Source organism: Amblyomma americanum, chromosome 1 (genome assembly GCF_052857255.1).
Source record: "Amblyomma americanum isolate KBUSLIRL-KWMA chromosome 1, ASM5285725v1, whole genome shotgun sequence".
In the NCBI taxonomy this organism is placed as follows: Eukaryota; Metazoa; Arthropoda; class Arachnida; order Ixodida; family Ixodidae; genus Amblyomma; species Amblyomma americanum.
In genome coordinates, this window is record NC_135497.1 from 92,473,991 (window position 1) to 92,618,169 (window position 144,179).

Here is a 144,179-nt window from a genome sequence, read left to right on the forward strand (position 1 = left end):
ACGAAACATGTCACTGAACTGCGCTGCACACTGGGCACGCGAGCTCGTTCCTGAGTTAAACTTTCCCTTCCCGCGTTCAACAAATGGACCTCACGGCGCTACGCGGGGACTCATCGCATGCCGAGAGCGTCCGATGCCCTGGAATATGCGTGCATGCAGTGCACCTGCGACGGCTGTCTAGAATATGTCCTCGCAGTATGCAGCCCATGTCAGAAGCGAGAAGGAACGCTGTATCCAGGACCTGGCGGCAAGTAATGACCAGTCAACAAACTCGGCGCTATTTGTCATACCCGGGCAACAACGATAAATACAAAAGAAAAAAAACAAACGCTCAGAGCCGACAAACTCTGGAATAAAAAGACTGCCCGGGGCAAAGTACGGCAGCTGTGCCAAGAACGGCATTTCGCAATTTTCCCATTGTGAGAATGCGAGAGAGCAGACGGATTCAGCGCGATACATCACGCTTGGTGTTTAGGAATTCAGAGTGACGAAGTGCTTATCCTGGTACACAAAGACGGCGCGAGAAAGCAAAGTGCGGCGGAGAATAGGACCTATTCAACGACCTCACGAGGTCCTCTCCCTTTCATTGCAACCCCATGAGCAAACGTAGAGAAATATCTCGCTTTAAATTAGCCAAAAGTGGCAATAGTCTCAGCCGCCAGCCAGCCGCATGCGGACGCAGGAGTACTCGCAACGCATAGTTTAGAATTTAGAGCCCCTGTGGCATCCGAAAAAAAAAATTGCTTTTCTATCAGAATTCAGTATAAATGTTTGATAATCGCTTTGTTCTAATAGAAATTGACAGGAAATGTGTTTTCCCATCTCAGTTCAGCTGCATTAATTATTATTTTGACGGAAATTGCTGTTTTAAGCTTGGGCTCTTAATTATATTTATCTTCCCTGATGACGCCCTCACAAAAGCACGAACACAAGTGACGATTAAAAATAAAATAAACGCACACCACACACAAAAAAAGAATAAACACCGTAGCCGCCATAAAGAAAGCGGCTGGTATGAAACAGCATCCAATGACTGATGATGGAAAATTCCATTCTTGGAGAACACATTGCCTCCACTGTGTTTAGATAACCATGCTAAAACAAAATTATGGAGCACATACAGGCACACATCAACATAAGTGTCCGTAGATTCGTCAATGAAGAGGAAACTTTCTGTTCTGCTAAATAGAGCCGAAGTATTTTTTTTTTATTACCTGCAATATCCTGTATATTCTACCGTGTCAAACCTTATCACAGCCAACGTCATGTGAACATTCTGTGCGAGCGCTAATTTTCCAGATCCTCACTGGCTACTTTTTAGCTGTCTTGGCGTGTCATGCCTCTGTTTTCTGTGTTAGTCCTGCGGTCTATAAATGTTTATCAAAAGTAAAGCGGGACCCACTGCGCACGTGACATTGCATGAGGGCCCGTTTTGGTATCGGCATAACACGTTAGGCATAGTACGTGTGCTGCTGCTCTATAGGATTTGTACAGCTTTGAAGCATTCGCTGTGCTGCGACTAAGATCTCACATTGGTTTTAAGATAGTCGCACTCACTACTTTGGTTGCCCTCCTGGAGATGAAAATTTACTAGATGCTTCTGCGTGACTGCTCAAGACAATGGCGAGTTTGTTATACATTTTAAATCACCAGCGCAAAAGACGGATCGAGACGAAGAGCATAAACACGAGACAAGCCAAGCTTCGAGTATCGTGTTTCTCCACTTTGTGTCAGCCTTTTGCATCGGCGGTTTACAATGTGCTCAAGAAATGAATTCCTAACTGACGGGTGAACAAGCAAGTACAGGCCAAGGCGTGACTGCCACCGCAGTAGCATAATTTGCTGCTATCAGTCATTGTGGCGACTTCTAAAGCAGCAGCACGCGGTACAGTGCAAATATGGGAACTTGAATTGTAGTCCTACACATATGACATCGTATGTGGAATGCCGCCATCAAAAACCTCGTAAGTGTTTTACTATATTCAGCAATATGTGACCGAACCTCCTTCAGGCCTTAACTGTCGAACACTGTCCTCAGCAGCGGGCCCAAGCATGTAGATTAGACAACTAAGAAGCAAGCCCCGGTTCGCGGGCGCGCGCATATATTACAATGCGCGTAACCTAAAAAATAAATGGACGCGCGTGGATAAACCGGAATGAAATCCGCTGCCGCGGTGACGGAGCTTGTCATGCGGCAACGCATAGTTTAATTAAAGGGAGAAGGAAGGAGTCTAGCAGCGTAACGGACGTCGTAACACGCGCCGAGGCCTTTGCTCGCGCCCTAAGCGCCATCTGCCGCATCAAGGAGACGCACGGCAGAGAAGTTAGGTCGCTCTGTTTCACATGGTTTTGCTTTCCAAATTACCACTCGGCTGATGATGGAACGGTGCAAAGCTGACGCAGGGATGTGTTCGGAGGTCTGCGTGCGCGCGGCAAAGGAAAGAAAGTGTCAGTCACAACGTGAGTATGACATTCCGCCATTTCTTGGTAAGCTCCGTTTCGTCAACGAAGTGACGTAGCGCTACATCGCAACGCAAGTAGGCGAAAGCATCACTGGCGGTACGGGCTTGAAAATATTCGTATGAAGCGACTACTGGTTTTCTTCTATTTTTTTAGTTTTTATGTGCACACGACGATAATCAACAGTGGATACGGTTACCTTGCGTTGCTTTCACTAATATATTACCTCTGCAAAACGAATGAAAGTAACTTAACATCACTGCAACAGATACTTGCTGCTATTTATAATTCACAGAGGTGGTAAGTGCGTTTAACTACAGCACTACTCCAACGGGGTCAGCGGAGGCCCTATCCGTCTCGGCTCTCATTGCTCGCGAATTCAAACGTTTGCGTCCGAGGAAACAAAACACGATGGGTGCGACACGCAGGGGCAAGATCGCTTCTAAGTGAATAGTGGTCTTCGAGAGTAGTTGAAGATGCCATCCCAAGATGTCTACTGGCATTGCTAAGGATCACCTGAGTATGTTAACCATTGTGTTCAAGCACGGTTCCCTGCCTGAAGCAGTGTGTGTCTTGTCCTCCCTTCGTCTGCCAGGGCTACAATGTTCAAGAAGCCACGCATCGATAATTTCGACCCACCACAGAAAAGTACGGGGACGTTCATATATTATGCGAACTGGTACTGTCAGTGCCCAAAAATCTACGTAGTGTAACAGAAAGCTAAAAGTACGTTGTTATACTCTAACATGCTTTAAACAAGCGAGTAGTGTTTTACCCCGTCAAAACGCTCGTTCGCAATGGATGCTACGAGGCGGCGGCTTCCTCAAGTGTGCCATTCTCACGCGCTCGAAAGGCAATAATCCCAATCAAGGTAACCGCACGGAGAGTACCAAAGTCATCGGCACTGCAAACTTCTTGAGCAACAGAACAACCAAGAAGGAACTCTGGTCTTCGAAATGGCACGGGCGGCAATGAGAAAAACAAACACAAACAGACGGTCAAATACTACTATACAGACTGGCATCCGACAGCGGCGGCGCTGAGAGCCGCGACGCGGCAGCGATCCCGCCGTCGGGACGCCAGCGAGCGACCGAAGAGAGCGAGAGAGAAAAACCAAGCGCACAGAAGAGCACCAACAGGAACCGGAGTTAACGCCGAACGCGGTCGCCGACAACCGCTTGATCCCCTCCTCACAGCACAACTTCATCATACGCGATTAATAAAAAAGAAGCCGCCCTCAGCATATCCGCCAGGCAAGCAAACGAAAACACATGAAAAGCGGAGGGGCCGCCGACAGCGCGAGCTGGCGCGCAAGATCATCGGCGCGAGGTCCCGTGATGCCGCGCGGGAAAAAGACTCGAAAATAGTGCCTAACCGACGGCGGCCCGTTTGAAAACGGCCGGCGGCAAATGCGCGCGCTCCGCGCGTCAAAGCTATGCCGCACACGACACTAGAGCCCAGGAGACTTCCCGTTTACAGGGCAGGTGGGGAGACAGCTGCTCAGAACTCCACGCCGTGCGCCTAAAATTGTTAGACGAACAGCAGGTGAAAACGCGGAAGCTCCCGGCTCCAAACGGAGGTGTGTGTCAGCCGCGCAAAAAACATGCACAGCCCCAAACATATGAGACAATTTCTCTCCACGTGACAAATCGACATGCCAGGTGCCGAAAAGCAAAGACAACGTATCAAATGCCGGCGAAAAAGAATAAAGTGGCTGGTCAGAACTTTGCACTACCGGCATGCACGGTGTTGTCGGTACTTTTTGGCACCGCTGCTCGATGGTCGTGAGCATAAAAGAAAAACAAAGTTCATATTTCCTGACCTGTTGCCAGAAGTCCTCCAACGACGGCTGAGCCGGGAAAAAACCAGTGTCGTGGATCGCTTGCAGCTCATGAAAGATATTTCCACTTGGCAAGATGTCCATGGTTGATGTGGGTGACTTCGATGTCCCGAGCAAGAGACAAGCACAGCAGGAAACAACGAAACAAAACCGCAGCTTGTCAGTTACAGCAGCGACCGAGTGCTAGATGAACTTTCCGATGGCACAACTCTCGTCGGCGATTGTAGTGAAATCCTGGACATCGCTGCCAGTCGGCCCAGATGTGGCCGCCGCTATAACGGCATGTTCGTAGCGTGCACCAACTCTCTCGGCCAGAGCTCAGCGGATACTCAATGCATGCGGAGGCGTCACGGAGATCCAAGGCACTCGTTACGCCAAGCACGCGCACCGCCTGTGGGAACCAGCGGAGTGCAGAGGCGCAGGCGCTCTTTCCATTTGCGAGCAGACGCTCGTTCGCGCTCGCACCGCCGGCGCGCCTAGCCTCGAACCCGGGCGACGACAGCGCCACCGCGCCCGTCGCGCCGAGAGTAGCGGCGTCTGCCCTCTCTCGCTCACTTTCTGTTTGGCGTCTCTGCCGCCAGGCGGAAAGCGGGCGCTGCCTCCCACGGGGCAAGCGGAAGGCGAGCTGGACGCTCAGCGTGGGACTACGTGGGACTCTCACGCCGCCGCCAGCGAAACGCGGTGTCTTGCAGCGGCGCTCGACAGTGCGGGCGAGGAAAGCGCGCCTGTGTTGATCGCATACCTGTGCAACCTTATCTCGCTTCCGTTGCCTTCGGATGCGTCATGCTTTGACTCCATGCCGGCGTCGGCGAGAGTAGTTGCGCCATCGTAGATAGTACCCGAGCTTTGCGTGGCGGCGCATTCCACTTGTCTGACTGCAAGAAGCTTAAGTCACGGTGTATATTTGTTGCTGTTCTTTTCCGATGAGACACACGGGAATATTCCTGAGTTTATGCTGCTCTCATTCATGAATAATGCCGGATGAGCGGAATCTTGAGATTGCTGTTTCTTGCAGGGGTCCTGTGAGCGCCTTTGCAAGAACACCTCTACCTCGTTTCCACTTTTAATGAGATCGCGTTTAAGCTGTCGTCGAGGCATACCCTGGCGTTCTCTGTCACGAAATTCAGTGATTGGTCGACATAGTTGATATTATTCATCATCGCCGGAGGAGCTTGGAGGCTGCGGCAGAAACGACATCGCTCCCGGAGAGGGCAAACGTAGCAGAGAGAGAGAAAGAGATAAGTGGTAGAGAAATGGCAGGGAGGTTAACCAGTAAAATGTTCTAGTTGGCTGCCCTGCACTGGGGGAGAGGGATGAGGGGGGCGTAAAAGAATAAGAAGAAGTAGAGAAATGCGGTCCGTAGCAAGCACGACAGGCAATGACACAAGCACTGTAAGTCACAGGCCGCCGCAGCTGCAGCCTGCACACCTTGAGGGCTGCCGACTGCTGCGACCTGAGTGGGACGGATCGAGGGCTCTCCATCACAAGGCACCGCAGACGTTTCAGTGTAAAGAAAGGCTGCTTGCCGTTGCGGCTGATAATGTTGATGACAACATAAGCATCGGACTTCTTCTCGGAAGGCCGAGGCTGGATGATGCGTTGTGCCAGCTATTGGACAGCTGCAAGCACTGGATTCAACAAATCCAGCATCTGCAGTGCATTCTGTGCAGCTGGTATGCGCATGCTGGAAGGCAACACACGCATGACATTCACGATTGGCTTCAGCATTGCAATCACTTGCTCGTCTGCCACCTGGTCCGGTTTCTGACCTACTACTCGACCAGCAGTTGGCTCAACACACTGGGTGCGCGGTGACTTCTATCATTAAGGGTGTGCAGTGCTCCGGGAGCGATGGCCAAGTCACTTGCCGGTCCCGGTCTTTGACCGGAGGTGTGACTTGAGCTTGATTAGCAATTGGCTTGGGACTCTGAGTACGCAATACCTGCTTGGTCACTGTGGGTGTGTGTAGCTCAGGCAGGGATGGCCAAGGCCCGTCTGCGACAACCGTCTGTGCCTCGCCAGTCATATTGTTCCCAATCCTTAAAGTAGTATGCGGAGTGGGAGGACAAGTTGTGGTAATTCTTGGACGATCCTTTCCAATGGTCGCTACACATTTAGAAGGTCTGTGACGAGGGCGACGACGTCGTCGCACCTTAGCGGCAGATTCTCTGTGTGTGGAATTGTCTCTTGTCATTTGTTTGAGTATCGCCCTTTCCCTTTTCAGACGGGGACAATCTTTTGAGGCAGCGTCATGAGGGCCGCGGCAATTGGCATACGTAAGGACTGTTGCCCGGCAACAATCGCCGCTGTGTGGCTAAGTACACCGTGGGCACACGATGGGGAAATTGCACACACTACTCACGTGTCCTATCTTCATGCATTTCCGGCACTGGAGAGGCTTCGGGACGAAAGGCCTAACTGCATGCCGAAAGTGCCCAACCTTCACGTACATTGGAATGCAGTCCCCTTGTAAGGTAAACTTGGTGCACTTTGCCCTCCCAAGACGCTGAGCTTGCAGTATGGCTACACCGTCGGTAGCTGGTTGGATCAAAATTGGCAGATCAGAGTCGCGGATGGCTACATCGACGTCGTAAATGACGTCTACCGTATAGTGCCACTGCCTAGAAGGATATGGGAACGAACGCTGATGCCGCCAAGCGTTCTGATGTTGCTCAAACTCTCAAGCGCGTACCGGTCCATGACATCAATAGCGACGACATTGCTAAAACGATTAACCCTAGCTCTCATCTTTAATTGCTCTCGGGACGCGAGCCTGCAGGAACGCAGACGTGGCTTGCCTATTGATGTGGTTGAGATTGTCGGTGGGAGTCTCTGGCACAAACAGTACAGTATGTGCCGATGATCCTCGCTCCGCGTAGTGATCGTGGACGTACTCGACGACGACGAGTCCTCACCTTTGCGCAGTCTCCGTTTGGCCTTCTTGCTTAGGACTCTGATGAAGCCGTTGTCAGCCGAAGAGTCATCACTGTTGGCCGAGTACACCACGGTGGCCTGGCTGCTTGCGTCATTCGGGAGGCCAAGACGTTTCCCCTGGGCGGCAGCGGCTGACCGACCGGACTGAAGTTCAACAGCGTCCGCATCCATCACCGTTACCAAAAAAGAAACAGTGGTTTCATTATAATGTCGTAAATCAGGAAAAAAACTGAAGAGGCGAAGGGATGGAAGGAAGGCCTCAGACGTTGCTGGCACATACCCACTACGGGGGAGTGGCCAAGACACAGGCGGTTAATTACTGGATACAGGAAAGTTTTGACGGGAAAAGGAGTGGTAATAACATGTAGTCTGATAGATTGGAAGAGGGAAGGACAGGGGTCCTGGTCTAGAGCCACTTCATCGTCTTCCTCCCAAACGTAGCAGAGGGGTCCAGTGTGTCCGGCGGGCGGACGACGGACTAAACAATTAAAATAAAACACTTTACGGCTTCGAGTGCGTTTCGAACCCGCGGCGGCGTGAACATACCAGCTTCCTTGGCCACATTCATTAAAACATTACAGCATCACCGCATTTTTTTTTTCAAAAACAAAAAGATGTCTATTTACAATAATATGTACAATACAGTGGTAAAAGACAGAGAATGTGATCTTACATTATAACATTCGTGTTTGTACATAGGGAGACAAGTAAGCTACAGAGAAAGGAGGCAGTATACATGTAAGTATGATGGGGCGGGAATGTACAAAAAAAGTTGGAGAGAAAGGTACAATACTGCAGTCAAGGAACTCATCAGATGAGACACGATTAAGGCGAGGGAAAAAGAACTAACGAAAGGCTCCTCTCTTCAGCAGGATGAGAAAGAAAATACTCAAGGTTGAACGATGGAAATAGGACGGAAAGAATCAAAGGAGACTCGTTAGAGGAGATAAGCGAAGGCCGCGAGTGGACTGTTGCGCAGCAAAGAAGGACTGTTATGTCAGTGGCAGGGAACCTACGCCATCGCCGCAGCCGAATACACCGCGTGTTTGACTGCCAGTCTCCCGCGCTGTGTTTTGAATGCCGTCGTCTTCATAAACTTCCACCCGGGCCCAGTGGATCCAGAACACACCGCTATCGCATTTCCTTGTGCGGGTGCGTTAAGCGACCCCATAATTTATCGTGTTTATACGTGCCCGGACACTTTACTTTCTCGGCGGCGGCCGAATTCGACGGCGGTCGAATTTCGATTGAGGCGAAATTCTAGAGGCCCGTGTACCGTGCGATGTCAGTGCACGTTGAAGAACCCCAGGTGGTCGAAATTTCCGGAGCTCTTCACTACGGCGTCCCTCATAACCTGAGCCACTTTGGCACGTTAAACCCCTATAAACCATAAAACCATGAGCCTTGTTTTCTTGTCAGACGACAAGAGAGTTTCCTGGGGCAATTGACAAACTCAGCGCACAGCTTAATTATGCCAGTCGAGCGCTCTCTTTAAGAGCGAGCTCGGTTTGCCAGCTTATAATGTCAAGATGTCTTGTTGAATACCTTGCGCACCCAACCTGTCGCGGCGGGGCTTTTACAGCTTCCACGGAGGCAAAGGGAAACTTACCCCGCGTGCATGGAGCGTCGAACTGAGTCGTTCTTTGATCCTGTCATTTTTATTCATTTTATTCGCCATTGTTCTCACTCGAGAGAGAGAGAGAGAAAGTAAAGTTAAATGAGAAGGAGAGGTGGAGGGGAAAGGTGAAGAGGACAGTTTCTTCACCTCTGCTTACGCTTGTCTTTCCCCCTTCTCATTGCTCCCTGCGCTCGGCGTCTCGTCTTCACCAGAGCACAAGGATCAGCCACCTGTTGGTGGGATCCCTCTTGTATCAATTGAACAGTTCCCTCTTTCTTTCTCTCACTGAAGATGCCATGAAGTAGAGGGACTGTTGAGCGCAGATCGGACTGAAAGCCCGTGTAGATAGGCGTACGGATACGCGCGGCTCATGGAGAGCGCTGGATGCCACAAAGACAGCTCTGCACAAGTGGGTGAAAGATTTCAAAGGCAGCGTCATGTAAACCCCTGGTCAGAAGTGTTTAGGCCAAATTCGCTTTTCAGAGCACCCCCCCCCCCCCCCCCCCCCAACCACCCTTTGGTCTTCAGGGCAGGGGCGGGTTTAAGAGGGCGCGGGTGGGATGGGGTGGTGTCCCCCTCCCCAGCTAGATATTTTGCATGGTAAAGCCATTCTCAACCCCATTTTGTCGACGAAAGAAGTCCGAGAAATACATAGTTCAAACAAGACCGCCTGTCCCCCTCCCAAACCGCCCCCTCCAGGAGTGATCTGTACATTCGTCTCTGCACGCCGTAAGGTTTCTTTTCCATCAGGCGAGGGAGATGTGCGAAATGCTTCCTTCTTGCCTGTCACACTGCCGCTGATACTTAAAAAGAGTCCCTGAAAACGCTGTTTGAGGTTGCCTATAATACGCTCACATTATGTAGACTACAGGCCATCGAGTGTTCATGGCGCGTACAGGACCTCAAAATCGAACTGATTATTCACAATATATTTTTAAAAATTCGCGCTTCCAAGCCTCCCGGCGACCTGCGGTGCCGAGCTTTCGCCCGAATCCGCGCGCAACGCGTCACGCAGCGCTCGTTACGTCAGCAGCCAAGGGCTATCATTGGTTCGCCGTGACATCTCTTCCTGACGTCACGCAGCTCCCATGGATGGATGGATGGATGGATGGATGGATGGATGGATGGATGGATGGATGGATGGATGGATGGATGGATGGATGGATGGATGGATGGATAGACGGACGGACGGACGGACGGATGGATACGACTGGACCCTTTTAATCGGGCGGTGGCTCAAGCCACCTAGCCATGACTTATGAAATTTTACTCTTGTCTTGATTTTAGCCACCAATCAGATAACCTTCGCTCTGTTACTTCTATCCACTTAAACACTACTTTCCCTTCACTGTCCTTAAACCCCAATGCCTCGGATAAATCAGCCCCGCTGCTTTCTACTGTAGGGTGAAGCCCTTTACAGAAAAGTATCAAGTGTTCAGCCGTTTCCTCCTCCTCTCTGCACGCAACGTACAACGTGTCTATCTCGAGGTACCTGATTCTATATGTCTTAGTCGCAAAACTCCCTTCCTGGCCTCAAACACTAAACAGCTTCCCCTACAATTATCATAGATATTTTATTTGGCAATTTCCTGCTTAAAAATCCTGTATGTTCCCAGTGCTGATTTCGTAAGCATCCATGTTTTCCACAGAGCTCTCTCTGTTTCTTTAACCTTTTTCTTAACCGATAATTGCTGATTTGCCCCCCTAGTGCTGTCCAGATATTTGCTTGTCAATTTTCTAGTTCGCTTTCTCCATTTCGTGTCAACATTCTTTATATACAGGTATCTGAAAACTTTCCTAGCCCACTGCTTTTCTCCCATTTTTCTCAATCGCTCCTCAAATGCTATATTACTGCTAGCTTCTATGCTCTCGAACGACGCCCATCCCATATCACACTGTACCCCCTGATTTGGTGTATTGCCATGTGCTCCCAAAGATAGCCTCCCTACGCCGCGTTGTTTGATTTCTAACCTTGCTTGAACATCTGGTCTCATGCACAGGACCGCATTACCGAAAGTCAGGCTAGGAACCATCACCCCTTTCCAGATCCCTCTGACCACTTCATACCTATTGTAATTCCACAGTGCCCTATTTTTCATGACAACTGCATTCCTACTAGCTTTATTCATTAGATATTTTTCATGCTCTGTCAGATACTGAGGACCATTATTTATCCACACCCCAATATACTTGTACTCATCCACTACTTCTAGCGTGAACTCCTGTATTCTGTCGCCGCCCTCATCATTAAATATCATGACTGCAGATTTTTCCTTACTAAACTTGAAACCTAATCTTCTCCCTCTGCATCACATATGTCTATCAACTTCTGTAAACCTTCCTTGCTGTCAGCCGTTAGCACTATATCATCCACGTGCATTAGTCGCGGTAATGACTGTTTAATCCATTCTCCTTGCTTGAAAAAAGAAATATTGAAGCCTAGTCCGCTCCTCTCTAGCATGGTCTCCAACCCTTGCAGATACAACATGAACAACAAAGGAGACAGAGGACATCCTTGCCTAAGCCCCCGCTGTATCTCTACAGGCCCTGATACATTTTCCCCCATTTTATAAGCACCCTGTTACCTGTATATATATCTTTTAAAAGATTAATTACTCCCTCTTCCACATCCAATGTGCCCAGCATGTCCCACAGATACTCTTGATTAACGTTGTCGTAGGCTCCCTTAATATCCAGAAATGCTAGCCATATATATGGGCCTGTGTTCCTTTTCGGCAATCTCTATACACTGCGTCAATGAAAACAGATCGTCCTCCAACATCCTTTGTTTCTGGAACCCATTTTGTAGCTCCCCTAGCACCCCCTCGTTCTCCACCCAAGCCTGCAATCTGTCCTTTATAATCTGCATCACCACCCTGTAAACCACAGATGTCACTGTTATGGGACGGTAGTTACTTATGTCAGCTTTGTCCCCCTTTCCCTTATATATCATGTTCATTCTACTTAATCGCCATTCATCGGGGACTTTCCTGTCCACTATCATTTTATTCACTACCCGTATTATTAATGTTTCCTTGTATTTTGGTCCTAGCTTCTTTATTAACATAATCGGAATACCATCTGGTCCTGTTGATGTGCCACTAGGAACCTTCTCCTTTGCCCTTTCCCACTCTCTTTGCTCATGTGAAGCTATTACAGTAACCGGTCTAACCTCTTTCGATAAATTATGTGAAACATTTCTTTCTTTAAATTTTTCTGTCATCCTTGTTCCTATGTGTTTTATCGCTTCATCCTCTTCTAGTCGAATACCCTGATATGTAACAATGAACCTATGCTTTAGCCTAGTCTTATTACTCATTGCATTTAGATGTTTCCAGAATTTTGAGCTGCTTTTCTATCCTTTTTATTTGCTTTTGACATCCATTGGGCACCCTTTCTTCGAATTTTCTCATTAATCAAATAGGATGCTTCCCTTCTGCACTTTATGAAGGTATCCCATTTTCTGTCTACTTCAACTTCTGGTTCCCCCCTCTTCTTGGAATATCTGTGTTCCCTGGACGCTTCCTGACGTTTCTCTATCGCCTTCTTGACCGCCTCATCCCACCAACTCTTGGGTTTGCGTCTTTTCCCTTTTGGCTTGACTCGCACCCTAGCTAGCTCTAGCTCAAGTAATCGAGTTAATTTGGTATAAGACCATTCTGTTTCACTATCCTCAAAAATTACTTTCTCAATTTGTTTGGCTGCTGCTTCCAATTGCTTTTCTGAGTAAAAATTCCCCCCTGATTGTTCATCTCGCTTCAGTCCTACGTTGGTTTTTCTTCTGAAACTCAACTTGATACGCTTGTGGTCACTACCTATAGTTCTCGAACCATGTTCATCTATGCTCATTACCCCTAATCTAATATACATCCTCTGTGACATTAGGGCATAATCTATCGTCGAGTACAGACTCCCCGCCTCCCATGTTATGAGCCATTCGCACTTCTCGGTACTGTTGCATACAACTAAATCATGCCTGTTACACATTTCCTGCAGCATGCTTCCTGTCGAATCCGTGTACCCATCCAGGTCTTCTGTGTGTGCATTCATGTCACCTAATATAATTATCTCGCCCTGTCCTCCTAGCTCATCAGTGTCGTTTGCAATACATTCTAACATTTTCCTGTTCCTCTTTGGCGTTAGCTCCTGTCCACAGGTATACAAAGCCAAGGAGTGTTTGCTCCCCTGCCACTTTTCCTTTTAGCCATAAATGTCCCTTGCATTCCAGTTTAACCCTTTGAAAATTCTTACTTTTATGAATGAATGCCCCAATTCCACCTCCCTTTCTGCTGCCCTCTGTTCTATTGCAATATTCCCATGCGTAGTCTGGGTTACAGGGTGGTTGCTCCATGTCTCTAAGATGTGTTTCCACTAAACCATATACTAAACCATATACCTAATGCCTTAACTGTTCTTCTAATTAATGAAACCTATATCTGAATTAACTTGGCCCTGGCGCTTGCGTCTCTTTCTTCCCCTATGGTTCCATTGTCCGTTTGATCTTAATTCTTCCTTCTCTACACTGGTTCCTTCAGAGCTCTGGGTCCCCCCAAAGAAGCTGTTGCCTGGCGACCTATCCTACTACCCACCCTCTTGCCAGTGGCACCACCGTAGTGAATGCCATCTTGTGCAAAAGGGTGGGGCCTGACCTCGTACACTTCCCTGTTAACTTCCATCACCCCGTATCTTAGTCGTCGACTCATTAACCCAATTACACGGTTAGGCTCAACGACCCTCCTTTCCGTTTCGCTAGCCTGCCTCTGGACCTCTGGGATTGTGCATATGGTCACATGCACACTCTCAGAGGCCTCTCTAAGCCACGCATGGCTCTAAGCCTAGCCATGGCCGCGGACGCAAGCTCCGCCTCCTCCCGCGCGCGTCGGCAGCCGGCGGAGGGACCGAGTGGATGGGGCCTCAGAGGAGCGCCAACAGTTCAGCGTGCAAAAAGGGACGAGAGGAAAGGCGCGAAGATGCGCAAATTCAAATTTTGACCACAGATAACTCAGCTTCCTCAAAACGCATGAAAAAAATTCTTGCTGGAGGATATTTGTGAAGCTGCGCCCTTTAACATCCTGGGCATGCCGAAAATTCATTCGGAGCCCGTTTCAGAGCCCCCTTAAAACCTGTATTGCGACCGTTAGCGCCAGGTGTGCACAACAGTGCAGCGAGCAATACGGAAATTTTCGGGGAACCCTTACGTCCATAGGGATCCAAGGACAAACTATGTGGCACGAGGACTTTTGGCCAAGGCTGTACAGTCGCGAGTAAAAAAGATTAGCACATTTCACCTCCCGCAAGACTGAGCCTGCCATTTTCACTCTTGGCGTTTTCGTGAACAAGAGCGCCGCGAGTGGGGATTATTTCGAGCCCGTGATCGATCCCTTGAGCTAGACTCTTACAGCGACAGCTGTTAGCTAGGCGCCCGTCCCTGGCTTTCTCGTTGCCGGTATACCTGGGTCGCATAAGCCTACGGGTGGCTCTGTTTAACAGCCGCCTGCCAGCCAGTGCAGGGGTGCATCACGTGACCACTACACCAGTGGTCACGCGACTAAGCGCCTAAACAGCTATCGCTGAATCTCGCGTTACATAGTCGTAACCGTCCTGTGAGTTTTTTTTTTTTTAACTGGCGGATGTACTTCCAGTGTGCTTCGTACGCAGCGCCCTGGTATCCTGTCAACAGGTGCCTTCTTCCAGCAGCAAAATGCTATAGGTCCCTCTGTAAATGAACACACTTGACAATTCGACATCCTAAACGCACCTTCTCTACATTTCTCCCAAAGCTGGATCCGGCTGATTTCCATTTTAGAGTCGGTGAGAGTCGTTTCGGGACGAAGCCTTGATTCAGGGTGCGGTGCATGCGAGGCGCGGACTCCAAACGAAGCTGTTCAGTCCTTGATGTATAAGAGGTTTCTCGCCGGTGCGGGTGAACTTGACTGTGAGAAAACTATATCAAATTCTGATTATGAGATTAACTGCAACATCATTTCTAAGGGGACAGACCACGGAACTGATGCGGCCAACTAGGTCAAGAGGCACGAGAGGAAATCCATGACGATGTCTCAACAGCCACTGTTTTGAACAAGCAGGTCTGCATGCTGACGAGCGAAACGAGAGAACACGAATAAGCTCCGGTCACGGTGCACCATGGCTCAGGCCAATGGCAGCGCGCGACCTCAAGGAAGCAGCGAGACGAAATGGTGGGCTTTTTATCTACATACAGCAGCGCGCCATTGGTAGAAGAAAGGACCACTCCGGTCTAACTTGGTACCCAGCACTTGTGTACACTAAAGCCCCTCTATTGCCGCTGGCGCTTTTTTAAGCGACGCCAAACTTTGAAGTGCGCCGCTGCCTTCTTTCCGTATCCGCATATGGCTTTTCCGATTTCCGTTTTGCGTCGGAAGTCGGCGTCCATTTTGTATCTGCTCGCATGGGGATCGGACCCCGTCAAGTCGTTATCCGTCGCACAGGTTAATCACAGTCGCGCACATCGTTTTGCCGAGACTTTGATCAACCGAATACGAGTCTGTGATGGAAGCACACATTTCGAAAACGCCAGTGTTATAAACAACGAGGTGCGAAGGCGCACCACAGCATCAACAAGCAGCGGCTCCGATCCCTGTCCCTCAGCGTCGGTCAACTTCGTGGCTTGAACGCTCAGAAATTTCGACGCTTTTCACACGGTGTAATCATCGCATACGGACACGAACCACTGGCGCGATACGCTTCTTTCTCCGACGCAGTTTGAAAAAAAAAATAGCACCCAAACAGCAATACGGCGATGGATGGAAACAGCAGCGATGCAACGCAGCCGCAGACTCGCTCCGAGAACCGAGAAACAAAATGGCAGCGCTTCCGTTCAAGACCGGAAGTCGGAAAGCTATGCGAGGAGGAAGAGCCGTGGGGGATGGAAAGTTGGCGCTACTGAACCTGGTCGGCAGAAAGCGTCATGGAGGGGCTTTAGTGTACACAAGCCTCTCTGCACGCTTAAACAGGGGCCTAGTCACTTTGCGCACGGTCTGTACTGCGACCCATTAAAATACCCTTGGAGCCATTGCATTTACGCAGAGCTCGACACCAACGCGAGAGTCTTTAGTATGTTCAGCACGGCTCCACAAGCTGGTCGTGCCACTGCAAAATTAAACTACGTAATTAACTCGAGGTAAACGCTGGAAGCTGGCGAACCACCTCGATCATTTCGGCCTCACTGCCGCCCAGACACATTAGCAATGTACTGATATGATTCCATAGCCTGAACGACCAGAGCAGGGGACAAAGGCCTCGAGCGCTAACGAACACTTATCCTCTTCGCTCGGAGAGAAATGCGTACACAAGTCTAGGATGCACACGTACAACACTCGGCACGGAACACACGTGCATCGATAACGGAGCAAGGGAGCGGAGCAAATTTCCGCACCGCTAACAAAAAGCAAAACAAGGGCTATCCACTTAGGATGGAAATGAATCACGGCATGCTCAGGTTCGTACAGCTTACAACACAATGGGCGCATTGAGATGGGCCAAAGAGATACTACGAACTCCCGCGTCGCCAGAGGTTCCGGGCCGTACGCGGATCGCAGGAAAAGACCTGAATGCAGATCGCGTCGATGGACGCAGAATTCAACACGCTCGCCGCCAGCAGAACAGGGACAGGAAGACCGCATTTAGCGCCATGTACGACACACACGCGCACTGTCGTCCCAGCGGCCAGCAGAAACAATGCAAGGACGCCGCCGCGGCTAATGAGCGGAGTGAGGCCCCCGGGCCCGTACTATACATCGGCATCGCGCGCAGGGCGCACGCGTCGCGGACGGGATCCCGTCCGGAGGAGCCGCGCCTAGGAAGAGCAGCGTTTTTATCCGGCTGAAATTAGCCCGTCGGACCAATCAGCGCGGCGGAGCAATCAGTGCGGCGCCGTCATTTTCTCACCGCCCCATTCGGCGGGCAGCGTGTCGATATAAGTTGCGAGAAGCAGCGGGCTAGGTGCGCCCGTCCGTGCCGAATTAGCCGCGCACGGGCGACGTGAAGTGAATCCCGAATGACGCGGTGCCGTCGGACCGCCACGAATCGGCCGCGAGGCAAAACGGGTTCCCGCCGTCGCTACCGGACTGCGTCCCCACGCGCGAGCTCCCAATTAAGACTGCCGAATAGAGCGCGTCGCCCCGCGAGCCGGATAAATAGCACGAGCACCGATCGACAAGTCCCGGCACCACGGGTTTGTGACGGTGCTTCGGTCGCCTATACCCCCTCCACACTCTAGCGCGCTGTTCTGGGCGTCACTGTTTGCGGGGCGCGCGTCACCGCTCGCGTTCGTCACAGCTTGAGCAAGCCCGAGTCTTGCGCCAGTTTCCTGTGCCTTGGCAGCCGACGCCTCCGCTCAGTACCGGAGCGGCGCCCGCCGCCCTGCTGCTTGCCTCGTCTCTCCGGCTGTTGCGAGCTGAGCCATTGCGTCCCCGCCTCAGCGCGTCGTTTTCTGCTCATTGCGATGTCGGGCCGACACAAGCCGGACATTGCTGTTTCGGTAAAATAATGAAAAAAAGAGGCGAAGCTGGTTTGTTTTCGCTTTGCTATTTTTAGACGAATAACACTTTACTCATCGGTGAAAGCATATAAGAACAGCGTGGTATGCGCAGTCACTGCCAAAAATACGCAGACCAAGAGTTTTGCTTACAAGCAGTGTACAGGGGATCTCTAGCGCCCGGTGAGAGTCACAAGCTTTGGAGGGCTGAGTATTAAAATTTAGCTACATCGTGCCAAAATGCATGCGCCTTCGAAAAGCACGCAGGCAAAGGAACCTTTCCAGCGCACATAACAAAAACGCCAAATTTTGTTGAGCCACAAGGCCAAGGGTAATCGCGCTTGCTAATTTATAAAAACTGATATAGCTTTACTAACGACCACCTACAAATCTCTAATTGCAATTAGGCGCCTAACTCTAATAGTTAAAAAGATAATTATTAAAAATTAGTCATAACCAGCTTACTACTTAAAGCGATTCGCCGGTTTTCTGTTGTCCGCCAACACTGGTAATACTATCCTGAAAACGCAATATTTTTACCTCAAAAAACCAATTTTTGAGAATTACTTGGTCTTCTCTGAAAAACCTGGTATCTTTTTGGCAATGGCTGTACTAATGGCAACCGGCGCTGACAAACAAGTATAATCAACAAATTAATGAAAGACCGAAACATTGTTTCGCATGAGGTTTTTTTGACTAAATAATATGCCAGCAGAGAAGCGATATGGCTTGTTTTGATCTTTAACAATAACCTTAACTTCTTTCACTGCACAGATTTTGACGGCGTTTATCCGCTGATTCAAACTATAAAAGCGCTGAGTGCTGATGTCGCTGGTTGCTTTGTGTGTAAGCGAATGTAGCGAATTCACAAATTTTATGACTCTTACGTAAACGGCGTAAAAGCTTCACGTGCACTGTAAGGAAAGTGGCACATTTCGACTACTTTACAGGCTCCAGCAGACTTAAGATGTTCGATGCACTTTCCTCCTACGTAGATGCATCGTTAACGCCGAGGGTGCGGTTTGAAATGCTGCAAGTTCTGCAGTTAATAACGCATTTCCAAAATCCGAAACCGCAAGACCAAATTAGGGTTATAACACCATCGGGTAGTGAATTGTTTATTTGATTGTTTATTTGATTCCTCAAGGGTCTCATGCTGAGACATTACTTGATGGAGTGGGCAGTATAAGACGAACAAATACCACTTGGTATTTGTTTCACCTGGCAATGTGAGGAAGTTACTGCGCCATTTCCTTTCCTCAAAAACCAATTTTCATTTTTCAAACAAATACAACAGAAATTATGACGAACTGTTATCGATGATCCGCTTGAATGATAATGGGTCGATGATGGTGGAAACTTCGCTGGGCACGCCATTCCTATCCCCTGCGCAGGAAAAATGACTGCTGAAAAGTCGCTGCAGGGGCTCGTGGGGGGATACACTGCATTAGGCTGGCTGGAGCGGGCGATGCGGTGGGCTCTTTTCATGTACTGGTTATCAGAAGGCAAAGGAATGAAAAAGGCTAAGATGCGCTTATCTTATGACGTGATGCCAGAGGGGGTAAGTTAACTTGAGCTTTTAGTGCCGAGATGCTTGAATCGTAGGAATCATCGGTGTTGCTCTGTTCTGAACCGACCCAAGGGCGTTAGTAAGGATATTGTGGTGTGGGTCAAAAATAGCATTACCATACTCCAGCTTGTGTCGCACAAACGTTTGGAAAGCAAGTTGTGTAATAGGGGGAAAAGGGAGGGAACGGTTACGGCGTATACAACGTAGAGCACGCGGTTTGCAGAATTTATTATGTGGTTAATATGGCATGACCAAGATAGGTCACGGGAAATATGAACAACGAGATTTTAAAATGATGCAGTTGTTGTAGTCTGGATTTTACTGATGCTATAATCAGGCACAACGTACTCACGACAACGGTGGATGGACGTGAAGACAGTTTTAGAGACATTCAATGACACGAGCCAAGTGTTCCTGCGTTCCTGTTCTAAATGGACGAAATTCCACACCAGTGCAGCCATATCCCGAACAAGAGCGCACCCGAATTCGTGCTCATGAATGGTACACAACTCAGCCTTTGTGAACTGAGTTTGGATGGACTACAGCCACCGAAACTTCGGAAGACAGATAGACAACAGTTACGAATACCAATTCTTCCTTAAAACGAGCATTGACTACGTGGTGTAGCTGCCATATGTTTGGCGACCAAAAGTAAGTTAGGACAAATTGAGCGGGAAAAGCTCCTCAAAATGTCGTTGAAAATATGCACCATCGTTCATTGCAGAATATAAAAGCAACATTCGAAGCAATCGGTGTATGTACTACGGCTACCAGTTGCCAGTGGCGAGAATCAAGCAAAATATTCGGCGTTAATTTACCAGATAGTTCCTGAAAACAGCCACCTATCAACGAAGCGACGCAGTCAGTCTTCCAAGATTCCTGCGCGTGTGTTTCTATAGTCACGGAGGGGAATTTCGCAAGTGGAGGCCATCTCAAAAGCGGGCGAGCGCCCTTTGTAGTTACGAAAGATAACTTTGCAGCAGCGAGACGCGGCTTGCGTCACTCGCAGCCTTTGCTACGCTCGCAGTCCAAACTGACGGGGGGGGGGGGGGGGGGCAGCCTCCAGACGGGCCGTGATGGTGACGAGCCGCCGCGACAGGGAAGAAGGGCGAAGAGGCAGGAAACGTCCGTCAAAAGCCACGTGACCGTTCATGCCCTGCCGTGGGCGCTGTGCCGCGTACGTGAGCGCCGGTCTGCATGCCCGAGGCGGAGGTGAAAATTACGTGCGCTTTATCTGTAGCGTGCGCTCACTGTTTGCTATGAAAATTCTGGCCGACATAAGTCTGCGCTGCGGCTGCCAGCGGGTCTCGAAAGATCACGAGATGAAAAGAAAAAAAAAATTCGACGGAGAAACTTAAGACTGCTTACGTGTGGGAATTCTAAACCATTATTTCCTCGGTTCGAACCCCTGTCGTAAGCTATAGCCTTCAATTTGAGTAGCACATGTAAGCTATATGCAACGAAAAATCGTATGATACCACCCGGGACGCTCTACGACAAACGGTTACGTCATAATTTCGATAAGCCGCCGCGGCGGCTGAATGGTTATGGCGCTCGGCTGCTGACCCGAAAGACGCGGGTTCGATCCTGGCCGCGGTGGTCGAATTTCGATGGAGGCGAAATGCTACAGGCCCTTGTACTGTGTGATGTCAGTGCACGTTAAAGAACCCCATGGTGGTCGAAATTATCCGGACCCCTTTATTACGGCATCCCTCATAGACTGACTCGCTTTGGGACATTAAACTCCATAAACCAAACAATTTTGATACGAAAGTCTGGGAAGGCATAGAATTGAAGGTGCGTATGCCGTCGGTTCGAATCCCTGTCGTAAGCTAGCCTCCAACTTGACTAGCACATGTAAGATATATGCAACGAAAAATCTTACATGACATCACCCGGAACGCTGAACGACAAACGGTTGCGTCACAATTTTGGCAATAATGTCGGGAAAACTTTCGCAGGTCGGCCAGTGGCGAGTATATATAGACGAACGACACGTATAGGACTGTCTAAAGTGGCGGTGCTGGGCTTGCTGTGTGCGTCATACGGCCGCTCGATGACGTCACCCCATTTTTCTTGCTATCGCTGGGATTTTCTGCACCATCTGCGAATACACAAACGCCGCTGGCTTTTCTCTCATTGGAACTAGTACTGATTTCGCATTGCAAGCGTGCACACGACAGCAGCAAGAAATTAGGGATAGAAAGCAATTTTCAGGCTGCCTCCTGCAGTAAAATTCACCAAGAATGTCATACGGTCGCATTCAGACACGTTCCCCAACATTCTTTTACTGGGTTCGGTTTCTTTCAGGAGAGGGAGCGATAAATATTGTAGCATATCTATTTACTGACGTGGAGGTGGAATCCAGAGTTGCTTGTGATGACGCGTATCGCCGGCGTCGAAGAAGCGTTGCGTTTACAGTGCGCGACCAGATGAACACGACTAAAAGAGAAGCATGGTCGAGCATGAAATTTTCGCATCTGCTATGCATGCCATCAAATTAAAGCTGCTAGGTTTTAGAGGAACCTGGGAATAACGGCCTTTATTGTTTATCTTGGACTGTCTTCCGTAGCCTTTTCGCGGCCTCCGGTTTCTTGGATCTGGACCGCTATGGTATGCACTACAGCCTCAGTTGGCTTTATACGATTCTATTTCTCCACCGCCTGTTTTCACTGCCACATTGTTTACCTTCTTGCGTGCTTGCGCGCAGGCTCCCCTTTAAAGGGTATGAAAAAACGATGAGCAAAATTCTCGCGGAATGCCCCACTTAACGAAGAAAAAAAAAATGACATACGCGCTCACACAGCGAGTTCCACGTCAATCAAATGTCATACGGCCTCTGGGCCTTCACCTGGCTGGAGCTTCCGCAGAAAGCTACGTGGCCGAGCAGCTAGCACAAGTCATTGAGCGTCGGTGCGCAGTGGTGTAGCGTGCCGTAGTGGCAGAGCCGACCCGTGGCCACTCGGTCCGTCCGGCCCGCGGTCAGCCCCTGGAGGGCCCACTTGGCAGGCGCGCCGCTCAAACGGCGGCAGCGCGCGCTCCGAAATAGCGCCTTATCAAGGGCGCTATCTCAAGAAGCTCGCTGCCCCCGCGCCCTATACCTTCTCCGTTCGCCTCGTTCATTTTTTACTTGTTGCGCTCGGTCCCAAATGCCAGCAGAGAACGCCCGGCACCCACGGAAGAATCCAGTATCTCGAGTGTTGACATCTGCACGGAGCGGCGCTGCTCCTAACCGCGAGCGTCGCGCAGTGGTCTGACGGTCGCGGACGCAGCAGCCTTGAGTCACCGCTCTCGGCCGCCAACGCCGCGGCTCGGAGCGTGCTCGAAGGTTTCGCGGTGCGGCCGCAACGTGCAGGCAACAGAAACCGGCCATTGATAAGCGCGCGTACGCACCCGGCGAGCAAGCGGGGTCGGCGCAGCAGCATTCTGAGTCACAACATTCTCCGGGAACGGGCCGCAGTGTGCTCCCGCAGTTCTGGAAACGGGCAGCCGGTCAGCACGGCGAGGGAGAAACTTCCGCATTGCTTGAGCCTCTCCATCTCGATGGGCATTAACGTCGCATGACGTTGAGAATGCAGACGCGTGCTTCATTTTGCGCGCTCGTGACTGTTCTGAAGCATCAGTTGAACCAGCACGTTATAATGATGCAGATTGCTGGTCACTGGCCAAAGTCAAAAGACGTTTCGGGAGCACTACGGCTCCCTTGTTCACACAACAAGCTAATAATAATAATAATAATAATAATAATAATAATAATAATAATAATAATAATAATAATAATAATAATAATAATAATAATAATTGGTTTTGGGGGAAAGGAAATGGCGCAGTATCTGTCTCATATATCGTTGGACACCTGAACCACGCCGTAATGGAAGGGATAAAGGAGGGAGTGAAAGAAGAAAGGAAGAAGAGTTGCCGTAGTGGAGGGCTCCGGAATGATTTGGACCGCCTGGGGATCTTTAACGTGCACTGCACTGACATCGCACAGCACACGGGCGCCTTAGCGTTTTTCCTCCATAAAAACGCAGCCGCCGCGGTCGGGTTCGAACCCGGGAGCTCCGGATCAGTAGTCGAGCCCCCTAACCACTGAGCCACCGCGGCGGGTCACACAACAAGCTCCCGAAATGTCTTTTCATCTTTTTTAGGGAGCCGTAGTGCTCCCTTGTTCGGGAGCTTGTGTGAACAAGGGAGCCGTAGTGCTCCCGAAACGTCTTTTCACCTTTTGACTTTGGCCAGTGACCAGCAATCTGCATCACCATGATTCCTGACCACACGGTATGCCGTCAAACCCTCTACTGCACGTTATAATGATGTTGTAAAGAGGGGCGCCACTGTCGTATGGAGCGTGACCCCCGACCGTAGTCGGTGGATTTTATATGGAATGCTTTTGCGCAAGTGTAGCCACACAAAAACATGCATGTAAGCCGCAAGTACACGTGAAACGTTCCTGGGATCTAGCAGCCGCTGTCACACCAAAATGTGCCGTTTCAGCGCTATATGGGCTAATAAAATGCGCCATATGTACCATATACACTACAGTTGCGATTGAAGGACCACTCACGCGGCACCGTCCTGTCAGCTCAAAAATTCTGACTGCGTTCCGTTCTCAGTACGCCGAATGGGAGCTGCGCGACTTGTGAACGAGTTCTGGGGGCATATTTAGAAATGGGTGTCCGGTCATGTAAAGGCTGGTAGCCCGTTCTCGATAGCTGCCGTTATGGGAGCAAATGCAGCTCCTGATCTCATGGCAATGTTCCAAACCTTGTGCCTTCCTGGCAGTGTATACTGAAACTATTATCGCCCCACGTCCTCTTGCTCACATTCATAGTCCTTCTCACCTTCTGCGGAATAGCCATCACAAACAGGTGGAGCTGCTTAGGGCTAAGAATTAAATTTGAAGCAAATTTAGTTGCTCCGGTGTCGTAACGAAACCTACGTGACACCGCGGCTGATCGTTATTTACGACAGCCGCTGTTAGTGGCAGAAGTTAAAAGAGCTGAAATCTCAGCCGGCAGTTTTCTCTGATAAGGCTCACGTGGCAAAACTTGTTGATTGATCGATTGATTGATTGCTTGACGATGACTGATTTCGTAGTGACTTGGCAGTGATAGTAATTGAGACGCTGCGAGTTTTTTTGGTTTTGCATTTTTTTACAGATTTTTCAGAGTTGAGATTTCTTGTTTTGCACAAGTTTTCGACAAATGTTCATTTTTCGCCTTCTATCACGATGCCATGAGTCGGTGGAGGCATACGGTGCTCAAGTGCGTCCGGCGACACTTCCGCTTTTCACGTTATCCCCCCTTGACACTGAATCAGGTGATGAGTTCACTGTCTCCTCACACTTGGCTTTCGGAGCACTTTTGAGCCGCGTCAGTTCCTCGTCTTCAACGACGATGGGGTCGGCGCGTTGCACATATCGGATCGTCTAGAGGATGTGATCCTTCCTTCAGGTTTCTTGGCATCTGAAGAGAGTTAGCACTTGTGACACACTCACGATCCTGCCAAGTGGCCGGCTTGCATGATCTGCTGTCCGCTGTCCTCCTTGTCACACATCCGCCGCGCGCCAGCGTTGCTAGTACCTGCGAGAGACAGAGAGAGAGAGAGAAAAAAAACAGTATACTTCATACTAAATCAGAACGAAGACTGGCCATTTGATCACTAGTGTTAGGGAGCACGTTGGCAGCGAATAACAAAAAAAACAACAACAGGTAAACACAGGACATGGCGAATGTGAACAAACGCTGCAGGGGGGACGAGTCTCTTCGCTCTACCCCATAATTTATTTATTTTTTCTTTCATGATGCGTAAAAAATACTTTCATTACCCCATGGCTCACTCCATTTCGGCTCACTACGGATCAAAAGGATTCTGGCCCAGTACCCCACTTTGAAAGCCTCTTATTTCTTTTCTACGCGATACAGGCAGGAGTAGACTCACAGTGCACAATGGAAAGCGCACCGTTCGCCGCGTCTGGTTCTACAGGTTATTTTGGGCCTGTATATCTTTGAGGATGAGGGCCTGCAGAAGCATCAAATGCTTAAGGCGCAAATGAGCATTCGAAAATTGTAACCCTTCACGACCCAGCCGACACAAATGTGTGAGTGCACGATATGTGCATCCTGACCCGTAAGGCAAAAATGTGTCTCAGCCCAGCCCACATGTTTGTGAGGGTTTAAGAAATAAGCCTGCCTTGCAGGTTCTGGAAAAGTAAAAAAGGCGCGCCAGACCTCTTCATCAAAAAAGCGCACAGAAGAAGACTTTGCGAATGGCGTTCAAGGTCTGATGCGCACTACGAGAAGTGTGAAGTTTGCTTGTGTTTGACCATGTAAAGGAAACCGCTTTACATTTTTTTTTCATTCTGAAGTCCGAGTTTCCTGTAACTTGATGTTCCTTTGATCTCTGTCGCGGTGCGTTTCATCAAAAAAATCCCAACCCACGCATTTATGGACTCATGCTCCCAATTCAGGATTTAATTTTTTCATGTTTTGTGCTTGACATTATTTCAGAGGACCTCGAAGAGCAATAACTGCAAACAGAAATGGGAGCTTCGCGGTTAGTGTGTTTATGGGCCTGAAAGGGCTTCAGTTAACGCTAAGCGGCAAGTCGCGGTTAGGCCAAGATCATCCTCGCGAGTGCTGGACGTTTGTTGCATAAGTTCTAACAGGCCTTGTACAGTGCTAGTGATGCTTTCTTTACGCGAGACTGCAGCAAATTCTTTGCCTCTTTTAAGCGCCGATTGTTTCACTAGCGGCAACTGAGCTGCAGAATTCGTGGATTTCGCGGTTTTCTTGAAGACAATGATTTAATTATAAGCCTCTAATAATGGTATGCACGCAACCTATGTTCCTTTTTTGTTTCTTGTCATTACGGCGACTTGTTTAAATTGTGATCGTATAGACTACATATTCGATCTACCTTGGTTTGCACAAGCGTAAGCCAGTTATGGGGATTGCCCACCACGCGATTTTGCTTACGAATGTTCCGATATTTAATTTTTTTTTTTGCTTTGAGTCCAATTAGTCCTTGAGTGAGGGCTTACTTTGTTAGCTTGTGGATTAAGGGTATTATGGGTCTTGCTTAGCCGTTTTCTGTCAATTTGTTTTTTGCACTGAAAACGCTACTGAATAATAAGAGAGCGAGAGACAGAGACAGTTGCTTTGCATGTCCAGCTTTCTCGGGCAAAACTTTTGAAAATTAAAAAATTGTAAGGCACTGTTAAGGAAATATTGAAGGTAATGGTCCATTATTCTGATATGTAGCAAAATCTTTCTTTTAAAGTGTTTCCAGCGATCGCATCGCGCAGTTAAGGCTGCCATCCAAAGCCAATGGGGAACTCTTTTGACGATAGCAAAAACGTGAATAGAAAAAAAAATACAAGACTGCCGTCGGGTGATCTGCGGGTATGGTGAATGTTGTAGAAAAATATTATATTATATTAAAAATTTGCGCTCATAAACGGTTTCCTGCTCAAAAATGCTTTTGTTTAGAATTGCTGGGTATGACACACGCGCGCCCAGATCATGTGGCGCAGAGCCCTGCATGGTGAAGCTTGCACCGAGAAGATTCCGATGAAGCTCTGCGCCTGCCAGGCTATTAGTACACAAATCCCAAGACATTTAAGGTAGGCTGAAATTAACCCTTTCAGACACTTACCGAGAAAAATCTGAATATTTCTGTGTGTATAATTAGAACCCCATGCTTCACAAAAACTACACGAATTGATAAAAAAAAATAGAAAAAATCATGCACAAACGTACGTATGTACGCATGCAGAATCGCAGCTTTATTCGTAGGTCAAGCTTATTTATTCGCGGCTAATTAATTCGATTACGCGCTGAAGTTGTTTCCGCAACGAAAACTAAGCTACAGTGTCCATTAATAAAACATTCCACCGCAGAATTGGCGGCACTAAACAGCACTTTTTTGGGCGCGCCGTACAACTTCGCGACGTCAATCATTATTTATTATTTCGGAAGATTTTTTTTTTTACTTCAAATGACCCTGCCATGCTGTCCTGCAGGAATTTCAAATGTAGCCGGCATGACTGACTTGGGGAAAAAAGCGCAACACGCTACAAAAAAAGAAAAAAATGTCGCGGACGTCTCGTCCCAAAGGGTTAACTGACTTGACTGCGATTTCACAGCACAAATCTCGCACCAGAGCCCACTTGCTCCACGGCGCATACCTGACGCTTAATTAAAAGCTGCGCTGACAAATTCACACGTCCTCACCCAACATGGAACGTAGTATGCTCCTCCCCCTATTTATGTTTCAGTGAAGCTCAACAACCATGGAATAACAAAAAAAAAGAAAATAGTAAGGAAGTAGTACTGACGTCAGGCAGTCAGCATTCGCCGTTCCCTTCGCTATACTTCTCTCTTCCGGGCTCCCATATCGACTCAGCATTCGCCTAATCACGCGGACCTGGCCTGAAAACGAGTTTACGGTAGGCTTCAGCCAGCCACGCACTTCTCCGGGGCTGTCCGTGACGCGTCCTGTCTTTATTTAATGACCTTACCTGCCTGTCTTCCCGCCAACAACAGACGGCAATATATCAGTAAGGGCCAGGAAGCCCACCTCCCCAGTTTGCCGCTCCTAAGTCTGGTGTGCAAGAATCTGTTATCGGCTCGAATGGGCAGCCCGTTTTCTTTATCGCAGGGCAGCGCAAACAGCCCCAGCGTCACAAAGCGGTCGTTGCAAGATCTTGGCTTTCAGATCTTGGGCGCAACAAAACACGAGCTGCCGCGAGCGCCCCCTGCTCGCGATCGGAGGAAAGAAAAACGAAGAGGCACTCACGATAACGACCATATTACTTGAGGAGAAGAAGAAGAAGAAGAAGAAGATGAACGACCGGAATTAGTGCCTCGTTCTGCTCACGCTGCCGGTCGAGATATCCGCCGTGCAATGCGCGAGCACACAACGGTGGCGCGTTTGTCCCTCGTCTGGAGACGGCGGGCCCGGCTCTGTGAGCGCGCGACGAGCGCCGAGCGAAGTGCGTCGTCATGCCGCACTTCCACGCGACTTCTTCTGTCTCGCTGTAGACGCGGTGGCGGGGTAACGAAAAGCCCCCGTGAAAACGCTTGAGAAAGTGCATGCGCCCCCGACAAAACTTCGCCAAGAAGTACAATTTTGACCAGTTGCAGTAGTACATACATTCGTATAAGCTGTACCCTGTGTAACATGAAGACGCAAAGACTACGGGACAAGCGCTACACTTCCAACGCGATATTTAACAGTATTTTTAATCATGTACGGGGGCGCAGGCGCGCAATCAAGTTCCAGGGCGAGCTCTGTGTTTGCCCCCCTAACATATGGATGATGTAAATAGAATTTGATTGATTGATTTATTCATCAGAAATGGTAGCCAATAAAGCATACGCACATAACGGTGGCAGCAGACACGGGAAAGCGCTTGTGTTGTGTTGTCTTCTTCTCTGCCGTCTTCGTTTTTTTGCGCTCATTACAACCATGAATACGCAACAACTAGCCAATCTCACGTTAACGGGAAATTGTTTAGAGCACGGGATCGAGCAAATCTAATACGCTGCGAAACGTCACTGTCGTGTCACATATGCGTAAATACCACCTCTGTTTTCAGATTCAGATTTATTTCAACAACACTTGGTTGCCGAGGAGGCGAACAAAAAGGCAATCAAAAGTTGCCTGACGAAGCGTCCGCCCCCTTTACACTCTACCACTGAGCAGTGGGCAGGTTTAACCAAAGAAAAACAGATCATAACACCAAAGAGACATTGCATATAACATTATACACGAAAACATAAAAAAAGAAAAAAAAACAGCACATATTCATTTAAGGTACACAATTAAGAAATGCTGTAAAAAGTATATTCGCGAGTCAACATTGTTGCACAGAATTGCACATAAAATACAAATATCGGTGTGACTGAACATAACAAAAGGCAAGAAGAGCTTAACTAGGCCGGCCAAAGTAAGGTTTTCTGTTCTAATAAAAACATGGATTTTTCTTTTTTTTTTAATATAGGGCAGATATGTGCAGAAAAAGTAAGCCATTGCTATGTCACAAAAAGAAATAGGTTAACTTTTTGCTAAATGCTTTCGTGGACCGACTGTTGTGAATGGTTTCTATAATACCCGGGTACTTATTTAGAAGATCAGCGATTCGATATTTTAGCGTTTGTGTACCGTAGTTCGTAGTCTCTACGCCTCTATAGCGATTGCAGTGTCTTTGCGTCTGCCAAGTGTTTAGATGCACTCGTTTCAACGTGACCAAAAGTCAACTCTGCTTTAATTCATATCGAGGCTTCATTCAGATTTCTCTTGCATTTTCAAGAGCGACATAGTTCTGCTAGATGGGCACCTATGTTATTCTTTATCAACTTGTCTCTTACATTCACATCGACTTGTCCACTTTTTGCTTCTCCTGCCTTGTCTATGCTTGTGCTATCCGGGTAATTGTTCGTGTCCTTGTGTTGCGCTGAGAACAACTTACCACAAAACATGGTCTCATGTATGAGTATGTCTCTCCTCTTTTTTTTTTTTGTTATAAACAAGAAAATAGACGCCGGCGCAAAAATGAATTGACCGCTGGCTGCGGCGGTGCACGGTGATAGCAGGAACAATTTTTGGCGTCTGTAGTGATGGACGTGGTGCACCGTTGGTAACAATGGGTTTCTCAGATGAGAATAATATTAATAATAATAAAAACGTACAGGCGGAGGCGGGTCTATTTTGAAGGCGACAATTTGATTTATTTTTATTATTTACTTTTACATTCGACGCTGTTATAGCTATCTGCACTTTCGTGCCTAGCAAGTGCTGTGACGTCGGCGCGGAAAGCCTTGTAGTAACTCTGTTCTGCGCGCGTCTTTCTTGCTTCGCCCCATATGTTGCACGGTAGTTATGGCGGCAATAATAATAATAATAATAATAATTGGTTTTGGGGGGGGAAAGGAAATGGCGCAGTATCTGTCTCATATATCGTTGGACACCCGAACCGCGCCGTAAGGAAAGGGATAAAGGAGGGAGTGAAAGAAGAAAGGAAGAAGGAGGTGCCGTAGTGGAGGGCTCCGGAATAATTTCGACCACCTGGGGATCTTTAACGTGCACTGACATCGCACAGCACACGGGCGCCTTAGCGTTTTTCCTCCATAAAAACACAGCCGCCGCGGTCGGGTTCGAACCCGGGAACTCCGGATCAGTAGTCGAGCGCCCTAACCACTGAGCCACCGCGGCGGGGCCTGGCGGCAACGGCAACAATTGTTTTTCGAAATCAGCGTAAAGCGCCCTTCGGGTGTCTTCGAGAAAACTGTACCTGTTGGGGATTTGAGCCGCGGTGTCCGCACACGGTACATTTTCCAGCTCCGTTTTGTTTCCAACTGCGGCAGCAGCGCTGCAGCAACAGAAGAGAAAAACCTGGACTTTATATATTGAACTTATCTCTCGAAGTACTCTGCCACTGTTGCGCACAACCATCTAACAAAACGACGAAACACCTCTTGCATGACTGTCTGTTGTCCGGGCTGTTGTGATCGGAGGCCCAGACAGCGGGAACAGACGAGCCAGGCAGGCGCCATCGAGCTACCTTGACCAAAGGCGCTGTCGTTCGGAGAAGACACAAGAAACGTTAGCGTGGGGCGGCTTCTGGCGACGCCGTGAACAAAGGCATATAGTCCCTTTCGTCGGTGATGTGGAATGCGGCGCTTCTCCCGCGCTGTGCTCTCCGGTGGACCGGCGGAGGAGACACCGAGCGGCGGCGGCAGCGGCGCCAACCCACCGCCCGCTTGCACCTGAGCGGCCCGACAAAATTCGTCCTTCCCTCCTGAAGAGTTCACCGGTGTGGACAGTCAGAACTCGTGTTTCCCACGCCGCATAAGGAGCATAAGGAGCGAAGTTTTGGACCTGGTCAGCCCGTGGAAAACCGCAGTCCGCGACCGCAAGGCGCCAGGATTCCTACTTGTCTGTGTGTGTTTCTGTGCGGTGTGCGCGGTCACGTGGTGAGGGCGGAGCTTATGAAGAGGCTAAAAGCCCATTGGACGCTCGACCAGCTACCGGATTCCCTGGCTAGGTGCCTGGGGAATATCAACTGTATTTAAGCCGCCATCTGGCGTGTTTCAGAACACTTCATTTCCGACTTTTTGTCTCCCTGCTTATGTTGTAAATATGTAAAATAAACCTCCAAGCTTGCTAATTCCCCTGAACGCTTCCGTCCGTAGTCTGCCAACTTCATCCTCATGCGGTGAAGACCTCGGTTCCGATCCACAAGCATATAAATGCCAAACAGGGATAGGAACCTCGTCAATCTACTTTGTTAGTAGCTTTTTGTTTCTTCCCTGGCATTTTTTTCTTCTGTTCTTCTGCCCTGTTGTCAGAAAAAAGAAAAAAAAGCTCAATAAAGATGAATGAATGAATGAATGAATGAATGAATGAATGAATGTAATCTCAGCTTTTCAGTTAGAAGTATTTTTTAACGCGATAGCATTAGAAGCCTCATCTAGAAAAAAAAAATGTCTGGTCGGTCACATAGTTGCCAGGACCACAAGTGACGTCACCAGACCGGCAGTGACAACTATGCGTTCCGATGTATCTTCACTGCGTCCGTCTCGCCGCCTCTATAGTCGGATACAGCTTAAGTTTGCAGTAAAGCTCCGCCCACATTCAGGACCTGTGCACAGAATTCATCCACGACAAGAAAGTAGTCCGTTGTTAAAGCTTCTCTTGTCCCCTAAATAAGAAGCTCATCACGAGAAAAAAGTTAGATATAGAATTTTGATACCTGGCTTGTTTAATAAAGTCAAACATCAAAAAGTTGGTTTCGTTACATTTGTAACCGGCTTGCGGAATAATACAGTACTCCGCGGATCATGGCCCAGTGGTTACAACTGCTGTTTTTTTTTTAAAATTGTATCCTACTATAGTAGACACCTTCGGGGAAACATCTAACCGCCAGCAAGCCGTACCGAAGAGATGTCTCCTTGCGTCCAGACAGACGTGCAGGGGTCCACAAATACAACCTTGAAATAACGGCAAAAAACTCGATGCAAAGGAATCAAGAGCTTGTAATGCTACTGCACTGCGAACACATGATGTAATTAGCTGTCCCCATGAATTTTCTCTCTCCCTCTCTCCGTGTTACAATCCACGAACCCTCGTTGCTATTCAGAATAATTTTCCTCTAGTCAAAGTCATTCAAAACAGCTTTTTTTTTTTCTGTCGCGGTAAGCGTTTATTGGATCTTATAAAAGCCTACCAACATAGAAAGCCGGTAACATTCCCCAGTACTTTAGGCTGAACAGTAAGTCTAAGAAAAGACAACACTATGCCGTCGGTGGAATCCGAACCCACAATCTCTGCATGTCGCGTGTGCTGCTCCGACTGAGCTATACCGCTGCGGCTGTTTTAAACTTCTACTTCACGTGTGGCCTATTTCTGAGCGTGTTTAATACCGCTACCAAAACACAACGCAACACAGCGGCGGCTATGTTGTGTCCTGTTACCCCGCATATGCCACGAAGCCCACATCTGCATGTCTCTCTCAGTCAGACACTCAACCAACACCAACACTGTTGGTGATGTTCACGACAATGAATTAGGGACGCCTCGGTTGATCAATCGTGGCGGAGTTACTGAGGGCTGCTTCTGTTCGCAGCGTAGGCGTAGAATCGCACTTCTTTTAAAATTTCACAATAAACTCGCGTTTGCTTGTGAATGGTATTGGCCTCGTGTGAGTCACTCTCCTTTCTCGACGGTGTAAAGGGAATAAAGTAGAGACAAGGAAGAAATCGCTTTCTGGCGTGTGAAAACTGCTGGCTTGAATGCGGAGCCGTGGAGGGTTTAATTTAAAGTCAGTAGCATAGACGTTGAATCAGGACTTGTACACCACGTGCACCACAAAACGAGAAGTGCATTTTTTGTATTTATTATTATTACTATTTGTTTGCATTTAGCGCTATAGGCAAGCAGGACTCTGCGACTGCGACGCGGCTTGCGCAGAAAACAAGTTAGAAAAGTTCTGTTGCATGAGTTTTAACTTCGAAAGCTGGCTCCATTTCGCCTTCTTTAGTGCTCGTTAACATTAACGACCACGTGCTACTTAAGATACGAATGCAGATTTCTAATTGTGTGCACAGGTGGAAAGCGCGAATAATGAGGTCGCCATTCCTGCATACTGTATTAATAATTTCGGAGAAACCGTGCCTTGCGCTCTCTGTTTCTTCGTTTCAGTGGATAGATCGAGGGCACGTAATGAATGTAGGGCCACTTAAAGTCCCTCTTTCAGTCCGATTTTAGTCGGTTAATTCTTACCCTCCGCTCGTTTGAGTGCATGATTCCAGTCAGTCACAGCAAAGGCGTGGGGCAATAAGTATCATAATGAAATGAAATTCGAATTAAAGCGTTACATGCACCCCCCCCCCCCCCCCCCCGCCCTTCTCCGTGGATGACAAATCACCACACATGGACGCCGTAATAAGGTCTGTCATTACAGGGACATTCTTGCACAAAACTCCTCGCGCTTCCGTAAATCGTGGGCGCTTAGCGACGGATGCTAACAAATAGCGCCTCATTTTTACATCGGTCGAGGCAAAAAAAAATATAGGCTTGGCGTCTGAGCAGATCTGCAGTCTCGAGGTCCTGCAAGCGTTCCCACTACACAGCGTGCAAACCTCCTGTCCCCATGACCTCTGTATTGCTGGCAACACAAAATTCGCGGAGTGACATTTAGCGACCCTTTTATATCGTCAGCATGCAAACACCCACGTGACAGGATTGCTAAGCTATATTTTTACAGCAAAGCTCTGACACCAGCGTCTGAACCACTCCCGCAACGGAGCAAAACGACATGGTCAACACGGTTCCAAGCACGCCGATCATCCTTGGACTAGTTCGCAGCGCCGCCGCAGCGTGGCGTCGATTTCGCGAAAATCAACAACACTGTCACAATACGTACTATCGCGGAAAAATAAGGAAACGTCCCCACTAACAAAGAGCGGTCATCGCATGTTGCAGATGAAGCCAATCACATAGTGTTTTGCCCACGAAAGTGTTCCCGTTCTGATTTCCTCCATTTCTTTTTTACAGCTACAGCTGTAAAGGTGTTGTCCATTGGTCGGTGCCAGGTGCTTGTGGGCGTATTCCTCTTCGCCTTTGCTCTATGCAACGCGGCTGCTGGCAACAACAGACCCTGTTGCTGACCAAGCGCCAAGACGTGCTCCAGACCGGGAATGAAAGCGGAGGGCCAGTCGCGGACTACTTCGCCGTGCTTCGCAGTCCGCAGTGCGTGCCGCCTCGCAATGCGTGCCGCCGAAATAATAATAATAATTGGTTTTGGGGGAAAGGAAATGGCGCAGTATCTGTCTCATATATCGTTGGACACCTGAACCGCGCCGTAAGGGAAGGGATAAACGAGGGAGTGAAAGAAGAAAGGAAGAAGGAGGTGCCGTAGTGGAGGGCTCCGGAATAATTTTGACCACCTGGGGATCTTTAACGTGCACTGACATCGCACAATTAACACACGGGCGCCTTAGCGTATTGCCTCCATAAAAACGCAGCCGCCGCGGTCGGGTTCGAACCCGGGAACTCCGGATCAGTAGTCGAGCGCCCTAACCACTGAGCCACCGCGGCGGGGCCCGCCGAAAACGCAACAAAGCGATTGAGGACTTTGTGAGAACTTTTCTGCGATCTAACAGTAAGGATGATCAGCGCTGTTTGGTATTGATGTACGAATACTCGAAATTTTTCAATAGGGGATCGAATATCATCCCGTTAGATTCACTGAACGAATCAAATAGGAAAGAATCAAATAGGAGCGCCGCAACGCGGTACATTCGAGCGACGGCGCTCATGATGTTCATAAATGTATCCTGAAAAACTGGGGCGACGTGACCGGGTCCAGCCAGGTTCAGCAAACTCTGCCTTAATGCCCGATATCGGACGGCATGGCTCAAAACTCCCGCCCCTCTCATCAACTGAGATGTGACGCTAGTAGGAGCAAAATGTAATTATCCGATGGTCACGACATGGCAGCCATAGAGTTAATATACTGTCTTCGAGTTTCATGCCCTCAGTGGAGGTCAGTGCTGCGTTTCCTGACGCACACAGCGTTAACTGCACGAGTTACAGTGCCACCGCTAACGAGTCGCTGTTTAGCATGAATATTCATAGTTTACAAATATTCGCGCAAGTAGTGAATAATCATAGGAATATTCAATTCGATTCGGTTCGTATTCGTTTTGGTGCCACAGCTACACTATTCGTATTTGATTCGGTACAAAAGCTATACAATTCGTATTCGATTCGGTTTCGAAAAAGTGCTATTTGCACATGCCTACTAGTATTCGGAAGTTCGAAAGCGTGATCTGCTTTCGTGTCACCGACACACTTGTGCCATTAAAGTACGCACGCGCGCACGCACGCACTCCACTCTCTCTTCCTTTCTCCGTCTTACAATTCGTGAGTACTTAATTGGAAGCTATAGGAAGCTATAGTTTCCAATTCAGTACCCAACAATTCACACAGTACCCGCAGGACCCACAAATTCAGTGCCCACAAGAGCTCATGCCAGAGGACCAGGGTTGCCTTGGGATTGATTCAGCAATATAGATGGTCGGAGTGCGATTAATTACTGACTGTTTAGGTGCATGCGGCGATTGAAACTTTACGTAGACTACAACAGCCACGCAAAAGATAACGTGCCCCTCGATACCTTAAAATATATTGCATTAGACTGTCTGCACTATCCTTTTATTTTTTTCTTGTGCCTTTCACTCGTCGGCGAATTCAATTACCTTATTGCCCTCATCATTATAATCCGGTAATGCGCCGCACTCACCACTACTGAAAAAAAAGAAAAAAAAAACAATGAACCGCTCCACAGGCGTACAATAAGACCATTCTCAAATGAACATGCTAAATGACCGTGCGCTGCTGTCATTGCGGCAGCTTGGGCTAACCCACTTAAGCGTGAACACGTCCCTCAAGCCATCACGTTATCGCTTCTTAGCTCGCTCGTTATTTCTTATCAGTGTCACCATATTTTAGAATTATATTTCACTTTGTCTCCCAGCAGCTAGGTCAAATCGCACGCACGCACGCACGCACGCACGCACACGCACACACACACACACACACACACACACACACACACACACACACACACACACGCACACACGCACACACGCACGCACGCACACACACACACACACACACACACACACACACACACACACACACACACACACACGCACGCACGCACGCACGCACGCACGCACGCACGCACACACACACACACACACACACACACACACACACACACACACACACACACACACACACACACACACACACACACACACACACACACACACACACACACACACACACACACACGTGTCAGTTCTTGTGAGTTGGAAGAAACCATGTTGCGCGACCCTTCTTACTCGGCAAGCAGACCAGGCTGCCCACGCGCTGGGGCCTCGCTGCACAGAATCCATGATATGCTGTACAGGTACGCAGGAGTGGCTGTCGTCCGGGCGTAGGAGTCGCCAGAGGAGCGGCTGCCTCGTGCTATACCGGTGGGGCTGCATTTTCGGAAGAAGCTGCGGCCGGATCAGACAGCGCTGTGCACGTGTGGAGCGCACGCGGTGGCTGCCAGCCATGTTTCGCTGAAGGCGCTTCTCTGAACGCTCAGCTCCAAAATTTGTCACTCCGCCAGTTAAGCCACAACCCTGAGCTTAGGTCAGGCAGGGGCACGCGCAGCGCTCGAGTTTCGCGAACAGTAAACACGTAGACCCCGTTCTCTTCTCGGTGACAATTCTCACCGGGGGTGAAGGGTGAGACTAACAACGGTTTGGACCTCATGGTCTGTAAATTCAGCGGGTCTTCTTATTGTCCTGGTAACTATACTCGGTTAGTGGATTTTTACGAGCCAGATTAACAATCTGCAACTTGAGGCATACCGTGGACGACCACTTGGAGTTCTGTACCATGCCACAAATTCTCGACCATGACACGCGTCGATATCCAAGCTTGCTGAGTCCGAGATTGAACTGAAAATCAGTTAGCACCATGTTTTCAACAATTAAGCGGCTTCCGGTCGTACCCCGTTCGCTCTGCCCGAGTTCGTTCGAAGCTGTCGGTGACGACGCTGTCACGCAGCCTCTGGCCAGTCAGGATCTCGCAAGGCCGGCGACCGCGCCAGCATGTTATAATTATGCCTTGCTCTTTCACGCCTCGTGTCGTGATTTAACGGAGTGGAAAGTGCCCCTTTCCCTGGGTGGTAACCGCAGAAATAGCCGCCCTCCGCTTCAGCACAGCTTGGCACGGCTTCTCTGCAATCTTCTCGCGCCTTGGAGCACCCTCGCATTCTTCCGAGAACGCACAGCGCGGCGTCTATATCACAACAGCACAAAGTACCTCCGTTAGAGAGGCAAGGTCAACCGACCATCCTGAAACAAATGACCTGACCGCGTGTTTTTATGGCCTGCTATCAGGCGCAATTTACATGCACATTCACACACCGACAGAAGCACCTTCTCTCCCGCCCGACGTAATACGGACGCTGAGCGGGGAGGTGACTAATCCCCATTTTTTGCTCGCCTATTAGCGCCATGGCTTCCTGTGTCCTCGACGCCCATCTCATTTCCGTCACTCGTGTATCCATCAACACCATTCAATTACACAGTAGAGCCCCGTTATAGTAAAACGGTTGAAACAAAGGAAAATGTTTGCTAATGGTAGTTTTACTATAAGTGGAGTCAGCTGGCAAGCTTCCTTGGAGACTCGGCGCAAGGTGGACTGGCTCAAACAAATCGCATAAACGTGAAGCGTCTAGTATAGTCTGCCTTAAAAAAACATGCTACACGAGTTCGACTTTTGTAGATGCCTCCTAGTATTGCCACAGAGAGTACTGCATGTATTTCATTTGCACGTATTGTCGTATGCCATTAGTGATAACATTTAGCGCTCTTTTGGTGGCAAAGTGACAAGAGTTTTTTTTGTTTTTTGTAGCAGTGGGCTCGGACATTGATTCAACGTTTTTATCTGTTGAGAATGTGCGATCTGTTCGTGTACAGTCGAGAGCAGTATGAGAGAAAACAAACTTTTTGCTCAAAATTACGAATTTTCTGGTTATCTGGTTATTTCTCCACTGAAACTGAATTTGACTTTTGGATATCATACGACAAGAGAAAACTAGTTATAAAAGAGAAAAAAATTGGCTTGTTACACAAAATTATGAAGTAATCAATAAATGAATGCTCAAACTTTGTCCCCTCTCTTATTGCTCTCGACTGTACTCGCTGCATTGGCAAATGCTCGACGCGACGAGATCCTTTCACTGCGAAAACAGTGCTACTGTGCTCGCGCCTCCACAGAGTGAGAAAATTTATATTTTTACTGCCTTCCGCGTTCCGAGAACTTCTGAGGACGCCTGGAGATCAATTTTTCAAGCCAATGGGCGTAGTGAGCAGCACGACGCCCGACTTCAGAGCGGGGGAGGAGTCGAGCACGAACCTCTACTCCGCATCATCTACACCCGTCACGACAGGCGTTCTGGTGGCTGTCTTCCTCCAGCTGCCGCGGTGGCTCAGTAGTTACGGTGTCCGGCTGCTGACTCGAAAGACGCGGGTTCGATTCCGGCCGCCGCGGTCGCATTTCGATGGAGAGAAAGTTCTAGAGGCCCGTCTACTGTTCAGTGTCAGTGCACGTTGTTACGTTTGGAGACGCCAACATGCCAAGAATATTCAAGCCACTGAAGAGCATCAATCAACAGAGGCTTCAAAGGGCCGTTGACGTGGTTGCAGCACCACGAGTGCAGGTGGTGGCGTCTACAAGCAACACCCTCTAAATACTTTCTTCAGGCCTCTCCAGGCCCTCCTTTCCACACGCGCTACGTCACGCCAAGTGTCCGGTCAGGCTGCTCACCAAGCGCGGCTCCGCTCCGCTCGGTTGTCTCCCTCGATGTGCTCGCGCTTGCCCGGGCAAGCACAGACACGAACGCAGTCTTGCAGTGAGCGTCTAGCTGCTGCTTGAGTCTTTCAGCCTGGCGTTGGGTGCATTTCCGTTCGCTCCTCGCACGGCTGTGTCTGTTTCGTGTGGCCGTTTCTTGTGTGGCGTGCGTACCTGTGCTAGCGCACGAATGGGAAACTGATTGCCTGCCGTGTAGCGAGTGCAACTTCGTGAAACATGGGCCGGTGCTGTGTTCCCGGGTGCCGCGGGAACTACCAGAATGGTCCCAAAGTACGTGTTTATTGCTTCCCAAGAGACGAAGTACGAAGAAAAGCCTGGTTGCGAGCCATTCCACGGAAGGATTTCACACCTACAGAGCATTCGAGGGTAAGACTCTGAAATATTGCTTAATAGGCGCTGGTAATTATCTTAGTTGTGAGCTGTCGCTCCCGGAAAGGCATGCTGTCTTTGTAGGCAATGATATCACTTCTTACACTTATGTATGAATTGTCCAGGAAGCATTTAGTTCTGTGGATGTGCATAAGGCTTGTGTAAAAGCTGTGTAAATATGTAAAAGCTGTTCACTATTCAGACTCTTTTTACTTAGTGTTTTAGGCAATGGAGAGTCATGGCGAATGGCCTTGCTTCATTTTCTCGTGCAGGTGTGTGAACTGCACTTCCACGCAGGCGACTTCATTACGACGTTGTCACACCAAGATGAACTGACAGGGAAAATAATAGAGGTGAAGCGTGACAGGCTACAGTTGAAGATTGATGCTGCGCCTTCTGTTTTTCCAAACTGCCCAAAATACTTGTCCTCAACGCCTGGACGGAGTGAATCGCCAGAGACGAAAAAAGCAAGAAGGGAAAACGCTGCTTTGCAGGAGGCTATGAGGAAGTCACTTCAGTCTAATGAGCTTGAACAGAAAAGAAACAAAGTTTCATCTTACGAGGAGTTCAAATCTAAGTTGCCTGGAATCTGCAACACGAAATTCTGGACCGTTTCTGTCGATGAGCAGTGCGTTAGGTTCCTTCTCATCGAGAATGATCCTTCACCTAATGTGAAATGCGCCTTGGTAGTTCTCCCTGATCTGTCACTTTCTGTTTTCTTGAATGGAGTGAAGCTTCTGTCGCTTCCTTCAGGCAGGATTCTGCCAGCTCAAGTATGCGACACCTCCAGCCTGTCCTTGCTGCTAGAAGAACTCGAGATAGGCTTGCATAATATACCTGAGGTGACGAAAGAGTCGAAACATACTAAAGTATTGCAGTTTGTCGGTTCACTGCTTGCAGACCTCATTGAGGACAGTGATACGACGAAAGAACAGTCTTCTTTGCTGAAATTTCTGGTTGAGCAGATAGAGCTTCTCCTCGCGAAACAGCATGTGTATAGCGCAGAGCTGCTGGTATTCGCCAGTATTTTGAATTCAATTTCTCCTCACGCATATCACTTCACAAGAGCTGCATCAAGAATCATTCTGCCCCATCCTTCCACACTGCGCCGTGTTTGCTCAAATTACAAAGCTGACCCTCTTGTGGAGCAAAATCAACCGCACTGTCTCTCCTACATCCGAGAACGAGTCAAATCAATGAAAGACCACGAGAAGACAGTGACCCTGATGATCGATGAGATCCACATAAAACCATACTTCGACTACAAAGGGGGCACAATAGTAGGATCGTCGGTTCATTCAACGGAACCAGCAACAACAGCCCATGTGTTCATGGTACAATCACTCCTTTCTGCAAACAAGGACGTCATTCACATATTACCTGTGAGCAAACTGAGCGCAGAAATTTTGCACGAGCATGCTAAGAACATAATCATTAATGTTGTGAAAATGGGGCTCAAAATTATCGCTGTGATAACGGACAACAATGCTCTGAACCGCAAGATGATGTCGTTATTTGCTACAAGTCCTCAGGTGAGCATTGTCTATCCCCATCCAGCCGATAACGCTCGCCCTCTTTTCTACGTGGTCGATCCTGTGCATCTCTTGAAGTGCATTAGGAACAATTGGATTAACCAGAAAAACCCTGGAACATGCCTCTATTTCCCTGAAATGGACTTGAGTGGAGCAATGCCCGAAGGGCCTCCTCGTATGAAAGCTGCTTCTTTCGCAGCTGTGCGGCAGCTTTATTCTTCAGAGAAGACGTCGCTTGTGAAGGCTGCTTACAGACTGAACGCAAAAGCCGTGAATCCAACCTCAATGGAGCGGCAAAATGTAAAGCTCGCTCTCGACGTCATTAATCAGTTTGTTTCAAATGCCCTCAGGACACATGGTTCCGCGTTCAAGATTCCTCAAGCTGAGTCGACTGCTCTTTTCATTGACGTTATCCTCACATGGTGGCAAATAGTCAATGTTAAGACCCCTTGCAAAGGCCAGAGGCTAAGGGACAGCATGCAAGACCCTGTAAGGTCTGTTGATGACACACAGTTAGCTTTCCTGAGCGGCGTTGTGGACTGGTTGGACGCTTGGGCAAGAATAAACATCACCAGTGGCTCGCTGACGAAAGAGACTCACAGTGCTTTGCGACTGACATGCTATTCTCTGGTAGAACTCTCGCGCTACTGCTTAGAAGAACTTCACTTCAAGTACGTACTGCTGGGCAAATTTCAGACGGATGCGCTAGAAGACCGGTTCGGCCGTTACCGCCAGCTGGCAGGATCACAGTACCACATTTCCGTGCGTCAGCTCTACGAATGTGAGAAGAAGCTTCGTCTTCAAAAACTTTTGACATTTCCACGCGAGGAAACAGAGTTTGAAGACGTAAGTGAGGATCTTGTCCCATGCAACTTTTCTGTGGCTGTCAGCGACGACGATATTACACACGCCCACTCTGACATGGATGCTATTGTCTACATTGCAGGATACGCTGCTCATGCTGCTTTAAAGAAGCTTTCATGTTCTGCTTGCTTCAGCACATTGGTGATTGAAAATCGAGAGATCGAAGCGGAAAATACTGCCATGATAGCTAACCTGTCGAGAGGAGGGCTGAAGTTTCCCCAGCCATGCACAGTTCACATGGTACTGATGACTAAACTAGTTGCAGAGAAGTTGTCTTTTGGAGCAACCGCGGAAGATTTTCTCTCCTGTAGAAATCAACGTGGTGTCGTGATATCACAGACGATTTCCCTCCTGGACGAACACGACATTGAGACATGTGAAAATGGCCACACTGCACAAACTCTCCTGCGCTTGGTAGTACGCGTTGCAACCAACGTTGTTCTAAACAACTTTTGCAAACTAAGAAATGATGCCATACAAGACAATGCGCAGCAGAAGGCCGCAGCCCGGAAAGCAGCAACGCTTAAGAAGAAGTAAGTTTTATTCCCAAGCAATAAAAATGCTTTGCGCACACTTCATTGCTGGTGTCTCGTCGTTTTTTATTGTAAGAATCAGATTAGCTGTACAAATACTCAACAGCGCAACATTATTGTGAGTGTCATTATTGCTGTGTGTGAAAGCTTTAAGCAAAACACAATACAGAATAAAACTAACACAATGCGCAGTAGACGGTGTTTTTTTTTTCAATGTTCACGAACTTCTACTTTAACAACTAGATATACGCATGTGCGGTCTGTGCGGATGGATTTTACCGCACGGCAGACATCATGTACGTGATAGAACCTAATAATTAGATGATTAATTGAAATTAACTAATCAATTTTTTATTATAATGACCAATAATGCGAAATTGGCGGCCGTATGCTAAATTGTTTATTATAAAAAACTGTATTAGCAGCTCGAACTTTCTTGACAATAAGGTGTTCTGCAATAAAAAAAATATATAAAGCAGATAAAATGATAGCCTAAGGCGCGCACAAACTAGCGAATTTCTTTTCTGCAGCAACGACAAAAATGAAAATGAAGGAATCACTTATAAGGCAGCTACGTACGGCAGTACCCGAATAGTGCAGACGGGCGCGGCGCGCTGAAATCGCGGAGCGCGGGGCCTGCACGGTCCCTTGGCGTGACGTCACGCGGCCGGTGGAGAGGCCTTAGCATTGAGAGGGTGTTGCTACAAGAGACCTCCCCCCCCCCCCCCCCCCTCACCCCCTGCTGTTTACGGGGTGAAACGGCCCTCTGCTGCCTGAGAAGCCTGAGAACGGCTTTGGTGAACCTGTCGTTTGTTGTCAACGCCGGACCCACCCGGGACATGACGAAGTCTTTCTCCCGGAGGGGACAGCGGGGGAACCGGCGAGCGACGCAGGGCTGCAAATGAGCCGTGGCAAATGCGGCCGTGTTTGACTAAGCCAACGACGACGGAATCCTCGTGCTCCGAAAACAACCTCGTCTTAGCCTAAGTGCTTTTCCCTATACGCGGAACCTTCTGCAAACTGCAGTGGCAACCTTTAGGTCCCACGCTACCGCTGTGGAGTGCAGGTGACTGACCTTCGACGCTGTCATGGGACCCACTTCGGGCTATTCATCACTATTGCCTGGACAGCGCGGACCATAATCTGCCAGAAGTGGCACGTGTGTGTTGTTGGGGGCGTCCTGGAAGGCGGACCCTAAAGACTGGACACGTGATCTACATCACAGTGATTCGACGCATTTTTAATGAACTAAATTCCCCAACTAGGGACCTGGGGACAGCGGACCCTATTTAAGCAGCGATCTGGCGTGTGATCAGCCAGCTCCCGATTCACTCTTTCGAACTATGTAAAAATCAGACTCCCGATCCGGAACTCGGGGACACCGACCTTGGCGAGAGACGGCACAGGCGAACCAGGGGCCCGCATCTAACAACTGGTGGCAGCGGTGGGATCGAAGCGCAATCCCCCAACACCAGTGGCCTGCTACGGGACAGAAGCCCCACACCTAACAACGTTAAAGAACAATGGTCGAAATTATCCTCCACTGCGGTGTCCCTCATAGCCTGAGTCGCTGTGGGACGTTGAACCCCCATAAAACCGGACCAAACAGAATAGCAAGTCGGAGACAGTGATTATTAAAACGCACACACACACACACGTATAGGTCATTTTTATTAGAGACAAAGTTGCTTCTCTTTCTTCGTTCTATACTTGGTGTACACTCGCAGAGAAAAGCAGTGCACCGATGACAGACGAAAACCGAGATGTGAGGCGGCGCTTACTCGCAAAGGCGTTATTTATCAGGAAAGCTATAGACAGCGCCAGATAACCCAGTGGTCAACTTATCACCTTTATCTTCAGATATACTTCCCTTGGACAAGCTACGCGTTACGCAAACGATAAGTGAAGGGAGCATCAGATAAGAACAGTGTTCGCGGTCACGACTGCCGCCGAGTGCTGTTATTGCCAGCAGCCCTGCGTTACGCAGCGGCGGTGATAAGTTCACTTTTGAAGAGAAGGAGAGCAAAGCGAAGTGTGCTGAATGGAGAGGAGAGCGTGCATAGTCTAACGCCCCTTTATCCTACGGCCCGATTCGCAGAACTTTTCGCACGCAGTATCGCCTAGCGATTGACCATACAGCGCCACAGATCTCGTCTCGTTACCTCTGGTGGTCAGCCGGCGCCGGGTCTGCAGCCAATGCGCACGAATAGAGTTGCGAATCTGGCCCAGAGAATTTATAGGTGCGGTCAGGTGTCATATATCACTTACGGTATATTAGAAATGGGTAAACTGAACGCATATAAATTAAGCCTCGAAATAATGCGCCTATACAAACTAAACAAAGCTCTCAAAGGTTTGGTTTGGTTTGGTTTATGTGGGGGTTTAACGTCCCAAAGCGACTCAGGCCATGAGGGACGCCGTAGTGAAGGGCTCCGGAAATTTCGACCACCTGGGGTTCTTTAACGTGCACTGACATCGCACAGTACACGGGCCTCTAGAATTTCGCCTCCATCGAAATTCGACCGCCGCGGCCGGGATCGCACCCGCGTCTTTCGGGACAGCAGCCGAGCGCCATATATCCACTCAGCCATCGCGGCGGCCTAAAACTCTCAAATAAACTACGTTCCACCCTAAGACTATAGTGCATATGAACCTACAAAAAAAAATGGAGCAAAACTTGGTGCACGGATGAATTGAGAGATTAGGATGGCTATTTTCTGAATTAATTAATTAGTACCTTGTGATATAGGTCTAGCTCGTAGCACCCCTTCTCGGTGCAAATTTAAAAGGGTAATAATAAAAATGCAATTAAATTACCATTAAGATGTAATTCGTACACACTGCTATCTTTCTCTAGAATCTTCTTATTACTTTTCCTTGTTTTAGAGCTGTATTTAAAAGTAATAGTGCATTTCTTTTTTCTACTGTTAAACTCGGTGCTTTTAAATGCATCAATTTAATATTGTGTGACAAGTGGAATTGCTTTCGTTGACGTAGTGCCACCGTTGTTTTCTCGATGTGAGTGCATCCTGATGTAACGACGTTATTTGTATGTCACATCCACTGCTTGCTCCACGTGTGGTGCTGCTTCGTTAGTATGTCTTCCGCCGGGTCACAGTAAATTTTTTAAAGCGAAAGCTTTACTGGCCGCGAACTTGCGATTTCGCCGTGGCGGTGCTCCGAGGAGGAACATGACGTCACAACGCGCGCCTCGCCGCGGATATTAACGCGACAGCGTTAATGAGCTCCTGCCACAGAAAAGCTGGTGTCGTCGGCGTGGGCGGCGTTGGCCGTGAGCAAAAAATGGCGCATCTCGGTGGACACCTGAACCGCGCCGTAAGGGAAGGGATTTTCCTTCCCTTACGGCGCGGTACGGGTGTGCAGCGAGAATTGTGAGACAGGCGTCATTTCCTTTGCTTAAAACCAAATTTCATTTCATTTTCCTTCCCTTACGACCCAGTTCGGGTGTCCACCGAGATATGTGAGACAGGCGCGTCCTTTCCTTAAATTGTCCAACGGGCCACGCGTCGCGCCGAGCGGGCGATGGCGTTCCGTGCACTCCTTGGCAACGCTGCAACACGCTGTCGCGTCTCACTCTTAAAGACGAAGCTTAAGCGTCCTCCAAATTTTTTTGTATGTCTGAACTAAAGCTTCTTCTAAGTATTGCTGTTTGTTCTCAACTATCACAAGCTATTCTCCACGAGTTTAGGTTCTGCTGCAAGTAGCGGCGTGTTCTTTACAAACCGCAGTTCACATTTTCTACGCCATGTTTACAGGGTTTTTCACCTAATACTTTACACAATTTTTAAAAATAGGCGTCTTGAGTTAGAAGAGCACTTTTTTCGCCATAGCAGAGTACATCAGAATACAGCTAAGATGTGCTCACTAGCAGGCTCGTTCACTAATATTGAATAGTTAACTTTTAAACTATTACTGTTAGACTCCTTAATTATTGGCAGGCGTGTAGCCCACCGCAAGTAATATCCGTATCAGTTTTTGCAATTTCGAAAACGCGGTTACCCTCGGCGCTGTGGCAAAACAAACTTTGGTTATTTCGACGAGTTACGTCAGCTGGAGAGGTTGCTTTGCCTGCAAGCTTCTCGCAAGCGCATCTATTTTGGTGCGGTGTAGCCAAAATTTGTTGAGCCACAGCGCCGATGGTAATCGCATTTTTGAAATTCTAAAAACTGATACGGATATTGCATATGGTGGCCTCTCAATAATTAAGGAGTATAACAGTAATAGTTAAAAAGTTAACTACTCGACATTACTTAACCATCCCGCTAGTTAGCACGTCTTAGCCGTACTCTGATGAACTACACCGCTGACAAAAAAGCCCCCTGCTAACTCAAAAAGCCTATTTTTAAAAATTGTGTAAAGTCTTAGGCGAAACACACTGTATACAACGCCTACTTTCCAAACAAAACGATAAGTAACAGTTGGAATTACGTTCCTGCTTAATAGTGACAACGCACCTCGTGCGCACTCCTTTTTCAGCCAAGTCACTCGTTCACTATAGCATCATTGGAGGACTCTGACTATAGTCACACTTTTGCACGCGCTGCAATGCGTTTTGGTGGTACGTGCAACCAAGAGCTTGTGCGAAAACCGCCTGCATACGTCATTTTTTATTTATTTTTTTCAGAATTATTGTTCGGCATTCTTTCTGTCTGCGCAAGCCGTGACATCACCTAGATGTCTCGAATACACTTTCTAACAGTCGTGCAACGCGTTTTCTGAGCTCGTGGAATCGATAAATATCAATTCGGAACTGGAATTTCCTCCCGAAATGCAGTAGCTGAAAGCTTGTTTTGAATCTTATTTAATTGCTGAAATGAACAAAATATAAAATATCCTTACTCTACACAGTGGTAAACAACATGATAAATGTTTTCTCCGCCTATCTATGCCTCGGTATATTTTTCACCTTTGGCTAAAGTGACGTCGGACCGCCGGTAGAAGCCCATTTGCATGCTGCCCAGCTAGTGTTTCAAACTTCAGCTTTCTTGCATGTCTCGTAAGTATTGTTGTAACCTCTTTTGCAGGCGGTAACGTGTTTTACGTCATCTTCCCGCAACGGTATCGCACCCTCCTCGCCACCGAAGTAAAGGGACACGCACGCAGGCTTGAGGGCGGCACCATGCAAAGTTTCTTGGGTACTACTCCGGCCTTATACCTATATATAGCCTCGATGAAGAAGAAGCCGTCGCGCTCGTGACATGCGTGCCTTGGCGAGCACATACCCTGGCCAATCCCCCGCCGCCTGTATCTGCCATTCAACCTGAGGACATCATCATCATCACGGAAGACGCGCATCGGGCCATGCCGGCGATACAGCAGAACCTCCTTGTCATGCTTCTCCGGGAAAGAAAGCCCAGCTGTGCACTAATGTGCCGCCGCCGAGGGTACATTTTACAGTTCGAAAGAGTTTGCACCGCAGCAGATACCTCTGGTATGCTAAACTTACGCAACAGCTAATACAGTACGCTAATTACATGAACGCTTTCGGTACAGGAACTACACAGAACAAACAGATTCTGTGTGCAAACAAGCGACCCAAATGCAATGCTCAAAATACACAAATTAAGCGGCTCACTGATTTCACCCGCAGGCAAGCATAGAAACACGGACGGGGTGCGCAGCATGAAAACCTACGCTGCTCAGGCGGCGCTGTGATTATTCCACTATTGCCGACAGCCAGTTGGGTGGCGCCTAAAGCGAGACCGCCTTTTGCATTGTAAGCACTGGGAAGCCGCGGTTCCATGGCTGCGACAGAAGCGTATCGGAGCGAGCTGGCACGGCATGGCACAGCGGCCGCTGCGATAAGCCACTTTGCATGGCGGTGGTGGCGCCACCCAGCGTCGAATCTGGAAGCTATGACGATGTAGCCAGATGCGGCTTGGCCCCTTCCGCTGCAGAATACAGCGATTTCCGGTCTCTCGCCGGTTCGCCAGTCTGGGTCTGAGCAGTGCAGCAGACAAGGGAATGGAAAGAGGTGCTCTTTATGACCTAAATGACGGAAGCCAACAGTCACCGAAACCAAGGAGCATGGGGGACGTATTTTTATTGCTAATTTTGTAGTTATCAAAAATTTGACTTTTTATAAAACTACAAAATTAGTAATAAAAAAAAAGACATCCTCTATGCTCCTTGGTTTCGGTGACTGTTGGCTTTGGTCTGAGCAGGTCAGCTCACTCTCCCATGGACTGCTCTGGTTCCCGATCGGTGCTTCCATCTATTGCTAGAAGAAAAAAAATCGCGTGGCTTCTGCAGCCAGTCAGAGAGTATTCGTTCCAGCAGATGAAGCACGCATGTTCCCTAGTGCTTCTATGCTTTTCATCGACTTGCTTTGCCTGATCGCGCAGAAATGATTTTTTCCCCGCGAACCCGCATTCCGCAAACTTACTAATGTGAGAGCATTACTTGGCTCATCGTGCGAAAAACCTGCCATTATCAGGAACCCGTGGCCGAAACACGGCACGCAAATGACGTCATCAGCTCTCCTGGAGCAATAGGCCGCCGGCGCGTCCCCACTGCCACGTCCCTCAAAGCGCGATTGAGGTGTCCACTGACCCAATGAGCCAGTTACGAGTGTAGGAAAAAATGTCACCGGCAGATACATCCTCGGAAAAAAAGTGCCTTGAGGAAGCGCCCACTAGGAAAAATAAGTCTCCAAGTGATAAATTACCCAGAGAATTTTTCAGGAAAAGCTTCACAAAAAGGTGCCCTCTTTATTGGATTCCTCCTTGATTTCGACAATTGATGTAAGCACGAAGTATTTTGCAGTACCAGATCAGACTATCGTCATGCATACATAGTGCAGGCCATGAAAGCCACACCACTGAGCACTTCCGCCGGTGACTTCGCTGAAGCGCCGAACGATCCAGAGACGCACTCGCCCACTGCCTTTCCGGCGCTATCATTTTTTTTTTATGTACGCCCCGCGGTGGGTTGATGAATCATTGATGGTGGTGGTGGTGTGAAAGTACAGGCAAGGTTAGACTTACAGTGACTTGTCGGAAATTGCTACTCCTGAGAGACAGATTTAAATGATTGTGGCTCTACCACTGTTCCATAAGGCGAGTGTCCCCTAAAGACTTCGAGTGATTGTAACACTTATCTCCGCTCATTTCGGGAGCCCCCAGGATACACGATGACAGCCATTACATTTAGCAAAGCACCAGCGAGGGGGTGAACGCCCGGAATCTGTTCGCTGTCTAGTCACTTCTCTGCCGGTGGGCGGAATCGCTGTAGAACACAATGTTGCAAAATTGTTGGTCCACATGTGTCCTCCATCAAGAGTGGCGTAGTGGAAGCTCCACATCGCAGGGGGAGGCGTTTACCGGAAAGTTACCATGTCTAGCTGCGTTTACCCGCCTGTAGGTACCGGAAACGTATCACGTATCAAAGCAGTCTAGTATTTCTTGGGCAGCTTCTGGCATTAGTCTCGGGGAACAGTTCACAATTACAGCACCTATGCAGCCGTTACGTTTAGCACAGCACCAGCGGGGACAAGTCTCCCGTTTAGAGCGCACTGCATACCGGTACAGCACGTAACTTAAGCCGAGCACCAGGCCAGGGGAAAGCTTGTACCCACTGTATCACCGGTGGGTACCCGGCGGCACAGGGGATCGAACCCCGCACCTCCCGCATGCGAGGCGGATGCTCAAATGACGGGATTACGGGACGTTTGGTGGCACTTGTTTGGGGACATTTTTTCATACTTCGAAAATAGGAACGTTTCTTCCGGGGACATTTTATACGGGGGCGCTTTTTTCCGGAATCCACCAGTTACACTTGCTCTCGCATTTACACATCATAATAATTGCTTAGATGCCCCCATATTTCTTTTAATGACTGGACCTTGAGATATGCTCGGGCAGTGGCCGTGTGAAAGCGCTGCAAAGTCTGTTCCTTCGCTCACCATAGGCAGTGTGTTTCTACGCATGCGATCCGTGGCCTAGTGGTTTGAGCATCCGCCTCGCATCCGGGAGGTGCGGGGTTCGATCCCCTGAGCCGCCGAGTACCCACCGGTGATACAATGGGTGCAAGCATTCCCCTGGTCTGGTGCTCGGCTTATTCGGGGTGAAATACTTTCGAAATGGGTCTTTGACCCCACCTTGTGCAAGGAAAAAGTACCTTGTGCCATGGCGCTCTTTGGTCAAAGCTGCCCTTGCGCCATAAAAATTCATCATCATCGGGCTCGGAAAACTTCGGTTCATGCAGGTATCCTGTAACGACAAGCGGCGGAAGCGCCAGTAACGGCCACGGAGGACGAAGGGAAAGCGGTCTCCGTAGGGGCTTAGGGCCGGAAAGCCACGCGAATTACGATAGAGACCGCCGTCACGGGTAGGAGACGCGAGCGGAGAAAAATACAGGCGCAGTAAATTTGCATTCGCATATGAACGCGCATCACCATGCAGTAGCAGCCCTCCCCAAGTCCTCTGAATAAAGCGCAACCTAAGCTCCTTGCTCCCTCAGAGTATGCAACTCGTCCGCCCTGCTTAACGTAAGCGAAACGCCACTCCAATATACCAAGCAAAGCGCACCGTGAAGAAGGAAAAAAAAATAGCGCGGTTGATAGAACCATTCAACGCAACCGAAAAAATAATCAGAACCCCAATTTAGACTTGCCGCAGGCGAGGCCGCAACGAGTTTATTGCACGAGTGTGAATAACGTATATCAGTTGAGTGCAACGAGCCCCATGGTACCTATATGTTTGTCGTGATTTCTGTTTGCAGCATGCACTGCTATCGGAGCTCACGCGCTAGCGATACATAGTCTCAGCACATGCACAGGTGTATGACAACGCTCCAATTGGACTGTTCAATGTTAAAACAAAATCCACGAAACAACATCTCTTCCAGAGGAGAAACGATGCTGCCCTTCGCTCTACTCGAAGGGCCACTCAAAGCGAAGAATCACTGCGTGAACATCACACACCCATCCGTTTGCGCCGGCCGCGAATTGATTGGCACGAAACGCCCAGCGGCCGTGGGACCTTATCTCTACGCGCGCGTAACATTGCCCACAGCGGGAAAGTGGGGGGGGGGGGGGGGGGGGGGGGGGGGGGGGGGGGGGGCGAGCCATCGGGCACCGGCGACAGCTCTCGCCAGTGTCGTCAAGAGCGCGGGTTATGCGGGCGCTACTGATAGCGGGGGCAACGGCCGATGGAGCTGCCGTACGCACTCTGCGAACGTGCAAGTAGGGCATCTGCGCTACGTGTGTCCGATACACGGTGACCCAGAGTAGAGCGCGCAGCATTCCGCGCGCCTCTTCACAGCTCAGGTGTCCCGAGTCACGCCGGATCTCCCCCAGTCAAGGTGCTTCTCGAATCCCCGATAAGGGCAGGCTCTCAAACGCAAATTTCTCGTCCACTCGTAAAGCACTGCTGACACGTCAGGACGGCGGTGGACGCGGTTCGGAGCGGGGAAAAGCGCAGGTTTCTCCGAATTCAGCCAGAGAGAGGAAAAAAAAAACATTCAGACGAAAAAGGCAACCTCGTTGCTGCGAAGAGTCGCTGACACACGAGGCGAATGAATGGAAATGAATAATAAAGCAAGCTTTGAAAGTCATTTTTTATGACGTTTATGTACATGGAACAGTCGCGGAAGCGAGAACGCAGCGAGCCATTGCTTTAGTCACTCGATGCGCGTCTTATTCATCGATATATCATGACTCGATGACCCAGTGGCTGATATGCACGAGGTCCAGTGAGAAGCCCCACTTCGACAATATCCAAACGGGAAAATATCCGTGCACTTATACCTCAGTGTGGGCCCTGGTGGTTTAATTAATAAGAAAACTTATTTCTAGCCAAAGAATGCAGTGACGCAGGTGTTGTTTCGGGAAGCAAAACTGCGCGTTATCATTATTAACGACAGCCGACCGCGATAGCCACCTGGGCTGATATGAATCTATAGGACCGTGGTTACAAACAGCGCGAAAGACGCCACGAGTTGTGCGTGCTCTCCCTCCGTATACAGCGCACAGAGGCGGACCACGATGAGACTCAAAGGAAAGCAGCAGCAGCGAAGTCCCCTAAAACAGCAGGGAGCCAGTCGTGCAGCGTGCCAGATGAAATGAGCCGTAACCGCCGCACGCATTCCATCGTCGCGACAATGTAACAGCGCGTGGCTAGGTCGCCGCAATGAAGCATGCAGTGAACCGCCAATGGCGCAGTGTATACGTCGCGCCGCTCATCAGCCTTTCTTTGTCGTTGTGTTCGATTGCTCGTCTTTCCTGCCATTAGTGGTCGTTATTAATAACTGCCCGATTTGCATCCCTCTGTACCGTCGCGCCGTGAGGGTGCACGGGGGGTCGACGGTGCCGAGAACGCTTTGCGGGCTCGAACGAGCGCCCACCCGTCCCGTGCCCTGCGCTCAAAGGCCGCCGACGAGGCCTGCAATGACGACCCCGATCAAGGTTGCGCAGCTATCGGCCCGGAGCTCGAATTACTGCGCAGCCGCTTTTCTCTACTCGAGGAATGTAGCTGCAATGAAGTCGCAGATACGGGGACATAGTTGCCGCGAGATTCGCTCCTCCTGCAAACAATACGATCAGGAGACGCTATCTGCCGTGTCAAGGTGTGTCTGCCGCAGATTTCAGCATTTTCAGTTTGCTGCTTTCCACGGGGGACGTTTTACTTCATCGACGCCAAGTTGTGAAAGAAGGAAGGAATTCAGACCATGAGCGAATAAAGATAATGGTAGTTTCAGCTCCGGACATTTAGGTTTGCCCAAAGCTCTTCGCCGGGTAGATTGGAATGTGTCCGCGGACAGCAAATATCTAACAGTTAAAAGCAATAGACCAGTGTGCATATTTAGCAGTCACTTCACCTTGAGGGTTTTCCCCAAGCTCACCAGCTGCCGCCACCTCCACCCGGCTCTCCAGCTGCGAGCTCGCCGCCCAAAGGGCAATGGTGCAGCACGCAAGCGAAGCAGCGCGACTCAGTGGAGCCCTGGACTAGGGGCCAAACCCTGCTTTGAAGGTCAAGAGTTTGCAGCGATGAAGACGAAGACCGAACGCTAAACCCTTAATGAACCAAATAAAGTTTTTTTCTCTCTCTCTCTCTCCCCAAGCTCTTTGGACAAACACTGCTCCCGCTTCGAGTTGATCAATTCGGCCTGGCCCTGCCATCTGCTAGCGGTCCTGGTTAGCTTGGTGGAGCTACTGCCCCGCACAGGCGGTGGTCCTAGGTTCGAACCCCGGACCAGGGCGAATTTTCCTTCAACTACGTAGCTTCTGCGGAAGCTGCTCAGCTTTCCTCTGTCGTCGTATGGCTGCAGCTGGGTGGATGCTGATGAGTATTTACGTCCTATTTAAAAGACGCTTTCTCTAGATTTGGCGTGAAAAGAACTTGTCTCCGTAGAAGAGGGCTCCCGCATTGTACGGATGAAAAAGTAATCGCGCCAGTGCACGCTTAGTAATGTGCAATCTATTGTTTCACTGATCACAGGTACGGGGTTTGTTCAATGAAAATTTCTTCTGACCCACCTCCAATGCTCTAGAAGACATGATGGTCAATTTTCTTCTTCCTTTGCACACCTGGCATTCGAGCCACATACTTCTGTTGTCGCTTAATGCAGCTGGGGATTGCATTTTTGCTGGTTTGTCATCGAGCCATGACATCCACTCACTAATCTGCGTGTCACCCTCAGGAGAATATGCCTTTGATAGATAACCTCGTGGACAGAAAGAGCCGGAAATCGAATGTTGCAAGACCAAGGAAATTTGGAAGATGGTGAAAAAAATTCGTAGCGATGTGGTTCTATGCGCTCCATGCGAGTTGTAAGAGCGTAAGAGGCGGCTTTTGTCTGCAAGCTGCCCGCAGTTTGTTTTTAATGACTTCCCGTGATTTCACTGTTACCATAGCATAACAGATACTTGTTACTGTGCAGCCCTTTTGCAGCAAATATGTCATCTCCATTCCCCAGTTCTGACAGGACAGCTAGATTTACAACCTTCCTACTGCCAGCTAATTGTGTCGGCCACGTGATCTTTTCAAAGATGGCGACTCACAGTGCTTCCAATGTGCTTTCGACTCTAGGTGAGGATATACAGACATAGGGATAGGTACAGGGGTGGACAGACGGACGGATGAGATATTGCTTTATGCAGACCAGACACCAAGACATTACATGGAGGTGAAAAAGGCAGATGCACTTCACCTGACGGGGTCCAAACACCCGGTACACCACGTTGATACCAAGTCTAATCTCGCGTAATTGTTCTGGCAAAAGTTGCCTTGGTTTTTGTGCTACACGCCTAAGGCTCACGCTGCAGGTCACTCGTTGTAGAAAAGGTAGGGATAATATAGACCGCAACGCGCTACCTTCTTATGCAGGTGTTCAAGGAGTGCATGATAACAGTTACGACGCCTACCTTCGCGCACTGAGTTAATTCTTAAGCGGTCATTTCATCATTTCTCAGTATGACAACCATGAGTTTTCTGGCGACGCATACGGAGCAGTGCCGCTTCCAACGACGTCCATCCGCATTTGAACTGCCCACGTCAGTAATTTAAGATATAATACAGTTATAAACCCAGCCACGCACCATCATCGCCTCCTGATAAACTGGTGAAGTGAGTCGCCTTTCGACAAACGCGATTACCAGATATGTACTGCTGTTTTTATTCTGACACCTTGCATTGCATTCAAACTTATAAAGCAAAACACCGTTTGCATTCCAACGCTACAGTGCTCCGCGTGTTGTAAAGAGATCTGTGTCTATCCTATGTCGACAGCGGCTACTGGCAGTCCTTGTTTAACAATCCCTGGACAAGTCTTCGACTCTTGCAGTCGAACTTTATGTGTCGCCTTGATTTGCGCGTCACACCCCGCGTGCATCGTAATACACAGTGCTTTCAATACTTTTTCTTTTAAATAGTGCGCCACTTAAGCATAATAAGAGTGGAAATCACAATGTATTTACCGTGCTCCCATCTATAGTTGCCTTATCGAGAATTTTTTGGACCAGAGCGCTCCTAGGGGCCATCCAAGATGGCTGCTTTGCTTAGCATTGTGAAGGCAACGGTGCGAACGGACGGACCACAGAAACACAGACCCGTCGCTGGTCTTGTGCTTCTTTTCTTGTGGTCTGTTTCTTCGCGCCGTCCCATTCGCAAGACATCCCTACGACACGTCCAAGTCGCTCTTCTGCCTGAAGCGGCGTTTTACTCACGGCTGCGGAATAAGTTCGTGACTTTTTGTGCTTCACTGCGACATTATCAGCAATTTTGATTTAAATACTTGGTCTGTCGAGCATATATTTAAATATACATGCGGCCAATTGAAGGTGTTTGTCAGTTCTTTAACGGCAGCTAAGCTGTTTTTTGAGAATTCCACAATATTCAAGGATACAAATCTAAGTAGCCTGTAAGTAAAGCATGCCAAGCGTTTTTGCGCTAGCATTTAAAATGGCGATGTAATCGCCGAACAAAGCCCATGCTTCTCCTCACAGCGCCGGAGAAGTGCGGAGAAGCGCTGTGATGACGTCACGGACGGTGATATTTCAAATTTCCGCTGCCTTCACTCACACTAAGGTGAATCCACACCATACCGTGAGTCGTCGGATGCCACCAAGAAACGATCCATGAGCTATGCCTTCGGTGGCTTTGGATACTGAACGCAAGTGTTTCTGCGTAGGAAATGTACAACCACCGTAGACGTCATGATGCGCCCCCAACCGGGCGCAGCGCGTTGCGAAGCCTGAAAACAGCACCCGGTTTTAATCGGCAATTACGCCACCATTTCAAATGGTAACCCCCCAAAACTTTGCATGCTTCAGCTGCAAGTTTCACGCATTCGACCCCTTTAAGGTTGTCAGATTCTAAAACCGCTTCAGTTGCCCTTTAAGGAATACATGCGTAGCGCAGAGAATGGAGATAAAGAATTCAAGAAAACAGACCTATGGGCGCAAAATATGTTGCCTTCATTGTGAGGAGCATATATACGGACACTTGAAAAATGTACCCTAATTAACGGTGACAAACCGTGCAGTGCGATAGTCTTTATTTCTTCTCTGTTATCACCTAATGCCGTTTTCATGTTCACGTATCCTTATAATGTCCCAAACTGGGACCTTCCGGGATAAAATGAAAAATAAAGAGGACACACGCGCTTCGGAATTGGCGTCCAAAGGTCACGACGTGGAAAACGGTAACCGACGCTGGGTCGTACTACAACCTGCAGGCAAGCGCCCACTCGCAGATAGCGTTTGACCAGCGCTCTCCCCCTTCCCTTCCCTATGGACCCCCGAGTTATGGCCCAGGAAGGCGCGTGGAGCGGGGAACGTGGGGGGCGAGCTCGCGACGACTGCGGTGGCGGCCGGGGTGACGCAACGCAGCCCGGAGGAGAAACTGCGATGGCGGCGGACGCTCCTCCGGCACGTGCGTCGCGGCCGACATTTGCGGAGCGCTTCCCGGATCGCACGATACACTTAAGACACCGGTATTTCCTGTTTACAGCGGCTTTCCCGGAGTCGCTCGCGGTGCGAAGCTGCTGTCCGCGGAGACGAGTGCCGCCACGGAATGCTCGTTCCGCGGAGGCAGCCGGACGCGCGGATTGTTGCGCTCACCGCGCCTCAGGCACGCGCCCTTATCAGCTCAGTGGACACATCAGCGCGTGCTCGGGACGGACTTGATGGCCCGCCCGGCCAAGATGCTTCACGAACAGCGGCCCAAATAACGCCAGCATCCCGTGGCACAGGAGCGCGTGACAGATAAGCATATCTGTCGTGATTGCGTAAGACGCATGGGAGATGGGGCGCTCGATTTTCTCAAGATGGAAAACTGAAGCCAGGCTTTGAGAGCTTCGACTGCGCACCGAGCGACGCTTCGTTTAGCATACTTGCCCGAGGGGCAGCTGAAAACATACACCAGTCGATGACACACTACAGCGAACCAGGGCCCGCGCTGGAGGCAACGTAGATGTAAACTGACCGTGAAGCTTCCACAGCAGCCATGCATCGAGAAACGGGAGGCTCATGGGTAGGAGGCCTACATGGCGGCGCGGATCCCCATCCCCTAAATCAGATGAAGGAGAGGGAAGCGGGGCCAGTTAATTTTGCCGGAAGTGCTCTTAAGCCCCTATCATGCAATGCCCCCTTGCGGACCTTTGAGGTAAAAATAAATAAAATAAAATAAAATACGTTACGCAATACGAACGTTCTCGCTACGAATTACTTTTTTTTTTGGCTGAGTTGGCAATGTTCGCACCCAAAGGTCATCTTTTCTCGCAAACTGCTGCCTTTCAGCGCATGCCAGCATTTTGATGTATTAATTAACTTTCAGATGAACGCGCCTTGGTTTCCTTGCCTATTTTAATACATCAGGCATAAGCTGTGAGGCAATATTCAGTCTCCAGTGCCAACAACAAATGCGAAAAGAGTTGACAGGTGCATAATAATTAAGCAAACAGCTACGTACATTCAAGCACCGGTGCATCTTCAACAGCAGTTATATAACGGCGTGCATTCGTCACGAAATGCCTGAGAAAAAAAAAAAAAAACCTTGTTCGGTTTACTGCCGCTAGAGGCATCCACGGCGTGGTTCTTTCTCCCGCCATCCGTGGTCGCCTGCAAGGAGCCACAACGACAGACAAATAACGGCTGGTTCGTGCAGAAATTGAACCAATATCAGGATGACACACGTTCGCCACCATTCAAGGAGCGGTGCCGCAAGATAACAATATCCACGCTGTGATAAACATTCATGCGCATTCCTGCGCATAGAATCAGAGAGTGCAAGTGGAAAATGAAGAATTACTGAAAAGCTATCAGCAGTGCGGACATCATGCGCGTACCCGCGCCATGACATGCACGCACGCACTACGGTCTTTGCACGAAAGGATTACAAAGCTTTCTAAGTACCTGGCCGTATGACATTTGTTTGGCAACACTGTAAATTTCACTTTTGTCTCCGTTTTTTATCAGACAAAAGCGAAAAAACTCAGGCTGCTCCTGGATGGAAGTGCAAGTCCGCTTTGATATTCAGATGTTTCGAAAAACGCAACCATACCCAACAATTCTGGACAAAAGCATTTTTGAACAGGAAATAGTTTATGAACGCAATTTTCTTTTATATATCGAAATATTTCACTGTAATAATCAATATATCCGCAGATCTTTCGTCGGCAGGCTTGCATTTTTTGGCTATTAACGTTTTCGCTATCGTCAGAAGTGTTCCCCATTGGTTTTCTATGACAGTCTTCGCTGCTCGATGCGAGAGCGATGCAAAAATTAAAAAAAAATATTTTGCTACTCGTCGGAAGAATGGGCCATCACCTTTAATATTTCCATAACAGTACCTCACAATTTTTAAATATTCAAAATATTTGTCCAAGAATGTTGGACAAGAAAGAGTTTGCCTGCCATGTTTTGTTGCACCGGCCAAACAATCACGCTTCTCCGCCTGTGGCATTTCATAACATCCGAGGGACAGCATCAAGGACGAGCAAAAAGAAAGCACAAGAGTGAAAAACAAAGGCTGCGGCGGTGGCGTTGTCACGCGAACGTGGGCGCCTTGTGCCCGCAGAGTGCGCTGCCAGAAGCTTCGAGAGCGCTGTCATCGGTTTCACGCAGACGGACTGCAAGTATTACTCCATGTCAACCTTTTTGTTTCGCGTTCCGCATTTTTGCGCACCCTATCGCGCGGTGCAAGCGTTTCGAGAGCTTCAGTGTCTCCAAACCGCCTATAGTGACGTCACGTAAAGTGAAAGCAAGCTTGTCGACGCCAGCGCTCTAGCTGACGGTTTCGATGGTAGCAATTTTAACAACGACGCTAGTTCGGTGTGCATTTTGACGGCGTGGCCAAGCAGCCTAAAACGATACTTTGAAGAGCCATGCAGTTATTTATTATTTTTTTTTGCGGAGTTTCAAGCCAACCTGTCATTTGCGTTCATATGATGGGGGGTGGCGCTTCGGATAAAGACACAGTTTTTAGACACAGGTAGCCCAAAGGCAGCCCTACAACGTATGCTTTAAACTACGCTACCTCGTAGACTACGTTACACCGAATGATGCAGCACACTATTTGGTGAGGAAGGAACAGTAGACTGTCATGCATTGGCACCTGCTGGAATTCGTCGCTTCCGAAGTGAATAAGTACTAATACGGGTATCGGTAGTATATATACGCACGGTGCCAGATAAAGGAAAGCAGCGGGTTAGCCCGTGATGATGGCAGCGCGGGCTTGAAACACTTAGCAGCGTGCTGAACACAGCTTGGATCGAAGCAGGACACATTATTAAAGTATACCCAGCAAATGCACCGATTCAGCGAGCCTGGGCGGTTGTCTCCCATACGACATTTCAGCAAACCTTTTTCCTAAGGACTGCCCATGGCTGGAATGACCTCCCAACCGCAAGGGGGACAATTATCAAACCGTGATTCCTCAAATCTACCATTCAGAAAGCACGTCATCAGTGCGATTGTAAATTCTGAATAATATTGTGCCGTTGATATGTCAACTCGTCATGTAATGTGTCATGCAGGTACCCCCGAGTAAATTTAAACCAACCAAACTAGCAACAACAACAACAAAACACACAAATGACCTAGTTTTCTCTACCAGCGTTACACCGATTAAGTCCGACGTGTAAAGCTCCTCATCACCAGGAGCATTCGACATGGTGAAGCTTTGGCTTTAAAGTGTCAACTTTCTGGATGAGACTGTCAGGTGTAAATTTGATTTGAACGTGGCTTCACAGGCAGAGCTGCAGACTCTGTCGAGCTTGGGCCATTTCGCGTGGCATCGCATGCCCTCTATCCCATAATCAACGTGCAGTGACAAAAGCATAAAACTCTTAATTCGAAAGCAAGCCATTCGTTGACGCACCGCTGCTATCTCGGGTACATTCGATCGTCACTCGTTGGTTATAACTAAAGGATATAAAAGCCAAGGAAAGCGCGAATGTAGATGCATCCCGTTTAAAGAAATACTCATCACTGGTTTTTCTTTTCCCACGTAGTGTTTGCGCTTCACGTGTCAGCTGTATTCTATATATTGGCGATTTTCACGACCCATAGGGGGCCCATCAGTTTACCTAATATGGCGGCGTCACGGAGGACTGCTTCGCAGCCTGGGTTCAATCGTGCGTGTTTTAAGATTTTTCGATAAACTCGTGCTCGTTTGTCAATGTTGGTGACCTCGTGTGAGTTTGTTTCTCGTTGTTCGACGGTTTAAAAGGAATAAGCGATAAATAACAAAGAAATCACTGTCTGGCGTGTGGTGCACGCGCGCTTTGGAGAGAATTTAAAATCAATAACATCGACGTTGGAGACTTGTACATCGTACAGACAGCAGGTGATTGACAGAACTAGAAGCGCAATTTTTTTTATTGTATTTACAGCAGTACGCATAATGAAGGCTGGGTGACTGCCGTGCGGCTCAGTTGCGCAGAAAACAAGCTATGAACGTTCCCATTGTCGCATGAGTTTTGGCTGCTAACGCTGCTCCTCGATTCGCGTTTTTTCGTGATTATAAATTGAAATGACCACGTGCTACTTTAGTAGTAGCAGTAAGTGGTTTATTAAAAATAATGATAAAAGGAAGGAAAATATTTTGCTATCCCCGGAATCTGCCATCGCTTCGGGAGCACCTGAGCTGGGGCAGCGGAAATAAAGGATCGCAGGCAGGGTGAAGAAATTAAATGAAAAAGGTTTGGTTTATGGTAGTTCAACGTCCAAAAGCAGCTCAGGCTATGATGGACGCCGTAATGGAGGGCTCCGGAAATTTCGGCCACCTGGGGTTTCTTTAATGTGCACTGACATCGCACAGCACACGGGCCTCTAGAATTTCGCCTCCATCGAAATTCAACCGCCGTGGTCGGGATCGAACCCGCGTCTTTCGGGCCAGCAAGCGAGCGCCATAACCACTGAGCCACGGCGGCGGCCCGAAATGGAGGAGGTGGGGGGACAGAAAAGATAGGGGGAGAGGTAATATACACAAATAATATATTTATACAATAATAAACGCATACAGATTGCATGCGTGTTATGTTCATAAGAAGAAAGAAAAAGCGCACGCTCACAACACTATATATGTAGACTACAGCTGGAGTGGGGCGTCCAACTTTAGACACGAATATTTATTTTTTAATCGAGTGCACAAGTGGTAAGCGAGAGCAATATGTGAGGTGGCCTTCCACGAGCATTATATTCTTGGAGCAAACGCGCCTTGCGTTCTCTGTTCGTTAGCAGTGGCTGGAAGGCACGTAATGAATGCAAGGCCACTCTGATACACTTTTTCCGTCCGATCCTATTCGGGCTCTTACCATCCGCCCGTCTGAGTGCATGTTTCCAGCTTCAGCGAAGACACGGGACAATAACGAACTGCAAAAAGAATTACGCATGCCGGCGCACGGCTTGCCATATTACAGGGATATTCATGCAAAAAACTCCTCGCGCTTCCGTTAGTCGCATGTGCCCAGCGATGGTTGCTATCAAACAAACAGCCTCGCGTATTTACATATGTCAACGAAAATCATCTGTTCAGAAATTGAGGCTCAATACCTTATAAGAACTGCGCTGTCATGGTCCTGCAAAGGCTCCACTATATATATAGCGTGCAAGATTCCGAAAGAACATGCACTCTTCTTTTTTTTTTTTCGTGTAAGGGTCCTTCACCGGGGCCAATTTGTGGGCGTCGCCGTATGCTGAACGGAAAAACATTCTATTTCGCCTATTGGACAGCAGCACAGCCTATTTGCAAACCTGTGAGGCGGGAAGGGTGACAGAGCTATCGCCTTCAATTCTTCGTCCAGGAGGGGGAGTAAAGCAATCTTTCTTCCTCTCATTCTGACCACGCGCTTCGGCGCCGTCCTGCCCTGTGGAGCTCGTGCGTTGCGTCGGCTCGTGAAACCCGCATCCCTGTCGTAAAATCCCAGTCTTAAAATAACACGTATTTTGCTGACACAAACATACAGCGGAGGATGGCAAAACGGGGAAGCCGGCCGAAGTCCGGCTGGCGGAAGGGCGCATGCACTTGCTTGCGGCATGAGAACTTCGCGCGAGCAAAGTATACTTGCTGCGCGGTTACGCGTTCATCTTTTCTTTTTTTTTAGCGTAAACAGCGTTTACACAAAGGCAACACGGCAAATTTCACGTCGAGTCAAAAGTTGTGCACAGGAATAAGAGGATCAAATGGGAGGGGGGGGGGGGGGGGGTAGACGTGCTGACGCGCACGCACGATCCATAACTGGCAGCCGTTATCGCAACAGCGATGGGCATGCCGTCGTAAAATGCAACCAGGGGGGGTGAGAGGTTGTGCACTCACCTGCTCGGAAAGCACATCATAAAGCGGGATGTCAGGCAAACATGTTTCTGAGCAAAAAAAAAAGGTATGTACCTTCAGGCGGAGCCATGACCAAGCGCCCCATGTAGCCCCAATGCAACGTCACGTCCTTATATAATTCTGTATGTTGCAACAACGTTATGCGCTATAGATTGGAACGCTATGCAAATTGTAAAAAATAGACGTTTATATTATATCCTAAACACTAGTTCCACGAATGAAGTTCGAATCATAACTGAAAATTAGCAACACAAGGATATTTCAGGCGCTGTATTACAAAAATTGTTACACTCGTCATATATCAATGTTGTTCTTTCGTGAACAGAATATTGCAGTTGAACCACTTGGATTGTGCCTGCCATAGATTGCACACATATAGCGCCAAAATTTCATTGCCAAATTACTAATTACCTATTCACCACTAACACTTACTAGGATACACTTCTGGCTATAGGTACGCAAGCGTGAACCCTTTGAAGCTGCATGTATTAGCTGTGCTCTGCTATAGCGCTCTATTGTCGCTTTCGTTGCCCGTTGCAGTGTTGACTGAAACTGCGTATTCTCACAAATGGCGGGTCAGTTCCTGCCGGAGGACTGACATTTTAGCGAAGGTTGCACATAGGTAGGTTAACTATTGCGTGATCGTTGAAATAACGTTAGAAAAAAAAATACTTTAAAGCTTCAGAAGCGTGCGAAAAAAAGGACATCGAACGTAATGAATTAACGTTTGACTGAAACAAATAAAATCATAATTATAACGTCTCGGTGCTACCTGGGGCGATCGGATTCGTTCCATTTTCTCGTAACTTAATTACCACGCGCATAGTACAGCGTGCAGCCTGGCAGCTGATAAAGTCCAAGCCTACATGCGTTCCGAGTAGGCGGATAGACAAGAGACTATGTAGTTCGGGAATATATCGCCGCGTGGCTCTGCCGGCTATTGCGTTCTGCTGATCGAGCGCAAGTTCGAAGGTTATATTGCTAACCGCGTGTTCTGATCTGTAATTGAGATTTCGCTACACGTCAAAGAACCCAAGCGGACGCAAATGATCCGGAGAGACAACAGCGCCAAAATTTGTCATGAATTTTTGGCGCTAAGTATGCAAATCTATGGCAGCCAAAATGCAATAGCTGGAAAATCCTGTCAATTGAAGGTGATCTGATCGAGTCGTAGAAAAAGCCTCGGGCCACAGGGTTTGACATACACATGTATTGTTAGTTTACATTGAATATTTAAACATTATGTACGTTAATATTTAGAACAGAAATATTATTAAACTAACTTTTAAGGCGTAAGAAACGTCATGTTTAATTTGTAAGGCTGGCATAATGTTTAAGTCTAACATGCAACGTTGCTGCAGACTAAAACAAGTCTTCTTGTCGAAACGTTGGAACATTTTGTATACATCGTTCTAACGCTTCGTGCTACCCGTGCCGATGACTGACTAGGTCAGGGGCGCGAGCAAGTCGCAAACGTGTTGGCCGTTTCGAGGAATCGGCTCCAGGCTTCCGAAGCCAGCTGGCACATTTTAATCAGACACATGTAATAAATAAGACGCGCTACAAAAAATAATAATAAAAAGGAAAGGAGAATGCGACCTAACTGCACCCAGCTGTTTTCATCGACTATCACACAAATGGGATAACTGGCCGACAATCGCCGACGGCTCGGGCACCCCTCCGCCATTATGGTATAAGACGGCGGCCTGGCCAAAGTTGCTTACTCTGTTCTAGGTACCCAACTGAGGCGAACAACTGATTTCTTTGGGGTATAACAGCTTTAAGACCATTACAGATATACAAAAAGAAATTACATGAGTCTTAAGCGCTCTAAGGATTAGTCGCTTGAAGCGACGGTTCAAACAATTCCTAGAGGATAAAAGTGTACACCGATCAGAAGAAGGCGACGTCAATAGGTAAGGGTTAATAGAATTCGCAATGTGTTTTCACTGCAAGCTGCAGCTTCACATGAGTATTTAGTCATATGCGGCGTATTCCATGTAAAGTGGCCAGGGAAGTTTTCTGGCTGTTAACTTGTTTTAAAATAAAAAAAATCCACTAACCCATCCTGCTGCAGGTAACAGTTGAGTGCTATTCTCGACAACTAGCACCAATTCTTTATCATGCTTTTAACCCTTGTTAACGTTACGTAAAACACCGTGAATTCAGGCGGCTGCATTCGATACGTGTAACTTGACACCACGCTTAAAGGCATACAGACACAAAGTTTTTAGCCGGCGCGGTGGCTGAGTGGTTATGGCGCTCGCCTGCAGGCCCTAAAGACGCGGGTTCGATCCCGGCCGCGGCGGTCGAATTTCGATGGAGGCGAAATTCGAGAGGCCCGTGTACTGTGCGATGTCAGTGCACGTTAAAGAACCCCAGGTGGCCGAACTTTCCGGAGCCCTTCACTACGGCTTCCCTCATAGTCCGAGTCCCTTTGGGATGTTAAATCCCCATAAACCATAAAACCATAAATAAATTTGTTGGGTGTCCGTTTTATCTGCCTTAAAAGAGAGGCCTGTGGGCTTAGTAACCATGAAAATGAGCTCTAAACACCAGTGCGCAGCGTTAGTAATTACTAGAAACGATTTCGTACCGGTTGTTTCGGTCTTCGTCGGCGCCAACTTTGAAGTGCACCTTGACGTCACGATCGACCGGCCAACCTGGTCTACCGTGCACGAGTCTGACGACGTCATGGCTGTACCAGCACTGGTTGTTCCTGAGAGTTCAACCACTGAGTTCGGTGACGTCACAGTAATTGTGGCAAGTGCTATTCTGTAACGATCCATTTCATCTGGTCATGACGTCAATGTGACGAAACAAACAGCAGGCAGGAAAGCGAACGGCTAATCACAGACACAGCCAGTCTGGTCGCAATCCAGCCCCCTGCCGGTCCTGACAGAGGAGCGTGAAATACCGCGCGTAGAGAAGTGCAAATGTCTGGGGGTGTGGACTGACGAAGAAAGGGAATATTTAAAGACCCATGAAGAACATCTCAAGGCGAAAAGAAAGAGGAACGCGGCCATAGTGAAGCATAGAGCACTGCAGGGATACAATAGATATGAAGTAATACGAGAACTGTAGACGGGGTGTCTACAGTCCTCGCAGACATTCCAGGGGACTGACTTTTGCGAACGCGGTACTGTGCTTAAAATCAGACGTAGTCCAAAGGCTAGAGATTAACCAAAGAACGGTGGGAAAATTAGCTTTAGGGGCCCAGGGAAAGACAAGCAAAACTGTACAGTGATCGAGATATGGGTTGGTCGTCCTTTAAAGGGGCTCTAATAAAGTTACAGTATGGCTGGGACGTTAAAGCACGCCTCTTCACGAATACTGTCCAGCAAAAAAAAAAAAAGAAAAAATAATTCTAATGCCCTTTGTAGAAGCTCAGTTATCTGCAGTCAGAATTTGAATTTCAGCGTCTTCGCGCTTTTCCCTCTCCTCTCGTCACTTTTTGCACGCTGGAAGGTCGGCGCTCCTCCACCGGCCCCACCTCCGGGGGAGAACTTTCTGGCCCGCCGGAGCTACGCGGCTGATTGGCCGCGGCCTTGGTAGCTGCCTGACGTCTGAAAAAATCTAACCAGCAGCCACCTCTCAACATGTATACGCAAATGCGAGCGACGGAGGAGGGTGCGAGCATGAAAAAGTCGCCGGGAAGGGATCGTCCACTTTCGCGCGTGATTGTGGGTTCTCTGCTGCGTGTAGTAGTGTATTACTTGGCTCAGATTTTCATGACAGCACAATGCAGTGATTAAGCGAGTTGATGTGCTTTCATCGGAAGGTGTTTCAGAGCCCCTTTAAGGCGAGGGAAGTGCAGAGCAAACTATCGTTTGAGGAACGACTACGAAAAATAAAGAGGTGGGCAGCCAAAGCATTCAAATATTTGTACAGTAGAAACGCGGACACGCGATGGAAGAAAAAAAAAAACTACAGAGAATGTTTACTACATTCGAATCAGTGCGAAAGCGCGGATTTGTGCATACGTAGAAGACGACGGTGAGCGGGCAATGCCGCGGGACGGAGCGCTCGCGCTAGGCCAGCTGCGAACAGACAACGGACGATTTTGCTCAGGGTTGGTACCTATCGGATTAGCGCTTATGCGCAATGAAAGGAGCAGAATGCTTAAGAGAGGCTACACAGGCAACAACGGGGCAATAACAAACATCAAAAAGAAGGTCCGCGAAATCGAGACTGCAAAGTGGAGGCAAAAAATGCGAACGAAATAATCATTGCGGGAATGCAGAGCGGGTAAGAATAAAATCCGGAAGGAAACGCTGTATGATAATTCAAGAGGCAGTGCCCTCCTATATGAGACTAAATCAGGTTGCCTTATTAGAACCAGGCAATATAGAAGCATGCGGGAGCAGTGTAGAAACAATTAACATGTTCTAGTAAACTGTAAAGCTGTACAACCGCATGTCAGAAATGACGTATTCAGCCCCTAGTCGCGGACGAAAGAGAGTCGCATAGGGAGATGATTTAATTTACAGGGAGGAACATTGTTTTCACAAAATCAAGACCTAGCGGCCCCCAACTACTTATAAACGAGAAAATATGCCGCTCCAAGGACGTTTCGTGCTCCTTCTTCAGGACTGCGCGATCCTGCCTTTGCGAGACAACCAGTGATTCATCATACTACCGCCTACAACCGTCGTGCAGACTCATCCAGCATTCCCTCATGACAAAAAAAAAAAAAAAAGCACCGCGCAAGAATGCTTTGACGTGGTTGCGCTGTTCGTGCAGCCCCAATGATCAAGACGGTCATAGAATCACATCTTGCCGATACCCGAGCTCGTTTTTATTGTAAAATATCCCAGGAAACATTTGCAGCAGCGCGGCGAGCATAGCCGTCAATAAGAGGAGTCTCGAAATCAAAACAGCGCAAAACAGACGACGGCGAGAAAGTCGCAAACACGAGCGTTGAATCTTTCGCTTTCGGGGACGACTGGCAAGTCGGTTTTGGGGTGACGGAAAGGTGTCTGCCTGTATACAGCCGCCGATGCAGGACAGCTTCCGCTCTCAATTGTGTGCGCTAACGTAGAGAGCGCATGAGGCGGTCCTGACGGCACCCGCGGAAGTACTCCGAGTAGGAGAAATTCCCGACTAACACGAGCTCCAGCGAATACCTATTACTCGCGCGACAGGGTCTCCGAAACTGCTGAAGCTGGATGGTTTTGTAGATGCAAAATCCGCCACCTTTTCACCTCATGTACCACGTGAGATGGATTCCAGCGTATACATAGTCGATTTACATTAGTTCATCTTCAGATTTTGCTGCTCTTGCCGTAAATTCCTCTTTGCCGCGGACAGTAAATTAAAGTGGGTAAAGTGAAAACAACCCACATTAAACAAATTTTGCATTTTTATATACTAATGTCACACCGAAAAGTAAGCAGCATAACAAGGTTGATTAAAACCTATCTACGTTCAGAATTTTTTTTTTTTTTGGTCCTCAACCCGTTTGAACCCATTTGAATCCGTTCGAAGCTTTTCCGACTGGTTCGAACCAGTACAGAAAGTCGCTCCGGAGCCGAACTGGGGAACTGAACCCGAAAGGCACGAACTTGAACCTGAACCAAGCCCAAAAAAATTCCGGTTCGTTACCCTGAATTATTACTCTGTCCATTGTCCGGACAGCGAGTTTCCAAAATAAAAGGGGTTGTATTAACGGGGCACGACTCTACATCATTCACACGCCTGTCTCAGTTAGAAAAGGCAGGAAAACAAGTCCGCAAAATTTTCTGTTGAAAAAAAAAGATAGCGACAAAGAAATCAACACAGCAAACAGTTTGCGACTAGATGAATGTTTGGACTGACACTTCGAAAATTGAATCATAACTGAATTGGCAAGAAAAGCAAACATTATCTGAGCAGGTTGAAACGCGTTTAGCGATAAGTACGGCAATGTTCTGCTAGAAAACTGGTCGAAAGTGAGGGGCAAGCGCTTTTTGATCGCTACCTGCAGAATTTGGAACACGAAGGCTGAGGTGCCAAACGCAGCTTAGTCGCTGTGGTTACACCCATCCCCCCGTATGCAACTGCTACGCCACCCTTAGCGCTTGGCGCTACACCCGATGCGGTACGCACCCCCTAGAGCGGGCAAGGGCGCCGAACCAAACTAGCAAGAGACGCGCTCCAGCGAAACGAACTGTAAACCGCCCGCCCCGCACCTACTGTTTCGTTGATTTCTAGCTGCGGATGATGGAAGAGGCCGCGATAAAAGCTGAAGTAATGCAGGCTGAAAAGCACCCGACCACATTTACTGGAAGCAGCGCAGAGAAGTACTTCATGTCTTCCTTACGAGTGCGACGACTGAAGCCAGACAGCGAAGCAAATCAAAGCCCCTAAGAATTCCTTTAAATTGCGCCAGAGGAATGACCACCGGCACTACCATGCAATGAAAATCGTACAATGCCAAATAAAGAAAACGCAGAGAATAAAAAAAAACGCGAAAAAAAATACCGAGGTCCCACCGAGATTTGAACTCGGATCGCTGGATTCGAAGTCCAGAGTGCTAACCATTACACCACGAAAATAAAAAAAAAACACAAAAAATACCGAGGTCCCACCGAGATTTGAACTCGGATCGCTGGATTCAAAGTCCAGAGTGCTAACCATTACACCATGGGACCACAACGGACGAGACCTTCTAAACAGTGTATATAAAGGTTACCGCGTATGAAAATTCTGCTCTTAAGTAGTCTGTTTTTTCTTTTTCACGTTTCATACCACCCATGCAGCCGGACATTTCCCTTGCTCGTTCAGAAAAAGCAAACACCGTGCAGCACACTACTACATGAATTGGTTGTTTACCGGCTCCACAGATGGCGCCACCTCTCGAGCAAACTGCGCCACACGCATTTTCACAGCCTTTCGGCGACCGTCAATTACATTACTTCTAGGCCACTGTGTCTTTCGCTAGCTTGTATATCAACGCGTCGAAACCTCCTGTCTTGAATATTCCCTTTGAATGATAAAAACCCAAGCTTCAAAACCTATCCCATCAGTGGTACCTCAGCCCATGTTGGGCGATACAACGTGGGGACATAGGTGCACATCGGGCGTGCGGCGCAGGCTTCGTCCGAGTACCGGGATATCAGGACCACTTTTGTTCGAGGGCCACTAAACACGCTGCACGTAGAGAAGTAAGCTGATCACTGCCAGGTTCCTCACATACCAAGTGCGCCGCTGTATCCATCGCGCTGTTGCCGAACCTCCTCCGACACAATGAAACCCAACTCGAGGAAAATTTTGGACATGATGTCCCCGGCGTTCTCCCTAGGTGACTTAGTTGTCCCTATTCGACCGTGCGGATGGGGTTCAAGCAAGGCGATATTTCGTACGCAGGCTCGCATCTTCGCAGTACTGAGAAAGCATTTACAAAACGCAGCGCTCACGCTATCCTCGGAGCATCAGCCAACCAATGGCTCTTCTGCCAAAAAATTATCACCTGCGAGTGCATTCTCAGAAGTTCATTCATGCCTAAAATTCAGTCAAAGCCGCTAAGTGATAGAGCAAACGATTTATGCGAAGGCGAGGAAAAGTGGCCAAACTGCGATAAAAAGAAAGGGGAGTGCCACAGAACTACACAACTACTTTGCGCGCGCAGTCTCCTATGGCGGCTTATTTGTATAAAGACATTTTATGATAGAGCGCAGATCATTTCCCAGGCCATGGTGAATGTAATAAAACTGGTTGGCTGGGGATAATGTAACAACAACAACAAAAGTATGATTTGTCACTACACCCGCCGCGGTGGCAGCGGCTTTTTTCTTTTATTTTTTTTTATTCGAAAATGAAACTGAGCACAATTCAATATGTACAATAATAACTGGACCCATAGCCAGGGGCTAGTTTCGGGTCCAACACAATACAATACAACATATTTGCAGCACGCGGAAACGAACATTTCTATTCCTAAAATAAAAATTAGAACGTTATAAGATTTGCGGAGAAAAAATACAGGAATACAAACAAAACGCCCACAAAAACATAGTTCTCTTCGAAACAAAAAGTAAAAAATTCATACCATATACTTCACATATTCATCAGGAACATTTTGAGGGATTGTACAAAATTTGTTTCTGTTTTAACCTCATTAGGAATGCCATTCCAGATTAAAACTCCATTGAATTCTAATAATCTTTGCCCGTAAGTATTGTGACAGGCGGGCAAATTGAAATGTTTTGCACTAAGCAGCCCTAGTCTCCCTTTTAGGAGTTATAAAGATACTGTGGGGAAGCGGTTCATTGAGCTGTAGTATTTTATGAATTGTCTGGGCTATCTTTAATGTATACATGGAATGGAAAGGTAGAATGCCGGTGGACTTGAAAAGTGGTTCAGTAGAGTCAGTATATTTTGAATAAGTAATTATTCTTATCGCTCTCTTCTGCAATCGGATTACAGGTTCGAGATATGTGGGGTATGTGTTACCCCATGACTCCATGCAGTAGATTAGCTGGCTTTGTATAAAAGCAAAGTAGAGTATTCGGAGTATAGAGAAATTAAAGCATTCTCACGCTTGTAATAAAATATGGCAACCATATGCCAGCTTTGAGCAAACTTGCTTTACTTGATTCTTCCAGTGCATATCAGAATCAAGATATACGCCAAGATATTTAAAACTGCTTACTTCTTGTATTGGCTGGTTATTCAAATACAAAGCAACATTTTGGTAGTTTAATTTTTTTCCCCTAGAGCGGAACAAAGTATATTTGGTTTTCTGAATGTTAACGGAGAGGTGGTTGTTAGTAAACCAGTTAAGAACCATTTCCATCTCTTCGTTTATCTTTTTGTTGAGTTCATCGATTGTGTCTCCTACAAATATTAAAGCTGTGTCATCAGCGTACATCACTGATCCTAAGGTCGCGGGTTCGATCCTGGCCGCGGTGGCCGTATTTCGATGGAGGCGAAATACGAAAACGCACGATCGTACGCTGAGCGATGCGAGCCTTTCAGAGGCTCGCAAACTTTACTCCTATCATGCACCCCATCAAAGCTGCTGCAAACGAATGAAAATGGCTCCAGCTCCGCTCAGAGGTAAAATCTTTAAAACTGCTTACTTCTTGTATTGGCTGGTTATTCAAATACAAAGCAACATTTTGGTAGTTTAATTTTTTTCCCCTAGAGCGGAACAAAGTATATTTGGTTTTCTGAATGTTAACGGAGAGGTGGTTGTTAGTAAACCAGTTAAGAACCATTTCCATCTCTTCGTTTATCTTTTTGTTGAGTTCATCGATTGTGTCTCCTACAAATATTAAAGCTGTGTCATCAGCGTACATCACTGATCCTAAGGTCGCGGGTTCGATCCTGGCCGCGGTGGCCGTATTTCGATGGAGGCGAAATACGAAAACGCACGATCGTACGCTGAGCGATGCGAGCCTTTCAGAGGCTCGCAAACTTTACTCCTATCATGCACCCCATCAAAGCTGCTGCAAACGAATGAAAATGGCTCCAGCTCCGCTCAGAGGTAAAATCACCCAGATTAGTGTTGACTGAGTTCAGCAGGCAACAAATGCGAACCTCTAATCTGACGTCACACAAACGGCACTCGCAGCGGACGATTGATAGCACCCAGGAACATCTGAAGTGATCCTCGGCCGCCTCGATTGGCTGTGACCGTGACTCACCACCCATCGATTGCACAAATGCTGATGACTACTGCAGAAAAATGCTGCTATCTATAAAATATAGGTACACTCAGAAACCCAGTACAAATTGTTCGAAATTTCTAGCGTCACAAGAGTGCACAGGTGTCAAAAAAAAAAAAAAAAGAACAGGGGTTAGGGCAAAGTTCAAGGCAGCGCCTGTCCTGCCTTCTGGGTGAAAGGGAACAATATGGTAGGGAACGTATATCGCAGGGAACGTGATTCAAGCAAACGTCCGTAATATCACCCGAACGGGATATCGACCGGATAACGCGTCGGGACACATAGAAAGAATATGCTTGTAAGTACTCAAAGGTATTAGGATATTTGGCTAAGATTCGGATATCCCTGAGATCTGGTGTTGTCACTGGGATGCTCGTGGATCGCGCGAAAAGCAGTGGGCGTGTTCAGTTTGAAATCTTGAGCAACAAAAGACGGGAGCTTCCGGTAACGGAGAGCACTAGCTCTGTCTTTGGAGTTGGTGCACGGGAGCTCGACGTTGTCCAACTTCCGTTGCATGTGATATATTTTCGTCCCCGTGTGGTTGCGGGCGGACCTTTGCGTGAAAAAACTTGCTCGGTAGTCATTTCGCACGTCGGCTGCCGTGGTCCTCCACCGAGAGCCTCATATAACGCAAGTGTGCTAATCGCGTACTGATTTTTCAAATGCTAGCGGAAGGTTTCGGTTTGCTTCTAGCACCTGTTGTTTACAGCCAAGAATTCTAGTCCTCTGCGCCAGCTGTCCAGGCAACACTTTCACTTTCAAATAGAAGCTGTGCAGGTGTTGAGGCCATGCGCATAGCAAGCGTATACGCTTGCTATGCATACGCATAGATAATCTATGCATGACATGGCTGCCACTTAATTGTGAACTGCCTGAAGAACTTGCACGCATGGAGTTGACCTAAACAAGGCAAGAGAAGCGAAGAAAACAGTGGTACAGTACCTCCGATAGCAGCACGAAGAGCTTGCATCATCTGTAGCTAAATCGCTAGTGCTGTCCGTGTAGCCGCGCATCAAGCTCACAGTAATCCAGCAAAGAATGCTTGCGAGTGCTTTTTAGCACAGCCACTTTAAAAAAGTGCGCGAAATGAAACGCCGGAAAGGCCACAAAGATCAAAAGAGGCGCCAGATGACGCGCACGTACAAGCACAAGTAAGCACGAGATATCTGTTTTTTTCTTTTGCGTCCTTTCCTTTGTAGTTTCTCCCGTTCTTTTTAAATTTTTTAGGACAGGACACATTAAGTATGATTATTTGTTTCACAAAGGCAGGCTACCATCACCATCATCATGATAGTGCATTCAAGTGGTCAAATTTAGAATCCAAAATTAACACAAAAACTATCAACGTATTTTATTTTTGTTTTTAACAATTGGTTACATTTAGATCTGGAATTTTAAAGTCCATAGATCAACACACCAACACTCCAACCTTCACATCGTTGCCATCGTCATCACCGCGAGGCACGTTGGTAATCTTTTCATTCGCCTTTGATGTCAATTCTAAATGTGATCCAGAATACTTCACGGCCTTAGATTCATTTTGTAAGGGAGCAACGCGTTTGGCCATGTAATTAGAAATGATATTCGTGCGTTTCTTGAGCTCGAAATTGCCACATTTCTCGTGGCAGTGCAAAATAAGAATGTCGTCTGCTGCTGTCGCTGCAGAGAAATATGCTTACGTTAGCCATAACTCCGAAAGAAAATTGCTACGGTTGTCATTTAAGTATGCTTCGCGGGACGTCAAAGAACGACAGTATACATTAAATCGTTCCCTAACTGAGGAACTTCGTTCAGTACTTAATAGGATAGCTATCAATATTGCTAACGTTGAAGAAGGTAAAAAGAAACGCAAGAGGAAGAAGAATGGCTGCTCAGATGAAGATGCAACGAAATCTGAATCGCAAGAAGAGTTGCCAGTTTCTCTGGAATACAACGGTGTCCCTGTATCTGGAGACGTGGCAAACAGCGACGCTTGGAAGGAGGGCTCCATATTACAGGTAGATTACTGCATGCCCCATTAAGTTTAGCACTATAGTGTGCGCATGCTCCATGGTTAAATACCGTTCTTGCATGAGCCTGACGTGAGGGAAAAAGTTTGGCTAGTAGACATAATTTCTGTGCCCATTAGGAGCCTAGACAACATGAGAATTGTACTGGCACAGTGTAGAAAAATATTTTGAATGGTTGATATATACTAGGGGAAAGATTTGTTGAAAAACTCAAACAAATTTTCGTTGGTTCAAAAGTTTTAAAAATGTAATATATTTTTCTTCAGTTGGCACATGAGAATGCAAGTTCCAAGGGTACTTGATGTCTGTGCGTATTGCCTTGACGAGCGATATAAGCAGCCTTTTTCCAAGCACTTCCTGAACTTCCACATTGCTAGAATGAGATGTACTCAGCAGAAATTGTGCTTTCTGAAGCTGTAGGTGTTTGCAGCGCACACGAAACACGGACGGACAGAAAAGGGAACGAAACACAGCGCTGACTTTCAACTGAGCTTTATTGGAAAAATAAGCGACTTTTATACAAAAATTTTTAACATGTGACTCAGAAGATGTCAAAACGTCCTACTACATGTGCCATCTAAAATCACTGATACTCTAGATAAAAACCCTGAAAAAACACGAATGGAAAACACTGAAAGACACGTGCCGCCTAAACCACCTAAAGGGTGTCATGATCAATAACGGTGAAGGAACAACATTCGAAAAAACTACCAAAAAACTATGATACCAAAATGCAAAAGCAGGGTGAAGCTGTATATGGGCTCCCGTTGTCACAAAAAAATAAAAGATAAAAGAAAATACATTGACAAAAACAGGGCTGAAACGGTATAAAACACATTAACTAAAACAGCATAAGACCCATTATTTAAAGAGTGTTGAAATTTACAGGTGCGCGCCTGCGGCCTGCAAGAATCCAAGTTCTTTATCCAGGAGTACTAAGGACACAGCGCTGACGCACATGTCCCCTTTCTGTTGGATGGCTTTTGCCTCGATAATCTCCCTCGTGGTCTGATCGCTGCTTCTACCTAAAATCGTAGTGTCCTGGAACCGTGGTATGCACTTATTGCATTCGCTGCAGTGTACAGCGAGATTTCCTTCTCGTATGTTTCTCTTGCGCAGATTGTCATAATTATTGTAGTGTTCTCGGAGTCGGTCGTTAAGGCATCGGCCCGATTGTCCTATATAGACTTTCCCACAGCTTAACGGAATCTGATACACCACACCCTTGGTACAAGGTACAAACGGAGACCGGTGTTTTTTGGAGCACTGCACACGTGGTGTACCACACGTCTGAGTAAGCTTACAAAGCTTTGACAGCTTTTCCGGGGCTGAAAACAATACTCTCAACTTCACTTTTTTGCCTATTCGTTTCAAATTGTGGGAGATGCTGTGCAAATAGGGTACTACAACCAGGTTTCGTTTTTGTTGACTCTCAGCCGAAGCTTTCATACTTCCTTTGCTTTTACTCTTCACTTCCCTATAGATTCTTTCAGCCACCGAGATGATGATCTGCTCCGGATAACCACTTTCTTTCAACCTTGCAGTCTGTTGATAAAAACTGCGCTCCATGGTATGTGGACAGGATTTTTGCAAAGCATTTGTCAAACACAGGTTAATAATGGAACGTTTTACTAGTTTAGAATGTGCCGAGTTGAACGGTAGGACACTTTTTTTGCCTCGTGGATCGTATGTCCAGCAGATATGATCTCTCGTACACGTGATACTTAAATCTAGGAACCGGATGGTGTCGTTAGTCGGCAGCTCATGCGTTAACACGAGTGGTTCGAACAATCTCTGAAAGACTAACAATGCTTGCGTTACATCTGCCTGGAAAGAATCATTGCTATCATCAAAAAGAATTAAATAATCATCTACATATCTAAACACTTTTACGGCGTTGAACTCTGCCAGGTGACACATCAACATGTTGTCAAGATGGCCTAAAAAAATGTCACTGAGGATGGGTGCCAAGCAAGAACCTATGCATACACCTTGTTTTTGCAAATATATTTCGTTATTCCAAGTTACGTTAGTGGATCCAAGGTAGAAAGTAAGCATTTCTAAAAACGACTTGACACTCATCCCAACTGCATTCTGGAAAGCTACAGAGCCAAATTTGTCGATGCTATTATCAAGGTATGAAAGTAACTCCTTCTGCGGAAGAGAGTAATACAAGTCCTTAATATCTATAGAACATGCTTGCAAGTTCTTGTGATTCTGGCCTTCCAGAAACCCTATGACATGTACCGAGCTCTTAATCTGGAAAGGATCATCAAGGGATGGTCTTCAGCTTGTCTTGCAGGAATTGGGAAATTGCTTTCTGCCATGAACCTGTTTCTGACACGATTACTCTGAAAGGGCAACCGAGCTTGTGCGTCTTAGCGGAAAACATGAAATGAAGGCTGTTGATTTCGGAGCTGTCAATACTTCGGCCTAAACGGGTCAGGTTCAGCCTCTCACACAATGTTTTGGCTGTTTGTTTCAATTTTGGTAAGCGTACCTTAGAATCTTCACGGAACACTCCTCTGATGGCGTCAAGGGCTTACAGTCCGAACATTTCCCTGGAGCACACAACAAGGCCTCCTTCTTTATCCTCCGGAAGAACACGCAGCTGGTTCTCACATAAGAAGGATGTCACCTGCCGCACAGGTAGATGTTTTCTTGTCGAATCCCGACGAAGAAGCACGTCCACTCCTTCCGAAACGCATCTGCTCCGTTCACTGTCTGGTGCCTTCCTCGCGACCTGATGGACCATGGCAAGCAACTCCGGTGCCGTCTTCCGAGGTTCTACGGCGAACTTGGGGCTGCGTGTTCTTCCGGAGGATAAAGAAGGAGGCCTTGTTGTGTGCTCCAGGGAAATGTTCGGACTGAAAGCCCTTGACGCCATCAGAGGAGTGTTCCGTGAAGATTCTAAGGTACGCTTACCAAAATTGAAACAAACAGCCAAAACATTGTGTGAGAGGTTGAACCTGACCCGTTTAGGCCGAAGTATTGACAGCTCCGAAATCAATAGCCTTCATTTCATGTTTTCCGCTAAGACGCACAAGCTCGGTTGCCCTACCGTGTCCTACCTAAAGTGTCCTACCGTTCAACTCGGCACATTCTAAACTAGTAAAACGTTCCATTATTAACCTGTGTTTGACAAATGCTTTGCAAAAATCCTGTCCACATACCATGGAGCGCAGTTTTTATCAACAGACTGCAAGGTTGAAAGAAAGTGGTTATCCGGAGCAGATCATCATCTCGGTGGCTGAAAGAATCTATAGGGAAGTGAAGAGTAAAAGCAAAGGAAGTATGAAAGCTTCGGCTGAGAGTCAACAAAAACGAAACCTGGTTGTAGTACCCTATTTGCACAGCATCTCCCACAATTTGAAACGAATAGGCAAAAAAGTGAAGTTGAGAGTATTGTTTTCAGCCCCGGAAAAGCTGTCAAAGCTTTGTAAGCTTACTCAGACGTGTGGTACACCACGTGTGCAGTGCTCCAAAAAACACCGGTCTCCGTTTGTACCAAGGGTGTGGTGTATCAGATTCCGTTAAGCTGCGGGAAAGTCTATATAGGACAATCGGGCCGATGCCTTAACGACCGACTCCGAGAACACTACAATAATTATGACAATCTGCGCAAGAGAAACATACGAGAAGGAAATCTCGCTGTACACTGCAGCGAATGCAATAAGTGCATACCACGGTTCCAGGACACTACGATTTTAGGTAGAAGCAGCGATCAGACCACGAGGGAGATTATCGAGGCAAAAGCCATCCAACAGAAAGGGGACATGTGCGTCAGCGCTGTGTCCTTAGTACTCCTGGATAAAGAACTTGGATTCTTGCAGGCCGCAGGCGCGCACCTGTAAATTTCAACACTCTTTAAATAATGGGTCTTATGCTGTTTTAGTTAATGTGTTTTATACCGTTTCAGCCCTGTTTTTGTCAATGTATTTTCTTTTATCTTTTATTTTTTTTGTGACAACGGGAGCCCATATACAGCTTCACCCTGCTTTTGCATTTTGGTATCATAGTTTTTTGGTAGTTTTTTCGAATGTTGTTCCTTCACCGTTATTGATCATGACACCCTTTAGGTGGTTTAGGCGGCACGTGTCTTTCAGTGTTTTCCATTCGTGTTTTTTCAGGGTTTTTATCTAGAGTATCAGTGATTTTAGATGGCACATGTAGTAGGACGTTTTGACATCTTCTGAGTCACATGTTAAAAATTTTTGTATAAAAGTCGCTTATTTTTCTAATAAAGCTCAGTTGAAAGTCAGCGCTGTGTTTCGTTCCCTTTTCTGTCCGTCCGTGTTTCGTGTGCGCTGCAAACACCTACAGCATGAAAAACCAACTAGCCCAAGAAAAGACGTTTCTGAAGCATTGTGGTTAACAGTCATCAAGTGTGAAATGCTTTCATTAGAGCAAGAATTTGGTGTTCTCTTTCTGTTTTTGTAGAACGATACGACAGTGGGTGTTCTTCTGGGTGATAGAAGTTAAAAAAGACCATCGTATATATTGAAAGGCCATTACTCTGCAAGTGCTTGCTACACCATTGCTTGCAACGTGTGTGACCCTTGACACCTTCCTTGCTTCAAATGCTAATCTTATTTGGTCAAAAGCAATTGTGTACCCAAAGAATCTTTCCTGAATCACTTTTAGTTCCTCTCTATTTGCTTGAGGCTATTCATATGCAATTAATTCACAGGGCACAGAAGTTCGCTATCATAGTTTTTTTCATTGTTAGTGCCAGCATACTGTTGTGGGTGGCACCATTGTGATTGCAGCAAATTTTAATGGCTTTTCAAAGCTTGAATAGATCACATTAATTTAATGCACGGCAGATTAAGGGATGAGTGGCAGACTGCATGGAGTATAATGAAGTGAACAGTTTAGCCAATTTTGGCTGAGTGTTAATCATGCTGACATCTAGAAAGTTGTATTATAGTAACTTTATGCTGCCTTCACATTGGACACACGCACCTTACATCTAACTTCTTACTTATAAAACAAGACAAACCTCTGTGCGAAATATGTGCTGAAGAGCTCACAGTAAACCATGTTTTATTCTCATGCAGAAAACTTGAACAACTAAGAAAAAAATATTTCACTCTATTCTACAATGAACGCATTCCATTTAATCCATGCTGCTCTTTGGTGAAAAAGCACTTGTTGATTTTTTGTGTTTTTAGGTTTCTCAAAGAAGTGAATGTTTTAATCAGACTATAGGTTTCAGAAAGTTAAGTTCATTTACCACAGCAAACAGATATCTTAACGGCATGCATGAGTGTTGATTGATAACCTTAGCTGCTTATGTGCCATAAAGCCGAATATAACTAACTAAAAACTTGACTGCTTTTGGAACATCACACTGCAGACCGAGTGGCTTTCTCACATAGAACTCCATAACCATGCTAGAATGTACTACTGAGAACAAGTCTCCAGGACAGGTGAGCGGCAACCAAAGCCATTACATGTGTGGCCAGTGGCCACACGTGTAAGTGAAAGCCTAACTGATGTGCTCGAAAGTGAGGTAGTGAATTGAGGTAACCGTTGGCAGACCTGGTACCTATACCTGCCTAGATCGCTCTTTATGCATCCTGGACACTTTTGTCCCCAATAGTACTTAAACCAGCCGGTGTCGTTTATACCTAATAATTGTCCTTGATAAATCTCCTTTAGAGATTACAAACCGAGATATGATAGGAGTTCAGAAGAATAGATTACCTTTTAAGGATGCCAGATATGCAAATTCTCCTCGGGGGCGCTTTGTTAAGAAAGAAAATAGTACAAAAAACAATTATCTATAGTTACTTATTATTGCCATGTGCTTTTCCATGCTACGAGTAATGACACTTTTGACAGAAGAATTAGCAAGGCCCCATATCTTCCACTTCTTTTCTGTGAGAAAACAACATTTAGAGTATGATAGAAGAGCATATTTTGTGGCTTGGAGTGGCTTTTTTGGAGAGGAATGTGACTTAATTATTTTAGGAAATTTTCTGGAGTAACATAACTGTGGCTGGCACAAAACAAACAACTAGAGGGCATTGGGAGAGAGGCCTTTGTCCTAGTCAGCTCGGCTCAGTTCTTGCTGCTGCTGCTGCTGATTAATAACGAAGTGCAAAACACAAAAAAGCATAAGAATGCTAAAAAAAAGTCTGTAGTGGCTTCATGACACATGGCCAGCCTAGTCACTGCATGTCGTTTTGCAGTTGATATCAGCTGGCTGCTCTAGTGCACCGTATGAAGCCATTTGTTCAGTTCTAAGTTTCTCTGCAACAAAAAGAAAAAGCTAATGGGGAAACATTTAAAACAGGCGCTGTTATTTGACTACACTAAAGAAGTAAAACACTCAAGAGTTGAGTTTATAACCCCGTTAATCTGTACATCTTGTGAGTATGCATTGTGCTATATTTATATATATTTATTGAGCAGTCACGGCTGTCAAAATTTTTAATGTGTTGGCATTAGAACCTTCCTGTTGGAAAAATCTGTCCATCTGTCTGTCCGTCTGAAGCCGCTGTCGGCAGGTGGAAATGTGATGAGAGGCAAACCTCTCTACACTTCCAGAGGAGATGGGGAGGGAAGGGAAACTGGGAAAAGGAAGACGAAAAGAAGGTGGGAGGCGATGGGTGACGGGTGGGCAAGAGTGTATAGGGGGGTACGGTGTGTCACACAGCAATTGCTGGTTTGGGTTGACGGCGATTGACGAGCTGGATACCGAAATTAAATTGTCGCAGTAGGCTCTTAGTTTGGCTAAAATGGTGGGGTAATTTTTCTGTCACTTGCACGATTGCTTTTACAGGATTTCAGTATATCTGCGCATCCCCTTGTGATGAAATTCAACTATTGCTGTAAAGAAAAGTCTAATTCACTCAGCAGATACATTTGAACAGAAAGCTAGATTTAGTGTAGTGGGTACTTATTGGCTTGGTACTTGTACTGTTAAAAATGGCATTATTGTCTATTTAAAGCTGTTAAATGTATGAAATGAGAATGTGCAGCTGGCTTTGATAGTTTGGCAAGCATGGAGCAAACAGCAGTTTGTTTCTAAGGCAGAGGACTTGTTGTGTTGGGTTTCTCTGTCATGTAACAACTGTTTTGGTTTTTCACTTTGCAGATTGGTGAGCACCGCTACTCAATTGCAGTGAATGCACCTGCTGTGAAGAGTGTTCGTCTACCCAAGTACATCATGGCAGGCTTTCCTGTTCATGCACGCATTGAATTAGAACACTGTGACCTTCATGACTGTGAGATGACTTGGTTCATGACCATCAAAAGAGGGCAGACCTTTCCAAATCATGAAGTGTACAAGGCAAACAACATGCTCTTTGTCGACACGCATCAGCGTAGTTCATTCCTGGTCCCGGAGACTGCGGATGTTGGACGCTACGTGCTTCTGAGAGTGATACCTTGTGTGGGCTCAAGGAAAGGCATGCCAGTGGAAGTGGTGTCTACATCGACTGTTGAGGTTGGGCCTGGCTTTTGCCCTTTTGAGGCTAGACAGTACTTCACAACATTCTTCACGCTTCCTGGAAGGTATATTTATTTGGTAGTTGTGGTTAGCAGTTTGCATATCCTTTTGGACTTGCATACTTAGTGTTTGTCGCTGTAGCTTCTTTTAGTTATTGAGTCACAGAAATTCTCGAGACACTGAGAAAGTTGCATGCTTTACTAAGGAAATGTACTTTAATATGTGTGCAATACCGCGAACATTTGTTAGGATGTGGGAATTCTCAAGAAAGTACTGTTTGGGGTTTTATTTGTTCATTTTCAAGTAATGTTTCCCACCATCCTCTCTCCTCCCTTGTTTAAAACTGTGGACCTCCACACTAAAGCAGATACAGAATAGCTCTGTGATACAATCCTGTTTGCCTACTAAATTGATTATAATTACAAATGTGGAATACATTTTGATGTCTGAATGGTTTATGTGTGGGTGATGAACTAGTGCTAGTTGTCAGATTATGTGCATAAGCGGGGTGTCAGTAGATTAACACTTTTTTTAACTATGGCTATGGGTGGTGCAGTATCCGGTGGGTCTGGTGAAGGAGAAAAAGAGTTATAATTTAGTCTGATGATTCAAAACTGTGTCTGGATTGTGAGAGACATCGTTGTAGAGCGTTGAAGGTGCAATTCAATAATGACCTTCAGCAGTCTCAGAACGTGAACATTTTTACATTTTGCCAACATTAAAATGTGGTTGTTGTAGCTGGAAAACAAACTTGCAGACTTGCTGAATAATATCATGAATAATCTATGCGAAATGTATTTGGAAAGTAATGAAACTGCTGCGTCTTCTGGCACTTTTGCCCTACAAGAGGTGTGGTGGGGACATTTGGTCTGGAATTCGGGGCATTTGCTAGGACTGTTTTTAGTTTTGATTGGTGCCCCCTGGGTGTTCAGATGTTTGGCATTGTAGTGTCATTTTAAAATACCTCATCACCAGAAAAACTAAGGATTAAGAAAAATTATGAATGACAATGAGTAACAGTGCATCCGGTTGTTCTTTAGGTGAGCCATATCTGATAACCAGTGTCCACTTGAGATGAACCTTGGGTGTCTGTTGAAGACCCTGAGATGAAGAAATAAACTGTTTTTTCAGTTCGCCCCCAAGCAGATTTCTTTCTTTGAACATAAAAGATGCCTGTTGTCAGTTTCAACCCACAAGAAATAGTTCACAAAGTCCTGCCCCGGAGTAAAACAACAGACGAAAAGTTTTACATGGAAGTTCTTGACCACTCGAAGAAGAGAATTGTGTGTGTGCTGGTGACATCACCATTTTATGGGTCCTTCATCATGACAGTGTGCTGATTTGCTCTTTAGCAAGTAACTGTAAAAAAGAATTTGCCCAGAAACCCAAAGCCAGTAGCTTAAGCGGTGGCTCCATTCAAGGTGGATTTATGGAGTTATGGTGCTCGGTTGCTGATCCGAAAGACGCGGACTAGATCCCGGCCGCAGCAGTCACATTTCGATGGAGGCGAAACACTGGAGGGGCTTGTGTATTGTGCGGTGTCAGTGCATGTTAATGAATCCCAGGTGGTCGAAATTATCTGGAGCCCTCCACTACGGCATCCTAAATAGCCTGAGTCGCATTAAACCCCACAAACCATAAACCACCCCGAGAGGGCTCTGTGAGCTTTTCTTTTTTTTCTATAAGCTCAGCATACATTTGAAAAGGTACCTTTTTTCAATGCTAGCTTGACTTTTTGATGTCCAAGAACCACAACACAGGTTTTAAAGATGTTCACAGTTGAAGATTTCAAGCAACACTCTCAATAATGATGGAAGTGGTGGAAAGGTTGCATGCATTCTTAGGGGTCATATTTAGAGGAACATATACAAACTGATGTAGTGACCCTCTAAATATGACCCTTGTAACCTTTGCAAGGGTTGGAGCTTTATAAGGTTGTGCAGCTTTGAAACTTTTGCAAAGTTTGCAATGTGCAACCTTTCCATGTTTCCAGTTGTTTACAAATAAACTGTTCTTTGGAATAATTTTCACTACTTTGTGGACAAGCCTTGTATATATGCTGCATAACATGGCATATATCTGCATTGAGCTTTTTTGTTCTTACCAGAAAAAGGCAGGCAGAAGGCTGGGGTTCAGGACTTGGTAGAGGGGTCAGCATAAAATTACATCTGTGGAATTATGCAGGGCCATGATATTAGGCACCAGTATTACGAAACAAAGGAAGGGAAGCAAAAAATAAAGACCGTATAAATTAGTTCATGTAGGCTCCTGCATGGCCACAAGCTAATTGCACTCACTTTCCTAACACCCCTCTCCTGTGCCCACAGAGTGCTAGTCCCCTGCATGTCCCGGCCTTGTTTTATTTCTGCTGGATTTGTTTTGAAACACGTGGACTGGATCCCCTCACCACTTATAAAAAAAAACAAATTTAAAAACGTGTATTCTTGCTTTATATACATGACTGGATTCTCAGCACTAATTTGCCTTTGTGCTATTTTCAACAATCCTATTTTCCAGTGCCTAAGCACCGAGTAGCGCACATGAACAAGCCTAAGGTGGTTGTACTCATCTGTAGATGCATCCCAAAAGAAGAAAATTTCAGCTCCTCAAAGTCCAGATCAGATTTACAGCGGGAGGGTGTGCTTAATGCAGTACAAGATGACCTTTGTTATGGTACACTCTGATGCACAGTTAATTTTAGTATGGTGCAAACTTTTTGTGCCTCCTGCATATGGAGCTCTTTATAGCAGTGTTCTTACAGATGATAGCTATGTCTCTTGAAAAGTGCTCAGTGTTTTATTCTGAATGTGGTTGTCGAAACCGTGCACTGTGTGTTGGGTCAAATTGGCGGGCAACTGTGCCAGCAGTTTCCAAGTGGCATAGTAATCCTTTTTTCTGTGTTCTAAATTGCAGCACTATATCTTATCCCCTGCAGCGTGGACGTGATCTGGAGACAATCAAATCTTGCCTATACAAGTTGCAATTTTCACAAATGTGGATACAAAAAATGCGTTGACATCTGAACAATGTTGTGTAGGAAGATATTGAGTCAGGCATGCGAAATGACAGGAATTCATTTTGTTTAATAAATGGCTCGGCATTTTACAACAGCCCTGGTATGGCTCTGCTCAGTGCCAATTTTCGATGGCTTTTTTTTTTGCAAGCATCAATGCTTTAAAGTGTCTAAAATGTGTTTATTTGTTTACATAACAGCTTATTGTGACAGGAATGAATCAAAAGAAGTGTAATTGAGACCTTGAAAATAGTGTCGAGTCAGGATATGGGTACATAAGGACCCAAGAGAATTGGCATAATTAATCAGAGGGGAAATTGGACTTTTTTTGTGTGTGTGCACTACTGACCTACTTCCCCCCACTGGATCTTAATGTGTGCCTGAAGGGGTTATATTGTCAAATTTTATATTGTGACCACTCAAGGCATGCAAAAAATGCAACTTGCTCTGTAGAACGACGGAAATCTAGGCCTTATGTCACATGGTAGCTAGGGTAGGTGTCTTTCACAAGCAGTCAAGGGGTCAGATTAATTCAAGTGCACATGAGCTTGAGGGCAGTTTTGGATAGAAGCTGACATTGTCAAGGACACTTGAGTGGCCCATTACTGAAAGCTGTCTTTGCCATGTGCACGGCATATTAGCATATATCTTCAAACAGGGAAATGTAAAGGTAACACTAAGATAGTGGTGCTTAGTGATGTTATGTGCAATGTATTAGCTGAAAATACTGCCTTATCCATAAAACTGCATTGAACACTCTTTCATTCCTGCCGGTACTTAAATATATGTGTTTTATTCATAAGCTTAATCATGTATCTAAATCTGTGCTACATTTGCTCACTATGCACGCTGTTTATTTCCAGGTTTCGATGCATATCTTACAATCTCCTTGCTGACGTGTATGCTGACACAAGCTATTCAAGGTCCGTTCTGTTTCCATACTGCGCATCCTATGCCCTTGACCTATGCTATAGGAAGCAGTTGCTTACAAAAGAAATTCTAGGTAAGTCAACATTGTTTTGCTTTGAGGTGACTCCTTAAGCAATGCATGTTAAAGCAGGTAAGATTTAGTGTTGAAAAGGTGCACAGCTATAGAGCTAGCATACATTTTTCTATGCAGGTTTCAATGCTTTTCTTCTGTTAATTAAAACTGCAGATAATTAAAGTAGCACATTTAAAAATTTCAGCACGTTGCTGCTTAGTTATGCAAAACATATTGCATGAGACAGAATGTTTTTTCTGCAAGGTTTGGCACTTATTAAAAAGAACCTGGACTTCGATTTCTGGAAGCTTAAATAATTAAAAATGCATTCGACTATTATGACTGACAAAACTATCTTTAACAAATTAATAACTATAAGCATGTATGTACAAGCATATTTTTGAAGGTTTTCTACTTGTAAGGGCAGATATAACCAGGTGCATAAATAAAACATTGGTGACAAATGTTTTCTAGCTGACACCTGCATTGGCCATGCATTCATGCTTTCTGGATATTTGTTTAGTCATTCATAAGTGGGGAAGCTGTTTCCACCCAGCAAAAGCATTGTGTGAGAAAGGTAAAATTGCTGTTTGAATGAATGAAGCTTTAAGTGCATGAAAAACAAAATAGTTACACCAAGGTTTTGAAATTTAGATTGGCAGCAAGTATGACATTTCTGAACTGGAGTTACTGCACACCTACTGTTGTTCAAACTGATTAGAAGACACCGTGTACAGATTTTGCTCAATATATTACTACCATGACTTTGCAGGCTACAAAGGAGACTTGATCTGTTTGCAAGAAGTTGATCGCAAAGTTTTTCGGGAAGACCTGGAGCCTATCCTTGGAGCTAATGGCTTTCTTGGCCGATACACAGAAAAATGTAGCCCCATGGCTGAAGGAGTGGCCTGTTTCTTCAGATCATCCAAGTTCAGGTGTGGTCTAAATGCTGATAACATTATTTATACATCTGTTTTAAATCCTGCAAGGTGTACCACAGGTGCTTCTCCTGTTTTCGCTCTAGTTTAAAAAATGAGAGAAACACAACATTGCTTGCTCATAGTGCTAGCCTTCCAGTGCTTTGACGTTATTTTTTGCAGCCAAGTAATGTGAAGAATGTCAGGAAGTGCACCAAAACCATGTGCATTAGTGTATGTCACTGTAAAGTTACGTTATGTTTACTTTTTCAATCAGTGTTGTTCTGCGGTTACCATTGATAACTGTTTGCACATCCTCTTTCACCATGTGGGGTAACTAATCTAATTTATGTTTGTGCGATGCGTGTGTTTTCATTTCTAAAGGTTATGACTGCACAGGTCCACCTTTGAAACATTCAGTACTGTTTGCGACTGTGCATATGGGTTTAGTGAAAAGTCTTGTGTTGTGCTTGAAGAGAAAGTGGCGAAGAGCAACAGGCGTTCTGGCTAGTGGCTGCCAAGCATGCATGTCATTATCACTGCTGCAGAGTTCCATTGTTACTTTTGTGGGCACAGGTTCATCCAGTGAACAGCCCACTTTCAAGCATATCTGTCTGCTTGCATAGCTGTCATCACCATTGCATGAGAGCATTATAAATCCTTTCCCAACATTTCAGCCAGATGTTCTGTTAAATAAGCGTTTTTCCAACATTTCCCTACATTTTACCCAAAATGATGGAAAAGTTTCATATGTTCATGCTGATAAATTTTAGCATCATGAGAGTGTTATCAAAGTTATAAATGATTTATCGTTTGGCGAATGACCATCAGACACGGAGTTATCGCAAATAACTTTCTCAAGACATCACCACATAAATTTTGTCAGCATTTAAACTCTCGAATGCATAGAAAAAGTAACTTACCTCACAATAGGGATTTCAGAAAAAGCTACTGTGTTCAATGAGTACTTCAAGTCTATCATTACTCTGACGAAGGATAGATAGCTGGATGAATTGGTAACAGTAGTTCATTGTGGGTAGTACAGTGCAAAACAGCACTCATCTATGTCATATTCTACTTCTGCCTTCCGTTTGTTTCGTGCTGTACCACCCACAATGAACTATTATTACTGCTGGCAATGGCATCATCCCTGAAACCCATCCCATGAAGCACTCTACCGCAGATCGAATGAGAGGTAAATATTTCTGAACTGGGAATATTTTCATTACTTTCAACTCCAATTCCTGAAAGTGCAGTGAACCTAATGGCATTCCAGCCATATTTGTCAGGAGATATGCTGGTCGAGTTGCTTTAGAATGCAATGAGCGTAGAGTATAAAATTTACTGCCTGCATGACTACAGCTAGTATCAAGTGATTTTGTGCGGCTCATATGGCTGTAGCATTTTTAAGCCTTGAGAAGTAGGGAACACAGTCCCCCTCAATCCCTGAAGCTTCAGAGCACAAACTGTTGCACAGAGGAGCCAGTAAATGGTCCATCACGCTGTGCGGTCATGTATACTATGGGCTCCTTACTTTTGATGAACAGCACATGCTTGCGATAAAAATTAAGTCCAGTAGGATCCCACTGATATGTCTTCCGTGTGACTGTGAAAACAACGTAAGAGCCAGCAAATTTCTGTGGTCCTAGCTTTGTGCCGGGACCATGCAAATGTGATGTAGCAGCCAGGGAATACCCAGAAACTTGGAACACACCAACAGGGTTTTGATTGTATTACTCACTAAAATGGACAGGTCTTGTATACTCAGAAAAAATTATGAAATGTTGTCAGTGCTAGATGTTACTGCGAATAAGCCTTATGGTGTCTTTGCTCGCCTTTTTCTTTTGCTTTACAGAGAACTTGAGGTGTACAGTAGTGTGCTGGCAACAGCATTGGTGGAGGAACAAGCTTTGTCAGACATCACGACCAGCATCAGCCAAAACCAAAGTCTCAGGGATAGAATCTTAAATCTTCCAACGGCATTCCAGGTATTCTAAGCAGTTTTGACTGCTTTTTATGTTGTTTTTCAAACATTTTAGAGCACAACATAACGAACAGGTTACATAGTTCTGCCTGCTTTTGAGGTCATTTTAATGCGATAGCGTTAAGGCTCCTGTTCAGCAGAAAATCCAGTGTCATTGTCGGCATTGTGAGCGGAGAAGCAACCTAGGTGGGTCACCTAGGTCACTTGACCTTGTGGTGTCATCACAACCTGCCCATCGGATTATGAGCAAACTGACCACCATGGCAGGTTGCAGTTAAATTGATGACTGGTCGCGAGAGTTTGCCCGAGAAGAGCAACCTAGGTCACACAAGCCCCACCGGTGGCAGCACCTGCCATCCCAGGGCAGTGGAGCTTCGCTTAACCACTGCGCTACTGCACCAGGACTGGTATGAGGGCTCCCGAGAATCCATGAATGTAAAGAGTGACCAATTGTGCATAAATGAGCATTAACCCATTAATACTATCATGTCATACTCTTGAAGGGGAGCTTAAGTGTCCCCTACAAGGCAGTTTTATGCACGACATAACCTGTCTCGTTCCTGTGTAATTTTCTGTTTATCTTGCTCTTGTGCATCAGTACAGAGTGCCTTCATCCCTACAGAATGTACAACAGACTAGCTACCGTTGTAGCTCTGCAAGCATGTCGCTATCACCTCTGCAGGGTAATCATGCTTAAAGTGAACATGCAAGTGCCATGCCAGCATTCTGTTCAGCATCACTTCAAATGCCTGTGAAAACAGCATCAATGAGTAGTGTATGTATGAAGAGTGTTGCTAATGACATTGTCCTCCTCGTCTCTTAACGCATACATCTGGTATTTACCAACGCCTTGTTTCCTCTTCACTGCTTTTAGGGTACCTCCGTTCTTTAGAGCATGCTCGATTCTATCCATATTAAACTTCCTTATAGATAAAATAGTTAAAGTAGCCGAAGAGTTTTACACAAATCTATACAGCAGCGAATGCAATCAGGGCATTAATGAGGGAGCCAGTAGCACACAGAAATGGGACATCCCGCCAGTTATGAAATAGGAAGTAAAGAAAGCCTTAGGAGCAATGAAGAGGAGGAGAGCAGCTGGTGAGGATCAGGTAACAGCAGAGCTGTTGAAGGATAGACGGGAGATTGTGCTAGAAAAACTAGCCACCCTGTACACACAGCCTTATGACCTCGATCGTACAAGAAGCTTGGAAGAATGCTAATATTATCTTAATTCATAAGAAAGGAGACGTCAAGGACTTGAAAAATTACAAACCAATATCAGCTCACTGTCCATTGCCTACAACTTATTTACTAAAGTAATCGCTAATAGAATCAGGACAACCTTAGACTTCAATCAACCAAATGATCAGGCAGGCTTTTGTAAAGGATACTCGACAATAAACCATATTATTATTATTTATTGATACCTCACAGGCCCCGAAGAGCATTGAGTGAGGGGGGCATCAAGGAAAAAGAATATGCAGAAATAATAAACAACAACAACAACAACGGTACAATGGATGCGGTACAAGGCAAAAAAACATGAACACAGATTATTTAAAATGGAGCAAAAATAAGATCTGAACAAAACAATAGAAAATACGAAAAAACTGCGAAACGCGAATATACGAAGAGGTTGTACTCAGGTGCTAACAAAAACAGTGGTACATCAAAGAACAATATAAAAGCAACTGTAGAAAAGCATTTGAAGCAATACTAAAGGGATAAATGCATACATAGGGTCGTTTTAAACTCTATAAGATCAGGACAGGAGATTATGTTGTCAGGAAGATCATTCCACAGCCTGATTGCTTTAGGTAATGCAGACGAATTAAATGATTGAGTTTTGCCATATATACGATTGAAACTGAGATGATTATTCAAGTGCACTGAGGAGTAGAAAGGTGATTCTAGAGGCAGAAACAAGGGGCGGGTGTAAATATATTTATGAAATAAACATAGAAGTGAAAGTGAACGACGAATTTTGAGTATCTGTAAATCATTAAGGGTTTTAATCTGGGAGACACTGGCGACAGGGGCGTAGCCAAGTGGGGGGGGGCTCATGGGGCTTCAGCCCTCCCCCCCCCCCCCCGAAATTTTTTCAAACTGTCACACCGCTGACCAAAACAACCACTGGCGCCGAGTCATTCTGGATTTTGCCACCTACTGCTACAGTGTCTTTTTCAGACTAGAAAAGACATTTTGGCTTGGCGCGAATGTTGCTAACTCGGGTTGGATTTCGTGGCAACTCCCATGCACCTGGAGTCATGTAATGCAAGGGGCTCCATCCTAGTGCAAACTTTCAAGGGCCTATCGATGGCTCATTGTTTGCGACTAAAATTTCGGTGTAATTACTCGCAATACATGACCAGTGACAGCTGCTGCTGCGCAGTACACTGGAACGAAGGACAGCGTCGAGATTTTAACCTGGCCGTTGCATATGTACAAAAATGTAAAGGTTCTTGAATGACAAACATTCATTAAAATATTTGTCCTCTACTTGCTAATTTCATGGCCTTTGTGTTTTTCATATCAGCGGCATGCACTGCATTGCTGGCTCCGGACCGATATAGTTCGACTTCGTGCGATATTTTCTTTACTTAATAAATGCGCAAAAACATGGAAGCATTGGTATCAGTTATGTCTACCACAAGTGAACAATAAGGGGATAGTTGGTATGACATGATTACAAGACATAAAACTGAGCAGGGGACAAGACACAGAAGAGAAGCAAACAGGACGAGCTCGTCCTGTTTCCTTCTCTGCTGTTCCCTGCTCAGTTTAATGTTTTGTAATCATGTCTGCCACGATTTTTAAGACATACGAATGCATTCTTTTATTTTAAAAAATACATATTTCACTTGCCTAGACAGTGCGTAGCGTTATATAATACACTATGGCAGTTATTATTGTTGCGTTTGATCCTTCCACAAATTCTATGAGGAGGCCGCGCTGCAACATGAGCCCCCCCCCCCCCCTAACAAAATTTCTGGCTACACCACTGACTGGCGAGGGGACTATAATTACTAACAATGTACTGGGCAGCTCTGTTTTGAATAGTATCAAGCATTTTAATGAGATATTTTTGATGGGGTGACCATATAGATGACACGAATTCCATCTGGGGCCGTACAAAAGTTAGGCAGGCGAGCTTACGAATGGAGCTAGGAAAGTTTCGCAGGTTACGGCGTATGAAACCAAGTGTCCTCGACGCTTTGTTGCAGACAGCTGAAATGTGACAAGACCATGAAAGATCTGGAGTGAGCTGAATTCCGATATATTTGTAAGACATAACTTGGGATAGAAAGGTGTTGTTAATAGAGTAGTTGAAGTTAGACATATCATGTTTTCTGCTAAATGTCATAGATTTACGTTTAGTAGGGTTTAGGATCATGTGCCAGTTTTTACACCAATCAACAATAATGTTAAGACTATTTTGAAAGGTCAAGTGGTCAGTCTCTGAAGTGATCATGCGGTAAACAACACAGTCATCTGCAAAAAGTCGTAAAGGGGATGAATTGTTATTAAGAAGGTCGTTAGTGTAAATTACGAAAAGCAAAGGTCCAAGTACGCTTCCCTGTGGTATGCCAGAGGTTACATCACATAGTGCTGAGGAAGATCCGTTGACAACAGTGAATTGTTGATGAAATGAGAGAAAGTTACGAAGCCAAGACAATGTGAGAGAATCAAGAGAAAGGGCAGCTAATTTAGTAAACAGCCGGCCGTGTGCAGCTCTGTCAAATGCTTTTGAGAAATCTAAAAAAATGCAATCTGTTTGCTGGTTATTGTCCATCAGTCAGATGATAGAGAAACGCACAGAATATATCCAACCCCTATATATAGCCTTCATTGATTACGAGAAAGCATTTGACTCAATGGAAACCTCAGCAGTCATGCGGGCATTGTGGAATCAGGGTGTAGAAGAGTCTTTTGTGAATATACTGGAAGATATCTATAATGACTGCACACCTACCACAGTCCTCCATAAAGTCAGCAATAAAATTCTAATAAGGAAGGGTGTCAGGCCAGGAAACACGATCTCACCAATGCTATTCACCGCCTGTTTACAGGAGGTGTTCCGAGGCCTGGATTGGGAACAGTTGGGGATAAGAATTAATCGAGAATACCTAAGTAATTTGCAATAAGCTGATGACAATGCCTTGCTAAGTCACTCAGGAGATGAACTGCAAAGCATGATCAATGAGTTAGACAGGCAGATCAGAATAGTGGATCTAAAAATTAACATGCAGAAAACCAAAGTAATATTCAACAGTTGTGCAAGGGAACAGAAGTTCACAATTGGTAGCGAGGTGCTGGAAGTGGTAAGGTAATCTGTCTACTTAGGGCAGGTAGTGACTGCTGATCCAGATCATGAGAGGGAATTAACTAGAAGAATAAGAATGGGGTGGAGCGTATATGGAAGGTTCTCTCAGATAATGAATGGCAGTTTACCAATATCCCTCAAGAGAAAAGTATACAATAGTTGTATCTTACCAGTACTCACCTATGGGGCAGAAACGTGGGGGCTAACGAAAAGGGTTCAGCTTAAGTTAAGGACAGCGCAGTGAGCTATGGAAAGAAAATTAATAGGTGCAAGTTTAAGAGACCAGAAGCAGGCAGAGTGGGTGAGGGAACAAACGCAGGTTAATGACATCCTAGGCAAAATCAAGGGGAAGAAATGGACTTGGGCAGGGTATGTAACATGAAGGCAAGACAACTGCTGGTCCTTAAGGGTAACGGAGTGGATTCCAAGAGAAGGCAAGCGTAGCAGGAGGCAGCAGAAAGTTGGGTGGGTGGATGAGATTAAGAAGTTTGTTGGGATACGGTGGCCACAGCTGGCAAAGGACAGGGTTAACTGGAGAGACATGGGAGAGGTCTTTGTCCCGCAGTAGGCGTAGTCAGGCTGATGATGATGAAGAGTGTTGGGCACCGCCCTTAGCATATAGTTCGCTGTTATGTTTCCAAAGAGCACTGGTAGGAGGGTGTCGAGTATTTCTCCAAGTGCATTTTTCTTTTGACTGGTCAGCCTCATGAAGCACCATGTTGCAGTTGACTACTTTTATAAATGCATTTGCTGCAGAGCTACAGGAGATTTTTGAAGCTAGAATGAAGCATTATTTTGCAAAAACCTTTATGCGCAGCAGAAAATACTTCATATGCTTGTGTGGAAAAATTAAGTTTGGCTGAAGCTTTGTGTGTTTGTAGAGCTGTGGGGTTAAGAGGAGTTCAACACACAGACAGTGTTATTGCAAAAATGTTAGAAGCTTGCCTAAGGGAACCATTATGCTGGCATGTGCCATGTGGTACAGAGAGGACTCTCACTTATTTTTTTTAATGACATGCAAAATAATATCCAACTTACACAGTATCTTGTAATTCACATTTCTCAACATGACACAATATCAAGTGCCGCAGGTATATACCGCTGCAAGATGGCTTATTTAAAATGCTATCCTAGTGGCAGAACCTATAATTTCAACACATATACTGATAAATCAGTAGGCAGTTTTTGGCTGGTGTATGATGTGGATTTGCTGTTGATATTTGAGTATATAGGTATGTGCAGTTTTATTGTTTTAAGGCTTCTAATTTTAAGATTTACAGCTAGTAACTATAAGCATTCACTAAATTTATTATTTTTATACCTTTGTTGTTGGAATCAAACAGAGAAATGTTATTCAGGGCCTTTATATGGTACTGTGATCTATGACAGTTGTGTAGTATGCTTAGTAAAATGGCTCACTGGCACCTGGTTTTAATTGAGCGTAGCTTTCAGGGCCTGTAGCTTCATAATGCTCATAATTTACATTGAAGTCCTTAAAAGAAAAAAATAGAGTGTAACTAATGTTTATTTACGAAAACATTTTGGAATTGGCTACTGTCATGTGTGATTGCACTGCCTATGAAACTGGCTGAATGTTCTGCATGATCACTGTGCACTGGGTTGCTGCCATCATGTATAGTGGCCCTTCAGCTTAACCCTTTCACAAGTTAAGTACACAGTTGTGTGCAAAGAGAACTTGCCACTTTCTCTGAGAGTGGGCTGCACCTAGCAATGATTTCTTTGTTTCAGATGAATTTCACATCCTTCATCTCGAAAATAAGCTGGTTTTTTATGCCATATAGTGAACACAGAAAATAATACTTCACGATACAGTAAGCAAGGTAGCACGTCATCTGCCATTTTTCAGCAGACATATTTTGCACCAGCAGTAACATCACCCTTTTTTTCTTGCAATTTCAAGCATAACATACACCTCTGAAATAGAAATTATTTTCATGATCCTTCAGGTGTTCACTTGATAAGTCGCGGCAATTTGATGTTGCCATTTTCATCAATTACGACACTTAGTATGAAATTTTGCACATCCCCGCAGAAAGTCAGCCGCTAGTATTTTGCACTGGAAAGCTAAGGACTTGTCTTTCTAAGAATCTGAATATACTATTTGGGCGGAAGAATATTTTATTTTGATGGAAACAAAAAATAGCGTGTCAAAGGACTACTTGTTCCTTTGGCATTTCTACATACTTTTCAAATGTGACGGACGTTACGAGTGAAATTAACAACACTTGTTTGCTACTCTACAGTTTTCGAAGAGGTATGTTTTGCTGTCTGCACATTATCTAGAGCTTGTGTAATGCAGTTAACTGAATAATTAAGGTGATAAACAGTTGTACTAAGACAGCTGTATAGTTGACTCTGGCTAGAAAACTAACATCTAGAAAGGTAACTAGAAAGCTAACAAGGCAACTCCCCCCCCCCCCCTCCCTCCCCTCAAAAAAAAAAAAAAAGAAAGAAAGAAAGCCAGCAATCAAACATTCAGCAGTGCCTATTTTAGAATTGGTAAGATCATACCCCATTAGTAAACTGGTGCACAAGACATATAAAAAAAAAGATTTTGTATTTTTAGAGACAGCATTTTGGATGTTCAAGGTCGAAACTTTTGTTTCTCGTGTAGGTTCTGCTCCTGGAGCCTCTAGAAAGACCCAAAAGGCTGCTTCTGGTTGCCAACACACATCTATACTATCACCCGGACTCTGACCATATCAGGCTGCTCCAAGCTTACAGTTGCATACGGCTAGTTGAGTGGTTGCGAGCTGAGTATGCAGAGAGGGTAAGTACCTGGTGCAGCTGGCTTGCTGAACTAGTGCAGTTGTCATGGGAGCAACCAACACTACTTAATCCGCCTACTTCGGATCTCGCAGTATGGTGTGGAACCTGCAGTCGTCTTTGCTGGGGACTTCAACAGCTGTCCAGCATTTGGAGTCTACCAACTTATGACCTGTGGACGTGTGTCACAGCACTGCAGGGACTGGTACAGCAGTAAGTGTAGTTGTTTGATTTTGACAACTCGCGTGGAAGTTGTACTTGCAGTAGTAGGGGAGAACCAGAAGAATTTGACTCGATTTTACTAAAGAATTTTTGTCTTCCTGTAGCTGGTGCATACCAAAAAGGTACAGCCTTTTGAATGTGAGGATATGTAATGCTCACAACATGTAAAAAGTTAAGTGCCCAAATTATAAGAGGAATACTTCCAGAAAAGTATTTTTCACAAACTAATTTTAACCCTGTTCCACCCTCCATGCTGGGGAGAGTGTATTGCCGAAAGGGGAAAATGGGACTCTGGTAAAACAACTCTGAAATATTTTATTAGTTCACATTATAGGCACTATGGTCAATGTTGAATGTGAACCATGACTCCAGTGGTGGTGTTCTTCCACTTTCTGTGGTCGGGGTAACTAGAGCACAGTGTCTCCATTCTGTACAGTACCGACATCATCCTACTATGGAAAGTGGATGTTTCTGCTTTCATTTTTTTTTTCTCATCAACTTCATAGTTTTTTCAAAACTGTCCATGCTGCCAACTGTGTCCACAGAAAAATGAACTGAGGTTTTGCTGCCATGCTTCATTTTTCTTCACAGATCAACTAGTGCGGCCTTCAGAATCAAGCTGTTTGAGGCTTGTATATTTTCTGAGTGTTTTTTTTCCAAGTTCTGGGCAATTTCTTTCCAGTTTCTTCCTGAGAAAAAAAAGAAGATTCAAGTATTTCTTGCTGATGTCAATCATTTGTGCACAATCCTTTTAGCTTGAACCACAGCAATGGCTTGGTGGCTGTGCTATTCAGCTGCCGAGCACAAGGACACAGGATCAAATCCCAGCCACGATGGCTGCATTTCAGTGGAGGCAAAATGCAAAAACATCCATCCGCTGTGCGATGTCAGTGCACATTACAGATCCCCAAGTGGATGAAATTAATCCGGAGTCCTTCACTACAGTACCTCTATGGTCCATGTGCAGCTTTCTCTCAACTAATAACATCCAGCATAAGTGCCGTTAAGAAAAGATACAATGCAAGAGGCATCGCTAATGCACGAGTGGTGCCTCATATTTGTGTTATCTTTGCACCTTTCACCTTAACCCATTTGTTTTAAATACACAGCAACAGAACGCGCCACATACTTGGCTACTTATTTTGGACACTAGTTCTCACGCCACATGACACTACTTGCCCACTGGTATAGAAAATATATTGGCAGGAAAAAAAATTCTTTTCTTGCCGCTTCATTTGAACATGACCACGGTGTCGTGGGAAGACTGAAGCTTTAGAGGCTCAGAAATAAATAGCCTAAATTTTTAGATGGTACTGAAAGCACTGAGTGTGACTTGATCCATAAGGTGAGGATCAGGACTCTGACTCTGAGCCTTGCACGTCAGATGTAGCTTTGCCCTGGCTTGGAAATCAGCTTGCAAGGAAATATATTTGTCAATATGATGTATTAATGTGATAGTGTTTAAGGCCCTGTTCACCAGAAAATCCGGTGCTGGCGTCTTCAGAGAGCAACCTAGGAGGCAGGTGGGCCACCTATGTCACGTGACCTTGCGGTGTCATCACAACCTGCCCACCAGGTAGTGAGCAAACTGCCCACCGTGGCAGGTGGAATTTAATGATTGGTCACTTGGGAAGAGCAGCCTGGGCTGCACAAAGCCCACTCCTGGGAACAGCTGCCATCGCAGGGCAGTGGCGCATAGCTTAACTGCTACACCACTATGCCAGGACGGGTATGAGGACTCCCAGGGATCTACGAATGTAGAGTAGAGAATGACCTTCTGCATATATGAGGATTAACTCATTACGCTCTCGTGTCATACTCTTAAGGCAGAGCTTAAGTGTCCATTCCAATTTTTCGCTGTTTACATCAGATATGTATTCCGCCAAAAAGCGACTGAAGTGGAATGTGCTACACCGAGAGGAAATTTTATCTCCTCGAAAAGATTGCTTACTTGGCTGTGTTGCCCTGATAAAAGAGCACTGAAAACTAGCTGTAGCTCCATCCCAAATGCACCTAGAGGCTTGTCAATGGCACCATTTTGATCACCAAATATGTACAAATCATGGCATAGCAGGAAGCATTACGCAAATGTTTAGTGTACAAAGCCTAGCAAAAAAACAGTGAAAGATGTCGGAAGTGCGAGAAATAGTGTTTTCTGCCAACACATTTGAAGCTACACTTAAAATTTTAGAGACATAAACCACTTCGAGAGAGCCTATTTCAGATGCTAGAATACTGCCTACTTTCGTCAGCCAGTTTTGACCCGAGCATCAAGCAAAGTGAACAATGAATACTTACCTTTGAGTGCCAGAATCGCAAGTTTTTTTTTCTTGAGAAAATTTCCCTCGCTAGTTAGGTCAGCCAAATAAAACAAGGCTGCTGTTATCTTAGTGCCACCTTTTTGGCTATTTTTCAAATTGTTAGGCTACTCATGCACAAATGAGTTCGAATGTCCCACTCCACCGACTGTCCCATATCTCCAGATTTTCCTCTACACATTTTACTTTTGCTGCAAGCTTAGGTACTCAGTTTGAGTACATCTTCAATCGAGTTGTTAACCAGATGGCGATAGTACGGCGCGAGTGTCTACACACTTCCTCCATATATAAAGACAAGGGCGATCTTAAGGCAGTGAAAGACATCTGATCGACTTGGCTGAACCACCGCTTCTGGTTCAGAATATGCGAGCTTAAGTCTTACAAGCTTCTTTCTTTTTTTTTTTTCCAAGCTGTCAATAAGTATATCATTAATGCTGCACTTTCTCTCACATCAGAACAAAAGCATGTGATAAAAAAAATCTAATATAAATTCTGCATTCACTGCAGGAAAATATTTAAAAAAAGTAGCTCAGATTAAGGCTTTAAAACCAGTCTTTCAGTTAAAGGAGCCCTAAAATACTTTTTGACATTGCAATTAAACCTTCGAAATTGTTTGATCATGTACTATATAGCAGCGCTCGTCACATAGCAGAAATGTTGCCCCAAAAGTTGTTTTCCATTTCATGCACCTGTTTGGAATACTTATCCTTTGTTTGACTTCTCTAATGTCATTTTTACTGCTACCACTTGCAGTGTTCTCAGGGCAGCTGTTTTTGGAATTTCTTCAGAGTCATGAACAGCAGGTGCTAATGCAAGCAGATTGGCAGAGAAAGTTCACCCCGGAAATGTGTCAAGTTGTAAGCCTAAGCTGGCAGTGATTAGATTTTGCACGTGAACAAAAAATAATATGCGGTCACAGGATTGGGAGTGTCTTAGTGCAAATGCTTCTAGTGCAGAAGGAATCACGTGAGCAAAGGGAAGCCTTGGAGTGGCCTGAAAGAAAATCTTTGGTAGTTAATAAGTATTAATATATGTTGGTACAAATTGTCTTTAAAAAAAATGACAGCCTATTTAGCTTACTTCGCGAAATGCTAAGTATGTGCGCTAGCACGTGACATCTCATTTCACTATTGGTTCGAGGCCAAGGTTCCATGGTCAGGCTTCAGGCAAAGATTGGCGAAATAGATGATTGGGGACCTTAGTGGTAGCGCATTTTAAAATTTGGGGACTGCTTAAGAGGGCACTGCAATTGCGGTGTGTTCTGGATCCATTGCGCACGGATGGAAGTTGATGACGATGGCATGCAATGCACAGCACGACAAAGTGGCAGTTAAACACATGGGATGATCGGTTGCGGTGGTAGCATAGTGCTCTTGTGCAGTGGCCAGCAAAGCTGATCTGTTTGCACTGCTGTGGGTTCGAAACCCAGTCGTGGTTATATTTATATTTATTTATTTATTTCTGTAGGTCTGGGTGGTTTCAGACAAACAGACAATGGGCTTTTTTGAGATTGGAAGCCTTAGTTCTAGGGCACTAAAAGTCATGCTCTAGGCTATTTCACAAGTAATACCTCTTCGCACCCAACATAGTTTTACATGTTGATGAAAAGCGTTTCAGGGCTCCTTTATGTAACTTTCCTATATTTCATGAGTAGTTATAAAATAAATGTCACATTTATAGTGAAATATGCCGAGGAACCCATTTCTCTTTACTATACATAAAAAGATCTGACCCTGAAACCTGCCAATCAGCACTGGGGCCATTGCATATGTCATTTAGTGGTGTTTGTCTGATGTGGATGTTTATATTGCCAACTGTTATTGTTTCTTCAGGCTTAAAACATTTTTTGGTGAAGTGCAGTAGATGGGGTAGGTCTATTTACAACAATTTTTTAGCTCAAGGCTAACTGCACGTAAGGAACCAAGTTCCAGAGAGATGCAAGACGATGTAGTGCAGGTGCTAACCTGCAAGTGAAAAACTAATTGAACACATGGGAAAATGCAAACATTCAACAAATTGTGCATGTCTGGCAAGAGCACTACTATAAGTTTTGTAGCAATTCTTAAATAAATGTAGCAATTCTTAGATAAAGGCTGTGTGGGCGATTTTAAATTTGCCATCTCAGCTGACATGGTGTACTAAGCAAATGAACTGGATATTAGTTGTGTTTACTACACCCTTGAAACAACGAAAAATGCTTCCCTGTGTGCCTGTGCTATTTTTCTACTGGGGCATGATGAAACCAGGGCTTACAGCTAGTGCACATACTTTTGACAAGCACCCCCGAATTTTTGAGTGATTCACTACTTGTTGTGGGTATAGGATTATGACTATGATAAAGCCCTTTCAGATACATTTTTCTTCAACTGTTTTTGTGCTGTGCACAAGTCTTTCCCATCGTGGTAGCAAGTACCAATACTCATCGTGATTGAAAAGCTTCTTACTGGGGACAGCTAAAATAAGTGCTTATTGGGTGTGTCTGATCGTAATGTTTGCAATTAGAAGGAGCATTAGAATTGTTAGTTATTTAATTGCAGAATTCATTTTTTTTACAAGTTATTAAACAATTTTGCAAGTTATTTAACTGTATTTGCTTTGCAGAAAATAGTTCCCATATGAATCAGAAAAAGACATCTGAAAATATTCACGCATTGTTTTTCCTTTTTTTACAACCTAAAGGTGTTTACACTTGTGAGCAAATGGAATGCAGCCTTATTCACAAAAACAAGGCGTAGTGGTGACGGAACTGCTATTTTACGTTTTGTAGCAGGTCTTAGCACAAGCAAGATGTGGATTTGACACAGAAGCAGGTGCTTTAGCACGGTAGTCAATGTTTATTTGCATGTCATACTACTATATGGTTCAAAGAATAGCTTTGTTGTGAATTGGGCAAGTGGAACCACTCTGAAGTTAACAGTGCAGAACGTAGGCGACTCATGAAAAGCATACACAACAAGCGCTGACTTTCAACAACGTTTAATTGGGAAGGACACAGATTTTTATATCCGCACGGACAGCACACATGTCACACACACGTCATTTTACATATTTTACACTTCAGGATGGAAAACCAACAAGCCCAAGCTGCTGTTCTGGAAACCACTCTGTATGTGCACTCATGAAGGGCATATGTGATGAAACATTCTCAAAATGGCAATATTGCCACAAGACTTTTGCGAAGCCACCTTTAATAGTCGAATGAATGTGACTTTCTTCATCTGCAAATATATTGGGCTTACTGTAGAGACGTCATGAATGTCTGAGCTCATTTCCAAAAGTTAAAGCATGCTGATCTGGGTAGTGTAAGCACGTGGTCTTAAAGCTGTGTATTAAATGCAGCCAGCTGTGATTGCGAGAGTCGAGGATGCTCAGGGTTCTTCTCCCTTCTTACAACATGCAAGATATGCTACTTTGTTCAAAGGCACGTTTGTTGGAATTGATGGTGTCATCATTACATGCATGTTCTATTCAGCAGCCATGTACTCGCTAATAATTGTCATAAAATGACGAGTTTCGTCACCTCAGTGCCTCTGTTATTGCAGTGCATGTTGCTTGACTTAGCTAAGTGCAACGCCTGTCGTCAAAAGTTTGGAGCCCAGGGGTGTTTGCTTGTGGACCACACCTTGTGGCACCTTATCAAATATCTTGGAGGTAAAAGGAACTCTGGTCTTTCCCCCTCCAAAGGTTAGGACTTCCACAGATGCTGCAAGAGCCCCACTAAATGGCTTATACCCCTGTCACACGGGCACTTGTAAGGCCTTAGAAATTAAGGTCCTTTGCCCCAAAGGCGCGTGCCTCGCATCTACACAGCAAAGCGTCGAGACCTTTGCGATAAAGGTCCGTAGCAATAAAGGCGGCCGTCAGCGGCCTTAAAGTTGCTTAAAGGAGCAACCCAGATGGCAGCGCCAGCTAGCGAGCTCAAAGAATAAAAAATTGACGCAATTTTTAGTTTTGAAACCGTAAAAAAATATCTAATTTACCTTATTTAATGGTTAATTTTGCGTTACAGTGCACCTAACCGTAGAGGAGGCTATGACTAAAGACATCCACACTGCTAAGAAAGGACTTGAACGCTTTTCAGCAGCCGCATCGACACACACGTGCTTGCGCATCTCGCTTTGCTGTTTTTTTTTTCTCGTTTGTTCTTTGTTGTGTGCGTGTTTTGAGTTTGCTTGTGTGCACACAGACACAAGCAACAAAGCACGCTTCTCGAACACGACGAGGAGCCGAACGGAAAAGTGCGCCTACCGTGGTCGGACCGAGAACGATGAAAAAAAAAAGAAACTTTGTTTCAAAAAATCCGTTTCTCACCGTCAGAACGCTCGTTTATTATCTTGATAGCTACTTTTTCCAACATAAACGAAAGCACTCTTAGCTGAAGTGCTACCGTCTGCTTTAATTTCATAATGTTACTTGCGCCGCTTCACACACAGCGATGACTTTTGGCATTCACGGAGGCCGCGTTCTAGCTCCTTTGGATTTTCCGTGTAGCAGCGTCGCTGCTCCTTTTCGGTTTTCGTCCTTTAGTGCAATAAGACAACTTTACGGCAAAGGCCGAGAAGAAGTCCCGTGTGACAGGGGTATTAGAAGCAAACCCACCTTGGCTCTAAACTTTTAACAAAGGCTGTACATACCAGCTAGGAGACTGTTGCAGTATGAATGTCTGGAGTGGCAATGCACCTGAAGCATCTCCCAGTAACACGTGCGTGAAAGGCGCAGAAACGGTGGCTGGAAGCTTCCAAAGCCAGAGCTAGGGCAGGTAGCTGCCATCCACATATACCCCAGGCCCTTCGTTTTTAGGTAAAGCCCCATTCCTCCAGATTTCTGCACCCTGAACAACTTTCCCAAAAGTAGATTATTTATGTGACATTTCCTAGACATTCTCAATTTCTACATGATTTTTCAAACACAGAAATAATACCAGAGTTTTACTCCTTAAATACTGAAAAATAAAGTACCCAAAAATGAAGGATTATACATATACTTCGGGCCCTTTGTTTTTGGACAAAACCCAGTTTTACCCAGTTTTTGCACCCCAAACAGATTTTGTAAAATGAGTTAAACCTGATTTCAGGCATGGCACAAAAACTAGCAGATATATTGAGCTTATTCTAAAACGGCACATTCAATTATTTATTGATAACTTAAAATTTCTTGTTATGATTCTTATCCATGGGATGGGTTCCACTTCGGGTAAGTTAAAAAAATGTGTGTTAAAAGCTCGTTGGCTGAACGCAGGTAGATGTGATGATTTATTAGCATCATTTTATCGAGCGCTAATGATGCTGATGGTGAGATGCTCCAATGCTGTTGTGCGTTTAAAATGACAACTGTGATGCTAAAAGTACGATTTCACATGGTACGCAGAAATGCAGAGAAGTCTAGCACAGACCAGAAATTCTGTTCATGGTGATTGCAGCAAAATTGTTCAAGTAAATGAGAAATCTCGTCAGGTGAACAGTGTTTATGCAACTTGCCACTTACACATTGTGCATGGGAATAATAGGCAAAATTTGGGAATTTTATGCTTCATAGCAAAGCACGCGCAGATACAATTATTTTATGCTTCATAGCAAAGCACGCGCAGATACAATTATTTCAGCTGTGGAAAATAACCCGAGAAAAACCTCCCTGAATTCTCGAAAAATTTCCTGAATAACCTGATTTATACCTGGTTTTGACTAGGAAAATAGCACCATACATATATCTCAGCTCATATTTCTTCTTCTTGTGTGTGCATGCGGGTGTTAGTGTTCTTTCTGCATCAGTGGTTTGCTTGCGAGCTGTCTTCACTGTGCCTGTGTATTCTACATGCGGCCCCTCCAGCCATGGCGCTCCCGGCAATATGCCTTTGCATGGCTAAGGTATACGACCATGACATGTTTGTTGTTCACCTTTTAAGGGGGATGCACGTTTCAAACAAAAAACCTAGAAAAAAATTGAATTTTAGAAAACACCAGATTTTGTATCTCTATAAACTTTCGAAATATACCTTGGGTAATTTCCCCCCAAAACAGCCCAGAAGTGACTTTAAAAAGTGTTTTCGTGACTGTAGGTAGCAAAAAAACTGGCTGAAATCTCCGTGAAAATGCGTTTTCTCAAAAGTGTTTTTTGACCCGACTGCCCTACTTGAAGAAAGAGTAGTACCACAGTGGCTTCACGGAGTTTCATGCAGTTTTTTCCACTGTTTTCTTGATAAATTCTTTATGCAGTGACGTTCCTGTATTTTTGAATTAATTTCTCATTTTTAATCTGTCACTAATTTGTCACGACGATAATGAGTGCATTATGCAAGCATGGATATAAAATTCTGTGTAGAAAAATATCAGGCTGCTGAAAATATTTGGAGAATGTCATTGCATCAACCACTCCTTCGGGTAAAACTTGAGAGACTGCAGATTCCTACCGTGTGTACATATTGTTGCCACGCCAGGTTTTCTGCAAGTTTGGTATAGCAATGAAGCACATAAAAAATGTATACTGTAAAAACGACCTGGGATATTTCAGTGAAATGTTGTATTTAAGCATTCAGTGGACGTTACAATTAGCGTGCCAAATTTGATTGCTCTACACAAAAAAAAACAAAAAAAAAACTCGCCTGCAACACCTGCATTCCCCCTTAAAGCTGACGAGCACAATGCTAGGGATTTTTCATGCTTCATGGGCTTGGCACACTACTCCACCAGCATGCAATCTAGACTACTTCCACATTCTAAGGGGGCCAGGCAGTGTCAGTGCAACTTTCAGCCATTAGCACATGCTTAGTTGAGCTACATTCATAATGGTGATCGTTTTTACAACTTTGCCATGGCAGGCAATTGGGTTATAGTGAAATGTGCTTTTCTGCTGTTTTTTTTTTCTCAAATCAGTTACATTTGTAGGCCACATTTCTCGACCACACAGTCTGTAACAAAATTGCACACTGCTGCAGATGAAGAAGAAGCTGTGGTTGGCCTGGAGGCAGTGCAGCACATTCCTCTTGCAAGTGCGTGTGGTACACCTGCATACACCAACTACACCAAGGGCTTCCAGGGCTGCCTAGACTACATCTTCTACGACTACATGCAGCTGGTACGAGAAAGTGTGGTTCCCACGCCGCTTCATCAGCAGGTGACCCAGGAGGAGGGGCTGCCCAGTGTACACTTCCCATCTGACCATGTGGCACAGGTCGCCACGCTCAGGTGGCTATGAGTTGCTTGGCATGAATGTTCAAGAAATCCTCTTGACTTCATACTTGGCCCTGCATAGTGTGGGCATGGCAACGCTCAAGAACAGGAACTCGCATGATCGACAACTGTGCTAGTGAAGGTTAAGATGAAATGTTACCAGATATTGTGATTTGTGGCTAGAAAAATAACATATTATTGCTTCCATATTCAATCACTAAATACAGGTTCTACTTGCATATGCTTTTTGCTCCTGTGCATGCATTACATGTTTACTGATTTAGTACGTGTCATTATGAACCCTGAAAAAGTGCCTACATACATTATTTTCAAAATGCCACGTGATCACAGAGTGAGCAATGAGCCGAGAAAAATAGTCCTATTGTTTCAGTTGCGTTTATGCACATGCTTTGTTGAGACTGTGGCAAAACCTGGATTCTAGTAAACTTTAGAAGCTAAGAACCAATTCTTGTTTTGTCTGGGCTGTTCCAGTAAGAAAATTTAGTTAGAAGCATGCCAGCTAGAAATTGTGAAAAGCAATATACCACTTTTTGAAACTGTGGGCATAATATCCACAGTTGGGAAGCTGACCTTTAGTTGTTATCATGCTTGTATTTGCATAATTCAGCCCCATAGTGAGCAATTGTTGGTGTCAACCTCTTGATTTTGATTGGAAAGCTTAGATGCTCGCATGGATGGATGTGAAGCCACATTAAAGTTTATCAGCTTGAGGATGACTACAAAAGTGTGAAGTTTAGTGCTAATGGTGTCTTGCTAAAGTCGCATGGCTACTGCTTTACTTATCAGTGCAGATAGCTGTGCTTTTGTGTTCCGACTATCATGCATTATAAATGTGAAAGCATTACTAGGCTATATTCGGTACCGGAACTTTCCGCAAAATGTGGAAGCAAGAGTGGTGTGGTGAAGTATATAAAGTCAGTGATTAAACAATATTTAGTTAGAGTCATCAATCATTGACCATAATTAATGGTAATAACAACACTAATAATACCAATTGATGATGTTGACTAATTGGGCTAATTAATCCCATACATCTGATGACATCATGCTTACAACCAATTACAACCAACTTGACAGACGCTGATAAGACGCATGTCGCGGTGGCTGCGATGTAGTCTCGAATAAACACAGTTAGTTTAAACCCGCTACGACACCCTGAGTGCCGGTGTCTGAGAAGTAGAATGATATGCAAGTTTTCAAAGAGTTGTACAACATTCCATATGACATCATATGGACAACAGCTACCAAAGTCTACTAGGAGCCACCAACGTCGCGGCAAACACTAATGCTTTTGCATTTCTCCAGTGCAGTCTCTGCAGTGCTTTCTAAGTTTTTGGTGGAGACGAGGAAGACTGAAAAAGTCCTTCTGGAAAGACTTTGCGAGTGTGTTGGTGGTGACCACTAATTTAAACGAAACATCAAATTTTCAGTTGATTCAAGTGCTCAGAAAACTTTTTGGTCAGTGTAGTTCCCGAGTTTTTTACTGTTCACTAGGGGGAAATCTGGCAGCTCTGCACTTCATCCACCATGGACGCCTGAGGCATGCCAGGAAGACGGCGGTTTCAAATTGACTTCTGGTGGCTTGTTGGCTGTGAAACGCATTAAATTTTTTTGGTTGTTCAGTTTCATTTTACATTGTTCACTGATGTTTTGTGCGCTTTGTGGTGGTGTGGTTAACCAGCTATGTACGTAATTCATTTGAGATCCGAAGGCGCTCGAAGTGAGCTGAGCACAATGTTGGGTGCCTGCTAAGGCTGAAGTTTGTTAGCCCTATTCCTTGGAGCCATTTCTGCAGCCAGCTGACTTTGTCCAGCTGAAGCCTGTGCTACCTACCGGTGCATTGAAAGGTAAAAGAAGGAAACAAAGTTGTTTGCGAATTAATAACTCGGCAGTCTGCTGCTGTGACCACTCTGCACATTTCTCACAGGAGTCTTGGAGACACTTATCTTTTAAAAGCTCAAAGTACTTCAACAAGCGCAACTTATAACCGCCTATTCGTCGAGGATTGCATATCCTTCATTTCAAGGTCTGGCGGTGGCCGTGCATTTCATGTAGGAACGACTTCTACTTCATGAATTAATTCACGCAAATATCCGCATGTTGTACTTGTCAGCATGAACATGGCCATCACTTATGGGTAGGGCAGGTTTCCGCTTCCTAATTCATGTTCTTCTTGGCAAAATCTGTAAGCGCAGCGGCAGGACATGGCAAGAGCGAGCATTTAGTGTGTGCAAACTAGTTTTTCAAAGAAAAGAGAGTGCTCAGGCAAGTTTCTCATGACACGAACCATAGCCTATGCACGGGCATAGGGCGTGAACCCACAATAGCAGACTACACCAATGAAACGTTTGTTCTTCACAATGCAAAAACAGAAGCTTCTATAGCGTAATATTTTAAGTGCTAACAATTCTTTTAAAGAATATTTGCTCTGAAAAGTGCATCTGTAGCACAAAAAAATTGCCAGTGGCTTAGCTCGGTTATGCCAGGATATACATAGCGAGAGGTACGTTTCCTTGGCTGAGCTTGTTGTGGTCATTGTATGTTTAGCAATGAGAGACATTGGGTATACACATCTTTTATTCATTTTGCTTGACAGAGACGAAGACTGCCCGATGATCTGTGAAGTAGCACGCAGCGGTCTCAATTTTGTCGATATAGTATTTCGATTTGGTAGATCCTCTTTAGTATACAAGCTCTGTAGTAGTTCCCCATTGTGCAGTCTGGACGTGAGGGTCCGAAGCTAAGTTAAAGTCAAACTTTTCATACACTGACTAAGAGAGTCCCGTTTCCTGTTAAAATCACCCAAAGTCACACACAACTGTGAAACCGTGCCATAGGCTGGTATACACGTGGCAGTCACATCAATCGTCTGCTTGACAGATGTTCCCAGTGCCACGTAGACTCCTTGGATGATAATGGTGCTTTCCAGAAGCCGAACACAGCAGGCTTCACCACTATTCACTGCGACCGAAGGGAGATGTCTGACAGCGGTGATACCTTGTTTCATGTACACACAGACTCCAGCATTCTTATTTGGTTCAAGCCAACTGTCAGGTGACAATCTCAGGATTGGAACAGTTAATCTTCTCTTGTCTATACCGCCGTTTAGCAGCGGCTGGACTCTCCTTCTCTGCAGGCATGTCAAACGTGATACAGACGCCCACTACATCTCCGCCTTTTATACGCAATCCTGCGCATGCGACGCGGGGTTCGGGGGATAGAGCGGTGTGCGGCAAGGCGGCGAAGAAGAATGCGGCGCAGCTGTGGGGTCTCTCTGGTTATCATGGTATCGGCGCATGCGCACAACTGCTCATCCGCGTGACGTCACGTTCGGCTTTGACGGTGGAGCGGGCGCGCGGCCGCGGCGACGGCGAAGCGCAAGCCACACTTTGCTCCTCTTCGGTTGGCGCATGCGCACAACTGGCCTCTCCCATTTTCCGCGAAATGCTCGACTGGTAGCCCAGTGTAGCTCTCGCTACAAAATATTTTCCACGGTTAGCTATATTTGGCGGCATGAACCTCTCTTGCCATGGGCAAATTCAATGCTCGTTTACGCCTATCTGCTTTTCTGCTAATTTATTGCAATGAACAGTAAGCATATTTTATTACATGACATACTGACTGTAGAACAACACTTCCTTGTAACATATAATTTGCAAAAAATTTGTATTTCTGCAGTCGTAGTTATGCTTTAGGACCAAGCCAAGTATGATACGCTGTCTTCCCGGCATTCCCATGGTGGATGAAGTGCCCTTTAAGAAACTTGCATAGACAGTGGCGCCAGCTTTCCCTCTAGGTAATATTTAGAAACTCATGTTTTAAGATATTGATGTGTGCAAGAACAAACATAGCACACAACCATGACCACCGGAAACATCCTTAAACTGTCAATCAGGACTTGTGCTCACACTGGCAAGTGATCACAAGATGGCTGTCAAGTGGCCACTGTGAAGTGCTCTTTTGTTTTGTTTGCTGCCCTTGGTTTCTGTATGACAAAAGCTGAAATAAGCCTTCGTACACTCACAGTGGGGGCCAAGAGCTAACCACAGTGCATGACACTGATGCGTTCTAGTCCTGTGGCCCCCAGTTGGATTTTGCCACACTGAGAAATTCTTTTTCATGTGCAGCTGAATATTTAAGCATTTTGTTTTTTTGCTTATGCTGTGAATGCACTCCATTCCCCAGTATACTAAAATAACGGGACAGATATATTTTGAGGCATTTCATTAAAGCATGTAAAAGTATTCAAAATGGATTCACAATGGATAGATTATGTACTGCGCTGACTATCCAACAAAAATATGAGCGTTACCTCCTTAAAACTTATGGTGGTAGCTACTTGCAGGACTAGGTTCTCACTGCAGCATAAAACATGATTAAAGGAAAGCCCAAGTGCTTTTCTGAAAAATTGAGTTGAAATTGTAGTTTGATATGTTTCTTGCTCCTTAACATGAATGTCATGCACATGCTGAGCAGAACTGCACCCAAACGACTTGATTATTGAAAAATGTGAGATCGCCACCCTACCCCACACACAATCTCTGGCTGCTGTCTGTGAATGGTCATGACTACCATGACATCAGTGTTCGTGTCTGCGGCAGTGCTCCCGGCACTTGCAGACCACGCACTCCCTGCTGTGTTGCATTTGTGGTTGTCCTGACAGCAAATTCTTTGATTGTGAACTTTTTGTTGACTGGAGATGCTTGGAATTCCTTGTATGCTCAAGCCTCTAGGCTCCTAGATGCCACAGTAAAAGCAAGCGAAAACAGTGGCACGAGACTGGCTGAAATGAAAATGAAAACATTTTCGAACAGTCAGAAGTTGTTGACTGGTGTGTGTGTGCATGCCTCTGTATGGAATTGGAGGCTAGAAATAATTCCGCACAGGAAAGCAGCCATACATGGTCTTGCAACAAGAACAAGAACGCCTGTAAGTAAGAAAATGTTTCGGCTACCAAAGAAATGCAGCAAGGAAGTGATGCTGGTCACATATTGGTTTTCTTTAAAAACATGTTTCTTTTAGGCCTTTATACCATATGACAGAATAGTAACTAATATTAAAGATAATGTCACACAAGTTCGCAGGTGCAATCCTGGATAGAGGGGAAATACAAAAACAGCCACATACTGAGAGTTTTTATACATCTATTAGTGAAAGCTGCCCTTGGTGGTGAAAAGCACAGTTTGCAAGTGAAGCCTGGTTAATATTGCACCCGGAATCAGTCAAACTGACTAGATTGACAACTCCAGTGCATGCATTATGGACCTTTCCCAGATGCGCTCCCTGGGAATTGCCATACTGCTCTCTGCACTGTCATGTAAACCTAGTGTAAGCACAGTGGAAGTGGTAGCACAAGTACTCTGCATCTGTTTGCACCAGTTCAAGAAGCAGATGCTTTGACAGCAACGTGTACCCGATGGAAAGGTCTGTAGACAAGCTCTGATGGTAGTCATTTTCATGGAAGCTATCCGAGGTGAGTGCTGTTGTTCTCTAGGGCTTGAAAGTGCCCCTTCTCACAACAGCTGCCCAATGCACTGCTAGTTTTCTCCCAGGCAGTAGTGAAGCACTACATTGTTGCGGCTGCTAGTGTTAGTACAGTCGAATGCTGCACAGAACACCGGCATGACCAGCCCGCTATTTCAGTCATGCTTGCTCCATTTGCACTCTTGTACACACCTTAGTAAGGTTTGTGCGGAAACAGGAAAAATCGAGCCAGTTGCACCTTATCCTGAGCTGGGTGGCAGATATATGGAAGCAGGCAGGTCTAGCGGTGACATAGAAGTGAGGAACTTCAACAGTGACAGCAGCCAGCAAATGTTTGCTCTTTACTTGCTGCTTCTGTTGGGTGCAAAGCGCAGTGGAGGGCAGAGCATCAGCACAATTTTAATCGGCAGTGTCGGCACTTCTAGAAATGGAATGGACAAAAGAATTCGACTTTTATGGATTATAGGGTCCATACATCCGAACTCCCTAGGCTTTTAAAATTAGACTGACTCTTCAGCTTTCCTTTAACAGGCCTGTTCAGAAATTGATTTCTCAAGCTTATATGACACAATAGCTTTCTCTGACATGATGTTTCATCTACAGTGCACTGATTCAAATGCTGTCGCTAGTTACCACTGAGCTTTATTCAATTTTCTTACTGGGCTTGCAGGCACACGTAACATTCTGAGCGATGTTCTGGAGGCAGAATGTATGCAGTGAAATTATAAACAAAGCTGAAGTTTTGATGACCATTAACAGAATTTCAGCCTGAATTCACCAGTGCCTACAAGTGTGCCTTTCTACAAGTGCCTTCGGTCATTACAAGTTTGTGCAAATGTGGAATGAATAACATGCACACAATGACCTCAGCTGAAGTGACTGAACTCATCTCAAAACTTCAATATTTTTAATAATCAGCAAAATATTAGTACATCCACAACCAAAAACCTGTTAAGTTCACGTAGTTGCATCTAGGACATGAAGGTTTCTGCACAATGGAGGAAGTACACACAAACTCTGTTGCTAGACATGAAATAATTTTTTACCAAGTTTGTTGTGGAAGAAGAATCTCCACAGTACATTTCCATAACAGAACTTCAACGTTGTGCTAAAGGCAGCTTACTTATATAGCTGGCATTTATAAGTGGCACCCAAAAAACTTTGGGACTATGGTCAGTTACGCCTTAAGCATGACATTAACATAAAACCACGTCAGTGCACTCTGTTGAGTCACTCTGTCAGCCAATCACAGCTCTTTTATAACAGTACAATTTTCAAAACCTGTCCTAGGCACCATGCATCAGAAAAAAGTACATTGATTGTGGTTGTTCCTGTGAAAAACCCGCAAGTTCGGTGACGTCACAGTAACTGGGGCAAGTGCACCGCGACGTCACTTGATGCGGGTGGATATTCTGAGCGGCACCTCGGACAACATTCAAAATCATATGTTCCACTCAACGCCTGTGACTGAAACTTTCAAGAAGGCATCTCCTTACGTCCGTGAAACAAATCATATTGTTTGTGTGCGTTCGAGATTTTGCGTCTGTACCCCTTTAAGATATCAGTTCACTAGGGAATCTAAAAGTTTACTGCTTAGGAGCTGTCTGCTGTTGCCACTGGCTGATCTTGGAGTGGTTTGTTACCTGTAGAAGACAATATGCTCATTCGGTAGTTCCCACAGAACGGTCACAAGACGTGGCTGGATTTCAACCTCTGGATTAAAACCTCTGCAACCAGTGAAATTAACATCTACTACAGTGTTTTTCAAAATAGTGCTTTCGCTCCTTCTCTTATTGCCTAGTTTTCAACATGACATCATACTTCCATGCAGTGATGCCTACTGTGCACCTACCAGACTTTACAGCGATGGCTGTTATTAGCATGCTTCATCAGATTTTGGCTGGATGTTAGTGCAAATGAGCCTAGTAACACGTTTTATTGCCACTTGCTACGCTTATTTAGGCTTGTGGCAACCTTGAAGGAGGTTAAAACTCTAGGCAAATTGCACTGTATGCTAGTGGGCTGAGCTCAGAGGAATTTTTCCTGGCATATACACTGTACTACATTTTGAAAGATTTCTTTTCAGTTAATTCAATGCAGATCATTGTGAGAAGCGTTAAGTGCGTGAAGCATATTGGTTCATGTTGAATGAGGGGTGTCATGTAAACATATCTAAGACAGTTGTACAGTGTGCTATAACGGACTGCACATTCCCACCAGGAGTGACACTGCATGCTCTTGTTGACATCCTTCAGACTTCTTTCACGTCTTTTTCCTCCCCATTGCAGAAAGCGCAATAAAACTGCTGCAGACAGTGCGGAACAAAGAATTTCTGGTTAATTTTGAAATGCTTTTACACCTCTGTTGAAAAGTTACATTTTATCAGGAAGACATGAAGCTTGCCACAGTTATTGAATCATCTTAGCAGATAAACATGGCATACCTTGCGTTCAAATATATGTATCAGATTGGGAGTTGCAGCTATTTTCCTGGGTCGTACCCCTCCCACAGGAGCTCATTGTATTGGAAGTACGGCTGTCTGTAGTGATTTAAAACAGTTATTGACTAGCTACTGCACTTAATGGAAATGACATATGGTAAAGCCCAGGTATTCACTGAAAGGACACTCACACCTCAGTTTTGTTAACATATACCCATGAGAACGTAATTTTTGCAAATTGGTGCTTTTTCTGCGGTGTTCTGCACAGCTAAAATGTGGTCACAAATTCTTTGTAGCGAAATTTCTGGACGAAGGCAATATGCTTTGCATAGAATGAGCAAGGTGAACATCAGATGATTCAAATTGTTTTCTGAAATAACATTAAAAAAAAATCCACAATTATCTTGGTTGAAGTTTGATGTTTTCAAGACAGTTAAAATTTGATGACAGAAGCTACATGGCACATATGCACAGATGCTCCATTTTTTAGATCCACCACTGCCACTACAGGGGGAACAGGTGGTGAGAGTATGTGCATGTGAAGTAATTAAAGGCAACTCAGTGTGAGCACAACAGCACACTCCCTGACACACCACCATGGGAATGCTCACTCACCTGACACTCAACTTGCATGATATTGTAAATGCCCAATTGTCTCTTGTTTGAGCTATTCCAGTCATCATTCAGAGGTGTACAGCAGCTGACGCTTCCACAAGTATATCCACCAATTAGCAACATTGTTGATAGTTGTCATTCATTGCCTTATCAGCCTTTTTTTGTTGATAGTTGTCATTCATTGCCTTATCAGCCTTTTTTTGTTTTTTTTTTTCTCTTGGGCTTTAAGCCAGAGCTGGATTGAGTGCCCAGAAAAATGTAACATGAAGTGATATGCTTTTACTGCCACTGGGAGTGCAAGTGAAAGTGGCACCAAAGATTAACAGAAATGTTTTAAAGTCTTCGGGTATCTTTCTTTTTGCTATAGCTATGCTACAGAGTAATTACTGTGAAAGAAAGCCCATAGAGAACAAAACCTTGTTTTGAGAATGCACTTCATGAAGAAACAGCGGCTACCAATCATTAGGGTGTCAGCGGAGCATTTAGAGCCATGCTTTTGTTGTGTCTGGCTGCAGTAATTTTATAGCCAAGCAGCACTAAAATTGACTTCTTAAAAGTCCATACAGTTGTTTATTATTGCACAGTTCGTAGACTCCACACGAGAAAAATCAAACTGTTCGTTAAAAACAGGTTGCTTATGAATGGCCAAAAGCAATCAAAATGGAACAAGCTCTTCAAGTCAAAATGCATTGATGCATGGCCCTGCACAGTTTAAGGGCACACTGAGCCTATGTGTGAGCACTTTGGCACAATATTTGTTTGCCAACATACAGGGTCACTGAATCTGCAATACCTTGGATGCCAGTTCTATCAGAACACAGAGATGCGTTGCTTTCACATCTGATGCAATTCGTGTACACGTTCACTGCATAAGCTACTGCAGGATGTCTAACTTCTGCAATAAAAGTTATGTGCAACATGAAAAGTGGATCTGTGCTCTTCTCTATTTACATTCACCTATCAAATCACACTATACCAAATATCAAACGGCTAAGGAAGCTGAGATAGGAAAGGTTCACAGTCCTATTGTCAGTCTAAGCACATGTCATCTCACCTATCATATTTATTCTAATTCCGAGTGGCATTACAGGAGCTGAATGAATAAAAATTGGGAGATGCTTAAGCTCCGCCTTAAGAGTGAAACGCGATAGCGTTCCCTCGTGGTCGAGCACCCGCTGATTTAGATGGCACATAAGCATTCAGGGAAGGCGCTGACTTTGAAGATAAGCGTGCCATCTTCCGGGCCAGCGCCGGGTGAAGGGGGTTTCAGTGGCTGAAACAGGGTGGGGCTACGACTGCACGGCAAGCACGGAGGAATTTTACTGGAAATGCATGGTACTCGCTTAATTCGACATCTGTACTTTACACGCTCATAATTACTCACGTATGCCTCAGTACAGACCTCTAAGATACATTTCTAAGAAACCTGTGCATTCACTAGACGCGCCTTTATTCAATGTCGAGCCATCGTGGCGGAGCAGAAGCATCCCCGTCTCGAAAGCCAAAGGACCTGGTTCGATTCACGGCTTGGACACTGTTTTTTTTAATCATTGAGTGTGTGTGTGCCCTCTGATTTTTCTATTTCTTGCACCTGCTGCACTGTGCATGCGCAGTAGAGGGCTGTGCCAGGCACGGCGAAATCGGCTTTACATGGTGTAGTAAAGCTATGGCTTCAATAGACAACTTTAGCATACCATGTGTCATGTTAATGTTACCAGAGCACTGGGAGCTTGCCCATCGCCAGTGTGCACATACTGATTGGTCTCGATGTGGCAGGCGTGCGTGGAGCTGCTGGGTACCTGGCACCATTTGGTGCCTTCAAGGCGATCTGCACATGCGTACTGACAGTGCGCAGGCTCCCGGTACTCCAGTAACGGTAAAACGGTACATGGTATGCTCAAGGTGTCTAATCTCTTCCCCGGCTCTTGCGCATAATAAACTAGTCATTCAGTTAGACATATTTGTCCAGCTCTTTCAAGGCCCTTTGGGACCTATAGGTGCAAGTAACCCAAAGAAAGGCTGCATAAGCCAGGCTGCCGAATGGCACTCTGGTTCAAATCTATGACTGGACAATCTACGGCTTTAGCTCTTGACTGTGCTGCAGGGATTTGCTGAGCTGGTGTGTCCAATCTGTCTTCACAAATCATTACATGCACAAGGTGGCAGGCATTAAGACCCTTTTGCTGCCCTTGCTTCAAATGAATATACCGTCTGGCCTCTACTGCTGCGATTCTAGGCTGCTGTGTCGCCTGTGGCTAGGAGCGACATTTACAAATGCCTACTTCGATCTCATTGCAGTGGCAGACTCTCCAGCGTGTGAGAACTACGGGTGCGATGAGACGATTGGGCACATACTTTGCGACAGCCCTCAGTTTGAGCGTGAACGTGTCCTCCTGGCTGTAACGCTCTGCCGCTTGGTTCCTCATCCCCTTACAGAGGCTGGGATTCTGGGGTCTTGGACTAAACTTTGATCTCAGAGGAAAGCTATGAAGGCGCTACTGAAATAGAGGAGTCAGGGCTGAGTCAAGGCTTAAAACTTTCAGCATGCGCCCCATGTACCCCATAGTTATGGCCTTGGGACACGTGCAAAACTATCTCCCATTCCTCTCTTCCCTTTCTCTTCCCATTTGTTTCCATTCCCACGTGTAGGGTAGCATACTGGGCGTTGCCTAGTTAACCTCCCTGACTTTCCATTCTTCCAGTTCTACCAGGTCAAAGACTGCGAACAGCAATTTGGAAAATTGAAGAAACATTCCCCCAGTTTATTTATTTTTTTCTTCTTGATGCAGTCATTTCTGTCAAACTGTTAGGTTCAGTAGTGCAGACTGTTTGGTCAGTTAGTCAAGCACCATTGAAAAAAACTTTTGCACAAAACAGACAAAGCACTTCATCTCTGTCCTGTCATTTTGCTCGTCCAGTCTGCTTTGCACAAAAATTTCTTGATAATGTTAGGTTCAGAATTAGTGCCTTTACACGGTCAACACCAAAGCAGGCAACTGTTTTCATATATTTTTTTTTTTGTAAAAGAGACAGCATTAATGTATAAGGCAGTAAAAGATGCTTCTGACCTGGTGTGTCTTCCTAGAACACTGACAACACACACATAAGTGTGGCATGTGCACATGCACAATGTTCAAGCCATTAGAAAAGCCGGACTTAAATGCCTTGACGTAATTATGCAGTGTAATGGAGGATAGCATGCATACATCACTCTTTTAATACCAGTCGGCATTGCTAGGGTGCACAGCAGTCCAATGTTATCACCACACTGGTATTCTGTTTGCTTCTTATATGGCTTGTACCTTCATGAAAACAATGGCACCATGTCCTTGACACCTCACAGCCTTTTTAATCAAAATGTTGTTACAAAAAGAACTTGTGCCTCTATGAGCACAGAGAGTTGGCTGATGTAAAAAGCCAGTTACAGTTGCATGAGAAATCCTGCTTGCATCATGCATGTACACAGCAGCAATGTCTTCAGCAGATCAGAAAAACCTCACCTATCAAAATAGCATTATACAAAAAAAAGATTAAACTCTACTATAAGAAAAAATTTTAAAAATGTATTGTAAAACATTCCTCACGAACAATAATGCCCTGTCACATGAGCACCGCAAAGGCCTTTAAGAATCGGTCCTTATATCCGAAGGCTTAAGGAGTGCAGCTACACGGCACAAATGCTGCGCCTTTGCTCCTAAGGGTCTTGGAGGCGAAGGCACCCGTTCGGGACCTTTGGAGCTCAAAGGCGCAGCCTTCGAGAACCTACGATCACAGTGACGTCCAACCTCAAGAAGTTAAAGCAATAAAAAAAATAGATGCAGCCAAGAACGTTTGAAAACATCTTTAAAAAATATGAAAGGTGTGTCTGGCTTTGCTTTTTGTACGGGTGTTTATATTTTATGCCCAGATTTCAAGACAGTAAAAGTGTTGCAGCAACACCGAGTGCCCCTGGTGGCCAAGGCAATACGCAAAACCTGCTGCTGCTGATGAGAATGGTTGTTGCAGTTCTTGTAAGGAAGCAGTTAGAATAAAAATTGTCTGCTCTTAAAGAATGAACAGAATTCCCCACTTTAATTTTAAAACAATCACTTCAGCTGCCTCGAGCACAGCAGCGGGTGCTAAGCCTCAACGACTGTTTCACCTTTGGGCTGCACCGTGTAGCTGCGTTGCGCTCCTTTGAGCCTCCACTCCTTTGGTGAAAAGAGGGGCATTTTCTGGAAAGGCCTTCGAGGAATGCCGTGTGACAGGGGTATAACACAGCTACTGTACCTTAAGTGTGTATTATTTCTTAACAAACAAAATATAAAATTATGTACTGAATACCATAATTATGCAAGCAAAACAGTTTCCTAAAGTGCTATCTAGGCTCTCAAGGGCAACAGAGGGCAGTTCAGAGGGAGCAACATGTTTCACAATAACCAAGTCGTGCCGCCACCAAAGCCTATTACAACCACTGGAAAAGTTGTGCCACCACCAAAGCCCATGATCACATGTTGAGAACAGGCCAGGACCGAACAAACAAAAAAGTTAAAATTTGTGAGTACTTCATAATATGCTTAGCTGGTTAGTTATTAGTAAAAAACTGTGTCATGAGTGAATGCGCCTGCCAGGCGGAAGTCGTTTCCTGCCATGACACAGAACATGCGCTGGGGGGTCGGTCTGGAGGCAGGTGTGGGCCGGCTGTGCCTGGTGCGCAGGATGTACTCGCGTGCCACTGGGCTGGGGAACTTGCATTCGCTGTCCTCTTCTGCCTCTGAGGCTGCGTCACTGTCCTGCAACTGAACGCAGGCGCAGTAAAAGACGCTCAGCGCATCAACAGTGAAGCAGGAATGAAGTAACCAAGCACAGACCACCTGCAGGCTACAATGAAGCAACTTCTGACAGGTGATATCTCTGGCATCCATTGAATTGGTCAGCGCATGAAATGACAATTTGTTTCTCAATAGCATCTCGCCAGGGATTCCAATTATACGCTTTTGTAATGATACTGGACTGAAACTGCAGCCCACAATACACTAGTGGAGGCGAGGAAGCTCCACAAACCAGTGACACGCCTAGTAAGCTAGCCACCTCTACCATCCTAGCTGGTTTTTAAGTTATTCCATTGTGAAGCTGGTACTGCTTGTAATAGAAGTTACATGGCTATTCAGTATCACAACTGTGTTTAGACCATCAATAGGATGATAAAATGATGGCAAGAAAAGGTAGTCTGAGACACACGAATCGCAGCATGGTGCCAAGACTTGACCACATTATTATGAGTTCCACCTTCATTTCTGCCACAGTGCAATGGACTTAGTACTTGCTTTGCACCTATGAGCAAGTCTGAATACCTCAATACAGTTCTCATTTCAGAAGTTCTTTTACCAATGCCATTAGCTGCTCCTCCTCCCATGTCATCATTTCAGGCAGCATTTATTAAATAAAGTCAGTAAACAGGTAAAAGCACCACAAGACAATCTAGAGGAGAAGATTTCAAGCCTGTGCCTGCTAATCAAAATGCTTGTAAACACTAGTTTCTGTTTCAGTGGAAGGTACAGCTAAAATGCTCGGAAAATAGAACATGAAAGACTGGTGCATGCTAACTTACCTTCAGAGAATCGACGAACAACTGAGACACCAGTTTCCCAACACTGCCTTTGCCAGCACCAGGTATGGAAACTTCAGGATTGTCAACGAGGTCCAGCACAAACTTATTAACATCAGTTTCCGCCTGGTTTTTTGAGCTGCTCAGGTGACTGGAGGTGGTGGAGGGCTGACGATGTGGACCAATGTCTTCAGGTGATGTAGCCCAAGAATCCGTCGAATTCTCACGGTAGAATTTTTTCCGGAGACTCGTACACCGTGCTACCGCTACTTCGGCCTCATACAGCAAGCTCAGAAGTTCCTGAAAATGATTGCACCACTTTAAAAAAAAGGTTAAAGGGAGGAATTTCTTGCTAAAACACATAACTTTGCTTGTGGCATGGAATCCATGACTTCGATTTTTCTTTTTCATGCCTGGACTTTGGTAAATTAAGAAGATTACCAGGCCATTCACTCTTTCCTTACCTTGCCCATTTAGCATTGGTCACACATGACCCATGAATACTGTATGTTCTTTCAAAGCTCTCAACACACTTTGATTGTTATTCCAAGAGTTATATAGTAACTGTAGTCAACTAAAAAAGACTTTGAATGAAGTCTAAGAAGTCAGCTTTCGAATTTAATACAATTATTATTTTTTTTCCACAATTAGGAGGCAAGATTTGACGTTGGTCTGAAGAGCACGGCAAGCAACTTTTCTTCAAAAGTATGGCAGACTCGCTGATTGTTGGGCCCTCCAGTAAATGGCATCAGTTCACGACTTAACGGGGTCTTGAGATGATATTTTTTGGGTGCTCATAGTAGCAGTGAGCCTGAGTATGATGCCAGATAATCTTATTTTAGTTCAGACGATGAAGCTCGTGAAAAACCAGCCAAGAACATAGATGCTATTAACCAGAAAACTTCACCTTTTGCCTGCGGTTGGTTTAAAAATTTTTTTGAGTGTAGGGGTGCTGTACATACCATATTTACTCGAATGTAACGCGAGTTTTTTTACTGAAAGTAGAAAGGAAATGTCACCTCCTGCGTTACAATCGAATACTAGGTTTAAAAACGCTATGAAGAGCACCAAACACACACTATTAAAATCATTTCATGTGTCAAACGTGTGCGTTGATCGTACTGGTCATTCGAAATCACGCACTCCAGCTCGCCGGTCAACCAGTACGCGAACCACAGGTCACAACTACTAGGACAAAGCGGCAACCTAAACGCAAAAAAAAAAAGCGACGCCAGTGACAAAAAGCCAACAAGAGTAGACACCAGCTAGAGTCACTGGCGCGATGAGAGGGCGCCACCTCTTGACGAATGCTCGCAACCTGTAGCGAGGTTGTGTTGCCTCCGTGACCGCAAAATGAAACAGCCATCTCGCAGGCACCGAGCGCTCGCAATCGCCGCCAAGACGCCAGCAAAGGAGCGAGCGATCCCACCGCCATCTGTCTGTTAATCCTTGCAACTGATGCAAAAACGTGGTCACGTGACTAACAGGCAGCAGGGCATGGAGCAGCGCGCTTTGTTTGCTCTTTCTCGTGTTTGGTGCCAGTGCGTGTAGTTGTGCGTTCCGTGCTTCGAGTGTTAGGCCTATCCCCATCAAACGGTCGAGTTGTCTTCAAGCGGAATGGCGTGCTCACGCGCTCAGTATACAGCTGGCTTCAAGCGCAACGCTATTCTGCTTGCTGAGAAAGTGGGAAATTCAGCGGCTGCAAGACGTCTGGACGTCAATGAATCGACGTTCAGGGGATGGAGGAAACATTGCGAGGAATTGTTTAACTGCAATAGCCTGCGAAAAGGATTTTGGGGGCCCAAGAAAGGCCGCTTCCCGGAGTTGGAGTGTCGCCTTGCAGAGTTCATTAGCGAGCAACGTTCCCGACTACTTGGAGTAAGCATTGAAATGCTTCAGTGCAAAGCACAGGAGCTTGCGTGGGATACGGGTTTGACCCAAAACCAGTTTAAGGCATCACGAGGCTGGGTGCAAAAGTTTATGCGAAGGGCCGGGTTCTCCCTTCGACGCACGACTTCTATTTGCCAGAAGCTGCCCGGGAGGCTGCCCGGGGAGTCAAAACTTCGAGAGTTCCAGCGCTACGTCATCGATCTTCGTCGCTCTACCAACATGCCACTTGGACATATCGGCAATGCCGACCAGACCCCCGTGTATCTGGACTTGCCTATGTCCAGAACAGTGCGCAAGTCTGGTGAGCATGAAGTCCGCCTTAGAAGAACAGGCAACGAAAAAAATCAGATAACCGTTATGCTGGCATGTTTGGCTGACGGCCACAAGCTCCCTCCATTCATCATTTTTCGCCGGAAGACGATCCCTAAGGAAACTTTCCCGAAAGACGTTATCGTGCGCTGTCACAAAAAAGGTTGGATGGACTCGAATCTTGTCATAGATTGGATTCAAAGCGTGTGGGACCGAAGGCCAGGCGCATTGCTGCATCCGGAAGCAATATTGGTTCTGGACTCTTTCCGAGGTCACCTGACACCCGGCGTCAAACAAAAGCTACAGCGTGACCGAACGCATCTCGTTATACCGGGTGGCATAACCTCCATTCTCCAGCCTCTGGACGTTTGCATGAACAAGCCCTTCAAGGATCGCTTGCGACAATTATACTGGGAGTGGATTGAAAGCGGATCAACAACAACACGTGCAGGTAGGCTGAAATGGCCAAGCGCATCTACCGTTGCCCACTGGGTTTCAGCAGCCTGGTACGGGCTGCCTCATGATTTGGGCTACCACGCATTTAAGAAATGCTCAATTTCAAATGCTCTAGACGGAAGCGAGGACGACCTGCTGTGGGAGGCAGCTAGTGACCAAGAAGAGTCAAGCTGTGATCATGACAGTGACGGCGACAACTGCCGTGAGGATGAAGGTGTATAGAAATGCCTGTCTGGCTTGTATTTCAATAAAGTTGTCTTTGACCCTCAGAACTGTGCGATGTCGGTTTCTCGCGCCACATTCGGGTTCTTTCGGTTTTTCTGTCGCACGCCCGAAGTCTACCCTCGCGTTACAATCGTAGTTTCTTTTTTTTTCACACCAGAAAAGTCGACCCTCACGTTACAATCGTGGTCGCGTTACATTCGAGTAAATACGGTATGTAGAGGTGTAGGCAAGATTATGACCGTTATTTGCAGCATGTCTACGTAACGTGACAAAGACTTGTGGCATCCAGGCCAGCAATGTGTACTGTTTTGCCTTACATGAGATCTGCATCTCGCTATAGCGATATGCAGTAAAGCCGATGGCACTATACATACCTGTAAACTGCTCAGGCCAATCACTAAGTGGGTAGTGCATTTTTGACAGACGGTGTACATCATACCATTGTTGTGCCTTTTTTTAAAACATGACAGGACCTCATACCACTTATCAGAGCTGGCCACGATACTTGAAGAAAGTATTTTCAAAACCGATACCCTCAAAAATTGTATTTCCAATAATGATACAAGATACCGAACCAAAACTGATTTGATACAGATACTTGATACAGCATTGTCGATACTCCAATACACCACTAGATCACCAGTATTAATAAAGCTGGTAATAAGATTTGCTAAGTTAAGAAATTTCTCCGTGGTTTCTGGAATTTTTAGTGTATTTGATATAGCGCACTGTATTTGAAAGGGTTTAAATGAATCCGACCGCACGGATTTCTCCAATTTCTTTAAGCTTCACTGTCAGCGCAGCTGGTTTTGTTAAAACTTTAGCACAGCAATAAAGCCATGGTGACACTGAAATGATCATTTCCATAAGCAGCCTAGCAAAATCTTTTTTTAAAGCTAACGTTCTTCATGCGAACTTGTCTCTGAGCACCGACTACATACAAATAAACTTGCAACTGTTTCTGATGCTCATCGTTTTATACTGTAGTATTTACCGGTTACCTTTGCCCTGAACTAAAAGGTGCAAGCACCGTATTCTTGGGAAAGCTGACCAGTTATTACCCCTGCACTATATTTAACAGACATTTGAAGTTTAACATTCTTCGTTAAAGGCTAGAAGAAAAACAACAAAGAATAAAATGGCTAGAAGTTTTTATTAGGCAAAACATGTATTGCTAATCTCTGTTGTTTAGACTTTTTTTTTTACTTTTTATCAATGAATTGTTGAATTTTTACAAACCGATAAGAGTAAAGCATAGCCACGCTGACACGTGGATCCTCGATGTATAGGTAAGAAACTCAAATTTTACTAGCACATCTTGAGAACTGCAATTTGTTGTAGCGTTGGTCCTACAAATGAAAGGAATGCATCAGCTGATGCATTTGATGCTGCCAATGCTGATGACCCTAATTGATCTGTGTGTGGAAGAGTGTGTGATGTTTATCGTGCTTACAAAGCAAACAACAAATGTTCTGTAAACTCCTCAGCATGAAAGGGAAAGTCTTCCATTTCTGTTGTCAACCGCTGAAACTTGAATAGGCACAAAGGGGTGTTGTTTCTACCATAATGGTGAACCTGTCTCCTTGTCCCTTCTTTCACCGAATATACCTATGTCATTTGTCTGCCAAACAACAAACGTAGGAAGAAAGATGACTGACCAGGCTAACGGCATTGACATCGTATCTTCCTAATTATTTTCTTTTCTTCAATGCGTTACCAGCTGTGTGCGAGTGCCGCTGGCCCAAAGTCTGACTAGGAGCAGCCTCGAAATCTACGGCACACTTCTCTTTTTTTTTTAGTATTGAGTATTGTTAAAATACACAATACACTAAAAATGTATTTTTTATAGCATTACTTCAATACTTTCAGTTTTGGCAAGAGATACCTAATACTCATACATAAATTATATTGAAGAATAGTAGTAACGAAGATACATGCATCTTTGATACTGCTCATGCCTGCCACTTACCTTATACTTGGGTTCTTTTCCTCTGAGCTGCGAAGCCACTTTCGTTACAGTTTGCTCCAGGAACGTTGTCAAAGAACGAGGACCTTCGTGGGCTAAGCACAAAATAAAAGTGAGGAATGTTACAGGTGCTTCAGTATCTTCACCTGTATGCTAGCAGTAGAAAATTTAAAGTTCATAAAACAGCAGTGCTGTATTAGCCACTAACTGTTAATCTTTATCTGCAGCGTCCCACACTTGTTATGGCAAAGCACTCAAAAGAGGGCTGCACTATTCGAGCATAAAATCAGTGCATTGCTGGCATCTGCAGGCATACTGTGAGTAGAAATGTTAATTAATCAGTTAGCAGACAACTTCTGCTCTAGAACATTTCAGTAGCAATCACTGGACATATATTTCCTTTCCTTAAATTTTCTTTTTTAGTGGGGGCAAAAAAAATGCATGAAAAAAAAAACATTTTCACCATGAGCACCTGCTATAACGCTGCATGCTGTATTCACACACCTGACATTTTCAAGCCCAAGCAACTGAAGTTGAAAATGTATGCAAGCAGCCTTAAAGAACTATAGACACCTGGTTTTTGTTTCAATTATAAATTATTTCAATTCAAATTCAATTGTAAGTTATATAGCAGTCACAGGGAAATACCATGCGGTGATTAATGTATTCTAATGTTTAATGCATCATTTGAAAGGACAAAACACGCAGCTAAAATTAGGTGTCAGTAGTACTTTTATACCACTCTACTCTAGCATTTAAGTCACTTAATAAAATGTACTGAAATACTCGTAAAATTTCTAGAAAGATTCTTTCACATTAGGAGAAAGATTCTTTCACATTCTTTCACATTTTTACCCTCTACAAGGTACTATTTGAAAATTTTCAATTGTGTCACACAGCTAAATGGTTAATTAGCAAATCAGACAGAAGCTTGCTCAGACACAGAAGGCAATGCAATGAATGATCAACAATGCTTGCTATGTGTTTCATACCTGAAAATTGAATAAGTTTAAACTTTTTAAACATGGTTAAATTTATTTAAGGGGGACACAGATTTAAAATTGTGAAAAATCACCAAAAAGTCTGTTTTTTAAAATTAATGTTATCCGCTCACATGCCTCATTTTCTATGCTGACCCAAAGTTTTACTGAAATCCAACAAGAAGTACTCTAATAATAATAATAATAATAATTGGTTTTTGGGGAAAGGAAATTGCGCAGTATCTGTCTCATATATCCTTGGACACCTGAACTGTGCCGTAAGGGAAGGGATAAAGTAGGGAGTGAAAGAAGAAAGGAAGAAAGAGCTGCCGTAGTGGAGGTCTCCAGAATAATTTCGACCGCCTGCGGAACTTCAACATGCACTGACATCGCACAGCACACGGGCGCCTTAGCGTTCTGCCTCCATAAAAACGCAGCCATGGTCGGGTTCGTCCGCGGCGGCTGCGTTTTCATGGAGTCATGGTTTTCATTGAGAAGTACTCTAAATAAAATGTTTCGTGAACCGCTGTGGCACTGCATATTGGGGAAACCCTAAAAATATGTTTTTATTTTTCCATTCGGGTTTTTTGACTAGGTGCTCATCTTGTGGAGCAGATTTCTTCATGACCGTTTTGTCTATTTTGACCCCATTTATTTTTCAGCACTCACAGAGCTCTACTATACATGATAACAATAACTGTTTTTCATTTTTATGTATTGCAGATTTTTGGTGTGACATCTTGTTTTAGACATGTCTATTCCAAATATGCAAAAAATTTATGTTGTGGAAAAAAAAAAAATCTAAGATTGCCACCACATGTATCTTGCATACAGAAATGCATTCAATACTGAACCAGTATTCTACCACATTTTGTCGAGTCAGCTGGCTTTCCACATGGTGTAGATAAGAACAAAATAGTAGAAGAGGTTCTTTAGATAAAATGCTGAAATTTTGAAAACATTACTAACATGCAGAAAAGAAAGAAAAATGTCATGCAGTGCATAAAATTAGTTATTTATAGTCATTTCTTGCACTATCCGAAAACAACTTTCCCATCAGCAATGAACACTACCAAAATTGTGCTAGTCTGTAATCAGCTCGTGCGAACATAAGAAATGACTGACATGCAAATGTCTATAACAGCTATGCTATGCACTGTGGAAAAAGCAATTATACTTACCATGATCAATGATGTGTGCTAAGGCACAGTGAATTAGAATGGGCATCAGAAGCTTCACAATCTCACGTGGGTGCAGTGACAGCAGATAGTATAGTACCTGAATAATAAAACTGGGTATCAGTGATGCAATGAGAAAGGCTACCAGATCTGACCAAAATCTAACAGGGTCGAAGACTGTGCAACACGTGTATCTTTGGAATGGAGATTTTTGTCCCCACAATTGTTTAAGTCTCCCACCTTGAAGCTTTCTCTGATTAAAGGGGCCCTGCGATGCAAATCAAGCATGTTGTTTTATTTTTTTGCATGCATAGTATGGTGCATGGTGATGTCTTAAGGCCAAATGACATAGCCGAAATAGTAACATTTAATATTTTATTCTGCTTCAAAAACGCTCATTTAGGGCAAATGATCTAGACTGAACTTGATTCTTTAATACTTGGGAAATGAATCCGAAACATAATGTATGAGAATATTGCATGCTTTTTGCATAAGAAGCAAACTGAAAAGAAGCACTACAAGCAAATGAAAACTAATGAGAATAATTTAAGGGCGACATTTTACATTTCACTTCAAACTATCATGGAGCAGAGTGAAAAAAAAACAGCCAACAGACACCGTAGCCAAAAATATGGACAGAAGAGAACAGGACATGGAGAGCGTGGGCAAGGGGTAAGTTTTCCAACCCCATCACTAAAGGGATTACAAGCAGGTATGAGGGAGCCCTTCTGTGGTCCCATCTTTTAGTCACATTTGCTCCAACAGTGAGCAAGTGTGTATATGGAATGCTGGCACTATCAAAATGCATGGCTGCAAGGAGCCCTTGCAAGGCAACAATGGAATCCAAGCTTCCACTGCGTATGTGCAAGGCACGCTTCTGATTGATAGCACCTAACCTCAGCAATGGGCGAGTGAAATGGGATGTCTTTAACAAGCACTGACATCACACAGCAGACAGGCATTAGTGCAATTCGCTTCCATCGAAATGTAGCCATTACAGCTGAGGTTTGATCCCACTACCTTGGGCTCCGCAGTAGAATGCAATAGCTGTTGTGACACCACAGCGAATGAAGGCGGTACCATAATCACACTGAAATCAATTGGTGCACTGGGGCTTTAATACTGAGGAGCACTGCTCGAAGTCCTTACCACTAGTGCAAACCCAACAGTACCAAAGCCTATAGAAATGCAGTGAAAACTACAGGCACATTCGATTCTTCAAAACTTCACAATTACTACTATGTATTTGCATTAAATGGACAGCACTTGAAGATGAGCACACGCTACTCAACAAAGAGGCACGCCACAGAGACATACCTTCTCAGCTTCCTTGGTGTCATCGAAAAGGCGCTTTTGGCGGTGTGCTGGCATAGGCTGTGCTGTCTCCCAGACCTCCTGCCAAGTGTTGCCGGGCAACTGCATGCGGTGGCTCAGGTGGCCTTCCTCAATTACTTGCCCGGTTGCCTGGTCCACCAGTGGAGCCACCCAGTCACGTGGGGAGTACCACCGCACAAAATCACTCAGCGATGCTCCTGGGTTGGCTGCCTGGATTCAACAGTGAAAACAGTACATTCCAATCTTAGAGACCTTTCCCAGCCTATGTTATCACCACATGTGTGACCAACATGCTACACAAAGAAATATGGCTTGTGACAGCATGATGCAACAGGTGTGAGGACTGCTTTAGTCACAGAAAGAAAAATAGCAACACTAGCTTACCAGTTTAAAAACAAGCTTACTGGTGAAAATATGCATACAAGAAACAAAGACAAGTGTGGAGATCAAATTGAGAACCTGTATCCAGGCTGTGCCCTTTGATATACTGCTTGCAAACATGGAGGTGTGTGTACGAAACAGGGGTTTCCCCAGGAATTGAAATTAAGGGGGTGGGGTGTCTAAATGTGTAGGGTTGGGGGGGGGGGGGGGGGGGGGGGTAGAAGAGAAGCGGTAATCATTTGGAATTTTTATTTTTGTCGATATGTCGTGCCGGACTAGCGACACATATGCTCCAACATTCATGACAAAGATTGCTTCCCTTTACACAAGGACTAAACTTGTATTTACGAACAGACAAAACTAAAGAACAAGGACTGCATAAACTGTCTTCTGAAAATATGTGGCAGTTCAGACTACTAGCAATATAACTTATAAAGAAAACTAAACTAACCGTTCAGCACCACTCGGGTAATACAGACGTAGAAAACGCTGTAAAATGCACACCTGTGCACTATGCACAACAGATCAACTGGTCTTGAAAGTACTGCCGTGTTCAGAAACAGAAGAATCCCTGGAGGGTACTTCGCTTAAGTATCTGAGCATCCAACGATGCAATGATTCATGCAAGACATTGTGAGACCCTATGACTGCAAGCGCGCTGATCTATGCCGCCGCTCGACAACACGCCATAGGCTTCCATGCTTCCTCTGGGTGTCACCACGCAGCGCCAACGTCTTGTTGCACGCTTCTCATGCTTGCGTCCTGGCCATGGTGCTTTGAAACCTCGGTGGTTGTTGCATTTGCCATACATTCTTACGTATGGAAGGCATGGTTTCTTACACCACAAGCCAGCTATGGCCGATGTGTCCTTTCTCATGTATGCCCTTCTTCCAGAGCTATTAAACAGAATTCCCCGACATGTGTAAAAAAAAATTCCCTATGAATTACGGGGATGCCTTCAGGAAAACAAGGGGGTGTGTAAGGTGAGATGTTTCAGCAGAAGGAAGTAAGTTTAAATGGTTCATAATAAAACTGTTCACTTCCTAAAGATAATTTTCTCTTCCATTCCACTGCGTAGTGTATGGACACAACGCATGCCTCAGGCTGACCTCTCTGCTGTTGCTTGTAAATGAACAGCCTATTTCTACCTTCAGCTAAATGAGCTGTTAAAAAAGCAGGTGTCATGTACTTCCAAAAACTGAACTTCAACTGCAGGACACAAACATTTTCATACCCACACAAACATTTTCATACCCTCAAATATGCCTATAACAAGGCTGTGTCCAAAGAGGATGCTATGCAAAAAATTCTGAGGGCACTTAAGCCTGCTTACGTGGAGGAATGCGAAAGCATGTCTTTGATCATGAAAACAGGTTTTTGAGGAAAGAAAAAGGTGCAGTTGCTCTCACATCTCCACATCTCGGTGGACACCTCAGTCGCACCTTAAAGCATGCAACTGAAGCTGTATATGTCATTAGTCCGAACCACTGTCACAAGCTAGCCTCCAACTTGACTAAAACATGTAAGCTACTGTATATGCAAAGAGAAATGCTATGACACCACCCGGTATGCTGTACGACGAATGGTTTCTGAAAATTTTGGTACGGATGTAGTCGGGAATGCTGCCACCACATTGAGGTCAGCTAGTGATGCCATCGCTGGGATTTCATCTACACCCTCATGGATTGGGGGTTGGGGATTGGGGTACATATAAGAACAGGCATGTAGCTTACTTGGAAGTGTTGTAGGCGTTACCAAAAAAAAGTAACTAAATATGTTACTCGTTACGAAAAAAAAAAGGAACGTGTTACCGTCCTATGTTCGCTACAAAAAGAGGTAACGTGTTACTGTTACCGAAAAAAAGTACTGCACGTTACTTTGCCGTTACTCCATTGTTATAAATTTTAATCAGTACGTATTCATTGCAAGAACACATGATAACAATTTTATAAAGCTCATATTTCACATAAAACTTCTAGCCCGAACAACGATTTCAGCCGAAATCCTGATTTAACGAGAATACTTTGCACAAATGTGCAGGAGCTTAGCAACGTTACAGTGGCCTAAAGTTGCCTTTAGAGTTACGTGTGATGGCTTCTAACTCTGTGGCACATGGTGAAGCCATTTTCTGAACATGACACTAAACACAAAATGACACCTCAGTGGTTAGGGCGCTCGGCTACTGATCCGGAGTTCCCGGGTTTGAACCTGACCGCGGCGGCTGCATTTTTATGGAGGAAAAACGCTAAGGCGTCCATGTGCTGTGCGATGTCAGTGCACATTAAAGATCCCCAGGTGGTCGAAATTATTCCGGAGACCTCCACTACGGCACCTCTTTCTTCCTTTCTTCTTTCACTCCCTCCTTTATCCCTTCCCTAATGGCGCGGTTAAGGCGATATATGAGACAGATACTGCGCCATTTCCTTTCCCCAAAAACCAATTATTATTATTATTATTATTATTATTATTCAATTCTAACATCACAAAGAAAACATTGCTGAACTCAACAAATTTATAGTAATTCTGAAAAATGTTATGTTCCAAAATTCTCGGCATGCTTCCACTCATTAAAGAGTTGTGTGTGTGAGTGGTTTGCAAAGGGGAGGTTGGTGAAGGCAAGTGTGTGAATGCTTGTTCGTGCTAGTGTTTCGTGCTTTATGGGTATTCTGTCCTTTTCTTTTAGTTGGGTACGTCATCAAGGGCAGGTGTTTTGTGGCATTCATGCGAGCCGAGCCGCAACAAGGGTCTGTCGAGAGTACCTGTACATTTTGTTTATTTGCAACATCACTTTAGGGGCTCCACGCTTTTCTTTTTCTAAAGAAGGCGGCGGAGGTGGGGACAATTGGAATAAAAAGTAACTCACCTCATGTTACCGAAAAATGCTAACGTAAGTATGTTACACGTTACAGTTCCGAAATGGTAACGAACACGTTACTAAGTTACCGAAAAAGTAATGCATTACCGGTAACACCATTACTTGTAACGTGTTACCAGTTACAGAAAAAAAGTAATGCGTTACCGGCAACGCCGTTACTTGTAATGCGTTACCGTCAACACTGCTTACTTGCCATGTGGCCTGAATGAACTCTTTGCAAACATCTGCCACGTGACTTGGTATGACGGCACACTCATATGATGTCATCACTAATTATACTTATTACTCTTTGGCATTGCTTAATTATATTGATTAGCACTGATTATGTGTGTTAATTATAACTATATAATTATGTCAGTTATTGTTAATTGATGATGTAACATCTTCATCACGACATATTACACCATTCACAAGTTTCCCATCACGACATATTACACCGATCATGTGACATGGCATGACATCAACTTGTGATGTCTCATGGTGCCTTTTTGTGGCATGACCTTGAAAGTGAGCCATATGCATTCGCATTAAGAACTGAATAATTTCTAAAAATATAAAGTAATTCAGCTCAAAGACACAAGGTAAAAAAAAGATGAGGACCACTATTTTCTAAAATGAATTGGACAATTTACAATTAGCCAATTCTTTCAGTAACCGATTTAGTAACTTGTGTCGAGGGACTGTAGATGTATGCATACTTGCAGGTGTACACCTTTGCATGCCATGACAGAAAAATCCGAATTTGTCATCCAACGGAAAACTGCTACTTGAGTAAAATGTCCAATAAGGTGCTAATGGGTTAGAAGTAACCACATGTAGCATCCCATTACTAGAGTTACAGATTTTCAAGGTGCATTTTAAGGGTGCTTAATTAATTATTGCTTAATTATTACCCATTAAATATGAGCCATAAATACAATATCATGTCATCTTTAACAATAGTATACCTTTGTTCAGTTACGAATTGTTTTTATAGTCAGATAGAACTCAAGAATGCAGTGGCAAAAGAGGCCCTCCAGCCAATGGCAACGATAAGTTCTTGCGACGTCATGGTTAGTCCCCTAGTGTGAAATCACAGGAGACTGGCAAGCACGCCCGTTAATTGGGAATAACTGCAACAACATGACAATCATCAACATCACTGGCTGGAGGGTCTCCTCTGAGGGTCATTGCTGCTGCATTCTTGAGTTGTACCCAACAATAATTACTACCTATTAAAAATGAGTCAAATACAATATAATGAGATCTTTAACAATAGTGCACCTTCTTTTCAGTTACAAATGGTTCATGCCCGTCAATATGGCAGCAGTCAAATGAGGGCAATTTTGTATTGCCATATCTTTCTTACAGATGTGCCAGAGCCAAAGCATCATCTTAAAGGTGCGTTTATACTCTAACGTAGCGCGCGCGACCGGCACAGCGACGTCACGTTGGCGAAAGCGTGACCCTCTACAATCCAGCAGCCCTCGACCACAGGCGCGGTTGGCGGCTTCCAGCGCACTTCGACGCGCCATTTCGCGCTGAGCACGCCAGCCGCCGCCGGCCCGACCAGACCGGTTCGTCCTCTCGTCGGGGCACGGCCGGGCTAGAGGCGGGGCGCGCGCGCGAAGCAGAACGCTCGTCTCGAGACCGGCCGTGATCGGGGCTGCGCTGCTTCGAGAATCTACGACAGATGGCGTGTCGAACATTCTGCGCATGCGCTTCTTCAGGCGAAGCCGCTGCGCCTCGTCGGAGCGGTTGGGCTGTAGGAGGGCCTGGCGCGGCGTCGCCAGCCGCGTTTATACTCCGTGGCGCGCGCGGCACGGCGACGTCACGTTGGTCAAAGCGTGACCCTCTACACTCCAACGGTGCTTGACCGCCGACACGTTCGGCGGCAACTTGGAGCATGTGCCTATTTCGCGCCCAGACCGGTTCCGCCTCTCGTCGGGCCACGGCCGGTCTCGAGATGAGCGCGCGCTTTTGTTCTTAAGGCGGAACCGCATGGCGCGATTTCAGGCGCGATTGACGCGCGGATGGTGGGACGCGTGCGTCATTTTGACGCGTGCCCAGGGGCGCGATTACGGATCAGTCTCAATCGAAATTGTCTCAAAAAGTATATCATTTGCCGCTCTCCTATTGGTCGGCGGCCATTTTGATTTTTTTCGTCACTGACTGACGTCGTAAATGGCGCAGAAGTGGTGACGTTGGCCATCTAATTATGCGGGCAGATTGAGACGATTTTTTGAGACTGGAAAAAGTAGTATCAACACGTTTGAGACAGAAAATGGCGGCTGTTTACATCGTCGTATACGCGGGTGACCGCGCGAGCAACGGTGTCGGAGGGTGCATGAAGACGACTTTGACGCGCGGGAGAGTTATTTCGAGGAGACTGCGCAGTGTCTGTGCGACGAACTCGCCGTTGAACTGGGAAGTGCGCGGGTGAGTGCGCTGTCAGTGGAGCGGCAGGTGCTGTGCGCGCTGCGCTTCTTCGCCTCCGGTGGGTTTCAAGGCGCCGTTGGAAATGAAGAAAACGTCGGCGCAGCCCAACCGACTGTGAACAAGCCTTTGCGGCGGGCAGCGGAGACCAATGTCAACGTTGGGTCACAGAAGGGGAGTGTTCGCTTTCCGAGGAGACCCGAGGAGAAGGCGGCGGCGAAGGAGGGTGTCCTTTGCCTAAACGTTCGCCGCGGCAGCATCTCCGGCGTCGTCGGGTGTGTCGATTGGGCACTCATCACTATCAAGGAGTCTGGGGGCAGTGCTGCGAACGAGCCGCAAGCGGTTCTACGCTGCGGACGTAATAGTGAGTATACCTCGGCCACTGTTTTTGACCGCATGAGTTCAAGTGCTACAAGTGCATGAGCTACAAGTGCGGGCCTCGGCAGCGAGAGTGAGTACGGGCTGTGCTTGTTTTTTCTCAGATCTGTGGCGCGAACATGTGCATCCTGGCCGTGGACTCGCGCTGACCCGGATCCTTCCGCGACGCGTTTGTCTGGCGGCATTCCGAGGCGGAGGAAGGCCTGCTGGACGACGGTGATTTTTTTTCTGGGTAAGCAGTAAAATAGCCGTGTCACCCGTCGGGCGAACTCAGTCACATCTATTGAGCTCCAGCACTATGCATTTGGCCGGATCTGCTAAAGCTACAAGAATCAGTCTGGACAGTTACACAAATGCAGACACTTTACAGTATGATACAGTGTATTGCCACACTTTCCTTTTGTTAAATATAATTGCAGCAGAAACACAGGACACATATTACATTGTTGAAATGCGTAGCCTTTCCTGTTGAAGAAACCAAAGCAAAATGCACCTGACAGCGCTTGTGTTTTGTAAGCAATCATAGCGCATCATTTATATGAATATGGTGGTAAAAGACTGACCTTACAGTAGTGCTCACTTATACATCTAAATCCTGCATGTATGTATGCTCTTGAATGTCATATTCAGCAAAGCCTGGATGTGGGCTACTTGGCGTGAGTTTTCTACTGTATAGCAGAGTGTCCTGTAATGCTGTTGAGATCACTGAGAAAGGACATGCTTAGCTGCATCATTTTTTGTTATGCAGGAGACTATGTCTACCCACTGGAGCCATGGCTGCCTGCACCAGTTGCACGACATTACGGACCTGACTCAGCAGAAGGCCTGTACAACACGCCACATGCTTTCACACAATTTGTGGCTGAGCGCTGTATTGGTGTGCCGAAGAGCTGCTTCCGTTGCTTTCAAGGGCACCGGATGCACCAGTGCCAGGGGAAGTGGACAGTGCGCATCATCACTGCACGTGCTGCACTTCACAGCCTCTGTTTGGATGTGCCCATATCATGCACTTCACAGCCTCTGTTTGGATGTGCCCATATCACCAGAGGGTGCAGGCGACACTGCCTCTGACCCAGATAACAACGGGCCACCTCTAAATGGTGGCTGCCTCGTACAGATGGGATCCCTCCTCACCTGCCTCCTGAGAAGAGCATGCGGTGCTGTACTTTTGGCCTCTCTAGGACGACCCGTCTCCAGAGGAAGGCGTACCGAGGGATGGTGCAGCGGCAGTTGCGATGGAAAATCTAGCGTCCAGAGACGACTCACCATGCTGGCATAGAGAGTCATATCAGGCACTCTTCCCCTGTTGCCACTGTCATTTCCTTGTGTCATTGCACAACACACATCTGCAAGTGTGTGAGCAATTGTGTGATGTGGTTGTGCCCTTGGCCAACCTGTGTGCAGCGAGAAGCCAGCAGTGACAAACAAGTGCCCCCCACCGGCTGCCACTTCATTTTCAGTGTGTTTGCTAGTATATCTTCCAGTCCCTCAGCAGCGTGTTGCACAGTCTCTTCCTGAAGACGGAAAAGGTGTTGAAGCAGCTCGCCCAATTTCTGAAAAGCATCATTTTGAACTCTCTTTTGTCAATGCTTATGTCAGCCCACCTGCCCCTTCTCTGCTGTCTCCTTCCAGCTTGGTGGAGTGCCTGTGGTCATTACCTGTGTGACGAACATGCATGAACCAAACGTGTAGTGCTGGAATAAGGCATGAAATATTTGTGATGCTTGTTGGAATCAAAAAGCTGTTTTTTATTGCATCATACATTCAGTAAGCGCGTTTATTTTTTTAGGCACAGCATTTGACACGAGTGTTTCTATTGCAGAAAAGGCAGTGTACATACAAGCATACTTTACCTTGATGTACAATTACCGTATGGCATTTCTGAGTGCAGTTAAGAAAAAAAACCTGAAAAATTGAGTTCAAAGTGCATGTTTTCTTTCATACAGAGGCTACCTGTACAATAAATATGGCATAGTACAGTGTACATGATGCATTTTCTGGACTACAAAACATTTTGGCACATATAAGTAGTGTAAATACCAAAGCTAAGCTTTTAGCGTAATGGTGTGTGGCTAGGGGTTTCGCTCTGTGCTAAAAGCTGTACCTACTGCAAGGAAACCGCTGTACAACAATGCATAATAAAGATTGTAAGGTGCAGTGGCTACAATGACTGCTGAATGACTAGAACATCTTCACTGATAGACAAAGATGTGTAAACATCACAGACACATCATCAAGGAGATGGTGTGTGATTAGAGGTTAGTTTACAATCACAAATCATGCAATACCGTTACTGGAAATGCTCTACAGCTCTAAGAATATACAGGCAGCTCCATTGTGGGAAATTTTGAGCACTCGGTTATTGCCCCATAAGTGACACCTAGCTTGGTTTGCGTAACACAGGGCTATGAAGTCTTGTCCATGATGACACGAGACGGTGACAATGCCGAATGGCCGGACAAGCTCCTTGTGCTATCATATAACATGTGTGATAAGTGCAACTGCTTTCAAGCTACTTTTCGCCTAGGTATTTAATGTCCTAGTCATTTTCAACTGGCTGTTCCCTTTCAAACTGGAGTGGCCTGTATACAGGGTGTCTCAGATATGATGGACCATAATTAAAAAAAAAAAAACAAGTGGTCTTCCGACCTGAAGGGAAGTGCATGTTAGAAGCTATGCAAAGTATTTAAAGCCCTTCAAACACTGCCCTCACCAAACCCAATTATACCAACATCACTCCGCCTGCTGAGCAAAATACAATATTACACATCACTGCCCTGTCCTACCTACCTCACTGCCCTGGATCATATGCAATTCAAGCGCTGTGTACCAGCAAACATGAACAAACTTGCTCAACATTCTGCCCAGTTGCAATTAGCCTCTATACAAGCAAACTACTTATTTCCTGGTTGACCCTGGATCTACTACATGATCAGTAAATAACGTTAATGGAACAAGCTCGTTCTCTCCTCGGTGACAATAGCAAAGTTATCAAGTCAAGTGCTTCCTTTCTCTCTAAACAAAGTGGAGCATAAACATCACAATTTCTGCATCTTGCACAGGAAAAAAAAAGAAACTACGGCAACAACTGAACATAAACCGAACGGAGCTACAAAAATACAAACGGAACATCAAGTGCTTAGCCCGATGTGGGCGGCAACACTTGGTTACGAGGCAGAAGAGTGCTGCCACAGAGGCAGGCCGTGTCGGCTCTCATTTCCCGCACCGAGATTGCAAGCTATCAGCAGCTGCACCTGTCTGTCGGCAGTTGCTTCTATGTGATGAAGAAAATAAACAGAACCACACGTCACTCGGTGATCGATAGGCGCCGACCGAGAACACAGACTAAAGTTGTCTTCGCCGATTTTCAAGCCCAGCGCTCCTTGTAAGTTGATCTGCGCAGGCCCGTAGCATTCACTGCCTTCAATCAGATTTTTCTGCACACTTCAGACATCCGCAAAGTGCCTTGATTTTAGACGACACGCAAAAAATCAGGAACTAGCCGTGGAATCAGCTGTTTTCTTGCACGCCGCCATGTTCACGCGATACCACTGCCAGCGCGCCCTCATGGCAAAAGAAGTTAACCTGCAGCAAATTTAATTGCAAAATTGAAAATGCCTCTAATTTTCCCTCGTGTTGTTGAGATTGCAACACAGTTTACTACCAAAATAAAACATTCCTTGTTTTCTTCATTGCGGTTTTGTTCATTTTCAGACTAACATGTTCACGCTATACCGCTGACAGCACACCTTCGCGGCAAAAAAAGTGACTGAACAGCAAACTTAATTGCACAAATGAAAACACTGGTTCTTTTGCTTGGTGCTGTTGGGTTTGAAATACAGTTACTTAGCAAAATAAAACATTACTCGTTTTTATTCACTGCGTTTTTACTGCAAAACATTAGTCTACGGTCCCTTGTCGTGCGATTAGTGGTTTCGGGGCGGAGCCCACCGCCTCCTTGCTCCGCATTGGTCGATTCGGCGGTCGGCATTTCTCGGTGTCGTCATTTTGACGTCACTGTCTCAATATTGAGACAGTTTTTTGAGACTGATCCGTAATCGCGCCCCAGTATGATCCGTCACGAAATCGCGCCGCCGCGTGCTCCTACTCGGAGGAGAAAAAAACGCCTCGCGCGGCGCGTCAGGGGCGCGTCCGCCAATCAGATTTCAAGTAAGTCACGTGGTATTTGGTCACGTGGCATTTTTGGTTTTTGGTTTTGCCACTAGATGGCCCTACTCTCTGCGCATCTCGACGGAACCTCTTCGGCGCATTTTTTTTTTCGCTCTGCAGAACCGGCGCACACGTGAAAAACACGTGCTACTGTTTCGTGCGCGCATCGTGTTCATTGAAAATGGAGAAAGCAGTCTTCAACGAGGCCCTTATCACGGAAGTGGAGAGGCGTCGAGTCCTGTGGGATATACGCGACCGCCTCTTCTGCTCTGTAGTAAGCGCCCGACACTCCATTTTCTATGTCGAGTTGTAAACAAGCAGCGGCCTCTTGGCATGCAGAAAGTACATAGTCGCAGTTTCGCACACACTCTTCCTGCTTGAAATTAAGCTTGATAAATATACTTCAGAAAAAAAATGTCGCTGTGTAATTACACTAAGATTATTTCTATTGCAGTGTTGTGTAAGTTTAAGGGCATATTACATATGCGGTAGCAGGGACAATTCATGTCGTTGGGAGTTACGTTGTCTGGCAACCCGGAAAACGCGCCGCGAAGGCGCCGCTCCCCTTTTTTCGTGCGGGTGCTCGCGCGTTGACGGCAACGCGGGCGTCCACCGCGCGTCGCGTTTTTCGCTCGCGGAAAACGCGCCATGCGGTTCCGCCTTTACGGCTTTCGAAATGGGGTCTGTTTCCGCCTCCCGCCGCACCTCGGTGGGGTCGCCACTGCCCCACCGCGACCGCCGTTCACTCTGAAGGAAAACGCGCGCTCGCTCCCAGTTCGGCCCGCGTCAGTGGTAGCCGTCAAGCCTTTATATTTTGCCCCTTACGCTTTACGCAAAGACCGCGTAGCCAGCCCCTTTGCCATAGGAGAAATCTGAAAAAAACGGATTAACGTTTGCGCGATCTCTCCTTGAGCCCGACTGTGTATGGTCGAACGTACTGCTTCGAGCACGGACGTTAACGCGTTCTACCCTTATATTTGGCTAAAAAGCAAGGCTTTTAGCTTCTATAGTTCGTATTCCGGCAGGTTCATTGTGAGTGTGTAGAATGATATGCGGCATGTAATACTTGGATGGCAAGTTTGAAAGAGTAAAGGATTCTGCAGAGCAAATATAGCTACTGAAATTTCAAGCGCAGCTGCTTTAAGTTTGCAAAACAGCAGCATTAGGAAGAATTCATGGTGCTACCCAGGAAAACGCGTCATGTCATTCGCGAAAGGAACGGTTATAGACAGAACCCAACCCTGGCTGCAGGAGCAGAGCACGTTGCAAGCTCGCGACGTCCAAGATTCCTCCTGGAAAGGCATTTTGAAGTTTGGCGGCGTCTCACGACCGCCCGTCCCACCCCATGACAACGCGAAAATTAAGTCACTTGTTTACAGTAACTGCAAGCATGAACTGCCAGCAAGGCAAAATTAGCTAGGAACTGCGCTGTCTTAATAAAATCGGCCTTTACGAGCGAGCAGACTTATCTGACGAGGCTATGACAACCAGCTTTTCATTATTCTCCTGCATATCTGTAGCCTCGTCATCGCTTTCGATAAACCTCCCGTGAGCATGAACTTTCCTCGCGTCATTCAGGAAACAAAGTAGCACCACAAAAAGAAGTTTTCCGCAACTTAACGGAGCTCCACTAAACCTCACAGCAATGCGCGTTATACCAGCTGGCTTAGCTTACAATGTAAGGAACTAAAAATGAACATTTTCAATGCTTACATGTTAGTAAATGTCCCTGAATTTAAGAGAACAGAGGGCATTGGGCATTCAAGTGCATAATCTGATGTCTTTTACAATGATATTTAAACCAAATATTTTAGGCAGTTTCAGGACACGTCGCAGGTTGAATATACGTGGACAACAAAAAGTTGCGCTCTTTATGGTAGCTGAAGTCACTCATTAGACATACATACTTTCTGAAATTGCAATACTCAGTACGCGTCAATATCTGGCAGCATACGCAGCTTGTACTGGTTGCTTCTGTTACGTTCTATTAACGTTAGTCAGGCCAGAATGACGACAAGGAAGGTTGCGTCCAACTCGAAAATTGTTTATTGGTCTAATTCGTGTCCTCAAACAGAAAGCATGCAGTTCGGTGGCGCAGCGATAAAACAAGTGCTCGGTCAACGAAAGTCCGAATGACGGTCGCTCTCGGCCTTGCAAAATTTAAAGGTAACCAGGAACTTGAAACATAAGATGCCTAATGCGCTTAACGACAATTTTGAACATGAAGAGAGACTTGCACGCGGCTACAGTCATTCCAGAGAAATCTGGTGGCCTCTTGTTTGACAACAAAAGCGGAAAGGCCGCGGGCCATCGGTTTCGAGCAGAGAACAATTCATTAAGCACTATATACACCTCCCAGCAATCTTTCAATTTATTTGACAGCTCAACGACTCAAGTATCGTCTCAAGCCACCAGCTACGGCGCTATCGGTTTTACGGCTCAAGCGTCGTAGAGAATTTTTTCCGCGATATAGTACATTTTTATGAGACGCGCACAAAACTTTCGTTCTCTGAGTTTTCATTATCGTCCCCTTAGCATTAACTTGTCATTTAATCACGGACCATGACACATACGAGAGGAAATGATAAGAGTATTTCCTTCTGGATTTAAAACCACAAATGCTGGGCATAGTTCTGAGGAATGGGAGAGTGATTCCTCATTTTAAATGTTTTCATCGAGAAAAGTTTGTGACGAAGAATCTGTGCACATGTGGACTTTGTTGCAGATACGCATCTTAAACATCTGCATTTTGTTTTCTTTGGTTTGGTTTATGGGGGTTTAACGTCCCAAAGCGACTCAGGCTATGAGAGACGCCGTAGTGAAGGGCTCCGGAAATTTCGACCCCCTGGGGTTCTTTAACGTGCACTGACATTGCACAGTACACGGGCCTCTAGAATTTCGCCTCCATCGAAATTCGACCGCCGCGGTCGGGATCGAACCCGCGTCTTTCGGGCCAGCAGCCGAGCGCCATAACCACTCAGCCACCGCGGCGGCTCTCGTTTTCTTTTATTTCGGTGCTGCGCTCACCATGAACCAGCGGGCTACAGCGCGAAACCAGGCAAAAGCCACTCGCCGTCGCAGATGCAGGCGGGAAGCGAGCGGTGGGGTCGTCGCGCCTCTAGCGGCGGCGGACGGCGTAACTCCCGGAAGAAAACTCGCATTGCTTCCGCGGCGAATGCGAAGGCCGTATGAAAGAGTGCACGCCGCCCCTCGAGACCGGCCGTGCTCGGGGAGGCGCTGCTTCGCAAATCTACGACAGATGGCGCGTCGAACGTTCTGCGCATCATCTGCGCATGCGCTTCTCCTGGCACAGCCGCTGAGCCGCGTCGGAGTGGTCGGACTGTAGAAGGGCCGAATTCGCGCCTGGCGTGGCGTCGCCAACCTGACGTGACTGACCACCGCCGGCGCTCGCCAGCGCGCCGAGAACGTCCGAGTATAAACGCGCCTTAACACTGTAACAGCCTGCCTCGCTCAAAGTGCACATAAATACAGTTCCTACAATTTCTCTGGCCTATGTGAAAAAGATCTGTCACACTAAAACATTACAGCATCCACAAATGATAATCACGAGGCCTCACCTGGGTAGGTGCAGTTATTTGAGTAATTTTTGGATCTCCCATGCCATGATCTCATTTGCATCGAAGCCCAGGCGGAAAACCCAACACGAAATTCATTCGGGCGCGGTCTACTTCGCTTCAAAGGGCGAACGTTGGGAACGTCCGCTAGCTGCCCCGGCTTAGATGCCGCCACAGTCGGCGCCCGGGAAGAGCCGAGAGAAGAAGCGCCAGCATAGGAGGAAGAGGGAGATGTTACTTTTAGTTCATAGAGAGGATTTACAATTCAAAACATTGAGGCGCCATCTATTAGCAAATGCTCGAATCACGGCATTGGCGATTTTAAGGAGGCATTGCTTTTCAACGAAGGGCGCACTGGAGACGGTGCAAACTATACTACAGTATGACAAACAATTCTGAAACAAAGAAACGATGCACTAAACAACATATAAGTAGTAGTTTACAGAGATGTGGCCACATAGTGGGACACACTGATAATGGTGTATCCATTATCGTTTTTCATCTGTTAGTGGACAGCCACCCCCTGCCATCGTTGTGCCTATCATTTTAAAGATAAGCCTTCCTAGCTATAGATATGGCTTCTGCGCCATTGTAATACCAGTCTTGACGGACATCAGAAAACAGGGCAATAAATTCAACTAGTAAGCTGGTTAACTAATTCCTAAATGTTGACGTTTTAACTATTACAAATAGGCGCCTTGTTGCAATTAGATTATTAGCGGGTCATTAGTAATGGCCATATAACTTTTTTTTTTTAATTTCGAAAACGCGCTTACCAGTTCTGTGGCTTCACAAATTTTGACCATCACGCGCCCGTTTCGAAAAGCGCGCGTCTTTGGCGCACGCTTTACGTGACCTTTTCAATCCTGCCCGCGCTGCGCTGCTCGGTGGTGGTAGTGGTTTATTTTAAAGAAAAAAAAATGAAGGAAAAGAATGTTGCCGGCCGCGGCAATTGCTATTATCTTACGCACCCCAGCTGCCTGCAGAGGTGAAAAGGGAGAGGATAGCGAGCAAGAAAGGACAGGAGAGCCGCTGCTCGGTGCTAACACCCTCTTTTTACTCGGTGCTCGCCACTCCAGCAGTGTTGCCGCATTGGCCAGTTGGTTTTTCCCAGCTGAGGAAGGCGCGGATAAGGAGGGGGTGGTTTCGGCAAAAAAAAAAAAAAGAATCGACCGCTAGAAAGCACTCGAACGCCGTGATGATCCAGCCGTTTCAGGCGGCGCTGCGATCTAAGACACTTGAACGCGGGCCGCTACTGGCGGCGTCGCTGGGGTCACGCGGCCGGAGACCACCGCTCGCTACACTGTCCATTCTAGTGCACTGTTCACGTACTATACCGGTGTATACAATGGGCATCAGCTTTCGCCTGGCCTGGTGCTCTGCTCATCTGGGGTGGAATGCTTAAAACACTGCGCACAGCGAAATACTTTGTGCCATTCATTGTTTCACGAATCACGCAGCGATGACCACTCGTCTCGTCGTACTAAGGTGTAAACGACCGTTTTTTTTTCCTTTCCTTTTTTGTATGCTGTGACTCAAATTAAAGGCTTAGTCGTACATCTTTTGCGCCGTACCGCCAGGGCGTGTACTTCATGTCGCGCCGCCTGCCCGCATAACGGTGTGCGCGGCGTCCGACTCTTGCTCGTCGAATGAAGTGTGGTGCGACGTATTCGCGGCGACAGGCTGCGCTAAACTTTCTGCAGCGCGAACCTCGCGCTAGAAGTACGCCCCACGTGGAGTTTACACAGCTCTACGCGGCGCGTAGCGGTCACAGTAGGCGAATAAAAGTAAGGTGTTCGTCCTTCCTCAACGCTATAGAGATCGTCTATCGCGTCGTCATGACGTAATAGAGCAGCAGGCGTTCGAGGGGGAGCCATATCGCACCGACTATCCCGCTCAAGAGAGCTTCTGTGGACAACGGCTGCGGCCTTGGCAGGCGGAATGATAGCCCTGCAAGCGCAACTGGACGAATGCGAACAGAGGGAAGTGGCAAAAGCTAAACATGCATTGCACACGATGCAATTTCTCCACTCACCTACCATGTCTGAAAAAAAGTCAGCAGTCTCCGAGGCATTTTTCGTGACCCCCAAAGAGATGGAAGAGGAAAGCACCGACTCGGAAGCATTTATTTCAGAGAGAGTTTGTTACGATTCCCTGCCAAAATGGGTTCACCGGCACTCGACGCCTGCGATTCGGACTCGGGGTACACTGCAAGCACAGCGTAACGCAAAAGCCAAAAATGAACTTGCAACGCTCGGTTGCATGCAGTCTGCTGCGATCATTGGTAGATGACACGCATAAACGCACAGCAAAAGAAAAATGGCTGCGGCATAGCTCGGCGAAGCCATGTCATGCAATCGAAATGTTTGTTATGCGTAGTTATACTGCGTTGCTAAGCAAGTTTAGACTCAACCTCTTCGTCCGTCGCCGAAGCCGAAGTCGTGGCGGAGACAAAAGCAGCAGCGGCTGCCTCCAAAGCTCTTCACTGCCGCCTTTCGGAATCCAACCGCCGTTGAGCCAGTCGACGCTCCCGCTCTTGGCCGGTCTCTGCCTATAGCTTGGCACGTTTAAGTTCACTACCTCTAGCTA

The 144,179-nt window shown here is 45.9% G+C and overlaps 4 protein-coding genes, 1 long non-coding RNA gene and 1 other non-coding gene across 10 annotated transcripts in view; 2 read left to right on the forward strand and 4 right to left on the reverse strand.

Moving 5' to 3' along the window:
* Positions 1-4,870, reverse strand: part of LOC144113230 (Krueppel-like factor 6) — a 225,989-nt gene extending 221,119 nt beyond the window's left edge. The window contains exon 1 of the mRNA XM_077646203.1: positions 4,283-4,870. Within this exon, the coding sequence (XP_077502329.1) occupies positions 4,283-4,384 (102 nt within the window). The 5' untranslated portion in view covers positions 4,385-4,870. The remainder of the gene's footprint in view (positions 1-4,282) is intronic.
* Positions 4,871-24,081: 19,211 nt separating this feature from the next.
* Positions 24,082-69,762, reverse strand: LOC144133867 (uncharacterized). Of its 3 annotated transcripts, none has more exons than XM_077666943.1 (4): positions 69,657-69,762; positions 57,697-57,762; positions 30,234-30,311; positions 24,082-24,519 (listed from the first exon to the last, which is right to left on the reverse strand). In XM_077666943.1, exons 1-4 carry the CDS (start codon positions 69,675-69,677, stop codon positions 24,325-24,327), a joined length of 360 nt encoding a protein of 119 aa, XP_077523069.1. In that variant the 5' UTR covers positions 69,678-69,762; the 3' UTR covers positions 24,082-24,324. The 3 variants fall into 3 exon arrangements, with proteins under 3 accessions (XP_077523069.1, XP_077523063.1, XP_077523076.1); XM_077666937.1 differs by lacking the exon at positions 57,697-57,762 and adding an exon at positions 62,462-62,508; XM_077666950.1 differs by lacking the exon at positions 57,697-57,762.
* On the reverse strand, positions 69,040-69,111 carry TRNAQ-UUG (transfer RNA glutamine (anticodon UUG)). Its single transcript has one exon. It is a non-coding gene; the product is annotated as a tRNA-Gln (tRNA).
* Positions 69,763-73,539: 3,777 nt separating the features above from the next.
* LOC144113234 (2',5'-phosphodiesterase 12) lies at positions 73,540-114,795 on the forward strand. Of its 3 annotated transcripts, none has more exons than XR_013310715.1 (9): positions 73,540-74,126; positions 81,244-81,662; positions 85,474-85,613; positions 86,365-86,527; positions 88,365-88,497; positions 95,453-95,608; positions 95,700-95,817; positions 105,076-114,001; positions 114,042-114,795. XR_013310715.1 is itself a non-coding variant. In XM_077646208.1 (8 exons), exons 1-8 carry the CDS (start codon positions 73,707-73,709, stop codon positions 105,333-105,335), a joined length of 1,809 nt encoding a protein of 602 aa, XP_077502334.1. In that variant the 5' UTR covers positions 73,540-73,706; the 3' UTR covers positions 105,336-114,795. The 3 variants fall into 3 exon arrangements, 1 of the variants encoding a protein (XP_077502334.1); XR_013310714.1 differs by having other exon boundaries at positions 105,076-110,677; positions 110,796-114,795; XM_077646208.1 differs by having other exon boundaries at positions 105,076-114,795.
* Positions 114,796-117,738: 2,943 nt separating this feature from the next.
* Rab3GAP1 (RAB3 GTPase activating protein subunit 1) overlaps positions 117,739-144,179 on the reverse strand; it is a 190,796-nt gene continuing 164,355 nt past the window's right edge. Inside the window, exons 21-25 of the mRNA XM_077646206.1 lie at positions 127,779-128,006; positions 126,465-126,561; positions 124,307-124,398; positions 119,461-119,757; positions 117,739-118,648 (exon numbers count right to left, since the gene is read on the reverse strand). Coding sequence (XP_077502332.1) covers positions 118,442-118,648; positions 119,461-119,757; positions 124,307-124,398; positions 126,465-126,561; positions 127,779-128,006 — 921 coding nt within the window. The 3' untranslated portion in view covers positions 117,739-118,441. The remainder of the gene's footprint in view (positions 118,649-119,460; positions 119,758-124,306; positions 124,399-126,464; positions 126,562-127,778; positions 128,007-144,179) is intronic.
* On the forward strand, positions 133,104-134,648 carry LOC144133889 (uncharacterized). Its single transcript, XR_013315111.1, has 3 exons — positions 133,104-133,831; positions 133,950-134,077; positions 134,594-134,648. It is a non-coding gene; the product is annotated as an uncharacterized LOC144133889 (long non-coding RNA).

Excerpts from the sequence above, each read along its gene's own strand:
- LOC144113234 (XM_077646208.1), top strand. The coding sequence starts at position 73,707 with ATGATATTCGTGCGTTTCTTGAGCTCGAAATTGCCACATTTCTCGTGG. Across the intron at positions 74,127-81,243 it reads AGGAGGGCTCCATATTACAG|ATTGGTGAGCACCGCTACTC; the intron begins GTAGATTACTGC and ends TTCACTTTGCAG. Across the intron at positions 88,498-95,452 it reads ATCTTCCAACGGCATTCCAG|GTTCTGCTCCTGGAGCCTCT; the intron begins GTATTCTAAGCA and ends TTTCTCGTGTAG.
- LOC144133867 (XM_077666937.1), bottom strand. The coding sequence starts at position 69,738 with ATGTCCAAAATTTTCCTCGAGTTGGGTTTCATTGTGTCGGAGGAGGTT. Across the intron at positions 62,509-69,656 it reads TGGATACAGCGGCGCACTTG|AAACATGTTTGCCTGACATC; the intron begins GTATGTGAGGAA and ends TTTTTTGCTCAG. Across the intron at positions 24,520-30,233 it reads GCGGCTCAAATCCCCAACAG|GTACTAGCAACGCTGGCGCG; the intron begins GTACAGTTTTCT and ends TGTCTCTCGCAG.